Below are 138,645 nucleotides of genomic sequence, written 5' to 3'. Positions count from 1 at the left end.
AGAAGAATGCTTTCAAAAGCAGAATTAGCCAAATGGAAAAGGAGATTCAAAAGCTCACTGAAGAAAATAGTTATTTCAAAATTAGAATGGAACAGATGGAGGCTAATGACTTTATACAAAACCAAGAAATCACAAAACAAAACCAAAAGAATGAAAAAATGGAAGATAATGTGAAATATCTCATTGGAAAAACAACTGACCTGGAAAATAGAATCAGGAGAGACAATGTAAAAATTATGGGCCTACCTGAAAGCCATGATCAAAAAAAGAGCCTAGACATCATCTTTCATGAAATTATCAAGGAAAACTGCCCTGATATTCTAGAACCAGGGGGCAAAATAAATATTGAAAGAATCCACCAATCACCTCCTGAAGGAGATCCAAAAAGAGAAACTCCTAGGAACATTGTGGCCAAATTCCAGAGTTCCCAGGTCAAGGAGAAAATATTGCAAGCAGCTAGAAAGAAACAATTCAAGTACTGTAGAAATACAATCAGGATAACACAAGATCTAGCAGCTTCTACATTAAGGGATCGAAGGGCATGGAATAGGATATTCCAGAAGTCAAAGGAACTAGGACTAAAACCAAGAATCACCTACCCAGCAAAACTGAGTGTAATACTTCAGGGGAAAAAATGGTTTTTCAATGAAATAGAGGACTTTCAAGCATTCTTGGTGAAAAGACCAGAGCTGAAAAGAAAATTTGACTTTCAAACACAAGAATGAAGAGCAGCATGAAAAGGTAAACAGCAAAGAGAAGTCATAAGGGACTTCTAAAAGTTGAACTGTTTACATCCCTACATGGAAAGACAATATTAGTAACTCTTGAAACTATTCAGTATCTGGGTACTTGGTGGGATTACACACACACACATGCACACGCACACACTCATAGAGACAGAGTGTGCAGAGTGAATCGAATAGGATGGGATCATATCTTTAAAAAAAAATGAAATCAAGCAGTGAGAGAGAAATATATGGGAGGAGAAAGGGAGAAATTGAATGGGGCAAATTATCTCTCATAAAAGTGGCAAGCAAAAGATTTTTTTTTAGTTTGGGGAAAAAGAGGGGAGGTGAGAGAAAAACATGAAGCTTACTCTCATCACATTCCACTAAAGGAAGGAATAAAATGCACACTCATTTTGGTATGAAAACCTATCTTACAATACAGGAAGGTGGGGGACAAGGGGATAAACAGGGTGGGGGGGGACAATGGGAGGGAGGGCATGGGGAGGAGGGTACAATTTGAGGTTGACACTCACAGGGAGGGACAGGATCAAAAGAGAGAATAGAAGTAATTGGAAGCAGGATAGGATGGAGGGAAATATAGTTAGTCTTATATAACACGACTATTATGGAAGTCATTTGCAAAACTACACAGATTTGGCCGATATTGAATTGCTTGCCTTCCAAAGGGAGGGGGAAGGGAGGGAGGGAGGAAAAGAAGTTGCAACTCAAAGTTTTAGGAATAACTGTCAAGTACTGTTGTTGCCGCTAGGAAATAAGAAATACAGGTAAAGGGGTATAGAAAGTTATTTGGCCCAACAGGACAGAGGAGAGGATGGAGACAAGGGCAGAGAGGAATGATGGAGAAGAGAGCGGAGTGGAGATGGGGGCAATTAGAATGCTCGGTGTTTTGGGGTGGGGGGAGGGGACAAGGGGGGAGAAAATGTGGAGCCCAAAAATTCTGTGAAAATGAATGTTAAAAGTGAAATTAAAAAAAAAAAAAAAAGAAGAACCATGGGCAAATCATATCACCTCTCTGGCCTCAGATTCCGCACCTGTAAAGTGGGACAGTTATACGTTGACTACCCTTGTCACAGGGTTCAATGAAGAAAACACCATTGGCAGACTTTAAAGAGCTATGTCAATGTTTCCACAGTCCTAAATATCCTCTTTTTTATAATGAAAGGGGATTGCCAAGTTTCAGTGGCATAACCCTGACAGTCAGGTTGCCATACGCATCATGTCTCTAAGTAAATGATTTCAAATTACATGGATAATATATGCTTAAAAAATCATAGTTTCTAGTCCATTTGAAATATCTTTGAAAGGGTCTCAATACATCAGCTGCTCGAGGGTACAGAGAATTATATATCCCCAGTGCCAAATATATGCCCAGCACACAGTAGGTGCTTTGTAAATGCTTGTTGGATTGGGAATATTTTCATAGATGTATTTTCCTGGAGTCTACATGGGGTGGGAGGACAGAAAGATTTTGGGAGGGAGGGAGCTGGTCATGTCATTTCTTTAATTGAATGTAATAGATGAATCAATGGCACTGGCCCATGACTTTTAGAAGGGCTATCCTTCTCTGACCATCTTCCACCCTCAGCTGGACAGAGGATCTCACCAGGGGCCACTTTGTCAATAGCTCAATGTGCAGTGAGAAGGAAGAAGTGGGCAGAGTGGTTAACTACTTCCAATCTTAGTTTGTTCAGCTATTTTTTAGTCAGATCTGATTCTTTGTGATGCCAATTAGAGTTCGGGGGGCAGAAATTATGGCCTGGTTTGCTATTTCCTTCTCTAACTCATTTTACAGATGAGTAAACTGAGACAAAAAGGATTAACTGACTTGCCCAGTGTCACACAACTAGTAAGTGTCTGAGGCCAGATTTGAACTCAGAAAGCAGAGTCTCCTGATCCAACACTCTATCCTCTGTGCCACCTAGCTGCCTCCATCTTGGTACCTGAAGGTCAAATGGGTCACCCACCTGGAGTGATGTACAGATAGCTCTTTCAAACTCAAATAGAAAGGGAACCTTGAAGGCAACACAGCAATCCAGAAAACCTAAAATTAACATTATCTGTGCTCTATTGTATTTTTATTTATTTTGGTAAACATTTCCCAATGACATTTTTGACACCTGCTTAAGTGAGGCTAGAAAGGGGCACAGCACCAGGCCTGGAGTCAGAAAGACTCATCTTCAAGAGTTAAATCCAGCCTCAGATACTTACTAGCTGTGTGACACTGGGCTAGTCATTTCACCCTGTTTGTCTCAGTTTCCTCATCTGTAAAATGAGTTGGAGAAGGAAATGGCAAACACTCCAGTATCTTTGCCAAGAAAAGTCCATATGGTGTCACAAAGGGTCAAACAGGACCAAAAACAACCAAATCACAAGAAGAAAATGCCACCACAATCATAGCTTGGTACTTTCCCTGGAATTCCCTGAACTTTTTGGTTGTTAGTCAAACAGCCCCATCAAAGTAATGCAAGTTTCCAAAAGTTAGGAGAGGCACATCAAGGTGGGATATCAGGGCCTCAGAAACTCACTAATCATTAGACCTACCCCAAAGTGGACCTGCCAAGTCATGGGTCCTCATCATACGAAGACCTTGGAGCAGAGACTGGTACTCACTTGTTAACGATGTGGGAGAGGAAGGTCAGGTTACAGGGATTCTATGGCATCTGGGGACCGTCCAACTCAGAAAGTCTGAAGAATTTGGGATCCCAGATTTAGAGTTGGAAGATACCTTAGAGGTCACTTTACAAATGAGTAAACTGAGGCCTGCTGAGTCACATAGTGAGGGGCAGGACTAGTCTTGTACTAGGTCCTCCTCAGACTCAGTACTGAGCCATTATTTACCATTGACTGGGTACCAGGAGTGGGGAATGGAAGCAGAAAAAGAAGGGAAAACAAGGCATGGATGAGGGGCCCTGAAGGCAAATTCTACACATCGAATCATGAATAGCATTTTTATATAGCTTTAAGGTCTGCAAAGCACTATACATATCTGCAAGTACAGCTGGGGAGTCTCCAGTAGAATGCCACCATGCTCTCTCAAAAGCCCTGTCTTATTTGCCATTTTTATCAATGACTTGAATGACGGTCTAGACTTCATACATCACGATTATGACTAACATAGAGCTAAGAGGGGTAGGGAATACACTAGAGAAGGAGGAGGATGACGATGATGACACCCAGTTCTACCTGGCCCAACGCTCCAACCATCATCCCAAGCTGTCTCTAATATAGAGGTTCGTGTCTCCCATTGGTCAGACCTAGCAAGATGAAGCATAATAACCATAAATAAAAACCCCATTTGAGTTCAAAAAATCAAGTGCACAAGTACCAGAGAGGGGAGGCCTGGCCGGGCAACAAAACTGAGGCTTTAGTGGACGGCAAGCTTGGCGTGTATCAACAGCGTGATGTAGCAACAAAGGCAAATCCAGTGTGGCTCAATTTTAATAAAACAGCAATAACATTAATAGAAGGATAGTAGCAGTAGCAATCAATAGCTAACATTTACATAGCACTTTAGGATTTGACGAAGAGGCCATGGAGTGGAGTGGAGAGATGTCCATCTGTCCCCAGCCCTGGTCAGTCCTTCTCCGAGGTGCCATGTTTCACTGGGGCTGCCATGTTTTAGGCAACACTGTGACAAACACCAGTGTCAATGGTGAAGGGTCTTGGGGTCACAAGGAGCAGATGTAGGAAATGGAGATGTTCAGTCTGGAAAAGCAAGAGCTTAAAGTGGCATCACCGCATCTTCCAGTGTAGGATAGGGATGAACCTTGTGCTGTCTGGCCCCTGAGGGCAGAACCAAGAGAAATTGGGGTGGGGGAGGGGGGTGAAGAAAGCTGGATTCCCAGCCTAGCTCCATTGGTTTGCTTAATAAGACTGTTCCAAGACTGCCATCTGCAGGCCCTTTCTTAAAAAATTTTTTTAATTAAACACCAGGAAGCATTTTAATGTAGGACCGATCTCAAAAAAATTAAGAACCATCGGAACCAGGGCTGAATCTGAATTATAGAATTTAAAGAAGTTCATCTTCATTTCTACTGATTCTGTCCAAACACACAAACAAAGCCAATAAAAGGCCTTCAAGATCTTTCAGGGACCTGCCTTAATGAACAGATCATTCCTAACCCATTTGTCATGAAGCCTCTAAAGTGTTCTATGTTCAACATTCCTCCTGTAACCTTAGCTAGGTGCCTAACTTGCTTTACCAAAACCAAGGGTCTCTTCTCCACCCTTGTAGGTTCAGATAATTGCTCTTTCTATGCTTATGAGCAAAGCTGGGGCTGAATGAACTCCATTGGTGGCCGGGGAAGGTCATCACTAATTTGGGATGCTATCTCTAAGGCTCCCCCATCCCAAGATGGTCTCCTTCCCTAACTAGCTCCTGCCCTGCACAAGTCATTCTATGTGGCCAAGGAAGAGAGCTTTCCAGGCACTTGGGAAAATTCACCAACTTTGGTCAAGGGAATCTAAGGCCCAGGCTCAGAGGTATCAGAGAGAGAGTGCAGAACGGCTGCTTAAATAGCACCCCCCCAGCCTTTATGGAGAGAACAGCAGTCTAGCCACAGAGAGTCCCTGCATAGTCTGCTGTGTCTCCGTAAAAGAGAAAAAGAAAGCTCTGGCGAAGCAAGCCCAGGGCTAGAGAAGAGGGGATGGGGCTTATCCAGAGCACCAGAGCTAGGATCACCCAGAACCCTGGAGCTGGGATTGGAGAACCAGAGTTCAAATTCCAGCTCTGCTGTTAGCTCTCTTTCAGTTTTACTTTCAGTGAAAATAATCAACTTTCTCTTCTCTCCTCCCCAACTTTGAAAAACAATAACAAAACCCTTTGTAACAAATTTACACAGTCAAGTAAAACACACTCTTTTCTATTACCCATCTCACACCTACTTGACCCTGCTCCCAGGCAGGTCACACCTGAGAATCCCTCAGGCAGATCCACGATTATTTATTTTTTCTGATCTCAGGTTCCACTTACTGCTCTGGGGATCATGGGCAACTCCCTTCCCCTCTCTGGGCCTCAATGTGTCCGGCCATAAAATGAGGACTTTTGTGGGGGGAATATCTCTAAGGTTCTCTAAAGTTCTGTCAAGCCTTTGGTCCAGGGCACAGCTAACTGCTCAGGGGGAGGGACTAAGGAGAGGATGAAGGCTGTATCAAGAAGCTACTAAAGGATGTAAGGGTACAGGGTAGAGTGTCACCCGTGACCACTGGGGGTAAAAATATTGACTTATACACAAGATTCTGTCTCTGCAACCTTTACCCAAGGCAAAGAAGAAACACATAACTTGTCAAATGTGCGTGTTTGTCCTTCGTTGCCAAGGAAGACCATGCTAACAGAGAAATAATGACATGACTTGCACTTGACTTTGTTTTGAGTGAGGGAGGGCTGTGCAGGTCATCAGCCTCACTTCTCCTCCAGAGCCAGCTGAATCCAGTGACCAAATATTCATCAGGATGACTGGAGATGACCCAGGATGAGGCAATTGGGGTTAAGTGACTTGCCCAAGGTCATACAACTAATAAGTGTCAAGTGTCTGAGGTGAGATTTGAACTCAGGTCCTCCTGACTCCTGCACTGGTGCTCTATCCACTGCACCACCTAGCTGCCCCTAAGTACATGAATATTGAAGGTAAAGGCAGACATTTCAACGCCTTTCCTCCTCTGCCCAAGTCTCCAGAGTACATCTCAGAGTTCACTCCCAAGGTGAGGGCATTCGCCACCTCTCTATGGCTCCATCCAATTCTGGAAATGGTGGTGCAATCGAAGGAGCCCATGGTGAATTGCGTAAATCATCCCGACTCCTCACCTTGACCTCTCTGACCTCATGATCCAGAATCATTCCATCACAAGACTTAGGACTAGCAGCAACCATAGAGACCGCCCCACTCACTGGTTTAGAGATAGGAAAAGCAAAACAGAGAGGTTAAGCAGGTTACCCAGAGTCATGTAACTAGCAAATGTCAGTGCCAAGATCTGCGGTCCAACAAATAGATATGAGACAAGGAAGGGAGGGAGGAAAGGAGGAGGAAGAGAGGAAGGAAGGAAGGAAGGAAGGAAGGAAGGAAGGAAGGAAGGAAGGGAAGCAGGGAGAGAGGGAGGGAGGGAGGAACCCACAAGTACTTCTTTGGGGATAGGATAAAGGTTGGAAGCTAAGAAGCTGGGTGATGCCAGAGAGGAGATGACCAGTGCCAGAGAATGCCCGCCACAGAAGCAACCAGGATTCAGTATGAAATTCCTCCAAGATAGTGGAAATGTTAGAGCTGTCATAGCGATTTCTCAGAAGTCAACGCAGCCTCCACTAAGTTAAAGAAGAGAGAAGGCAGAAGGAAGACACGCAGCAAGAACGTGGAAATGAGACAAATAGAGGAGGGGGTGCGGAGTCTAAATCCTGGGTTGTTGAAGTTTACATGGAGCATGAGGTGTACACACATACACACATACACATACACACACACTCACACATGCACACGCACACACCTGATCATCCCCAAGATGAGAAAACAAAGACACCATCCCAGGAAGTAGGGGCCATTAGCATGTGGTAGAAAGGAATTTCAGATCTCCACACATGCTATGGGCTAATGGATTGCTTCCTTAGCCTGGAGCCAATTCATCATCCCACTCAAGGTCAGAAAATCCCCTAGTCTCCACACCGAACTGGGCTTTATCCCCACATGAAAGATGTTGGTTTCCATAGCCTTTCTCTACCCCTCACCATCATCCCCTTTAGTCTGCCACCTCAGTTAGCTGACTAGAATTTATTAAGCACCTACTATGTGCCAGGTGCTGTACTAAGTTGAGGTAAAGTCTCTTGAGCAGTGATTCCCAGCTGTGCAAAGGTGGTTTAAGCAACAGTGCCCAGGAGGTCTGTCTCCTCAGCCTTGGGTTTCTACCCAGACCTCCCAAGGGCCCAGTGAGCTCTAGAAGTTTGGGCCTCTATTATCTGCTATTAATGTCCTCCCTTCCCTCCTTCCTCCATCCAGAGGTGATAGGTCAGAGATACAGAACTGCTCAGATTGAGAGTTCCTAAGTAGGAGAGCCTTTAGGCATCCTCCATGAGTCAGGATACAATGGGTGGGAAGCTGAATTTTCATTTTTGTTCCTGACTGTTCTGAGCCAAGACAATCCCCAGAAGACAACACATCAGCCTCAGAAACTGAATCCTAGGGACTGAGAGGAGAGGGAAGACTGAGGGCCTGGTCCCAAACATCCTTATTTGTGGGACAGAGGGGCGCTCTCTCTCTCTCTCTCTCTCTCTCTCTCTCTCTCTCTCTCTCTCTCTCTCTCTCTCTCTCTCTCTCTCCCTCTCTCTCTCTCCCTCTCTCTCTGTCTTATGTTAAAGAGGATGGCGACAGTTGTGTTTCCTCATTTACCCTCTGTGAGGATTGATAACCATTGGTATCTATCATTTAATAGAAGGTCATAGAAATGGGACAAAGCCAATGGTGGGGGGATTTTAGGTAGGGTCCTAGAGGCGGTAAAGATGGGGTGTGGAATGGGGTCAGAGGAAGAAGACCGAAGTCCCCCTCCCCGGGATTTCTCTAGGACACCCCAAGACAACTAAGCCTGGAACGTGCAAGGAAAGCCAAGACGGTCTGGACCAGCTGACCCTATCCCTGCGCTCTCCGGGCACGTGGCTTAGCCCACCGCGCCGGCCCGTTAGGCAGAGCTGCGGAAGGAGAACTGCAGGTAGATGATGAGCAGCAGGACCGTGGCCCAGAAGAGGCACCAGGGGATGGAGCAGAAGTTGCAGCCCTGGCCCCCCTCGGAAGCCTTGTTGGGGCTGGCCGGCCGGGAGAAGGTGTAGGTGGTGGCCTCCTCCTCCAGCATCTTCTCGCTGGGCTTCCAGTGGTTGATGCCCGCCAGGCAGGCCTCGCAGGACTCCCCCCGGTGGCGCCGGTTGTCCTGGCGGCTGGCCACGTGGATTCGGTACTGGCCGCCGCGCTCGCCATAGCACTGCTCCCGGAGGCTGATGATGAGATTGTCCACCAGGCCCTCGATGTTTTCCTCCAGCATGCTGGACTCGTCCATCCGGGCGGTGCCACACTCGTAGCACAGCTGCTTAAAGACCCGCATTCTCACGCAGCCCATCCTCTGGGTCGGGTCCAGAAACATGTGGAAGAGAATGACCAAGTGCGAAGACTGCCAGGAGTGCCAGCACCACGAGCAGTGGAACCTGTGGGGACGGGGGAGGAGAGCGGGGAGGGGATGGAGCAGCCTGCGTCTCCCGGCAACCACAGCCCTCGCCCGGGGGACCACGGAGCTGGGAGGGTTTATTGCTGGCTCATTAGCGGCCCTCTGCTTCCCGGCCCCATCCCTCAGGGCGTTCATCCTGGGAGAGTCTTCCTCGAGGGTAGGCTGCTCAGGGTATGCGGCTTACCAGGTCCTTATTTCCTACAGGCTCAAGTCCAAGCTCATTAACCTGGCATTTAAAGCCCCCATAATAAGACACCAATTTACTCATTCAATCTGATCCCAGCGCCCCTCCCCCATGCCAACCTTCCGTTTTATCCAGGCTGGTCCTCTCAAAATAGTGTGTGCGTTCCTGTCTCAGCATGAAACAGTACAGAGTAATGAGTGGGGCTTAAAAAATTAGAGACTTCCCAAAAATGGTCCCTTTCCCTCCCTCCCTCCACAATCACACCTCACTGCCTCCTCTGAAGATCCTGCCTCTGTGCGATCTTCCTTTGTGATCAACTCTCAGTGCCTCAGTTTCCTCATCTGTAAAATGAGATGGTTGGATTCGATGGTCTCCAATGTCCCTTCCACCTCTAAATCAATGATGTTTAGTCTTGGGACCTTTGCTCATGACACCAGTGATAATAATAATCCTAATGATAACAACAGTAACAACTAATAAATTCAGCACACTATGTATAGGCAGCTAGGTGGTTCAGTGCATTGAGAACTGGACCTGGAGTCAGGAAGATCTGAGTTCGAATCTAGCTTCAAATATTTAATAGCTGTGTGACCCTTTGCGAGTCACTTAATGTCTGTCTCAGTTTCCTTGTCTGTAAAAATGGGGGTAACGTTGACACCTACCTCCCAGAGTTGTTGTGAGAATAGAACGAGATAACACTTGTAAAGCTCCCGGCAAACTTTAAAATGCCACATAAACACTAACCATCTCATTTGTTCCTTGAAGCAAACCTATGAAATAGGTGCTATCATAATGCCCATTCTATAGATGGGGAACCTGAGACTGAGGGAGGTGTCCCTGTGTCCAGGGTCACAGGGCTAATGTATCTGAGGCAGAATTTGAACTTAGATTTTCCCATCTCCAAGTCCAGAATTCTAAAACTTTAACTTATCTTCCCAATGCCCTTTGCTTTCCTCTCTACCCACCCTACAAGGTCCAGCCCAAGACCTCTCCTCCTCCAGGGAGCCTTAACAGGTGAAGTGAACACCCATGACCTTTTTTTGCCTGGGCTGTCCATCTGCAGCTATCCCAGATGGCTTCGTATTTTACAGCCAGGTCTGCTTTTCTGTCTAAGTCCTCAATCCCCCTCCTAGACTGGAAGCGCCACGAACACAGTAAGTGCTCAGGATACATTTGTTCATAGAATCTTGGTATCATGGTGGCATTTGGAAGAGACTTGTGAGGTCATCTGGTCCAATCTGTGCGTGTGTGTGTGTGTGTGTGTGTGTGTGTGTGTGTTCGATCTTCATTGCCGAAGAAGACCATGCTATCAGTGAAATGATGACATGACTTGCACTTGACTTTTTGTTTTTTTCAGTGAGGGAGAGTTGTGCAGTTCACCAGCCTCACTTCTGTCCAGAGCCATCTGAATCCAGTGACCAGATATTCATCAGGATGGCTGGAGATGACCCAGTATTAGGCAATTGGGGATAAGTGACTTGCCCAAGGCCACACAGCTAGTGAGTGTCAAGTGTCTGAGGTGAGATTTGAACTCACGTCGTCCTGACTCCTGCACTGGTGCTCTATCCACTGCACCACCTAGCTGCCCCAAACTGGTCTAATCTATTCATTTCACAAAGGAGGAACTGAGGCCCATGAAGGGTCACACAGAGGGGGAATTTGAACCCAGGGCTTCTGACTCCACAACCAGCTGCATTTCCCACTGCCCTGCCACAAGGACCCTTCCTGTCCAGCTTCATCTTTCACCCCCGCCCATGAGGCACCTAGGGAAGGCAAAGCTTGGGAAACCAGCAAGTACATGAGGAGAAGGCGGCCAAGGAAAGCAGACCTCCCTCCATGGCCTTCCCTGGCAAGCTTAGATCTAAGCCCCCTCCAGCCCTGTGGGGTTAGCACCAAGGTCTTTGGGCAGAGGTTTGAGGGTGTGCTTGGTCATGGAAGCAAGTGGTAAAGGAGGTGAGAGCAGAGGGGAACACCTTGGCTGTGCTGCAAAAGAAAGGGGAGAATAATATTCCACCAGGCAAACGCTGTGGCAGCTGCCTAGGACCCTCACTTGTCTATTGTCAGTCCTCTTCCCCAATGGACTTTGCAGGGAGGGCTTAGGGGGAGCTGTTGCATCAAAATAGCATGTAGTAAATGTTTAAAATTAGCAAGTCAACCCCCTCTCCTCCCTTCAGAAGTGAAACCTAGAAAAGTCCCCTTGTTTAGCCTCCATCTCTTCAGAGATGGTGCTACTAGAACCCTTTTGTGAAGAAGGGCTCCCCTACCCCCCACCCAAGGGGCTTGAGCACCCTGTTATCCTGAGTTAGCTCTTCTCACCCACCCTTTCCAGGGATACTGTAACAGCAGGAAGACTCTGGAATAGAGTGAGTGAGCACACCACAGCATCATAGGTTAACTAACACCTGTAGACACTTGGTAAGGGAGGAGGGTCTCATCCTCCACCTGCACCCAAAGACCACCTCATCTCACCCATCTTGTCCAGTTTAGCTGTCCCAGCCCACTGTCTAGTTAGTTCCATGAGCCCTGGAAAGAAGAAATCACAGGCTCATATTTCGAACAAGGGACCTCAGAGACATTGTAGTCCAATCCCCTGCATCTTACAGAAGAGGAAACTGAGGTCCAGAGAGGTCACAGAATCAGACTTAGTGCTAGAAGGGACTTCAGAGACTATCTACTCCAATCCTTTCATTGTATAGATAAAGGAAACTGAGGCTTAGAGGAGTTAAGTGGAAAAGGGGTGGAGAATAGAAGAATAAGTCAAAGGTAAACCAGCAAAGGTAAGAGTTGAACCCAGGTCCTGTGATCTCCTCCAAAGCCTGTGATTTCTCCATGATACCATGAAGACTCAAGCTTCCAGCCTCCCCCTACAGCCTGCTCCCACTGAAACTCCAGGTCCTTGTTCCACTCTCAGGTTCCTGTTCTCTAGTTCCCAAAACCTTCCAATCCTCTCCCATCACATAGTCCAAAGACTAGAGTTTTTAGCTTGTCTCTCCTCTGAAACTCTAGACTCTTGGACACCCTCCTTGTGCTCACTGGTTTCAGTGTACTGCCTCCCCTTCTTAGCTGTGACCTTTCCAGTCTACCAATGCCCTTTCTCAACTCCGGCTGTCACCACATGAAGAGGGGAAGGACATAGGTGACTGCCAGCCTGAGTTGCTGGCGTGGGGGTGGGGGGCCAGGCCTCCCTCCCTCCTGAACCTGGAATGGCTCACCTGCCTGAGGCATGCTGCTCCAAGTACTGCTTCCAGCCTGGGGCCAGAACATTGTGCTGCAGGTTAGGGTCCATGATGAGATCCCAGCTGTCAGCGGGCTTAGCCTCCTCCATCTTCTCATAGAAGATTTTCTTCCATTCTGCGGTAGTCAGGCTCTTACACATGTCCCCTTTGGATGAAGTGGTGGGCTCAGCCCTCCTCCAGAAAGAGAACGCAGTCAGCGAAGGCAGGTGGATGGCAGGACAGCGGAGTTTCCACGGTCTGAACTTCCTCATCGACAAGACCTAGCAGGAAAAGCTCCAGCCATCTCCCTCCTTTGTCCTCCTAGGCACCGGTCACCAAGGCAACCAGGCTGGGAGCCAAGCACCCCAGGCTCAGAGAAAAGCTAAATCTAGGGGGAGTTTGAGTGAGACCCAGGTAGGGGTGGAGACTGAGAGGCAGGGGCTGGGAGGCAAAGATGAAAGGGCTCCACCTGCAGGAACATCTGCAGCCCACAGAACAGTGGTGATGGAGGGACCTTGGAGAGCACTCAGCCAGAAACATCTCCAAAGCCCATGGAATTCAACACCCTCGTTTTTGCAGATGAAGAAACAGAGTCAGTGAGGTGAGCTGTTTTGTCCAAAGCCACACGAACAATCAGCGGAAGAACTAAGAGCTGAACCTTGGTCTTGCGAATCTAAAGCCCAGGATTTGAATTCTGAAACTGTCTTGTTAAATAGAGAAGCAAACTGAGCTTGAGAGGAGAGGGATTCAGAGATGAGAATGATCTCCAAGGTCATCCATCCCAACTCTCATCTTTTTCAGAGGAAGACACTGAGGCCCAGAGAAGGGGAGCCATATATATGCCCCAGCTCTATTAGAAACATAAGAAGTTTGTAGTAGAGCTAATTGGGACCAACCCAACACTCTTTCCACTCCTCCTTTTAGTTGAGCTGTGTGATGAATGAGTGGGTGATTCTGCTGATTGTAATTTCAGACCAGAAGTAGAGGAACAAGAGGGGTAGAAGTTTTCCCCTGCCCCACCCCTCTATCACTGTAATGTGACAGGTGAATTCACTGGACTTGAGTCCCTTAATGCTGAGTGTCCCTAAAGGAGGGCTGCTCCCAGAGTCAAAGGTTGGGGGTAGGGAAGAGAAGGCTGAGAAAGGGGAGGGGTAGAGCATCCTACAGAATGGAAACTCTTGAAGGCATGGTGATTCTTCTTGTCATTGCATTCTTTAGTGCTTAGCTTATAGGAGGCAATTAATAAGTTAGTGTTGAATCAAATCAAATGGTAACGATTCATTCAACCCTCATTTAGTAAGCCCTGTTATGTGCTGGGTATTGTGATGCAATTCCTATCCACAAAGAGTGGCACTAATTACATCCTGGCTTCATAGATCTAAATCTGAGAGGAAACCCAAGGGCTTTACAATCAGTCGTCAATCAATAATATGAAGCACAGGTATGGTGCGCTCAAGGAGTCCCTTCCCTCAAAGAGCTTACCATCATCAATCTACTCCAGCCCCCCTCTTTTTGAATAGATAGTACCTTTAGAGGGATCAAAGAAGAAGTTAGGTTTTAAAATGATTCTCCAAATAATAGTATGATCAATGATAATTATTCACATAATAATAAATATTATCCACATGAATAATATATATTCATATTATATTACTATATTCACATAATCATTATTCCTAGAAGCAGTCCCTTGCATGCCAAAGCAGTAATAATCCCTCTCAACAGGTCGGTGGTGATCAATGTTGCCTTCTCTAATTTGGATCTCTGCATAATACAAGGAAAGGGGTAGGAACTGGACCTCAGATTTCATTGGTAAAAGGAACTCTCCAGTGAAGGGACACCAGCTGATAATGGAAGTCAGCATCTTCTCAACAACCTCTAGTCTTAGAAAACTGAATTGGGGTTAAAGGACTTGCCTAACATCACGCGACTATGTGTCAGAGGTAAGGCTTGAACCAGGTCACAGAATCACTTCTCTGTTCATTACCCCACACTGCCCAGAGTCCAGCTCTTTGAGTCTCACTCTTTGGAAGTCAATCAGTCAACAAGCATTTATTAATCACCTACTGTAGAATTGTTGGGCACAAAGTCTTTACTTCCAAGGAGTTTATGTTTTCTCAGAGTCACTGCTGTATCTATCTTTAGGTCCTTTCGAAGACTTCCTCCTGGTTGGGGTTCAAGTATATCCGGGGTCAGAAGATCCTATTGACTGCCAGTTGCCATCATTCAAAACATCATACCACTGTGATGGAGGCCACTCACACATTAGCCATGCACTCCCACCCCCAACTCAACCATCTTGCCTACTTTTTAGATGCCAGGGAAACCACAGACAGGACAGAACCATTCTCTGAACATCCGGCTTCCAGAGAAATATCAGAAAGCTGTGGCACCCAATGCAAATATTTTAGTGACCAAAGGAGAGATTTAGCCCTAAATTTCCATAAACCAGATGGCTCCCTTTTAAAATGAACTCAACTGAACCTTTCCAGATAAATCACAAAGAGATTTGAATCTCACAAAGCTTTGAATTTGAAAAGTTCCGTTTCAAATATCAAGGAACCAGTAGAATGAAGGATGGGCATGGAATGAGAACAAAAGTGCCTGGCAATGGACGACTACTTGCCCCTACAATTGGCTAAAGTAGATGATGACCATAATGGTGGTGATTGAATGTAAGTTCCCTGAAAGCAGGGGTTGTTATTTTTTTTCTGTACTCCAGGCATATATCAAAATCCCGGACACATAGTAGGTGCTTAATAAATGCTGATGAATGGGCTGGTTAATGTTATTTCTCTCCCAGTAGAATGTAAGGTCCTTGAGGGGAGAGACAATGTCATTGTTTATGTTTATATCCCCAGCTCCTAACACATTGCCTGGCACATTAAAGGGCTTAATAAATGAGGGTTGAATGAACTGTTACCATTTGATTTGATTCAACAATAACTTTTTAAGTGCCTTCTATGTGCTAAGCACTAAAGAATGCCTTCAAGAGTTTCCATTCTGTAAGATGCTCTGAGTAAGTGGATCAATTGAAATTGACTTTTGTTTAAATCAACACTGGACCACAATGAAGTCATCTGAATCAACCTAAGACATTCCAGCAAATCCTTTGAGATGAGATAACAAGCTCAAAGGATGGCAGTTACTTTTTATTAACCATATATTCATCCATATATTAATAAAATGACATATTTACTCCCATTGTAATATGAATTTTATTCCTATTAATTACATGTTATATTTATGACATATTAATATATAGTATTCATTCATCATATACTACACATTTGCATATTCATAGCTTGATCATTAGCAATAATAGGTGATTTTACATAGCACAAGATGCCATAAACCACATGGCTCCCTTTAAAATGAATTGGTTGGTGTTATTTCTCTCTCCGTAGAATATCATGTAATTCAAGTTAATAGATCCTCCTGAAATTTATCCATGAACTCTTAGGTTCAGGCTAACAGCTCCCCATGGCACAACAGGACCACTGGAACTAAGGTTTTCCCTCACCGAGAGTCTTCAGGTAACAGATGGATAATCACTTCTTGGTGTGTTGTCTAGGGTCGTGCATGCCCAGGTCGAGTTTGGGCTCAGCAGTCTCCAAAGTCCCTTCTAAACCTGTTATCCAGAGATTCTGGGACACCAGAGTGCCATTTCCTTAGATCTGTACTCTGGGAAGAGCTGCAATGGTAAAACTCCACTCCAAGCAAGGAATTAGCTTACTTCCTGGCTAACTCCCCGTATCAAATGTCAGTTGTTATGGAAATCCAAGCTGGCACAAGAAAGAAGTGGGGCTGGGGTCATCCCCAGAGTCGATATGACTCCTGCCTCTGAAGAGCTAATGACCTGGCAGCCTGCCAAGCTTATTAAGCACCACCAAGCTTTAACCCTGTAGAAGTGTTTGCCTGCTGTAGGCATAATGAGCTCCTGTGAAGAAAAACAAAAAGACAGAGGGTGGGAATTTTCTGCTGGTTTGGTTGTGTGTGTTTTTTTTTTAAGCAGGTGATGCAATTCCCATCAGCATACAGCCAGGTTTAGTTCAGATACAGAACCCAGTGGGCTAGAATGCTGTCTAATTGAACGCTCCTAGAACTAACTCTCATTATTATCAACAAGGGCACAAGGCTTACCACAGCAAGAGTGACAGAACCAAGAAAGATCTGCATTTCCAAGGAACTTTGCTGGTGATGCTGCAATCCTATATTTCAGATAGGATTTCTCAGAATCATAGATTGGAAACTGGAAAGGAGAACAGGCACCATCATGTCCAACCCATGCCCCTCCTCCCAAAGAATCTCCTCTATCGCATCCCCAATAAGTGGGCATCCAATTTTTGATTGAAGGCTTCCAACAGGAAAACCCACTGCCCCCAAGACAGCCCATTATGCCTTTGGATAGCTCTGATGGTCAGAAGTTTCTTCCTGAAAGCCAATCTAACTTGCTCTTTGCAAACTCCACCCTTAGCTATAAGCCCTGACTTCTGGGGCCAAGGAGAACAAAGCTGATCCCTCTTCCAGCTGATTTCACGCCTCCTCTGAGTCTTCTCCTGGAGATGCAGCTCCAGCTCCTTCAACCAAACTGGGAAATTGGAGAAATGAAGAGAAAAAAGGGTCTGGCATCCTCAAATCTGACTGTATGTTCTTGAGGAAACATTGAGCCCATTGGACTGGGAGCCAAAAGGCCGGGGCTGAAGTCCTAACTATGGCATTGTGGATGAATGATTTGGGGCAAATCAAGGCCCTCCTCTGTTAAACAGCGCCCCAGGATGCGGGGAGTGGGGAAGTTGTACGTGAGAGTATTTTGTAAAACAAGGTTTCACAAGCAGACAATTCCGTGTCATCATGATGTATAGTCATTGAAGATTAGGCTGGATGGTGTGGGGAAAGAATGAGGCCAAACAGGGTCAGGAAAAGAAACTTTATTAGAATTCACCAAGAATAAAAACAAAGCAGCTTCATGAAAAACCAACACCCAGAAAAACCCTAGAGGGGGAAACTATCAAGATTGAAACTAGACAAAACCTTATATTTCCTCCCAAGATGGAGGTTTATGGAATTCGTGCTCCAGAGGCCCTCAAGAAAAACTCAGAAAATCCCCTCCAAATGTTGGCAGCTCAGACTCAAAGAACATTGGCAGCTGTGAGCAGGGCTCTTCCCGCCCAGGACCCAAGACTCAGTTAACCACAGAACCTTGCTACAGTCATGGGTCAGCATCAGAGTTAGACCCAAGGTGTGCCGGGTGGTGAATGCTAACCATGGTCCTCTGAAGTAGAAAGCCCAAGGCCTCGCCAATCAAGGGGAACCACATCAGCCAAAGTTTCACTCTTCCTTAAAGGTCAAGACTCTGGGGAGTCCCCCTGTAGTTATTCAATTGGAAAATTAAAATCTCAGGTAGTTCAGGTCAAGAGATTTTGGATCCCAGAGGCCTCTGCTGGGACCTGAATGCTTTGAAGAGAAAGACAAGGAGAATGAGGAAAAGGGAAGAAGAAAGAGGCAGAGAAGAAAGAAGAAAGACAAATGTGTAGGAGATTTCTGGTAGGGAACATTTGGCCTTGTCCCTCCAGACACTCTCCTGTCCATGGGTGGACTTGCCACCTCTCCATCCCTGTCCATCCTTTCCAGAACTTCTACAGCTCTACTTCTCAGCTCCCCTCCAAGGGAGGGCCAAGGCCAAGGCACCTATCTGCCCTGAGCACCACTGCTCCTGCTGCTCCCTGGCTAGGGGAGGTGCGTCAAGACTTTCTTGAATGACAACAGGCTATTTCCCTGAGCCTTGGATCTATCCCATTCAGTATCGAACATTCCCAGGAGGGCAGAGGGCAAGAGCCACCAGCTAAGACTCTGAGGAGATAGAGTTCTCCACTAGGGCCACAGACATATTCCCACACTTCTCTAGCTCCCTGCTCAGAAGAGAAAGAGTTTCCTTCGCAGCACTCTGGACAATGGGCTCAGGGTCCATCTGTAGCGCTTGGAGACCTGAAAGTGAACAAGAGAAGGAAATATCTGTGAGTTGTGGGAAACTGCAGCCTGCAGCCTTTCAGCACCCGGCCCAGGTCCTGGCAAGAAGTAGGAGCTCAATGCTCAATTGCCCTTGGCTGGACACCCTCAGTTCCTGAGCAGAGAGGAGGAGGGGGAAGACAGAGAAAGAAAAGGCATTCACACGGGTTCAGGACTTGAGAGGAGATTCCTGCTTCCCCTCCTGGCCAAGGCACGCCTTCCTCTGCCCTAACTGGGCATCTTGGGCTAAAGGCTTGGTTTTCATTTTCTTTTCATCGATGGGCGGGCAGTATAGGGAAGAGAAAATAAATGTTTGTTGAGGGCAGGGAGTAAAAGAAAATAAGAAAGAAAACAAGGTCTCATGGGATGAGGAAAGACAGAAAATGGAAGAAATGCAACTTGTTCTCTTTTATCTAACAGATTATTTTTCTGGGATATCTACACTAGAGCTGCCTCTGTATCCCAGAGCAGCCCTCTTGGGGGTGTCTACACCAGAGCCTCCTCTGTTGTCCAGAGCATCAAGGACTTCACAGGGAGCTCTCTGGGCCCTTTGAGAACCTGTTGGAAAGCCACTGACAGCAGAAATCTCAGGTATCAGCAATGGCTGAAGTCTCCCTGACAGTCCTGGGGGCATGGCAGATGGGGGGGGGGGCAAGGTGAGAAGCTTTCCTAGCTTTCCAACCAGCAGGCACAGCTCTGGTGTAGAATGGACAGAGCCTTCAACAGAAGCCTTTGGCCCCCCACAGAAGTAAGTTAGAGACAGTACCTGGTTCCACCTGCCCACCCCTCGAGACCCTCCCCAGACCTCCACAGAGCTTCTTGGGATGGGCAGAGAGGTTTGTGCCTTGTCCACAGTGCTTAAGTGCCCACAAGCCCATCCCAGTGACTGGAGGTCAGAGGCCCCATGACTTACATTGACCCAGGCGCTCCAAGTCCATCTCCCCCAGGTTCTGGGGGACCACCTGCTCCAGAACATATCCTGTAGTGACAACAGAAGTTTCCTGTACTTCCTAGAGCTCTCCACTTCCTACCCTGCTCCACAGCATCACCAGCATCCCAAGGACTGGCGCTTCTATGGCAGCTTCCATGCTGAGAGATGGGTGACATTCTTATCCCCACTTTACAGATGAAGAAACTGAGGCCAAGAGGAGGAGCGTCTTGCCCATGGTATCCCCAGAGTCACACAGAAGGTCCTGGAGGCTGGTTGAGAAGCCAGGTCCTCCTGATCCCAAGCCCAGCCCTCCGCGGGCAACTGCAGGCTGAAGAACAAGTCATCTGCCAATGGCATCTGGCCAGAGCTGACATGAGTGAGGAGATTTGCTTACAATGGACTCCAGCTTTGGGGCAGTCAGAAGAGGCTTCCCACAAGATGTGAGTCCCAAGTCAGTCCTTGAGGGAAGCTAAGGGCCCTTTGAGACACAGCAGGGTCAGTGGAAGGAAAGGGGTTTAAGCATCCTCAGGCAGGACATGGGCACTCCCTAGCTGTGTGAACCTGGGCAAGTCACCTCCTTGAGCCTCAGTTTTCTCCTCTGCAAATGAGAAGCACAACAACTACTGTGTTGCCCCGAATGGAAGGGGCCTCATACGTGGTTCAATAAATGGGAGTTGTTGGGCCAACCCTATAAATGATATCCATCAGCTCACCTGTAAAGCTGCAGGCAGCTGCCCTAATCTTGGCCCACTCACTGTCATAGTAGCCAATGGCTTCTGCACAAAACGTGTCCAAGAGGGCAGGGTCTTTCCTAGCCTGGACGAAGGAAAGAACAGAGCCCAGTTGTTCGCACAGGAGAAGCTGGGATGCACCGAGGCCTGTACTTGATGACGGTCACAATCTCTCCCTGAGCCCCTCTGGTGGATGTCCAAGAAGCACTAGCCAGGCAGCCTCCAAGGCTGGGGTCTGCGCGCCTCAAAGCTCCAAAAGATTCAGCTCTCCCTTGATGGTGTCAAGGGTGTGAGTCCTACACTGCAGGTCTTTCCAGGGACTAGCAGGAAGGCTCACAACCAGAGGGGCTCCAAAGCAAGCGCTGGGGGACCGGAAAAGCCTACAAGGATCCCCTTGTAAGCTGCAGAGGGGCCACGGCCTGCACTGGCAGAGGAAGAAGCCAGGCTGACTGAACCACAAAAAAGAAACAAACTCTGCCCCCAAAGATAGTGTCGATAGGTGAGAAGGCTCGTGTCCAGTCACTTAGATTAGCTGAGCAAGGATGGAGACTCCGGGAGGCTTGGCTTGGGGAAGAGAAGGCTCAATGCCCCACAACAAACATCCACTAAGCCTCTGTGGAGTCCAGGACAGAGAAGCACCGCAGATAACAAGAAAAGGGGAGGCAGCGCCTGGCCTCAGGGAGCTTTTCTGGACAAAGTGTGTTTGACTGATGCTTCTCGCACCTGGTGCTTGAGAAGCTGTTTTTAAAAACCCAAATGTGGGCTGCATTTATTCCCACTAAATTCCATTTTTTTAGATTCTGTCTGCTCAGTTCTAGCCTGCCAAGAAAATTTTTAATTTAATTTTCTAATTAACAAAAGTCTATCTTCTTCCTCTCCCATTTACCTTGTCCCCATAACAAATATGCATGCACACAGTTATCCCTTCCACATCGTGGCAGTTAGGGTTGCAGCACCCCCATGATCTAGATAATCCATGTAAAATTTTTGCCCCTCCCTCCATAGTAGAGAAGTCTTAATTTTTTCTTTTTCCTTTATCTTATTGTAAAATTTGGTTTGATGTTATACAATACTATACGGACATTTTATGCATTTCTGAGTTTCTAAACGTTTTGTGTTGTCTGCTGGCCTTCGTGTGTCCCCTATGGCTTCCACAAAACTCCCCCAAAATCCCCAATTAATTTCTTATGCCAACCTGCAATGTCAAAAGTGTGATGGGGAAGCTGCGATGTGGAAGGGAGAGCTATAGCTCAGTAAGATAAACGCCTATATTGGGCAGCCCTAGAAAATGTCCTATTCTTAATCCTGGCCCCGTCGCCTCTTTGGGTTTTTAATTGTGCGTCTTTTTAATTGCTTTTTTGTTTGCCTTTTTATTTAGTATTTTATTTTTCCTCAGTTTTCACATTTGTTTTTAGAACTTTGAGTTTCAAATTCTCTCCCATCCTACCTTCTCACCCCACCTCCCACTGAGAAGGCAGGTAGTTTGATAGAGGTTATACATATGTAATCATGCAAAGCATATTCATAATAGTCATGTTGTTAAAGAATACGTAGACAAAAAAATTCAAGAAAAAATAAAGAAAGCTTAAAAAAGTATGTTTCAATCTTTATCCAGGCACCATCAGTTCTTTCCCTGGGCCCATCACCTCCTTGTCAGGAGTGGGATGACATGCTTCATCATTGGTCCTCTGAAATCATGGTCGATCACTGGGTTGATTAGTTTTAGGATCTTTTAGAATTTGGATTTTGTCACCAAAATCTTGAGCTCTTCTCCCAGCTTAGCATCATCTCTAAATTTTTAACCTTTCATCCAAGTTGGTAAATATGTTAAAAAGCACAGGGGCAAGCATAGATCCCTTGGACTCTCCACTAGAGACTTCCTGCCAGGCCAATCTGGAACCACTAACAGCTAACTCCTCTTTGGCCCATCTGAGAATTCCACTTACCAGGTAACTGCACATTTCCATCTGGAAGAGGTTCAGGTCAGTGCCTTGGTTAACAAACTTCTCTAAGGTGATTTGCAGTCTTCTCCAGCCCCAGAAAGGAATACACAGGCAAATGGTGGCTTCACAGGCCTGAGAGAGGGAAACATCCAATTAGCGTTGACACATTTCAGTCCTGGACCTGTTGGGTGGAGCAAGCGGAAGGTAGAGGCAAAGCTGCCCCATGGCACAATGTTTTGGGGCCCAAAGCTGTCAGACCTCAAGAAGGTATGGGGCTAGGGCTATCATTAAACTCTGCTCACCACTGCTATAGCCAGGAACAAAGGGCCTTGGTTTAAGCCAAGGAATCATGGAGACCTAGACTCCACAAGAGTTTTAACTAGGGTCTGGAAAATTAAAAACATTATCACTGAATTTCAATAGAATTGACTTCCTCAATAACACTATGTATTTCATATTACATATTTAAAAATTATACTGAGAAAGTGTCCATAGGTTCCACCACAAAAAAGGTTCCAAACATCTCCCTCATAAAGACGAGGAGAAAGGAGGATCAGAGAGGCCCAAATGAGTGGCCCAAGGACACGTTGCTGTCTTTGAGAACCATGCCCCTCCATACCAAGAGGGACCATGAGAGGAGGATTCTGGCATCCTAAAGTCATTCCAAAGAAAACTCTGACCTCATTACATGAGATCATTTCAAGCTGTGTCCTATGTTATCAAAGAAGATTGGAAGCTTCTAGGTGGTGGAATGAGAATGCAGAAGGTAGGCCAGGAACACCCCAAAGTACCGACCCTACAGCCATGGAGGATAGGAGGGGAATGTATGTGGGAGAGGTAAGGGTTTGCCACAGAGATTGCAGGGCAAAGCACCAAATTCAGAAAGATGGACAAGCCACATCCTGTGATGAAGTGACTGGTCCAGGGTCACACAGTCAGGATATGTCAGAAAAAAGGCTTGAAACCAGGGGTCTCCCTCACTCTGTCTAAGGCCGTCTCTGTAACCCCCAAGCAATACTGATTCTTATGTGGAGTTTCTTAACATGAATGTTTAAATACATTGTAAATTAATGAATAATATATTTTCCCTATAATGTAGCGATATCTAATACATTGATCATTGTGCATTACGTACATAAATGTAGTAGCAAAACAACATAATACTTTATAATGTAATACAATATACAGAAGTTGTGTTGTTTTATCTTCTTACTAACGTATGCTACAATAATATGAAATATTTATTTAATATAAACATGTTAAACTCATAAATGGAGTCTTTGGAGCATCTTGCAGCCTTAAGGAAGGAACCTCAGGGAATGTCTAGGCTAGATCCGCCTTTTACAAGTAATCAGAAGATGGTGGTCCATCCATCAATCAATCCATGGATTCTTTAAGCACCTAGTCTATGCCCAGACCATAGGCTCATGGCTCAGAGGGCCCCAAGTCCCACCTGCTCATCTCACAGATGAAGGATGCCCTCTATTCAGCTCTAAAGGCAGGGCCACTCAGTTCACGCCAGATAGACAGCACCAGACAGTGAGCCAGCACACCAAGGGGCAGACTTTCCTCTTGTGCTCTGTCCATCAGATCCCTGGAGGTGGGCGGGGAGTGGCTCACCTTAGCCACCTCTGGGCAGGGGTCCTGCAGGTGGAGAATCAGGGGGATCCAGCTTTTCTTGACCTCCATGGTGTAGAAGTCCCTCTTCTTCCCCACCCAGATGGCCAGCTTCCCAAACAAGATGACCGCGTGCAAGCGAAGCGTCTCATTCTCCTGCAGCCAAGAGAGCCGGACAAAGCCTGAGAGCCCACAAACACACTGGGACCTGATGAGGACTGGACTCGATCCAATCCAATAAGCACTTCTTTCGTAAGCAGCTCCTGGGGGCCATGCCTGAGCAAGGTGCAGGGGAGACCACGCAAAACAGAACCATCCCTGCTCTCAAGAAGGTGCCATTCTCCCACACGTGGAGAAGTGAATACAAAATGCTCCTGACCCACCTTGCTGTCCATGACTGTCCTCCATCTTTGCTATGTTCCAGACAAACTGGCCTCCTGGGCAGGAGGGCCCCAAGCTTCCCCCTCTGTGGCCCAGGCCTTGACTGAGGTTCCTCCTGACCCTTCAAGGCTCATCTCCAGGGCCCCCTCCTCCAAGCAGCCCTCCCTGATACCCCTCCTCTGGCCCCATCATATCCACGTTTTGCACTTCTCTGCATATTCCTCCCCAGGAGAGTGCGAGCTCCTTGGGTCAGGGAATGTCTTCTTTTTATCTCTTTATCACCAGCCTTGGCCATGGGGGAATTAGCCTCAGTTTTGTTGCTTGTCTGAATGAACCTTAAGCTGCTCTGTGAAACTGCAAGCCCCGTGAGAAAAGGGACAGCACCATCTTGACCCTGGGGTCTCCTCCAGCCTCAAGGGCTGGGGTTTCCTAGGCAGAGATCTACTCCTCACCCTTATCCACTCCTTATGTCATGAGTCAAGCATAGGCTACCTGCCCCCACCATCTTCAGACTCTGCCAAGCTCTTCATTGAGGTTCTCTGACCAAGGTCCAGGCTCTGAATCATGAGCCAGAAAACAGTGAGGGAGGGGGGCCTTTGGTGCCTCCAGTGATGTAGCTCCAACCTTCCATTGTGGTGCCACCGCCTTCCCTTCACACAGCCCATGCCATACCCATCCATGATGGTCAATTCAGCACCACCAAGCACACCCTACACTCCCCTGGCTCCATGCTGTCCACTATGCAGGAAATGTCCTAAATTTCTACCAGCTAATACACACACGCACACACACACACACACATACACACACACGCACACACGCGCACACACACACTCACACACACACGCACACGCACACACACACACACACACACACACACACACACAATTCTCCATGGCCCCCCTCTACTCTAGGAACTCCCTCACACACCTTTGCCCTCAACTTTGGGTGTATCTGGAGGGTGAGATGCTCACAGCCCCTTTTGATGTCTTGCCCAGGGCCTCAAAGGGACTCAGTAAATGTGTTTTTTGTGGAAAAGTTGAGTGAGTGATGTCCTACACTAGACCCCAGCCTAGGGGGAAGCTGTGTACTAGGTAGTAAATGGAGCCCACCTGTGTGACCTGGGGAAAGTTAGCTCACCACCTGGCTCCTCAGTTTCCCCATCTGTAAAATGGGGGCTGATGGGGTGGACTGGGTGCTTCCTGAGGCCCTCCCCTGCCCAGGGGCGCTGACTCACGTCATCAAAGAAGGCCCTGCACTGCATGGAGATGACCTCAAAGGAGGAGCCCAAGTCCTCCTCGGCCATGAGCCCCAGAACCTTGGTCAGCGCCACCATGGTCTCCGAGATCACCTGGGGGCTGATGGGGTCACTGAGCGAACACAAGAACTTCTTTAGGAGCAGTTTCCGGTAATGTTTCACCTGAGCAAGGAGACAGACCATGGAGCCCCAGATTGTCTAGCGTGGAGGGTCCCCAGCCACTCCCTCTTCTCACCTTGCTGGGAGCCCCGATGGCCAGGTTGCCCAGGGCCCGGATGGACAGCAGGCGCAGAGTGCTGTGCACATGGCTGGCACCTTTGGCTAACTTTGGAACTGTGGACTTCAGCATCTTCTTTCTGTAGAGAACTGGGTCACACATGAGCTAGGAAAGAGACAGGTTCAAAAAAAGGGGCCACTGCTCAGCCAGTGTCTCCCCCAGCTCTCTGGGAGGAAATGGGCGCCCATGAAGAGAGATGCCCAGGTCTGTGCACAATCCTCCTGGATACATAGATGCCCATTTTAATTGGTGCTTGTCAAGATCAGAATAAAAATACATAATTGTTTTCAAAAAAGTCGACTAAACCCCTACTGTGGGCAGCGCCTAGCCCAGAGCCTGGCACATAGGAGGTGATTGATCAATGACTGTTGATTGGTTGAGTGTCTGTGCCCACTAAGCCAAGTACAAACTAAACCTCAAGGAAGGAAATCAATTGGCCCATTTTTCTGTAACCATAGTAATCTGGCCAGGTTTCCTCTTCCCCCTCCCCCACCCTGCAAAATACCTTAAGATGGGGTCTCCAAAGTATGATTTTTTTATGTAGATCTCCCATCAGTATTCTGTCTCCCTGGGAGGAGAGGGGCAAGACAGAGGAAAGGGAGGATTTCCCTAGTAACATGTGAGCAGTTGGTGCTCCAAGGTCCTGGGTTTGGATCAGTTACCCATGCCCCAGATGGGAAGAGGGAAGGGAAGTAAGTGTTGGGCTGTTAGGGGTGGAGGAAGGTATACCTGTGTTGGACACAAGCCCCTGCCTGGCCATCAAAGAAACATCAGCCTGGGACTCACCAATGGATTAATTATGCACTCAGGGGTCAAACCCACACCCTCACAGCCCAGGGGCTGCCTAGCGCCAACACCAAGCCAGGGGCAGAATATTTTCTGCCAACCAGAAGTTGGAGACAAAGCTCAGGCCAGTGATTTGACCTGTGGGCACCTATGGGCCACTCCACTCAGCTGTCCACATCAATTCAGCACAAAGGCAGAGCCCACAAATGCGAGCCGGCAGTGCAGGGGAAGAAGAGGAGGAGGTATGAGGTCCCTGGCCTCTAGGCAGCAGGCCTGGCTCAGAAGGGTTGATGGGAACGCATGCTGGCCCACCTCCACCCCTCTGCTGCTCACTTCTATGAAGAAGGCCGTGCTGCTGAGACGCCAGGGGAGGAATTCGGAGTCCAGGCCAGGGAGGAGCAGCTGTGCAAACCTCTGACTGTAAGTGCTAATGTGCAGGATCATGGTTCTGGGGGAAGCAGAGGGGGCAGGTCAAGGAGGGCAGAGCAGCAATCTGAGGACAGGCACAACCCAGGCCATTGTCTCATTATTTCATCCCTATCAGGCCTAATCATACATCATGACACATCCAAAATAACCATCTTACTGCCTTGTTTCCCACCTCCACACCTTTGCCTCAATGAATGCCTTCACTCTTCACTTACACCTCTTGGAAGTTTCCTTCTGAGTTCAGCTCCAGCGCTACCTCCTGCAGAAAGTTTGTACTGCTGCTGCCCACCCCCAACCTCTTGGGCCATACCCACATGTGCTCATGGTACTTCCTCCAGCTAGAAGCTGTGGCAGGAACCACATCCTGTTGGCCTTTGTGTCTCCATCTCCTACAACCTTGCCTGGGAGTGCTTAATCCATAGTTGGTGACTGGCAGAATGACTGACTAACAAGTGATCTCTAGGCTAATTCTAAGTTGTTCACCTCATCCCCAGGACCTCAGAAGGCACTACCTGAGACAGTGAGCAGCAACCAGGTTCAGAGTCAGGAAGACCCAGAATCAATTCCCACTTAAGCACTGTGAGGCTCAGTTTCCTCATCGATCAATAGGGAGGCTACTCCCTATCCATCCCATTGCACAAGGGCCTTTTTAAGACAGCATGAAATCCCAGAGAGGAGAGGGTATCCCAGGATAGGATTCAGCCTTCAGACCAATGCCACCCCCAGAAGCTACGCCTCGAGGCCCTACTTGTCCTCCTCATGCTCCTCCCCATAGGGAGCAGACAATGGCCCAGGCTACCTGGCCAGGAGACACACTCCATCGATGTGAGTCCTGGGGTCCTCCAGGAGAGTCCACACCCCCTGGTCCACCAAGCTGTACATCATCTCCTCACTCCCAGCTCGGCTCAGCACACCCTGCAGTGTTTTGATGGTAAGCCTGGAAAAGAACCAGCCATCAAGTTAATGAGCATTTCTTAAGTGCAGACTAAAGGCCACTAAGTGCTGAAGATGTAGAAAGAAGTCAAAGACTGTCCGGCCCTCAGTTCACAGTCTAAGGGGAGAGAGAACTTACAAAGAAAACCAGCAATAGAACAAATGGGATGGTATTCACAGAGGGAGGAGTGGGGGAGATTTCCTGGAGAGGAGAGACTTAAAGGAAGTCAGGAGGCAGAGCTGAGGAGGGAAAGTGTCCCAGGTCTGGGTGCAGCCAGAGCCCAGAGATGGAGCATCTTGCTCATGGACAGGTGGAGGCCAGGGGCACTGGATGGAAGCGAACATGGTGGGCATGGAGGTGTAAGATGGAAAGAGAGGGGGAAATTGGCTTATGAAAGGCTCTGAATCCCCAACAAAATAGTTTGTACTTGTCCCTGGAGGCAGCAGAGAGCCCCTGGGATTTATTGCGCTGGGGCTGTCCCAGTTGGTACTAGAATTAGGACCACAGAATACTAGAGGGGAAGGAACCTGAGAGGTCACATGGTCCAGCCTGTCACTCAGTGCAGCAATGCCTGCTGCAGCTGCTCAACCAGCTTTTTCCGGAATACATCCAGTGACAGGGAGCTCACTACTTTTCAAGGTACATGGTGCATTGGGGAACATCTCCCATGGTTGAAAAATAAAGGCTTCCTTACATTGAACCATAATCTGATCCCCACTGGTCCCTGTTCCCTGTTCTGTCCTCTGGTGCTGCGCAGGGGGAAGCACACAATGGGATTGGGAATCAAAAGACTTCTGCCATTTGTGTGCCTCAATTTCCCTATATGTAAAAGGAAGGGGACTGGATTCAATGGCCTCTAAGCTTCCTTCCAGCTATGAATCTGACTTAGGGACATCACCAAACCCCCTGAGCCTTCATAAAGGCTCTGTAAAATGGGGAAAATGCTACCTGGGCTCCCTACCTCTCCCAGTGGTCCCCATAGGACAGCCCTTCAGACCCGCGAAGGCATGTCCCTTCTAAGTCTGTCCAAATGGGGGAGGTGATGAGTCTCCCATCCCCCCAGGTCTGTTTGCCTTTTCTTCTGCCACAGCTCTTGAATCCATCCCCTTCTCTCTACTCGCATGTCTACCATCCTCAGTGACTGCAGAAATCTCCTGACTTGTCTCCCTGCCTCCAGCCTCTGCCCGTACCAAATTCCTCCTTCGTGGCCTCCGCGCCCGGCAGATAGTAAGTGCTTTTTAGAAACGCTTATTGATTGACTGATAAATGGCAGAAAGGCTTTAGTTCTTGACCTACACCAAGAGAACGAGGGTCCAGCTCTTGGAGAAGGGAAACTACCGGGGCCAAGAGTCGCCTCGCTAAACAGAGCTGGTGGTCATCACCCGCTCGCCGCACGCTGGCCTCACCCCGCAGCCTCAGCCAGCCGCAGTACCTGCGGGGAGTGATTTTGTTCTGCAGGTTTCCAGTCCGGATGACTCCCCAGGTGTCTGGGGTCAGCGAGGTCTGCCAGGGCCCAGAGCTACTGCTCAGCTCCTGGAGGACCGTGCAGGACAGCTCCGGAAAGATGTCCTGAAGCTTCTCCCCGCTGTCCAGCGCCATGGTGATCTTGTGGAGAGCACACACCGCCTGAGGAAGGAACGTGCCCCCACGTCCGGGTCACACTGCGTCCTCACCACAGCTGAGCAACTCCCAGTCCCCCCCACCCCAGATGAGCAGCTCCCAGCCCTCCACACCAACCCCACGGTCCCTCACAGTAATGGGGTCCACAGCAGCCAGGCGCCAGATGTCCTTTTTGGAGGTCGGGTTGCTCCTGGGAGCTTTCTTTGCCTGGATTCTGGCCATCAGGGCCTGGAGGATGTTCCTAGCAAAGGCAGAATCTTCCGCCAGTGCTTCCCACAACTCAGTGATGTTTCTGTAATGGAAACACCAGTGGCTCCCCATCACTCACCAGATAAATTCTGCCTGGCATTCAAGACCTTCCACCAACTAACACTGCCCCACTCCACCAGCTTGATCCCATATAACTCCCCTTGACTCATTCTCCAGTCCAGTCAAACTGGACCCCACCAACACACACATTGTATATTCTCGTCTAGGTAGGGCCACAGCACAGACAGAGAGCACTGGGCCTAGAGAAGGGAAGACCTGAGTTCAAATTCAGCCTCAGACACTTACCAGCTGTATGAATCTGGGCCAGTCTCTTTAACCTGTCTGACTGAATTTCCTCAACTGTAAAATGGGGATAGCCATAGCACCCCTACCTCTCAGGGTGGTTGTGAGGATCAAATGAGAAACTACATCAGCACATAGTAGGCTGTTAATAAATGCTTGTTCCCCTCTTCCCCATCTCTATGCCTTCCCTCATCCCACACCTTGTACCTGGCCTGACAGGTTTCTGCCCATCCTCTACAGTCCAGCTCAGATCGTGCCTCCTCCATGAAACCCTCCCTGATCCCCCTGAAAACTCTCCTGCACCTTTTCTTCACCCTTCTCTAAGGCACCCATTAAGTGATTCTTTGTGTGACAGTTCTCTGTGTGTCTCACCCTCCCCACTCTCAGATTCCAAGTGGTCAGGAGCCACATCTTAACTAAACTGGGCATCCATCTCCTCCGGTGCCTAGCAGAACACTCTGCACACAGCAGGTCTTCAATACATGCCAGATTAGATCAAATTAAATGGCACAAAATAACCGACCTGTGTTGGGGTGGGACCTTCCCAGGGGCAGGGACGTCCTGTGCCTGACCCCCAATCCAGGGCCAGACTCAGCATTCTAAATTTTCCCTTTGAAATCTCAGCTCTGTGATTTAGTGGAGCCCTGTTCTGCTTCTTATTCCCAGCGTGACTTTGGGTAAGTCATTCCAACCCCATGGCCTCCTTCCTCCTGTCTACAGGGATGGCCACTAAGAAACTTTATAACTAAATCTGTGGATGGTCTTATATATGGCATGCATGCAAGCCAGATAGGAAGACCAGACAAAGAATCCTGAGAGGACTTGGAAGGACTAAATGTTGGGGGGGGGGGGGGAAGCATGCTTTGGGTTTGGGTTTTCTGCACTGCACCTCTGGTTTTACTGAAATAGGCAACTCCATCTACCCGGAGCAGTTTAGCACTTTCTCTGAGACTGAGTTTTAGAGAGTCCCTTAGGCACAGAGTGGCTCACTGACTCGCCCAGGGTTACACAGTCAGGATGTGTCAGAAACAAGACTCAACCCAGGTCTTCCTGACTTTACATCTGGCCCTCCATCCAACATACCACCCTGCTCGTAAGATGTGACATCAGTTTACATAAGAGGAATGAGTTGCTCAGTCTGGTCATGTATATTGAAGCTCAAGGCTGTTTCTAATAAAAATGTTTGATTACAAGGGGGGAGAGGACAAAAAGAGCGTGCCATTACCCAGATTCAGTACTAAGACATGGATCTCCCACCCAACGTCCACCCACCTGTCCAGGGGTAGTGGCTGCCTCAAGAGGGAAGTAATGACTGTCTCCTGGTAGGAGTGAGCCAGCAAGAGGACAGCTTCCACTAATGGACGCCGCACATCTGGATGAAGCACAGAGGGTAGGTGTGCCAAGATGGTGCTCAAGATGTCTGGAACCTGTGAAAGATGGTGGGCAAGGCTGGTGCTCCAGGAGAGCCTTCGGCACTGGCTTCTCAACTGGGCAGGCTGCCCCCAGACCCCCCTCCAACTCTACCTTGTCTTCCAGCTCATGGCCCCGAAGCCTCAAGATGGTATTGAGCCAAGTGACTGCGGCCTTGTCGTGGGTGAGGTTGGTGGCCCCCAGGCTCTCGCAGGTGCTCTGGAGAAGGATGACCAGCTCTTCCCATCGAACTTCTTTGCTAGTTACCTGTGAGCAAACCAAGCCCCAGCCAGACCAATGGAGACACAGAGCAGAGGCCACCAGGGACCTCCTCAGCCTCTGCAGGAGCAGAGGTTCTTTACCAGGGTGGCCCAGTTGGCTTTTGAATGTCTTTCATTATCTTTGTTCTCCTTTGTGGCCCTATGTACTTAATTTAAGAATTTAAGCACCTTCTTCTGAGAAGTTAACCCATAGACTCTACCCACTTATCAATGGGGGATGAGATACAGGAAAGGTCAAGAACCCCGGGTCTAGAGAGTCATGGTTCTTCTGGAGGGGCCCACTCTCCCCAGACTCACAGAGAAAGGTCAGAATTTTGGAGCTGCAAGGAACCTCAGAAGCCACCCAGAATCCTCAGTGACGGCACAGTCCCAGTGAACAGAAACCAGCTCATCTCATGTTGGGACAGAGCTCATTGGGAAATCTTCCCCAGAATCAAGCCTAAATTGACCTCTTAACAACTGTTACCATAGCTCTTAGGCCTGCCTGCCATGTCACAGCCCTCCTCATACTTGGAGACAAATAGCTCATGCAGCTCCCCCTGTCCCCACCCCATCCCCTACTCCTGAGCCTTTTCAGGCTTAACACCCCTGGGCGTTGCCCTTGGCCTTTTATCACCTCAGTGGCCCTCCTAGGTACATCCTCCAGTTTTCCCAGTGTACTTCCTAAAATATGGCACCCAGAACTCAATGCGTGACCAAGGAAGGGGCCCATAGGACTGCCAGCTCCCTGGGTCTAGACACTAGCCACTGCCAGTGACTTAATTGGCCCTCTCAGCTAACATACCCCGTGGCTGACTCCTATGGAGCCCACCCACCCCTCTCTTTCCTTCTGTCCCCTCTAGGTCTCTGCTGCCCAACCTACAAACCTCCCAAACACACAAGAAAACAGGCTGAGAACAGAGAGCAACCCCAGGGCTATGGCACCAGGGGAGGAACCTCGGGCAATGCCCTTTAGTCCCTCAGCTAAGAGGACCCTGAGCTCCCCAGAGAAAAGTTGAGAAATGGCCCCTGAGGCTGAAGGTTATTATGCAGGCTGGGAAAATGGGAGTTATGGGAGGGGGTCTTAAAGACAATGGAGAGAGAAGGCAAGGGAAGGCCCCCCTAACCCTGGTCTGTCCTGGAAGCTCTGTGGCTGAGCAGAGAGAGCACTGGGTCTGCAGTCAGAAAGACCTGAGTGCAAACCCTGCCTCAGACACTTGCTAGATGTGTGACCCTTGGAAAAGTCACTCCACCTCCATCTGCCCCAGTTTCTTCATATGTGAAATAGAGATGATAGAGCATCAACCTTTTAGAGTTGCTGTGAGGAAAAATGAGTTAAAACATGGAAAGTGTTTTTACAAACCTTAAAGTGGTATACAAGCTCTAACTCGTAACAGTACAACTAGTGGTAGTAGTAGTAGTGGTGGTGGCAACAATAGTAGTAATAATAGTACCAGTAGTAGTAGCAACAGCAAAGTAATAGTAGTAGTACTAATAGAGTGAGAGCAGTGATAGTAGTAATAGTGTAGTAGTGGTGGTAGTGGTGGGGGTGGGGGTGGGGGTGGGGGTGGTGGTAGTAATAGTGTGCTAGCGATGGTGCTAAAAGTAGTGGTGGTAGTAGTGATAGTGGTGGTAGTGCCAGCAGCACCATTGGGAAGACCTTGGAGCCCCCACGACCTCTGCCTGTCAGCACACAGGGTTACCCGTGGAGCACCAAGTGCCCAGAAGAAGGCAGAGTGGCAGTCAGAGTGGGAGGCCCAGCCCTGGTTCCCACCTGGGCCCAGATACCCAACAGAACTCAGGCCACCAGCTTTAGTCACCTTGGCGATTTTAGAGGACAGGAAGTAAATCTTCTCCATGTCAGTCATCTTCAGCTCATCTTTGATGTCCATCAGCAGCTTCTCTGTCACTGTGTCCTGTATGGACCAGGGCCGGGCTGCAATTCAAAAGGATAATTAAAACACGCCACAAGGCAAGATCTGCTCCCCAGTGCTCCCCACAAAACAGGGCAGAAAACTGTGTCCCAGACATCTGCATATAGCCCTCAGCAATAGCCCTCAGCAGCTTTCCAGGGCTCTGCACAGCAGCATCTGAGTTTGGGGACTTCCCCCTCCTGGAATCCCAGGCCCTATGAGAGACTCGATTCATGATGTTCCTGCCCCCCTTAGTGGTCCATGGGCCTCCTCAAACTATTAGTATATACTTACCTGCTGTATCCTCCACCCGCCATCTGAAATATAAACTTGTGGAGGTCAGGGACAAATTCCTATTTTCTTCTTTCTACTCCCAGGGCCTAATGCAGTGCTAGGCACATAGTAGGTGTTTAAAAAATGTCTGACTGATTGGCTGGCTTGGATTGAGACAACAATAACTGGTATAATAAACTGGAAAAAGAGGAGAGTTTGAAGGAACACAGAGAGGTTAATCTTCCCCCTCCTAACAGCCTAGGCTGACCACCACTGCCCTTGGTGAGATATCCCACCTCTGAACTCCAAGATTTTGTATTGTCTTTGCAAAGTCCATTAGAAGCAGTTTGGAAGAAACTAAGTATTGACCAACATCTCACACACACTGTCCACCAAGAGAAGGTCAAAATGGGTACATGGCTTAGACACAAAGGGTCATATCAGAAGCAGATTAGGGAATCATGGACTATTCCACCTGTCAGATCTATGAACAAAGGAAGAATGTATGACCGCACAAGAGAGAGAACATTACAGGATATAAAATGGATAATTCTGATTGCATTAAATTAAAAGGGGTTTTCACAAACAAAATCAATGCAACCAAGATATGGCCATTTTCTCTGATAAAGTCCTCATCTCTCAAATATAAAGAGAATCAAGTCACATTTATAAGAACACAAGTCATTCTCCAAATTATAAATGTTCAAAGGATATGAACAGTCAGTTTTCAGAAGAATTCAAAGCTATCCATAGTCATATGAAAAAAATGCTCTAAATCACTATTGGTTAGAAAAATGTACATTAAAACAACTCCACTGTACCACTTTAAACCTATTAGATTGGCTAATATGACAAAAAAGGAAAATGATAAATGATGGGAGGGACGTGGGAAAATTGAGACACTGCTAGATTGTCTGTGGAGTTGTAATCTGATCCAACTATTCTGGAGAATAATTTGGAACTTTGCTCAAAGGGCCATAAAACTATGTATACTGGTAGACCCAGCAATACCACTATTGGTTCTGTATCCCAAAGAAATTTAAAAACAAAAAAACAAAAAAGAGAAAGACCTAAGTGTACAGAAATCTTTTTATTTGCTCTTTCAGTGGTGGCAAAGAACTGAAAATTATGGGGAAGCCCATCAGTTGGAGAATGGCTGAACAAGCTGTGGTACATGGTTTTGATGGAATATTACTTTGTCATAAGAAATGACAAACAGGATACTCTTAGTAAAACCTAGGAAAACGTATCTGAACGGATGCAAAGTGAAATGACCAGAACTGGAAGAACGCTGTACACAGTAATAGCAATGTTGTACAACGACCAGCTGTGGATGACTTAGCTCTTCTCAGCAATGCAATGATCTAAGACAATTCCAAAAGCCTCAGGATGAAAAATGCCATCTACCTCCAGAGAAAGGACTGACGGAGGCTGAACATAAATCGCAACAGACGATTTTTCACTTGTTTCTTTTTAGTGTTTTTGATCTGTTTTCATTCACAACGTGACTGATAAAGAAATCTTTTTTGCAGGATTGAACATGTATAAACTGGATCAAATTGCTTGCCTTCTCAAGAGCAGAGGAAGGAGGGAGAGAATTTGGAACGCAAAATTTTTTTTAAATTAATGTTTAAAAAATTACATGTAATAGAGGGGAAAAAATGAGTGAAAAAAATAACCAAGTCCGTTAGTTTTGTATGTGCATTTGCTTTATCTCCTCAGGAAGAGTGTAAGCTCCCTCAGGGTAGGGCCAACATCCAAAAACCCGTTGAATTTCCATTCACCACCACCCCAGCCTGAGCAGAGGAGAAGACCACAGATTGCTTGTCTTCTTACCCTGAAGGTCTAGAAGGCAGCAGATGACATCAATGGTGGACTGGCGGGTCTTCACTTGAGAGTCACAGGTGTGTGGAGCCACGAGTCCAATCAGAGTGCCAAACTGGCCAGATTTCAGGGGTATCTGTTTTTTAAGCAAGGGCAAACAGCTGGACTGATTAGAAGCTGCCTGTCTGTCTGTCTGTCTGTATCTCTATGTCTCTCTGTGTCTCTACCTCTCTGTCTCTGCCTCTCTGTGTGTGTCTCTCTCTGCCCCCCCCCCCCATTATACTCACACCAGGCTTAAACCCAAAGAGGATTCAGTTTGGTGCTGGAAAACTAATTAGGAAGCATTTGTTCCTCTCAGTAGGAAGGGGAGAACTGGGGGTGTGGAGTGTAGCAAACACCATTAAGCTGCATCAGTTGTTGTCCGTTGGCTTTGTCCAAGATTTCTGGGTTTTGTTACAAGGCAAGGTTCTGCTGTGGGTGAGGGGAAAGGGAGTTATGATAGCAGCATAACAATACAAGGCAATAAAAAAATGATTTTTAATAGATCCAACCTGCCATTTCACTAGCCTGGAGGACTTCCAATGAAGAAACTCCCTCTACCAATTCAGAGCTGTTACTAATCGTCTTAATGCCTGCCTGGGAACTGAGGGTGCTTTGTAGCATAGTGTTTGCTGGTTTCAACAATAAGTAAAAGTTCACAATGAAAATTTAACAGTCAGCTGTCCAGATCTGTTTAGCGCTGGCTCCAGCAAACCCTGGAACCCAAGTCTTCTGCACTCCAGGGCCAGCTACACTACACTACATCTACTACTCCATGCTGACACTCAAAAGAAAAAAAACTATTTTTAAAAAGCTTGTCTCCCTAAACGACCTTGGGCTGAGAAGCATGGACCTAGAAGGAAGTCAGGAAGACCTGAGTTAGAATCCTGCTGTAGACTTACTATGTGACCTAGAGTATAATATTATCCCTACCTCCCAGGGTTGTGTGAGAAGCCTCTGTGCACCCGTCAATGTGTAGAGTTTGGCAAACCCCTGAAACCAAGCCGTATAAGCGTGAACTACCCCAAAGCCTGGAGACTAAGGGGTGCCTGCCTTCCCAGCAATGGCGAACCTGCGTCATGTAGGGGTCATGCAGTAGTATTGTACCACAAAGAGTGATGGAAAGGGACAGCTCCAGAGGAGAGGGGGTCACATGGGAGCTGTTACACAGTAGGGCGAGGGGAAGGGAAATGACAAGGTCTTCAATGGAGGCAGCGCACGCTCCCTACCCACCATGGGAAGATGAGGGACTGGGGTTGCATCCGCAGGCAGACACAGCCTGACGGGGCTGGGGAGGGAAGTTTTTGTTATCAAGGTTCGATTTGTATTTGTTGCTCAATGGGAAGGAGGTGTGAGTGAGGGGGGGCCAGGGGAGAGAGAGGGAAAAGAAATGTTTGTTAATTGGGGAAATGGTTTTTTAATTCTTCTTTAAAATAAGTACAATAAGTGTGAGCTCGGGTGGCGGCCCAGCTGCTTGCTGCGGGCCTTCAATGAGACAAGCTCTAACCTGGAGGCTCATCCTGGCACTGCACCTCACTGAGGCCCAGGAGGGCCACTTCTTCAGACTTGAAGGGCTGAGGCCCCGCTATGGTATCTTCTGTACTCACAAGGATGGTGACGCCCTCCCTGTACACCTGCAGAAGGTGAAGGCTCAGCATGACCGCTCTCTCTCGCTCCCAGTCCTTCTCCGAATGTAACCACTTCTCAAGGAGCTGGCAGAGGGAAGGAGGTGGAAACACAAGGGAGAAGCACTGAGCCTAGAAAACTCTGGGGCTTCCCTAGTCTTCCCAGGGGATGGGCTCCTCCAAACCCGGGACAATCTACCCTACCCTTAGCCACGAAGTGGCTGAGGGCCAGCTCCACCAGTGCTCGAGCATTCCAGGAACCATGGAAGCCCAGCCAGAAGGACCAAGGACTTTGTAGGCCTTTGCCCCAAGTCAAGATGCCCCACTCATGGCCACCGCGGAGGGTGGTTTCTTGGGTAAATCAGGAGAGGGGCTCTGGGGTCTCTCCAAGACACTCACATGGAATGTCTCCTGGAGGCCCTTCGGGTCCATCTCTCTTTCCAGAAGGCTTTGCATCAGCCTCATCAAGGCACTCATGGAGTTCTCGTACAATGTCTGAGAATAAGGGAAGTGCATGGGGGTCATGACATCCATCAGAAGATTTGACCTTAGGGTCCCCTGGTCTGCCTGACCCAAAGGAGAAGAATAGCAGAGATACTGGGAGAGAGGCTGTGCCCAAGGCTCCCTGGGGAAGTCATTGAAATGCTTGGAGCCTCAGTTTCTTCCTCTGTAAAATGAAGGGGTGAGAGGACATAATGTTCAGGCCCCTTCCAACTCTCAGGCTATGACCACGTGAATTGAGGCCAGTTGTAGCTGGTGAAGCCTGAGAATTGGCTAGATTATTGTTAGTATGATTGGCCATAGGAGCAGACCCAGGGGGGTCCAGAGGAGAGGTTGGAAGGAGACCTGAACCAGTTTCACCTTCACTCCCATGACCAGGGAGGCAGAGGGAGGTGGTCAGCAGCCCCTCCTCTCCAAGCTGCCTGTGGAAAGTTCCCAGAAAAGCACCTCTGATCTGGTATACCCTGGACCTGCTCTTGTCCTTTGACTCTAAGAGAGGGGTGTGGGCTCTCTCCGTGGCAGGTCAGGGCACCTTGGGGCACCCATTCTCTCTGTGGCTTTCCCTATATGTCTCCCTTGAGCTGTGAGTTTCTGCAGGAAGGTTTGGTCATTGCTATAAATGGCCACAAATTGGTCATGGGCACATAGTGTCCCAAAGGGTTGGTCACAAGGTCAGCAATGGCTACCACCTGGGTGATACCCCCTTAGCCCTCCCCCATGGTCTCAATTGTGCCTGAGGGCCTGACTTAGGCCAGCCTCAGGCAGCTTAACAGTCTTAAGTGGGGATGTCAGATTCAGGACCCAGATCAGCACAAATCTCCACCACTGAACTGATGAGGAGGCCTGAGAAAAGAACTCACCTTGACCTGTTCACTGTCCTCTCCAGGAGGAGGAAGGGGGGAATACACACTGGATGCTCCTGTCCATCAACTCATGGTTTTCCTCAAGGGTGAAAGGAGGATTCAGTTTGCTGGGGAAAGCAAGGAGCAGTGAGTAGCTTGATGCTGGCCCAGCAGAAGGCCTGCCCCTGGCTAGGGTCGCATTGTCCAAAGGCAGACTGAAGGAAGACATAACAGTCAGCTTCCAATCTCAGGGTAGGCGCACCCTCAATTCAGCATAATTCAGCACCTACTGTGTGCAAGACAACATGCTGGGTGAGTTCCCTGAGAGCAGGGCCCAGGCTTTGTCTTTCTTTGCATACCCAGTACTTGGCACATAGCTTCACATAGCTTCACAAATGTATCAATTGTCTGACTGCCTGACTACACAGACAGGAATGAAATTGTCCTTGTCCTTAAGGACCTGACATTCTACAGAAGGTTAGAGCCAGAAGGAAATGGAGGGCTTAATCCAGTCCCTTGTTTTATAGCTGAGGAACATGAGAACAAGAGGCCATGGTGGGTCCCCCAGCTAGAACCCCGATCCACAGTCAGAGAGGAGAAGCACAACCTGACCTAGAACCTGGAATAGCACAGCCTGGCCTAGAACTCAGATCCATAGCTCCTGGTGCCGTGGATCCTGCCTCAGACACATCCCAGATGCTCAGCTCTAGGAAAATCACTCAAGCTCTGCATGCTTCAGTTTCCTCACTTGCAAAATGAGGAGGTTGGACTTTTTAGCCTTTGCAACCCTTTCTATCAATCTATGAACCTATGTCTCTGACTTCCCATTCAGGGCATTTTCCATTCTTCCTAGCCAGCTTCCCCTGAATCCCAGCATCCTCTTGGCCTTTCCTTAAGGGCTTTCGGAGAGGGAGAGAGGAAGAGAGAGAGAGAGAGAGAGAGAGAGAGAGAGAGAGAGAGATGAGGGGGTGGAGATAGACAGAGACAGATGATGTACAGACAGGCAGACAGACAGACAGACAGATAGATAAAAGAGTGAGTGAATGCATGAACATTTACCAGGGACTTGCCCTATGATAGGCCTTTTACTAAGAGCTATGGTTACAAACAGAAGTAAACCAGATAGTCCTTACCCTGAAGGAAAACACCAGAGGAAGAAATCATGTATGAGGGAGATAATGGGGGAAGCCCTCCATGGATAGGGGGGAGGGAGAGGCTGCTATGGAGGATGTGAAGACCAGGCAGTGAGTTGAGGATGAAGTGAGGATGTCTGGGACCTCCCATGAGCAGGCCCTAAGGCATACTGCTCCTGCTTTCTCCACAGTAATGATGCCTCAGGCAGGCAGCTGGCTAAAGCCCACAGTGATACAAGCACCGACCCCCTTCATCTCCTCCACATCTTCCATCACTGACTGTGCTTTACCCAACTGGGTTAGCAGGCCTTAGCTCCTTTGCATGGCTGCCTTAAACCAAAAAGAGTTGAGCTTTCTCCAGCCACCTCCGAAGAACTTGGAGGGAGGAAGGTAGGTCAGCTGTTAGGTTACCTCTCCCCCACCAGGCCTCTGAGATGCTCAGAGTGTCTCATGTAAAGTCTCTCTGTGCATCTCCCCAGCAGAGGAGGAAGTACCACCTTTTCTTCACAGAAGACATGGCTATCTGCCACGGGGCCCCCAGAGCGCCCTGCCTTAGCAGCAGAACTCAGGCCCCAGCTTGGCTCTGGAACTTCCCATGATGCCTCCCAGAGCCACCCCACTCACCATGGTGCACAGTAATGTCTAAGACACACACACACTCACACACACACACACACACACACACACACACACATCTTTGCACTTGGTGGGACAGGTTGCGTGCCTACCCATTAAGTGCATGACGTAGGGAGCCCTATTTGTTCATTACAAGAAATTATGGTGGTTTCCAGGGAATCAATTTGCCTGTTATGGTGGCAGCATCTGCGTCATCCTTGTGTTTTGTAAGCCCCTGGACTAGTCCAGGCATGTCCTGGGCAAGCCCATGAGAGCCAAGGCATGCCACAGGAATCGGGCACATGGACCCTTCTCAAAATACTTCTCTGGGACAAAGGCCAGTTGGGTTATGGGGACTCCAAGGATTCAGAGCAAGAAGAGACCTTCATCACTGTCCAATCCAACCTCCCCATTTCATGGATGATGAAAAGTGAAGCTCAAGAGAGAAGGGGCTTGCACCAGGTTCCAAAGGGAACAAGGGTTAAAGGAAGGAAGACAGCTATGCCTCCCAGTCCTTATGTGCTAGCAGGAGGACCTCAGAGGTCACCCGATGAAGTTCTTGCCTTTCATCAGCGTGAGCCAAGAGGCTCAGAGAGGAGCTGCAACGGCTCCCATATGGGGCTTGAGCAGCCTCTCCGTGGGCACCTGCCTCATCTACCAGAGAGGCCCCTTGGCAGCGCCATGTCTGCTTCTGGCCCTGTAAAGATGGTGGCTGGCCTCCTACCCCCAGGAAGCCAAGCCTCCTGCCTGGTTTACTTCAGCTGTCACTTTGATCATAAGAACCTCTCATTTCCATCCTCCCTCTACTCTCAGCCATTTCCCTGAGGGGATCAATCTCCCAATCATGCCTTCTTGGATTTCTGTCCCTAGGATGGGAAGTATGGCCCAGCCTTGAAAAGACAAAGGGCATTCTGATGACAATATGGCTTCCGAGGGCTGATCTCTGAGGTGGGGCTGCACCTGCCTCTCATCCAGGGCCCTGGAGCACGGATCCAGCCTACCTGAGGTGCCAGAGAGCAGTCATCGTCAGGCAGCGCACAGGAGACACCAGAGAGTCCAGAGGCTCCATCTTGAGGATCACCTGCCCAGTACAAACCAGGAAGCAATAAGAATGGCAGTGGTCATAATCATGGTCACAGGTGCAGAAGCCCTTTAATGAAGATTTTCAAACGCTTTTACACACGAAGTTTACATATGTCGTCTCTCTGGAGTCTTACAAAAATCCCGTAAGGTAAATGCTGCTGTCATCCCCATTTTACAAACATGGACACTGGGGCTCAGGGAGACCACAGCCACACAACTAACCAACAAGTATTTATTTGGCGTCTCTTATGTGCTAGTCTCTTGTCTCAGGGCTGGGGACACACATACAAACAATGAAACCATCCCTAGTCAAAATGAGCATCAGAGGAGAGATTTCTCTTCTGATGCCAAGTCCATAGTGCTAACCATTATGAAACACTGTCTCTCCAAATTAATGGAAAATCTGCCTGGTTCCTTAGCATGGAAGTTAGGCCACCCCTTTTCCTTTGAGCAGCATGGCCCTCCAGACTGTGCAATAGTGCTGCCCCAAACCAGGCCAGGCCCCAGAAAGAAGCTGCCCCAAGGCCTCCTGCTCATGCTTCTCAGCACCCCTAACCCAGGGGCTGCGGGATCCAGGACTCTGTGTGGCTGGCTGTAGAGGACAAGGGTTTTCCAAATGCACACAAGAAAATACCTCATGTTACAAAGGAAACAACTCTATTGAAACACAACTACTGCAACATTTTAAATAAGGTCACAGACTCCATGTTAAGACTGCAGTCTAGAAACAGCCCCCCCCCCCAACAAGGCTGATGAGGAAGAAAAAGGGTTGGGAGCAAGGTCTTTACCCCTCCCGGTCCTGTTCTCTGACCCTCTTCTGTTGTCTGCTCTCTCTGTGTGTCTGTCTGTCTTGTCTCTGTTGCCACACACATTCACACACACTCACACATATACTCACACATGCTCACATAGACAACACACACACACACACCTCTACCACTCCTGGGGCCTCAGTATAGCTCTCACTAGAGGGAGCCCAGGACCCTGATTCCCACTCTCGAAGGGGCCCTGAGTGGAATCCAGAAGCTCCAGAGATGGAATCCTCCCTGCTCACTGAAGGCAGGCCGCAGTCAGGCTGTCAAATCATCAGGCCCAGGCAACCCCAGGAACACCCCTCAGCCCCTCCAAGTTGGGCAGATCCCGCTCTCAGCTCACCATGAGGTTAGCCATGAGCTCTGGTTTGTAGGTATAGTCAAAGTCCACCTTGCCCAAGGCCTGGATGGCCAGACAGATCTGATTGATGCTCTGGACAAAGGCTAGCTTCAGAGACACATCCTGTGACCACACAGAAGGGGCAGGAGTCGCAGCCCAATAGGAGAAAGGAGACTGTCAGAATGGAAGAATTGTAGCCCCCCGCCCCAGGGCCCTGCCTTCTCTTCACAGGGCACCTAGGAAGCAGGGAAACCCCCACTGGCCAGAGGACACCCAAGCCAGACCCAGGGCCCAAAGTCCTCCAGGGTCACCTGGCAGCTGGTAGCATAGTGATGCAGGATCTTCTTGGTGATGTCCTTCTCCACGCAGGACAGGAGCATCCGTGGGTGGCAGTGGGCCGCCACGCTGCTGTACATCACCATGAGGGCACTCTTCACCACTTCCCTCCTCCAGGGATGGTCACTCTGAAAGGGGAGCAAAGGACTTCTGGCAGTCCCAGCCTCCTAGCAAGAAGGTCCGAGAGCTCAAGGACCTCAAATCCAGTCCCTTTACAGGTAGGGAAACCAAGGCCCCAAATCCCCAGGATCCACAGCTGTCCATCTTCCCTTCCCTTCCTCCCTGTCCCCACCCCTGCCCTGGAATGCTCTCTGAGACCCTCAGCATCCCAGGCGCTCTTCAGGCTTAGCTCACGGGTATAGGAGACTCTGAACCACCTTCCCACCCCCAGGCCCTGGTCATTGGTGCCTTAGCCCCTCCCCCATCCTCAGTAGAGAATTTGCATTTTCGATTCATGTGCCTGAGGAGCCATGGAGCTCAGCAGCTAGAGCCCAGGTTGGAGCTGGAGGACCTGGGTTCAGGTCCCACTTTTTTATGTATTGCTTATGAGACAGTAAGAGAGTCAGTAGGGACAGTTTCCTCAGCAGCCAGCAGACCAGATGACCACTAAATTCCCTTCCAACTAAAAATCCAGGATTCTTTGTTGCTTCCCCTGTCCCCACTAGAATGGAGAAAAGCTCCTGGAGGTTAGAGGACATTTTTCCATTACCAGTATGCAGCAGGTGCTCAATAAATGCTTGCTGAATTGAACTGAATTAATGGTTTGAATCAATGATGACATGAAATGGGGGGTGGGGGAGCCTCCCTGATGCCCACAGGCAGGGCCACCAGTTCCCTGGGTAGGGATCTGCAAGGGTACTTCCCAGTGTCTGCCTCAGCCCCCTGACCCAAGAAAGTCGCTGAGTCTCAGAGCTGGGAGGAATTTCAGCGACCAGGTGCACCCCTCATTTCGCAAAGTGGGGCCCAGAGGAGAGTGAGACAGAACTTCCCTCTGGCTTCTTCCTAGGCTCCCATGGGAGCATTGATTTTGGGTCCCCAGAGCCTGGCCTACATCTCCCACCCAGAGGCCCTCACCCTCCAGGCACTGATGTGCCAGGAATCCTCAGTCTCTTGAATTTTCTCTTCAAACTCTTGGAGCACATGGAGCACGGTGACCGCCTGCCCCCTGGCACAGAGGCCCAAGCACAGGATCACTCCCTGGAAAGGGAGACAAGGACAGGGGAGGAAGAGTGAGGAACAGAGCAGGGAGAACACAGGCTGCCAAATCAGTCTGGCTGGCACAAGGGAGTGGGGGGAGGAGTGGTGCAGCGGTGGCCTCCTGAGCTTAGGGCAGAGGGATCACTGCTAGGCCGAGCCTCCAAGGCAAGCAGATTGCCAGTTCCCCAAAAGGTCAGAGAACCCTGACATGGCAGGCAGCACTGGAAAGGGCCTCAGTGCCTGTGAGTTCCCTACAGCACTCTGAAGTCAGGGCAATGCCCCGCTCTGGTGCATCCTGGATTCCCTGGGCAGTCAGCCTGTGAAAGCCCATGCATTCACCTTTCTTCAAATCATGTTTTAAATGGCTAACGTGAGACATATAGGGTCACCAAGGAGGTCAGTCTTAAGGAAATACAGTTAATCAACACTGTTTTTAAACACATTCACAAACCTCCAGTAAGAACCCTCCAGGCTCCAAGGGTTCATTCAGCCTGGGCCTGAGGACCTCCCCAAGGGAGAAGCTACCACCTCCTGAGACAGCCTGGCCCACCCTGGGAGAGCTCCCACTGTTAAGAAGGTTGTTCCTGACCCCAAACCCAAGCGCCTCCCTTAATTTTTACCCATCCTGGCTCATCTTCCAGCAGAGGCAAATGGAGCAGCTCGCCTACCTGCCCACCCAGCCCAAATCTGTCTCCTTTACTGCAGGCTGCACCAGCCTGAGGAGGGCCTCCCATCCCTGGGTGGCTGTATCTGCTCACCAATGCCCTGTGCCTGGGTGCCAGTTCCAGAGCAGAGGACAGGGGCATGAATGTGGGAGCTGCCAACCCAGGCCTCACCTCCCGGTCAAAGTCGTTGCTGTAATCCGTCTTGTGCAGCAGCTCCATGAGCTGGGTCTCCACCTTGTCAACCTCCTGCCCTGCAGCCAGTGTGAAGCCCAGCGCCCGGTATAAGAAGGCCTGGAAGGAAGCCAAGAAGAGGAAGGGGAGCCTCTGAGGCTGACACATCTCCCCACCTCCCAAAGGAGGGAGCTCAGAATCTCATCTTCCCAGGAGACTAGATCCACAGACCACTGGGGGCAGACCTTGACAATCCCCAGGGACAGCTCCCACATTTTAAAGATGGGAAGACTGAGTCCCACTCCAAGCACCAGGACCAGGAGCCAGGTTTCAGAGCTCTGTCCCCTCCACGATGCTAGCGAGCCAATATCTCCCTAGAACCTGGCGAGGAAAGCATGAAGACTCACAACTCCCAAGAGATGTGGGGGGCTCTGGGTGCTGACTGAGACATATGCTTTAAGCTGTGTTTTCCTTTTGTTATTTCTCCACATGGGAAGAGGGAAGGAGGACATCTTCTTACGTGAGATTGTTAACAACTAAGGGGAGGCAGTGTGGGCCAATGGGCTTGGAGTCTGAGGACCTGAGTTCAAATCCCAGCTGTGACCACTATGCATGACCCAGGGAAGCGTCTCATCTCAATGAACCTCAGCTCCTCCATCTGTAAAATGGGGAGGTTAAGCTAAGTGTCCCCCATGTCCCTTCAAGCTGGAGTTCAGTGATCCTACAAGTAGGGTCATTCTACAGATGAAGAAACTGAGACCACAGAGGCCCCAGAGAAGGCAAGGAGCTTGCGTATGAAAGTCACACAGTTTGTGATGTTCCCTTGGGCCTTGGTTCTCTGTGGATGGGCTCTGGAGTTCAACCTTGTCACCACTTACTGCCAGCACCACATTCATGGGGACATAGACTGTCCAAGCCAAAAAGAACTTCAGTGATCACTGAGTCCAAAGCTATCATCTTTAAGATGAGAAGACTCGAGGGAATTGGAGCAGCTTGCCCAAGGTCACCCACCATCTAGACAGCTCATTACCCCCAGCATCAGCCCCTGAGAAGATCAGCTATTCACATGCACCCTTCTTTGGCAGCCCCAACAACTGAGGCTTCTCAGGGCAGGCAGAGAACCCACCTTCTCCACCGAAGGGCTCTCATAGCTGACAATCTGGTGGTTCAGCTCCCGACTCAGTCGCAGGCTCCATGTTGTCCCCTGCGTTCTCTTGAGGGAGTTTCTCAAAAACTACAAACAGCATAGATAACCTTGCTAGGCTACCTGGTAGTAGGGGAATGGGGAGTGGGAAGGGGATCATCCTTCAGTTAGTTACCCTTAAGACACCTAATAACTTTGCTGACATCCAGAATTGTGATTTCAAGGGCCTAGTGAAATCCCAGCATGGGGGATTTCCTCCACCAATGCCAATCAATCAGCAGCTCTGCTCTGACTCTTAGAAAACTAGCGGCGCACTGAGAGTGACTTGCCCAGGATGTGGGGTCCTAGAACAAGGGGCCTCAGAGGTCACCTCGCCCCAGATCACAGAGTGGGGGTCAGAACCCAAATGGAATCAAGCTCCTCCAAAGCCCCCCCCAGTCAGTCCACACCCAATGGCCTCCCAGACCCCAAAGCTGCCGCTCTCCCCAGCGCACTATCCTGCCTCGCAGACATTATAGCAACAACCAAGATAACAACTCTTGGCACTCCCCTCATACCATAACATTTGCAAGGCACTTAGTGGACATTTCCTGGCTAAGCCTCACAACAGCCCAGAGCTGTACCTGCTACCAGAGACTCTTCTCATCTCCTTAGATTAGAAAAATGAGCCTAAGAAAAGCAGAGCATCTGCAGGATTTGAAGCCAGGGCTCCCTTGACTGTAAGTCTACACTCCCACCTGGCCTGAGGCAGAAGGGGCTCTCCTACCCACCTCCATCAGAGTCATCCAGCGCACCCCACAAAGAAGGTATGTAGTAAGGGAAGCCTCCTGGGATACCCAAAGACCTCCAGAGACCAGGGATGCAGCATGACAGAGGAAAGAGCTCTGCAGCAGAGCTCTTGGGTTCAAACCTTTACTGCCTATATAATTCTCAGTTTGCTCATCTGTAAAATGGAGGGGCTGGACTCTGAGGCTCCTGGCTCTAAACCCCCCCAACCTGGGCCAACATTTTACTGACCCTCCCCACCAATCCCAAGTACCTGGATCAGCTTGTCCTCCCAGGTCTTTTGGTTCCATGTATACTGTGTGTGCTCTACAGAAAGAATGGAACAAGGTGTGATGTGGGCACCTTCCCTCTCCTAGGCCTCTTAATGGGCAGTAGAAAGGGATGAGCAGCCAGTCAATCAAGCAACAAGCATTTATTAAGCACCTACTGTGTGCAAGGCACTCCATAAGCAATGGGGGTACAAGGACAAAGCGACACAGTCCATGTCCCCCCTGAGCTTATGTTCCACTGGGGGAGAGAGAATGCCCACAAACAGGTGCACAGGAAATACAGAAGAGTGAATGGAAGGTAACCTTAGGGACAATGGCCACCAGGACACTGTCACAAGGGAAGGCGTGACCTTAACAGAGCCTCCCCACAACCCCACAGGGGAAGGATGACATGGGTGACTAGACCCATTTTACAGGTGGGGAAACTGAGACTCCGTGATGGAGAACCAGCAAAAAGGTCATTCAGCTAAGGAAGTCAATGAGGGGAGGGATCAGAGGGGACCTGGGCAAAGTCACCCAGCGCTTGGTGTCCTAGGCAGGGCCAGTATGGGACATCAGACCCCACCACTGCCACCATCTCACACCTAGCAACTGTCTCAGAATCAAACCCCAGCAGTTAATGGGAGTCTCCAGGTGCAAGCCATGGAGAGCCCTGTGGGGAATGACAAATGCCCAACTTCCAGGAGGATGTCTCCTCAAGCCCAGAAGCAGAAAAAGCCACCAAAATGTAAATACTTTAAGTAGAAATGAAGAGCGGGGCATTAACCACCTCCCCAGAGAGCCTGGCCCCTCCCCTACTCCATAATCCAGGGGCTCCCTGCTACCTCCAGGGGCCCTGTTTGTCGCCTCCTTTGTCTCTCTGTGGGCATGACCCCAGAGAAGAAGCCTCCTCTCAGGGCTGTCAGACAGGCCCCTTGTGCCCCCAGGCCACAGCACAACACAAACACTTCATAAATCATCCATCCATCTGTCCTTTCATCCATCTGTGCTTCCTTCCATCTTACTTCACATCGGTCTCCTTTGGCCACTCTAGTCCAGTCAGACTGGTCTTCTCGCTGTTCTTTACATCCCGCACTCCATCCCTAGTTTCCATGCCTTTGCATAGGCTGTGCCACATGCCTGGAATGCTCTCCCACTTCGCCTCTGCCTATTAACATACTCTGGTTTCCTACAAAGTTCAGCTGAAGTGCTACCCTTGCTCTGTGAGGCCTTTCTGGCCCCTCTGCTCCACTCAAATAACCTCTTGTTTATTTGGTTTATATTTTGTGTGGGCTTGGGTCAAGTCAACAAGCATTTATTAAGTACCTACTGTGTACCTGGCACATAGGAGGCACTTAATGCTCATTGATTTATTCAGGGGATGGGGATAAGGCACCAACCAGATGTAGGACCTGTTCAAAGGACACCCTCCGAGGCTATTTGCCAAAGGGTAAACTCACCCCCCAGGTGCCTTACCTTCCAGGTACTGAATCAGAGCAGGAATCTCAATTTCCCAGAGGTCTGCCATGGCAGGGGCAATACTCTGGTGCAGGGTTTTGAGCAGTTGGAGCATGGCCACCCCTCGGCCCTCCCCCTTGTACGGGGCTGAGAGAAGCACCTGTGGGGCGGGGGCAGGAGAGGAGGACAGAGTCAGGCTGAGGCTCCTCTCTGGAGACACCAGGCCATCTGGATGGGATAGCCAGGTGAGGTGAGGCTATCCCACCCTGGGATGCACTGGGGATAGACCAAGAAGTCACAACTCTCAGTCAGGGACACAGGCTGTCATGCCAGAGTCCTCACCACAAGGCACCTGCTCTCCAACTCCACATCTGGTCCCCCCAAAACAAACCTACTCCACCCCCCTTCCTCCCTTGCTGTGCACAAAAATGGCTAATGTGTTCACTCCAAATGAGGCAAGCACATTTGGGAATTCACTGAGCTCAAGACATTCCCTTGCCAGGGTAGTCTGTATCTTAGGATTCTCCTGGCACCCCACGCATCCAGCCATCCCCAAAAGAGCTTTGCCTATAATAAAGTCAGGCAGGACCCCTCTCTTGTGGGCACTGAAGATGCTGCAGGGATGAGCAAATGCTCACTCCATCCAGTATGCAGCATCATTCCCCCAGCAGGATGAACCTACTCACCAGGAGCCGGGCCAGCAGCTTCTGAGGAGCTGGAAGTTCCACTAGAAAGAAGAGCAAGCCAAAGTCATAATCAAGGCCAGGCATAGCCCAGTTGGAACCAGCCTCAGGACCAGGCAGAACAAGAAGTTTGAGGAATCCCAAATAAATCTTGCTCATAGACATTTCCCCAGGGACTCTGTCAACACCAGCCATGATAGAAATCTGAAGACAGTTAAGTGGCAAATCTGCTTAGACCAACCTGTTACACCACATGCCCCAACCAATTCCAAATGGATAAATTCTCAAAATATAATAGGACATCAATCATTAAAACAATTAGAGGAGAATGCAAAGTTAAGTCTTCCACAGCTGAAAACAAGAAGAGAATTCAACAATCAACCAAGTCAACCAATCTCCAAAAATCTCTTGTGAGCCAGGCCCCATGGCTGGAGATTGAGAGCATCAAGACAACACTCAGATAGTCCCTAATCACAAGGGATGTGCAGTCAGTACAGACACAAGGATATAGAGAACAAATATCATTAATAAAAAGTCATTCAGTCCAAGGTAGCATGGGAGGGAAAGCATTCGTTGGAGAGATCAGGACAGGCTTTATAGAGAAGATGGTGCCTGAGCTATGTCTCAAAGGAAGTGAAAGACTCTGAGGCAGAAGGAAGGAGGGTGTGCATTCCATGGAGGTGGGAGATGAGGGTGGTGGTGTGCAAAGAACAGAGAGAAGACCAGTTTGGTCAGAACACAGAATGAGGGAGAGGGAAATAATGCCCAATGAGTCATTGCTGGAGGGACTCAGAAACACAGAGGCAGCTAGGGGGCTCAGTGGGATAGAGCGCTGGACCTGGAGTCAGAAAGACTTGAGCTCAAGTCTGCCTCAGACACTTCCTAGCTGTGAGCTCCTGAGCAAGTCATTCAACCATCGTTTGCCTCATTTACCTCATTTGCAAAGTGAGGATAATAGCTTACTGCGAGGATCAAGTTAGATACTAGCTGCAGAGCTCTTAGCCCAGAGCTTGGCATACAGTAAGTGTTACATAAATGTCAGTTGTTATTGTTATCTCCACTTTTACATGGACGTACTAATTCACTGCTGGAAGAGCTATGAGGAAGTCTAATCATTATGGAAAACAGTTGAGAATGGTGTAAAAAAAGTGACCAAGTTTGAATACTGTCTTCTTCCAGGGATCTCGTTCCTGGGGGCACGTTCCAAGGAAGTCAGCAACAGAAAGGTGTAAAACAGACCCAAATATTTACAAGAACCCCATTTGTAGAAGCAAAAAACTGGAAACAAATCAAGCTCCCAACAGCTGGGGAATGGGTGACCACATTATGGTACGTGAATAAAACGAAGGCATGAGAGGAATGGATGGATGAAAGGTTTGGGTTCGTCCTTCATTTCTGAAGAGGGCCATGACATGAGAGAAATGATGACATGACTTGCACTTGGCTTTGTTTTGAGTGAAAGAGGGCTGTGCAGGTCACCAGCCTCACTTTCTCTTCCTGAGCCATCTGGGTCCAGTGACCAGACATTCATCACAATGACTGCAGACGGCCCAGGATGCAATGGGAGACCATGGCCTATTCAGGTACTCACTGAGAACAAGTGAATAGGCCACTTTAAAAAGCAGTTAGGGAATGGCTCCTTAAATGAGCAAAAGAACAAAAGTAACAAAATCAGTCTGGGAGGGAAAGAGCAACAGTCACTATTGTTAACCACTCTGAAGCCAGGAGGGTCCAGCATGAAAAGGCATTTAATGGAATGTGATTACACTTCAAGGAACACCAAATATGAAGCGGAGAAGCACTACAAGGCTTGTCAGAAGCAAGCTGCAGTGAAGGAAGCAAAGCCGAAAAGAATAAAAAAAAGCCCAACACACTGTTCTCTGGGGAGAACATGGTTACATTATGATATACTATGTTTATAGTATATTATTGTGTATTAAAAGGCCATAAAGCTGAGGTCAAATATCATGGAAAATGGTGGTTCCAAATTACTCAATGACTGATCATATACCCTTCCTTTCTGTTAGTAACATGGTGTAGAGCGTCATTAACACACTATAAATGTGGTTTTGCTTTACAGGTTTTATGGAAAGGTTCTCAGCTATGGGGCGGGGTGTGATTGGGAAGTGACAGATGTGTCAAAACAATATAGTGTTGATACAAATGAATTTTTAAACCACATTACCTTGCCACAGACCTCCAAGTCTCATAATCTCACCCCTGCATTTGTTGATGAGGACACTGTGGCCCACCTAGGTGAGAGGGCTCTGGCTAGTTAGTGGTCCCAAAAGCACCAGGTTCAGAGAGCCTCCTGCCCAGTAGTCTCCCTGCTAAGGATTCCCACCTTTGAGTCTCCAAGTCCTTGGGCCTGAGAAGGCCCTCATCTGTGGCCTCACCCTCTACCCTCACTGGCTTCTCCTCTCAGGATTCTAGGAGTGATGGTCTTCCTGAGCCCCTACTCAAGTGCTTCTCTCAGCAATCAGCCCAGAGGCCAGATTGGATTTTTAGAGATCTCAGTTCAATTGAACAGCAAGAATGACAGCAGTGATGTCTGTAGAAGGACTGTGGTGGTCTGAGTTTTTCTTGCAGATAACACCTTGTTCACCCCATGAGGCAGGCGATCTTATTCCATTTTACAGATGAGGCAAATGAGGCTGATGGGGGATGAGGGGGGAGAAGGACTCGGCCAGGGTCACACAGCTGAGAAGAGTCTAAGGAGGCATTGCCACTCAGATCTTCCTGATATACCAGGTCCACCACCGTACACGTTTCCCCACGTCCTGCCCCTCACAATACTGCATGAGCTCTCCCACAAATACGTGCAAGTCCACAGAGAGAGGAGTGAGCACAAAGGTATCACAGAAAGCACAGGGGACACATATGACCAAAGCAAGGGTGGAAATCCAGGCCCTCGGGGCCCCTTCTTTCTCCTGAAGCTCTTCACAAAGCTCTCTGCCAGATGTGGCATTAGTGATGGGTAAGTCCCTCCCACCCCCGTACCCCTAACCCTCAGGCATGCTGTTAGGGCTCAGAGCACGTCAATCTGTTACTAGGCAGGGTCCAAAGGGCCACAGAGATGAAGAGCCAGCTTTGCTGCTGATGAACAGGCCAGGAAGGTTAGGAAGCTCCCCATAGTGCACAACATCTCTGCTCAACACCCCAGGTTTGCTCTTCATTGGGAAGCTTCTAGCACATGGTAGGTACGTAAGAAATGGTTCTGGCTGACTGACAAGTCTTCACCACCTCCAGGACCTGGTTTGGCTAGATGTTTCTTCACTCTCTTAAGCTGGAGTGGCTACAACGCCTGAGCCCAAGACAGATGGATATCCCCTCTTTAACGCTCTCAGAGCCTCAGCTCTATGGGCAAGAGGTAGGGAGAGGTTCAAGGGAAATATCCTGGAAGGGGCTCTTCCTTTACTGAAGGACATCAGGGATCCCACCTCCCAGATTCTTGTTGGAATCTTTGGCAGATGAGTACCCATGAGGCAAAGGCTGTTTGTATAATACAGCTACTTAATTTACAGGACCTTTCCAAGGGCTTTCCTTTACATCTAAAAGGTCCCTCCCAGTCAATGTCTTTGGTTTTGCCTCCTTCCAACACAACATGGGATAGCTAGGTAACACAGTAGATAGAGTGCCAGGTCTGGAGTTAGGAAGACTCATCTTCCTAAGTTCAAATCCAGCCTCAGATACTTCCTAGCTGTATGACCCTGGGCAAGTCACTTTACCCTGTTTGCCTCCATTTCCTCATCTGTCAAATGAGCTAGAGAAGGAAATGGCCAACCATTCCAGTATCCATGCCAAGAAAATCCCAAGTGGGGTCATGAAGAGTAGGACCGGACGAACTGACTAAACGATGATAACAAAACCCCCACATCCATCCTTGCATGTTAGAAGAAGCAATTCCAGGGAGAGTCGAGCCCTGGAGGTCATCTCCACTAAGCTTAGAGGAAATTCATTATTAGTTATGATTGTTACTTTAAAGCTAACAAGGGCAGGAAAGAAGAATCCGGCTGGGGAGGAAGCATGGAAGAGGAGAGGAGAGGACGCAGGCTACTCTATTTCAGCTTTGCCCTCCTCTGCCCTGAGCCCCAGCTTACTCAGAGCTGGTTCTTTCCCTGGAAGGGGTGAATACCGGCCCAGGCCCCCAGACCCCTGGCCCCTGGCCCCATGAGGCCTCATGATCCAAGCCTCCTGCTCGCCAGCCTCGGGTCCTGGCTCTCAGATCTCACTGCTCTCTGCACAAGACAGCTAACAGCCTCCCTTCGTTTGTTCTCATGCTCCCTAAAAAGACCCAAAGCCTTTCTCTGGAGTGATTACACAATTATCATTGCCATTATTAGCTAGCCAGGTTTACAAAGTACCTGACACCTAGCTCACAACAACCTAGAGAGGTGGGTGCTACTATTGTCCCCATTTCATAGATGAAAAAACTGTTAGGGAGATTTAGTTACGTGGCTAAGTGCTATGGGTCATTAAGTTTCTGGACTTTTCCCATCAGTTGGATTCAGCAAGTACAGGGAACAAAGTCTTGTCCTTTCTGCCTTTACCTTTTGCCAGACTGGTGGCAAACCACTCACTGGAGCCAACGAGCCCAATTCTGCCTGGGCAGGACCAAAATCAGATTGCTGGGCCCTCACCCCATCTCTGAGTCTGGGGCTCCGTCCAAGACAAGGTCCCTGAGTTTCAGGCCCAGCAGGAACCTGCACTGGCTTCTGGAAGAGGTCACTGTTCACTTCTTCAAAGGGCGAATACCCTGAGAGTGGAGCAGACCCAGGTCACCTGGACCATCAAGCCTGGGCTCCCAAACTCCAAAAAGCCCCTATATTGCTTCTCAGCCTGAGTCCCTCCACCCTGAGCCTTTTCCTGAGCCTTTCCAGACCTCCCAGAGAATCCCAGGATGTGTCCACTGGGGCTCCCACCTCCATGGCAGGGCTGATAGAAAGTTTCATACTGGCTGGGCAGGAGGCCCTCTCCTGGCCCCACTTCCTGTTTCTCTGAGATGACTCACCCGTGCCCTGATGCTCTCACTCCTCCCTAGGCCCTGATCATCAATGAGTCATCTGCAAAGGCTCTCTGCCTTTAGAGATCCTGCTAGAACGCATGTTTCACAATAGAAAACAAATAGTGAAATACCTGAAACATCTGGTAAATGATGACAAGCTATGTCCCCCTTCCACAGGGGCAGAGGGTGTGCCATGGATGCAGGAGGGTGCTCACTGACCTTGTCCATGCCTGTCCACATTCGTGTTTGATTCTTTCTGCTGGCGCTGCCGCTCCGCCAGGTTGGTCAGGCTGATGCAGATGGGGGTGAGGGCCTCCGTGTATTCTGTCTCCATGATGTAACCCAAGAGTTTCAGCCAAAATTCCTACAGTCAGCAGAAGAGGGAAAAGAAAGATTCAGATCAGGCTCAGTTCATCAGCCTTAGAACCCTGTTCAGATGGACTGGCAGTGCAAAGGAAATCATCCCAGACCGACAAGCCACAAAGGTGAATACTGGACAGAAAGGAACGAAAATATTTTTGTTCTAGAGGTTGATACCCAAGATAAGTAAGGAGATAAACAGAGAACCCTTAAACCCCTTCCAAATTCCAAACGCCTAGTCTAGAGGATCGGCATCCTTAGGTGTTGAAAACCCTGGCAGACAGACTTGTTTAGCCAGTGGAAAACAAGAGGGGGCACCCCAAGACAGAGAAGGACCAAGGCTGTCCTGATTCCAAAGAAGGAAAGAGAGTGAAGCTTATTCCCGTGAACTTAACTTCAATGCCTGGCAAAGTTCAAGAAGGTCTTATTAAAGGGATGGCTACTGACCATTAGAAAAGGGAACAGCGATCACAAGGAGACAGTGCGGCTGCATCAAGGGCAGGCTGTGCCTAACTGATCTTGTTTCTTTCTTTGCCAGTGTTACTGAACTGAAAGGTCAAGGGCATGTTTTAGATGCAGTTTACCTTGAAGTTAGTGAAGATTGGATAAAGTGTCTCATGACATTCCGTAGGTTATGTGAGAGGTATCTGAAAGCTGCTAAAACATGGCTAATGTGGAATATGCTTTGTGTGACCTTTTATCTATAAAGGGGTGTTGTATTTCTTTCCTTCACAATGGATGAGAAAGGGAGCAAAGGGAAGCAGAGAATTTGGAACTGAAAAGAAAAATTAAATTAAAAATAAGAGAAAGAAATTGTTTGAAAGAGGCTGCTAATGACTTGGTGTCAGCTTGGGAGATCTCTGGTGGAAGGCTCCAGGGATCTGGACCTGGCCTGGTGCTGTCCACATTTCCACCAATTACTTGTGCCTTATCAAATCTGCAGGCGACTACAAGTTAGGAGCTAACATATAAGATGACCATAAGATATCAGGATCCAAACAAATTTTGATAGGCTGTAAATACTGGGTTAAATCTCTGTAGTTTTGCACTTGGGTTCAAAAAACTCAACTTCACAAGTGCACAACAGGGAAGGCATAACTAGGCAGCAGTTGGTCTGAAAGAAATCTGAGGGTTGTAGTGGACCACAAGCTCTATGTGAAATAGCAGAATGATGTGACCATGAACAAAGCCAGCACAATCTTGGTGTCAAGGAAGAAGGAAGCCACAGCCCCACTGTGCGCTGCCCTGGTCAGACTACACTCGGAGGACTGTGTCTGGCTCCAGGTGCCACTTTTTAAGGAAAGGTCATTGACAAGCTGGAATTTGAGGAAGGCTATCTGGATTGGTGAAGGAACTCTGGCACATGCCATTCAGGGAGGGGCTGAAGGATCTGGGGGTGTTTAGCCCAAAGAAGAGAAAGTTTAGGGGAATGGGGGAGTACATGACAGTGGTCTGCCTTCAGGTACTTGAAAGGCTGTTCTTCGAGAGGAGGACTGGGCCAGCATCAGGGATACTTTGACAGGCCCTGGTTGGGCTAGGGACCTTCTGCAATCTCATCCTTCTCTTCCAGGGTTCCCTGAAGTCACAGGGTGCTAGAAGCAGGCCTGTGTCTTCTGCATCCTCTGCTCGGTCCTACATTCGAGCTCTCACGTCCCTTCCTCTCTGGATCCTGTTCCTGGCTCTGCCATCAGGACCCAGAAGCTCCTTCCCCCAACCTCTCACACTGAAAGTGCCTTCTGAGGCCCAGAACCCCAGTCACAGCTCCAGGCAGCTTTCCTGGGTTCCCAGACTTTGTCCAGACAGTCTTCTTTCTCGGGTATCTGTATCCCCAGCATGGTGTATCAATCACTTGGCACATGACCTACACATAGTAAGGGCTTCATAAATGCTTGTTGACTTGACTTGGCATAGAATGGTTTCCCCCATTCCCTCCACAAACTCCAGTTATACAGCCCCATCAGAGACAAGCACAGGGACTGGTTCCTGAGTCAGTCATTCCTGAGGAACTTTCCTGCCACCTTTACCTTATTCTAATCCCTCAAGTAGAGTGGCCACACTGTCTTAGAACTCTTCAGAAACAGAACAGCTGCCCTAAGAAGTAGCCCCAAGTCATCCTGAGTTCTAGGCAGTCCAGCTGTGCCCAAGTTTGGCATCCAGGACCCTTGGAAATCAGGAAGCCCAGGCTGGAAAGTCCCTCTGGAGGGGCACAGCACACGGAATTCTTGTCCAGATGCAGGTTGTCTCCCACCCAGAAGTCTGACGCTTCTGACCATTCTGAGAGTCTGGGCACTGATGATGTGACAACGCAGGCCACACTGCCTGTCATTGCTCAGGACAGCCCAGGACGGCTTGGGGTTACTCCATGCATGTTGCCTCCTGCTATGGCATGTGCTCTCACTTCCTCTGTTCTGACCACAAGGCCAAAGTTCCACAGGCTGGCTCCTCCCAGGCTTCATGCCCACAATCTGGGGACAGCCAGCATGAGGTAGATGATGGAACCCAAACTCTGTCCTCACAGTCCAAATGGCCAGGCCTCCCATTGGCATGTACAGCCAAGGTCACAACAAAGGTTGAGGAGCTTCCTTCTCATCCACCACTGCATCGAATAAAGGCTAGGTGATTAATAAATCACAAGTAGGTGATTGATAAATGCTCATTGGCTTAGAACCTTAGGAAGGCTCCATGCCAGATGGAGGCACCCTGGGGAGATCACTCACATTGATCACCCCACTGACAGAGGCTGTGATGATCCTCACAGTGTCCATGGTGACCTTATGGACCATTTTCTCTTCCAGATCCGCCTGAGAACAGCTCTCCTGACGATTCATCTGGAATACAAAATGCAAGGATACAGCACCGTGGATAGAGAGTCCAACACTGGAGCACAGGATCACATGGCAAGTGACTTGTCCAGGGTCACACGGCCAGTGTGTATCAGAAGAAGAATCTGAGCCCAGATCGTCCTGTCTCCAAGGCCAGGATCTCATCTATGGAGCCACACCCAGATCACTCACTGGCTGGCCTCAACACTGACCCGATGTCCTCATGAACCAGTGAAGAGTAAGAGCATGACACAGGGCAGAGAGGCCAGTGAGCTGAGGCACAACCCCTTGGCTGTGTTAATATGTGGACACATTCAACACTGAACCAGAGAGGGAGGCTTTCAAGATTGCAGTGTGGGTAATGACAGAGGGAAGGAAGGAAGGAAGGAAGGAAGGAAGGAAGGAAGGAAGGAAGGAAGGAAGGAAGGAAGGAAGGAAGAAGGGAGGGAGGGAGGGAGGGAAAGAAGAAAAAGAAGAAAGAAAGGGAGGAAGAAAAGGAGGGAGGGAAAAGGAATGGGGAAGAGAGGGAAGGGAAAGGAGGAAAGAAAGATCAATAAAATATTGAAGACACAAAAAAGTTATTTAGAAGGAGACAGAAAACTTGGTACTCCCCTCTTAAATTATATCCACGTTTTAAAAACAAACTGGTACTTGATGACTCCATATACAACGTTCTTAGCATAGTACTGGCACACAGTAGGTGCTTAATGTTTGTTGACTGACTACAATCCTTGTATGTCAAAATGTTTTAGTTTGTACAACACACACACACACCACACACACACACACACACACACCCTTCAGCTCCTCCACACACAGTCAGCCTTCTGAGTCCCAGTGAAATGGTTTGACTCTGCCTCCTTACCAGCCTGTAGGTGGATAATATAAGTTGCAGGGAAACATATCTCAGGCCCCAGCCTCTGACCCTTTCCTGGTAACCAGAAATGGCCAGCTGGCCAATGACTCGGAGGATGGCCAGCTTCACCTGAGGGTGGAGAGGACACAAGGTGAGTGACAGGCAGCCCACCGAGGAGACTGGTCCCCAGGACAGAGAAAGGCAGTTCCTGGGTCTGATTAGCCTCTGAACCCCCAGAGAGAAGGACCTCCGCCCTGATCGCCTCTGTGCCAGTGACAGGCATCCACGGCGAGGTGGCCGAGCCCCAGAGTGGTGACTCTTTGTTGCAGTAACTCCCTTCTCTGGGTCTGTTTCTAATCTATAGAGTAAGGACTTTGGGCCTGACTTGCACCCACAGTTCTCTTGAAGACAAGGAAAGGGAAGACAGCATTGCCAAAGGATGCCTGCCCCATTTGGGAGTGGCTCTAATTGCTACAGAGCTTTTCCTAGAGTCAGACCTAAATCTGCCTCTCGGTGCCCCTGCAAGAAGAGTCCTTTCCAGCCCCATGCCCCATGATCCCAAGAGCTAAGGTCCCCTAGCACAGGTCACCATCACAGAGATGCCCTATGACCCCCATTATTGTCCCCATGTTACAGTTGGGGGCAGTTGCCAGTTGGCCTTGATAGAGGGAAATTGCCCGACAAGAGATTCCTAAGCCAATGAAAACACAGGTCTGGACAAAACAGGACCAAAGGAAAGAAAAATTCCTCACCCTTTATAGAGTGGTGTAGGTCCCCCCTCCCAGGCAGTCGGCAAGCAGACCCTGGATGACCATTATCACAGAATCCCAGGGTCTCAGAGTGGGGGGGGGGGCCTTGAAGACCATCAACCCCCTGATCTGAACAAGAGACCTTCCCTGACCTCCCTGACAAAGGACCATCCAACCTCCTCTTCAAGACCTCCAAAGAGGGGCATCCCAGCATACCATCCCACTTGGGACGGCGGGGGCTGGGGGAGTAGAGGGGGTAGGCAGGTTTTCCTAACAGCCAAGCCAGAATCAGCCTTTCTGGCCCTTCCCCCAGATGTGAGACTACCTCATTGGGATTGTTAGAGGGGGTATTCCTGCCCAGTTACAGAGTGGCTGAGCAGAGTCTCTTCAGTTGTGGTCTGTCTGTCCCAGCCCAGCTCTCTCCCAGGCCTCCCCTCTCCCCTCTCCCTGACCTTCATCTCACCTTGGCTCGGGGGTCACAAAGAGCATTTCTAACCACCTTGACAGCAAGATGCAAGGTCCTGCTATTCATCTCAGGCACTATAAGAGAAAGACCACCCCACCCCGGGAACTGGTTTCAGGATGTGTGAGGTCCTGTTAAGACAGATCCTTCCCTCAGACACTGCAGACGCACTGGCCTCCCTTCCTGTGCGGGGTCCCTGGGTCCAAGGGCTGCCTTCTACACATCACTCAGCCACTCTGGGCCAGTCTCCTCCTGGATAATAGAAGGAGCTTGGACCAGAAGGCCTCCCAGCTCCTATCTCTGCAAACCCAGTACAGCCTCCAAGGCGCAGCACAAGACAAGGCCACCTCTACCAGGAAGACCTCAGGGCTGCTACCGCCCACCTTCACCTTCTGCTTCACTGACCTTGTCCAGAACAGAGAGCTTACACCCCACACTTGGCCCTGAACCAACCTGGGTTATCTTAGTGCCTTCTTTCTGCAGCTAGACTTGGGGCCCTGGAGGCCGGGGTCCGTGCCTGACCATCCTAATTGTTTTTAATTAAGGGATTTGCTGGAAACAGCACTGACTACCAATCTGCTTAACTACTTATTGCAAATGCATCTCAGGCCTAACTTTGCCCTCCTCGTTCAACCTTGACTCCACCCCCACCCAGTGAGGACCAGAGGCCCCCACCCCCACTCAGTGAGGACCAGAGGCTCCCAACCCAGTGAGGACCAGAGGCCCCCACCCTACCTGGTGAGGACCAGAGGTCCCCCACCCCCACCCAGTGAGGACCGAGTGAGAATATATGAGGTCCTTCTAACCAGTGCACATTTTCTTGTCAACCTAGCAAGGTGCTGGGTTTATGATGAGTCAGTCACATTATTTGGACTGAACTCTCATGCTGCTGACTGATTGATTGATGTCTTGATTCTACATACACTCCTACATTGGGGTCTCCTCCCCTAGAATGTAAGCCCCTTAAGAGTGGGGTTGTTTCAGTCTTTGTCTTTGTGTTTCCAAAGCTAGCCCAGTGCCTGGTACGCTGTAGGTGCTTAATAAATGCTTATTGATTGATTGATCACTGAATGGGTATGGGGGGATAGGGAAAGGTCACTAAAGGCACACAGCAGAGAGGTGGGGGCTATGTAGGCAGAATGTTGGCCGCAGATGTGGTTACTGTACTGAGTACTTCTGCCAAACAGTAGGGAGAAGTGAGATGGAAGAGGTCAGGGGGAATAGGTCCAGAAAGTATTGTCATGAAACAAAAAACGTCACTGAAATATATTTCTAAACAAGATGGAAAAGGGACTCTTGGAGGCCTTGAGGCTGGCCACCCAGCAGTGTCCCAGCAGATGGGGGTGGGCTGGGCAGGGGAGGGCCAAGCTGTCCCTTGGCACCATGGGAAGGATGGACACAGGAGCAGCTCCCTTCAGGCCCACTCACCATCAGCACTGAGAACAGCCCGAAGCAAGGTCAGCGTCCCCACACGGATGGCCTCCTTCCCTGTCTGCATTTGGTTACGGAAGAATTTCATCAGCTCCTCGGGGTAGGAGCGAGCTGGGGAGGAGTGAAGATAGCAAGGCTGGTGGTGCTGGGGGTGAGGGAGGACAAGTCCCCCCTCCCCTGGGACAACAAGCCCTGAGTCGAGAAATGAGAAAAAGGGAGAAAGCAAGACAGCCAGAGACAGAGAGAGGGTGGGGTAGGACAGAGAGAAACCTGGGGGGGAGGGGGCGGGGGATAGCGAAAGAGACACAGAGAGGAAGGGAGGGTGGGGCAGAGAGAGGGAGGGAGAGAGAGAGAGAGAGAGAGAGAGAGGAGAGAGAGAGAGAGAGAGAGAGAGAGAGAGAGAGAGAGAGAGACTGAGACAGGTAGAGGGACAGAGACAGAAGGGTAAGACAAAGAGAGGAGATAGCCAGAGAGAGTCTGAGTGGACGAGAGGGGAGAGCCTTCTCCCACTGGGTCAGTAGCTGGTCTCAAGGCTCTTAAGTAAATAAAGTCTCTACCTTAGTCTGCAGCTCTTCTAACATTACACTATGACAATGATAAGAGTAGCTACCACCTCTCAAGAGGAGCCTGCCTTTGCCCAGCAGGCAGCTTCATGCCAGGCTGGCGAGGGGCCCAGGTGAAGCTGGGAGAGCCCTCTGGGCTGGCTGGTACAAGCATTTCACTTCACAGAAGAGCAAACTGTGGGCCTGAGAAGGGCTAGCTGTGCCCAGGGTAGCCTAGGGCCTGTGTGCCGGATCCATCCTCTGGCCCCAAGTCCAGGGCCCACTCTGCTACCCCATCCTGCCTTCCCAGAGATGGCCTAAGGAAAGTACTTTGCAAACCTTCGTAATGTCATCAGCAGCAGCCTTATTACCGTATTCTTATATCTGGCTCTAAATTCAAACACACTTCATCATTCCTTATTGATCCCCAGTTGGAGGTGACTTTTCAGCATGTATAAATTCAGCTGTTCTGCTCCCCCTCCCTCAGCCTGTCCTCATCACAGCCCCAGGGGTCACCCACTCCCAGACCAAGCTCTGAGATCCCCAACACTTGCCCACCAGCCCCTGTTGGCTTCTCCTTAGTGGAGACAACAAAACATTCAGGCACTGGACCTCCAGAGGAAGGAGCTGAGCCCCTCCTCCCAGCCCCCACCCTGCACCCTCCCTGAGCAAGGAGGAAAACAAGGGCCCTGGGACCCAGTGAGCTCCTCTTCACTGGAGGCTCACAGCACTGCTGGAGATAGCCAGCATAGTCTCTGTGTCTCTCGCCCCCCCAGTCTCTCTGTCTCTGTCTGTCTCTCTCTGTGTATGTCTCTTTGTCTCTCTCTCTCTGTTCCTCTCTGTCTCTCTCTCTTTTTGTGTCTGAATCTCTATCTCTGTCTCTCTATATGCATGTCTCTGTCTGTCTCTCTCTCCCCCCTACCCCATCTCCCTCTAGTCTCAAGTCTCTGCTATCTCTCTGTCTCTGTCTCTTTCCCTCCGTCTCCCTTTCTCCTTCTCTGACTCCACTCTGGTTATAGGTTCTTCTCTCCTTCCATGAACCCCAGCCTGGTTTCTCCTCCTGTGCCTCTAACACCAGTCATATGAGTACCATTCAATACTTCCACATATGGGAACTCCCTCCTCCATGGCAGACAGGCACCAGACCAGCAGCAGGACTTAGTCTTAAAGAGTTATCTGGGGCTGTAAGGAGGGAGGACTTGCCCAGGGTCACACAGCCAGCAGGTGTCAAAGGGAGGACTTGAACCCAGGTCTTCCTGACTTCAACAACTTGGGGTCAGTAGGGGAGGGAGGAGCAGGCAGGAGAGGGAACAGTGAGCAACCTTGCCCTGAGTCCTGCATCTCCACCCCATCTCCTAGGTCTCACTCACCCAGAGCGATAAAGCATTGGACAACCTCAGCCAGGTTCTCACTGCTGAACTGCTGGAGGGCGGGGGCCTTGGAACACACCTGGAGAGGAGGAGGAAGGGGAGAGGTGAGGAAGAGGGAGGAGGGGGAGGAGGAGCAGGGCCAGCCTTCTGCAGCAAGGGCAGGGGCTGGGCAGCCAACCCTCCCTCTGAATTCTGGCTCTGTCTCTTACTACCTGTCAAAGTCACTTTCTGGGCTTCAGTTTCCCCTTCTGTAACAGGAGGGTGTTCAACTCCCAGCCCTCATTCTGGGGTCCCTTGAAGTGGGCTTCCAGCAGTGGCCCTGAATGCCCCTCGACCACCACTAGTGTCTCATAGGCCCTCGGCTCTCACAGTGCCTGGGATACAATAGGTAACTAACAAATGGTTGCTGATACCCGGTGCTCCCGGAGGCCATCATCTCTCCCAACCAGGTGGGTACACCTGGGTTTGCCTGACTCAGAAGAGTGAGAAAGCTTGCTGAGGCCAGATGTGGTGAAATGGTCACAAGGGGGACAGGTGAGGGACCTCCCTGGGTAACTCCCAGATGAGGGAAACTCCTTCCACCAGTACAGGTTGGCACCTCCTCTGCAGCCGGAGGCTCCAAGAGGGGGCTGGGGGCACAGAGGGTGCAGAGGGTGCAGAGGCGCCCCTTGTCCAGAGTCCTCCAGCCAGGAGGGGGCCGGTAGGCAGGGGCCTGATCCCAAGCCTCCAGGCTTGGAAGCTGACCCCCGGGGGCCAGCTTACTGTGCTTATCCTCTGAGAGAGTCTGATTTGTTCGCATTTCTGCTTATGTCCTGATTTTGTTGCGATTGTTATTCCTACCAAACCCCTAACGAGCCAGGGGAGGAGAGTAAAGCGAACCTAGCGCTTCCTCCACCATCCCTCAGAGACACGTCTGGCTCACAGTAAAGGTTAATAATCAATCACTTGTTGGTTGACCTGATTGGCCTGAAATGAATTCAGAGTGAAAGAAGATATGAGACAAGGCCATCCCCCTTAGCTATGGGCTTAAGCGCTCTGTGCCTCAATTGCCTTAAATGATAACCCCTACCGCAGCCATCTCCACAGAATAAAATGATCTGGAGGTCCTGGTGGGCCACAAGCTCCAAAAGAGTTCATAGTGTGACAGCCCAAAACTAACTGTCTGCAGTGAGGGCCACAGTGCCCAGAACAGAGTTCTACTGAACTCTGCCCAGATCCTAATGCACTGGAAGAACCATGTTCAGTTCTGCCCAGATGAGGGTGGATAGGACAGAATCAATGGCTCCTCTGCCATGTTCCCGGGCATGATCATTAGATTAGCAGCAGCCAGGTTTCCAGTCAGCAATCTGCTGGTAAATGTTTAACAACCAGCTCTCCAAGGTAAAAAAAAGGGCAGGCTGTGCTCTTGGCTCTCATGAGCCAGTTAGAGCTGGCTCCATAACCTACAGTGGAAAGAAGGAAAGATGTCTTTAAAATCTACTTAAAGCTCTTTGGGCATAAGCCCAGCAGCAATGCTCTCTAGGATCCTCAAAGGCCCTCATCAGACCACGGACAGAGGCAGCCACTGCCCCGTCTATCCTGGAGGGGCTCTCTCTGCACCTCCCTGGCTCCAGAATCTTGGCAGCCTAACAGCCACAGGCATGATTTTACCCCCTTACCTGGATATGCAGCTCAGTAAAGATGGTATGAAGCTGCATTTTGGGGACTGGCGTATTGCTGGAGACAGAGACTTCCAGGATCTGCCTCAGGATCTGCCAAAGAGAGACAGGCATGAGCCAGGAGCTTCCCTGCCCATCGACTACCCTCCCCATCGGAACACTGGTGGCCCAGTTCCATTCCACCCAACCCCACCCTAGCCTCCCTCTCTCTCTCTTTTTTCCCCTGAACAAATGATTACTCATTTTGGTAACCAGGGAAAACTTTTTGTAAAGGACCTGGGACAAGCAGAATGGAATCTGCCCTCAAATCAACTGTTTAAAGACAAAGTCAACTGGGGGAGACTATGAGATTCCAAGACACAACCCATCGTCCCACAGAGACTGGGACATTAGCTTCTGTATTTGGAGACCTCAGGACACTGCAAGATTGGTGCTGAGTAGGGAGATGGGGGATGGAGGGTCAGATATCCCCTATAGTAGTTTCCTGTTTTAATTAATCATCCCTGCTAACCAAACTTCAAGCTCTAGTTGTTTCAATACTGAAGGCACAGAACAGCTGCCAGCACCTTCTAATTTTGGGTCTCCTGGGACAAAGCTCAATTGCCCCACCCTAGTTACAACCTCTTTGTCTGCCAAATGTACATATGCTCCAGTCAGACTGATCCAGTCCTGACACTGTCATTGCCAGACATTGTTCTCACCTCCAGGCCCGTGCTTAGTCTCTTTTCCCCTTGTGGAATACGGTCAGCTTGGCTTGCCTAGGGCCTGCACCTCAAGGCTCTGTAAACCTCACCCCCCCCCCCAGATGTCAGTCCCCCTTCTGACTCCATAAATGGCCTTCCATTCTGCACCATTGACTCGGGTGCTCAACAGGAGGTCTTCGGTATGCCCAGTCCTCATTTTATATGTGCAAGTCACGTTCCTAAATAGGGTATAAGCCTTTTGAGGTCAGGGACTATGCCCTGTCACCTTTGTTTCCCCAGAGCCTGGCAGAGGGAGCCTGAGAAATATTTACTGATGAGCTAGAGGCAGTGTGGTGTGTGGGAAGGGCCACTGAAAATGCTTTCTCTACATACATATACACACATACACATACATATACACACATACACATACACATACACACACACACACACACACATACTCACTCCCAGAGGACTTTGTCTGAATCTCTGCACTGTCCCCATCCCCCCACCTTGTATTATATTGATCTGCACATGTGTCATGAAGCTGCCTCCCCCCAGCACCCCCAAAAGAATGGAAGCTTCCTGCAGACAGGGATTATTTCATTTTTTTTTTTGTCTCCCCGGCCCCTAGAATAAAGAAGTCCAGTGACTTGGTCAAGGTCACACTGCTGCTAGGTTACTGAGGCAAGACTTGAACCCAGGTCTTCCTAACTCCAGGTCCCACATCCTATCCTGTTCCGTTGAAAAACGACTCAGAATTTGGCCCCTGTAGATTCACCTAAAAAAAGACCCCTCACCACCACATATACAATACCTTAAGGATGTTCCCTGGCTGCCCCAATCTGGGAAGCAGTCAGAGCACCTGGACCAGAAACCCCATTCCTCACCTAAGTGCTTGGCCACAAGGCGCCACAAGCCTGGGGACACCCCAGAGAGCAGACCAGAGCTTGGGCATCCCTGGGCAGGAAGGAGCCTGGCCTCTCACCTGGGTGATGAAGAGCGCCTCCACACTGCCCTGGTACTCTGCCAGGAGCAGGGGGATGTAGTCATACACCTGCTCCCGAAGTTCCTCAATGGGCAGAAGAAGGCTGAGCATGGGACGAAGGGACTTGATCACGGCCAGCTTGACCTGTCACAAAAGAAAGCCTCATCCTCCTTCTCCTCAGACTCAAGTCTTCAGATAGGATGAAGGAAGAGAAGGAAAAAGAGGAGGAAGAGAAAAAGGAGAAGAGGAAAGGGAATGAAAAGGAGAAGAGGAAAAAGCAGAAGGAAGAAAAGGAGGAAAGGGGAGAAGGAGCAGGAGAAGGGAAGAAGAGGAGAAGGCAAAGGAGAAAGGGAAGGGGAAGGAGAAGGGAAAGGAGGAGCAGGGGAAGAATGAGAATGAGAAGGAAGAGGAAGAAGAGGAAGGAAGAAGGAGGAAAAGGCAAAGGGGAAGGAAAAGGAGAATGAAAAACAGAAAGAGAATGAGAAGAGAAAGGGAAAGAAGAGAAGCAGAAGGAGGAGGATGGAGAAGGAGGAGAAGAGAAAAGAAAGACCAGAAGACAGGACGAGGAGGGGAACTGACCGAGGCTGTCCTGGACAGCCTCCTCACTAGCTGGCGCTCACCTCGGTGTTCTCACTCCGGAGCCACACGGTGATAAAATGGCGGTACATGGGCAAAAGCTTATTCATGAAGTGTTCTCCGGTCATGATGGGGTACACACTATCCTCCCAGTGCTTTAAGTAAAATTGGATCGCCTCACAGAATGTTTCCATAGCTGCATGTTAAGCAAAGCAGAAGGGAAGGAGAGAGTGAGGAAAAAGGGGGAGGAAGTCAGAATCTCCCCCAATAGGGTCTCCATAGCCAGAACCTGCTCCAGTTCTGAAGCTCCAAGTCCAGCTGTAGACAGCCAAGGGAACTCCCAGGAGAGCCATTCTTGCATCCCCCACTGTCCTATCCATTCCAATTCTGAGGTTGCATCCTAGAATATTTAATATCAGGGACCTGAGTGTCTTTACCCACAAAGAGATTTCATAGTAAAGTCTCTGGTAATCTCCAGAGATTGTCCCTCTGCCCAGAATGCCCTCCTCCATGTTATGCCAACTTATTAAAATCCTACCCATGCTTCAAAATTCAGTTCAAATGCCACCTTGGTCATGAACTCTACCTTGATTCTCCCAGAAAGGTATGGCCTTTCCTTTCTCTAGACTTGGATAGAATTTGGTTTGAACCTTTCTTACACAACAGTATCCCCTGTGTTGCTTGTGTATTTGTCTTACGAATAATAAAAGCTAACATTTATCTGGCTCTCACTGTGTGTCTGGCCCTGTGCTAAACACTTTACATGCATTCATCTCATCTGGTCCCCACAACAGCCCAGGGAGGTAAGTGCTATTATTATCCTTATTTTACAGATGAGGAAACTGAGGCAAACAGAAGTTTCATGACTAGCCCTGGGTAAGTATTTGAAGCCCAATTTGAACTCAGATCTGCCTGACTCCAAGTCCGCTGTCCGCCTCCAGTATCTAGCACAATGGTAGATCCTCAGTATTATTGAATGGATGAATGGGGAGATGAATGAATGATTAAAAGAGAAGTTACCCCCGCCTGCCCCTCTCGGACACTCACCGCTGCAGAACACCTGGCGCATCTTGGTCCCATTGGCCAGTCTCAGCATGGTGAAGATGGTGGCCAGTGTGATCCCCATGTAGGGCATAAACTCAAATACTGTGAAGGAGGGACCACAGGAGCTGGGCAGAGGGGACACAAGGGACTGGTCCCCACTGCTTTCCAAGCTCCCCAGCCCTCCAGACCCACCAAGAGCAGCCTTTGGCTCTTCTACTCTTGTCGTCACAAAGAGGATAGGGTTGAGATAGAAGGAAAGACAAGGGGAAGGAGAAGGTGAGCAAGGGAGGAAAGATGGAGAGAAAAGGAAGAGAGAAATAGCTATGGAAAGAGAGGGAAGATGGGGAAGGAGACACACTGAGGAGGAGAAAAGGGAAAGAGCATGTGAAGCTGGGAAGTGGGGGGAATAAAGAGGGAAGGGTGGGGGGCAGACAGATGCTCTTACCATTAGCATTGGCCAGATTGGCTAAGGTGATGAGGACAAACTCATCGGTCAGGATCAGGGGTTTGAGATGGTGCTGCAGCTCATACATGACAAGGTTAAAGTGGTTTCGGGACAGAGCCACCAGCGTGTCACTGGCCGTCTCTGCCAGTAAATAGCCCTCGATCTGCAAAAGAGAAGGCTATGAGCCTGGAGAAAGAAGCAGCGAAGGCTCAAACTTCAAACCTCCTGACCCAGCACCACAGTCAAAGCAAAGGCACCCTGCTCTGTCCCTTCTCCCCCTCCTCCTCCCCTCCCCCTCCTCCCCCTCCCCTTCCTCCTTCCTCTCCTCCTGCTCCTCCTGTATCTTTTCCCTTTCTCCACAATGTCTCAGAGTCTCACACTCTCTTCCACCTACCAATTATTTCCATACTCTTTCAGAGAAGGATTCCCACCTTATAACCCCCAAAGATACACACACACACACACACACACACACACACACACACACACACACACATTATAGTAGAAAGAGCGCTGGTTCTGAAGTCAGAGAATTTAGGCTCAAACCTTGCCTGTATTTTTATTTGTTTTATTAAATATTTCCCAATTATAGGGGCAGCTAGGTGGCCCAGTGGACAGAGCACCAGTCCTGGAGTCAGAAGAAGCTGAATTCAAAACCTCAAACACTTGCTAGCTATGTGACTCTGGGCAGGTCACTTAACCCTGACTACCTTCAAAAACTATATATTTTCCCAATTACATTTTAATCTGGTTCAGCTTTACTTGGCCATCTCCCACATAAACTAAATAAAATATTTTTTTTTCTATTTTTAGAGGAAAATATTTTGGATTATTCAGTTTCAACTGATTCTTGAAAATTCAAAGTTATAGTCATGATTCCAGCCAAAGCTGAATTCAAAGTACAAAGCATTAAGACAACTAAACAGGGAAGTTATATCACACTTAAGGAAATTATAGACATAGATAGGTGGATGGATGGATGGATGGATGGATGGATGGATGGATGGATGGATGGATGGATGAATAGATGGATGGATGAACAGATGGATAGACAGATGATAGATGTAGATATGTGTGTATTTTTATATGTACACATATGTATGTATATACACATATGTACATGTGTATTTAAACTAGACCTGTGATTTCTTTGTTACAATGAACTCCCAGCAAAGAAAGTCCCTGCACTAACAGTGATAGCAACATTTCAGAAGCTTGTGGCCCAGAGTGGCCTCTTGAGAAGATATCAGTGGGAAGTCTATTTGTGCTCAATGGAGGAACAACTGCAGTCTTCATGGAAAACCTAACTGATGGTTATTCCACCCCAAGGGTGACTCATGAGATGACTCCAAAGAGCTGCAGGAAAACTGACTTTAAGCGGGGAAGAGCCAAGAAGGTGGAGCAGCAGCACAATTTGTTAAGCAGCCCCCAAAAGCCATTTTCAGCACCCTGGACAAATCTGTTGCTTCCTGTGCTGCTCAGGCTAATAGAGGCAGGATGATAGAAGGATCTCCTCTTACACATCTGTAATTTTTTTGCATTGCTTTAATTTCTTTAGGGTTTTTGTTTCTTTGTTTTCTTTTGTTTGCATTTTGTTGTCACTGTCTTTATTAGTGCTTGGGTCAGGATGCCAGTCTGAGGAAAATGCCTTCCTTAAGAAGTCCACCACCCCAACCCAAGACACACCTCTTGGATCTCCCGCATTTCTCTGGAGGCGAGGTTCACCAGGGTCTGCACACACTCCTCATCCAGTTCTCCTTCCTGCTGGATGATGCCCTGGAGAATGGTATAGATGCTGACCTTGCGCTTGATAGAGATCTGGGGAGGAAGCAAAGGGTCTGGCAGTGTACCTTGGGGTTGGGGCCTGGGCCCTCCTGTTTTGCCCCCAGATAAGATCTGTAAGAGCTATGTCCGTGTCCACTGTTACTCTCACCAGCGTCTAACTCGGTGACCTTGGGCAAGGCTTCGCATCAGGCACTGTCATCAGTCTGCCTATTGTCTGACTTACTCATCATCCTTGGGGCTGCCCCTCCCCTGTGTTATGTCTGGTCCCCTCATTAGAACAGAAGCTTCCTGAAGGCAGGATTTCTGGCCTGTCTCCCTTTGGTCTCTGTAGCCCCAGAGCTTAGCACACAATGAGCCTGGAAGAAAGGCTTTTCCATCTCCTTAGGAAGTCCATTTGTCTCTATGACTGAATCATGGAAAGGCCCCAGGCTCAATCTCCAGCCAGCTCTGAGGCGTACTTGCTGTATGGTTTTGAGCCCAGCTGGGCCCACAGGAAAAGCCCATAGGGTAGGACTGCATGACCTCTACCATCCCCTCCAGCTCCAAAGCCTCTGATCTCCTGATCTCCCAAAGCCCTGGACCTGAAGCATCTTGGCACGGGGAGAGACCCAGCCTCTGTCAGCGCCCCCCACCTTCCATTTCCAGGCCTCTCAGTCCTCTCCTCCAGGAGAGGCTTGGCTTTAGCTGGCCAAGACTGGCTGATGGAGAGGGCAGCCTCTCCTCCACCCTCTTCATCAACTAAAGCCCAGCTCAGGTCTCCTGTCTTTGGCAAACCCTTTCCTGAATGGCAGCATGATAGTATAGTAGCAATAGCCATCACAGTGATATTTAATAGAGAATCTCATTGATTCTCCTAGCAGCTCTGGGAGGTCAGTGTTGTTACTACTATACTCCATTTGGCAGTTCAGGAAACTGAGGCATGTGGTTTAAGTGACTTGCCTGGGATCACACAGCTAGGATACACCTGAGGCTGGATTTGAACTCAGATTTCCAAGAGGCAAGGAATGCCCTTTGACCTTCTCTATGTGGCCCCTCCCAGTGATGGCCAACACTCAAGGGGCCTCCTGGGGCCCTCCTACCTCCTCCAGCTGTAGACTATGGATGAGCGCAGTCATGACTTCCGAAGGCTCCGCATTGGCTTTCTGGATGATGATCATGCTGGCCAGCGCCTTGCGCATCTTGGACCCGTAACCCTCTTGACTGCTCAAAGTGTTAACCTCCTGGTCATCTTCATCCACAATGTTCAGGAGGTTGGTGACTTGTTGGTAAATCCCTGAAAGAGCCAGATCCTTCTGGTGACAGATGCCACCCCACATGCAGGTGAGTGAGGTGGGTGGTCCTCTCTACTCCCTGATGTGAGGAGGGCTGGGATGCCATTACTGACCCAAAACATTTCCTGTGACCCAGTGACAAATGCCTGAAATTTTACCATGAGAGATTTATTCCTTTGAATTAAAGCACTACCTTTTACTTGCAATAGACATTTATTAAACACCTGCTATATGCCACACAGAAGTCAGAAGTTCCTAACCTGGGGTCCATGAACTTTTTAAAAATATATATATTTTGATAATTGTATTCTAAGAGTTAGTTTCCTCTGTGTGTGTATGCGTGTGTGTGCATGTGTGTGGGTGTGTTTATGTGTGTGTGTGTGTGTGAAATGCATTTAAAAACATGATTCTAAGAAAAGGTCCAGGGGCTTCACTGGACTAACTGCTTAAGGGGTCCACAAACCACTGAAGCATAAGAGGCTCTTAAAGTCAATACATCAACAGGTATTTATCAAGGGCCTCCTATGTGACCAGAGCTCTGCTAGGAGGCAAGAATGAACCGATTCCTCCTCAAGATTGGCCAACATCCCAGGAAGGCTCACACAGGCCATTGTGGGCAAGGTGGAAGCAATGCCTGACCCAGAGAAAGGAGATTTGAATTCAATCCTGCCTCAGAGACCCTGAGCCAGAAATTGAAGCACTCTGGGCCTCTATTTCTTCATCATCACAGCACTTGCTTCCAAAGGACATTGGGAAGAATAAATGACATTGTGGATGAAAAGCTTTTGGGGGTCTTTAATGACCTAGGAAAACACATATCTTATTGGGAATTAGAGTCACTAGACCCTACATGTATACCCAGCAAAGACCTTAGACTTCATCCAGACCAGCACTTCTCAGATTTTTTGGTCTCAGGATGCTTTTATGTTCTTAAAAATTATTGAGGACACATACACACACACACACACACATACACACACACACACACACACACACATATGCACGCACACACAGATTTTGATTAATGTGGTTGTATATATTGATATTTACTGTACTGGAAATTAAAATGTCTTAGCCTTCCTATGAAAACAGTGTTGATGCTGCAGACCCCCTGAAGGGTCTTGGACACCCCCCAGGGTCCCCAGATCTCCAAATTCCATTGTAGGCTCCTTCAGGTTCTTTCACCTCTTCATTGTATTCCCAGCCCTTAGTATGGTGCCTGAAACAGGAGGTGCTTAATGTTCATGGAACTGATTACTGATTAAGGAGGAGAATGAGGCCCAGGAAGGAAAAGTGAGCTGCCCAGGGTCTCCCAGGTAAGAAGAAGGACATGTCAGAATTTGCAACCAGGCCCTCAGAGCTCATTGTCATCACAACTTTTCTTTCTTCCCCCTCCTAAGGGTAAGGGGTGGGCCCACAGCACTTGGGAGTCATGGGAAGAAGGGTGGGTGGGTTTCAGAGGAGGGGGGAAGGGAGAAGACTGGGTGGGATCTGCCCACATCGCCATCCTGGGAGAGATTTCCTGGGAGACAGGAAAGGGAGGAAGACCCTCTTCTCTGGTGGGGCAGCAGTGGCCTCCCTGAGACCACCCCCAGTGTGGGGCCAGATCAGGGACTCAGCCACAGCCCCAGGACTGTGGGCAGCAGGCCCAGGGCAGGAGATGGGAAGACTACAGTGGTGAGGGGAACCCCTCAGTGAGGGTGAGGTCAGAACCTCCCTCCCCAGTGGGCCTCCTCCAGCTCTGACCAGTCCCAAAATCTCAGGGAGGGACATCCTCCCCAGCATCCTTCTGTACCTCTGGATGATGACCCAGATGGCCCAGGAACCTCTGAGGCCAGTGTAAGGTTCGAGATGCCCAGACTGGCAGGGACCAGAGCCTTCTTCTCCATGCCTTCTCTGTCCTCTTCCTCAGACCACACCAGCTTTGGTGATGATTGACCCTGGAGAAGGAAGGAAAGAAAGAAGGAAGGAAGGAAGGGAGGGAGGGAGGGAGGGAGGGAAGAAAGGAAGGAAGGAAGGAGGGAAGGAAGAAGAAAGGAAGGAGGGAGGGAAGGAAGGATGGAAGGAAAGAGGGAGGGAAGGAAGGAAGGAGGGAAGGAGGAAGGAAGGAAGGAGGGAGGAAGGAGGAAAGGAGGGGAGGAGGGGAGAAGGGAAGGAGGGAAGGAGGGAAGGAAGGATGGAGGGAAGGAGGGAGGGAAGAAAGGATGGAAGGAAGGAGGGAAGGAAGGAAGGAAGGAGGGAAGGAGGAAGGAAGGAAGGAAGGAAGGAGAGAAGGAAGGAAGGAAGGAGGGAAGGGAGGAAGGAAGGGAGGGAGGGAGGAAGGAAGGGAGGGAGGGAGAGAGGAAGGAAGGAAGGACTGAAGGAAGGAGAGAAGGAAGGAGGGAAGGAAGGAAGGGAGGGAGGGAGGGAGGAAGGAAGGAAGGACGGAAGGAAGGAGAGAAGGAAGGAAAGAAGGAGGGAAGGAAGGAAGGAAGGAGAGAAGGAAGGAAGGAGGGAAGGAAGGAAGGAAGGAGAGAAGGAAGGAAGGGAGGAGGGGAGGGAGGAAGGAAGGAAGGAAGGAAGGAAGGAAGGAAGGAGGGGAGGAGGAAGAAAGGAAGGAGGGAGGGAAGGAAGGATGGAAGGAAGCGAGGGAGGGAAGGAAGGAAGGAAGGAGAGAAGGAAGGAAGGAAGGAGGGAAGGAAGGAAGGAAGGAAGGAGAGAAGGAAGGAAGGGAGGAGGGGAGGGAGGAAGGAAGGGAGGAAGGAAGGAAGGAGGGAAGGAAGGAAGGAAGGAAGGAAGGAAGGAAGGAAGGAGAGAAGGAAGGAAGGAAGGAAGGAAGGAAGGAGGGGAGGAGGAAGGAAGGAAGGAAGGAGAGAAGGAAGGAAGGAAGGAAGGAAGGAAGGAAGGAAGGAAGGAGGGGAGGAGGAAGGAAGGAAGGAAGGAAGGAGAGAAGGAAGGAAGGAAGGAAGGAAGGAAGGAAGGAAGGAAGGAAGGAAGGAAGGAAGGAAGGAGGGAAGGAAGGAAGGAAGGAAGGAAGGAAGGAAGGAAGGAAGGAAGGAAGGAAGGAAGGAAGGAGGGAAGGAAGGAAGGAAGGAAGGAAGGAAGGAAGGAAGGAAGGAGGGGAGGCGAAGGAAGGAAGGGAGGAGGGGAGGGAGGAAGGAAGGAAGGAAGGAAGGAGGGGAGGAGGAAGGAAGGAAGGGAGGAGGGGAGGGAGGAAGGAAGGAAGGAAGGAAGGAAGGAAGGAAGGAGGGGAGGAGGAAGGAAGGAAGGGAGGAGGGGAGGGAGGAAGGAAGGAAGGAAGGAAGGAAGGAAGGAAGGAAGGAAGGAGGGGAGGAGGAAGGAAGGAAGGGAGGAGGGGAGGGAGGAAGGAAGGAAGGAAGGAAGGAAGGAGGGGAGGAGGAAGGAAGGAAGGGAGGAGGGGAGGGAGGAAGGAAGGAGGGAAGGAAGGAAGGAAGGAGGGGAGGAGGAAGGAAGGAAGGGAGGAGGGGAGGGAGGAAGGAAGGAAGGAAGGAAGGAAGGAAGGAGGGGAGGAGGAAGGAAGGAAGGGAGGAGGGGAGGGAGGAAGGAAGGAAGGAAGGAAGGAGGGGAGGAGGAAGGAAGGAAGGGAGGAGGGGAGGGAGGAAGGAAGGAAGGAAGGAAGGAAGGAAGGAAGGAAGGAAGGAAGGAAGGAAGGAAGGAAGGAGGGGAGGAGGAAGGAAGGAAGGGAGGAGGAGAGGGAGGAAGGAAGGAAGGAAGGAAGGAAGGAAGGAAGGAGGGGAGGAGGAAGGAAGGAAGGGAGGAGGGGAGGGAGGAGGGAGGGGCAGGGATTACTGGCCGGCCCCTTCCGTCCCAGCTCGGGCGTCTTGCGGGTCAAAGGTCCCGGCCTTCAGCCCCCTCCCCTCCCCCACACTGGCTCCCTCTGATGCCCCTGCCCCCGCCCTCCCCCCAGCCTCAGTTTCCCCCTCAGTCCCGGGGGGGGCGCTCCTGGCCCTCGGTCCCCCGCCTCCCGCTGGGCCCAGCGCCCACCCTCCTGCCACGCCCAGGCCGCTTCCCAGACTGCCCAGCAGGGCCTTCCTCCGGCCAGAATCCGCTGGCTCTCTAGCGCCCCCTGCAGCTGCCGGGGAGGAGCTCAGTGTGAGGGGCGGGGCTCGGTCTGGGGGGCGGGGAGGGACGGGGCTCAGTCTGGGGCGGGGCTCGGTCTGAGGGGCGGGGCTCAGTCTGGGGGCGGGGCTCGGTCTGAGGGGCGGGGCTCAGTCTGGGGGCGGGGCGGGGTGGGGCGGAGGGCCAGCTCCAGGTGCTGAAAGCCTGAGTGGAGCGGGAGCCTGGGGCCCTGGCGCTCAGTCGCCCGCCGGTCCTGCAGCCCCAGGCCGGCAGCACAGTTAGAGAGGAGGCCAGAATCCCCAGCGCCCTGACCGCGGGGTGTCCCTTGGAAGGAGGTCTTTAAGAGAGCGCTCCAGGACTCTGGACATTTGGTCCCCTACCCAGCGACACATGTGGCCGGGGCACTGACCACAGCTCTGTCCATGGGGCCCAGCCAGGACAGAGGAGTCAGGCGGCAGGAAGACACCGAAAGATGAAGTAGTAGGAAGCCCTGCTGAAACAAGATGAGGCAAATGTCCTACAGCTATAATGTTTCACCAGAAAAAAGAAATAGGTCATGATTCACATGAACCTGGAACTCTTTCAAGGTTCTACATCAACATGGCAATGCCCCCTCTTCCTCATTACTCTCCCCTCATTCCTTAACAATTTTCACTGACTTCGGGACCAGCTCCCTTGGGAGAGACCTACCTTTCAATCCAAGCTTTCTTAGTCAATATTTCCACATTTAATAAGGCAATTAACTCTATTAATTATGCTAATGAGATGACGGGACCAATTGGCTTCCAAGAAGAAAAACCCATTCTGACCATAGACTGTACCATGAAAGTTTTCCTACAATGACTTCCTCATAGTGGCTGCCTCTAAGCCATCAGAAAATTAATGGTAGGACCAGAAATTTAGCGCTGAAAGGGATCATAGAGATCAATCACACTTGGACCCACTCATTTTACAGCTGGGGAAACTGAATTCCAGAGAGGGGAAATATGATTTGCCCAAGATCCCCCAGTGAGGGAGCAGAAAGATCGAGGTATCCAGTCCCAACATCTTCCCACTATGTAATGTTGCTTTCTCAAAGACAGATGACCTATCAGGGGTTATATTTAAGCCCGAGCTCTTGAGATGGCCTCGCCCATAAAGCCAAGACCAGACAAAAGAACCACTGGGACTGCTGTGGGTGCAGCCAGCAGGCACCCTTTCAGAAGCAAATTGAGGGCAAGAGAAGAGGCATTCAGAATGACTGTTGGAATGAAAAGAGCCCTCTCTGTACATCCCAAGTGGCCAAAGCAGAGAGACTTGCATCTGAAGAGGGGATGGACAAGAAATGCAGCCTGAATCCAAAAGGACAGTGGATGCCCTCAAGGGAAAGCCTGAGATGTTGCCTTTGTTCAGGAGATCCCTAGCTAATTCAACTATGACCTTCCAGAAGGCAGTGAGAGCCCACAAAGACCAGCAGTGGGGAAGCTTTGTCCCTTTTGGTATGTTGGCAGCTGCTAAGAGAGCAGCAGAAGTTAAGCATCTGTGCTGTGTCTGGAACGACTGGGTTTGGGGCATCCCTCTAGGCTTGTGGGCAGCCTAGGTATGGGAGGTGCTCCACTCAGTCATGTCCATTCTTTATTTATTCTTTTTATGCCTTTGGTCACAAGAGAAGACCATTCCAATAAACCACATTCATGGCTGGCTCCTTTGTGCCCAGCTCAGTGTTAAGGATTCATTGAAATACAACAGATCAGGTATGAGGGCACAGATTTCCCAAGGGTGAAGTTTCTGCCAAAATTATGTTTGGATCAATCCACGCTGATCTAAGAAGGTGGGCACATGCCACCCACAAAAGAGTAGTGATGGAGGAGAGAGGTCACTGACTCTCTGAAAATCATGAAGAGCTTAGCATTTTACCCCATTGTTTATCTTGATCAAAGTTCTTTTCCACTGACTGTCAAAGTCTTATTTAATAGTAACAAGAGAAAGGCTCCCAAAACAAGGAATGCCTCCCATCCCCTAATCCCTGGACTAGCCTTCACATCCCACCCCGAGGGAAACAATCCTATCCAAAGAAAGAGTTTAGAATAAAAAGCAAAGCTGGAGACAGTCATTTGATAGGCTGATTTCCTGACGTTATCAGTGGTCCCTGAACAAGGGCAGGGTCCACGCAGCCCCTGGGAGCATGAAGATGAAAATGATTCTCATTCCTTGTGTGAATAACCCATATAGCCATCAGGATCTTCCCAGCGACTGTCCTCAAACTTCCATCCCAGTCATGCCAAGCCTTCTCCGGGCACCTCTCCTAAGATCAAAGTCCCAACTACCAATTTGGGTACACGGTATAATTCAGTCAAAATGGGGAGCAGGGCGGGCAGGACTGGGGAGAAGCTAACCACCCAGAAAACAAAAGGCCACTTGGTGGCTTTTTGTTTTAGCTCATTGTTCTTGCTAAGTAGGAACGAAGCTTCATTGTTTCTGGTTTCAGAAGGAGCCCAAGTTTGGCCAAAGACCTTAAATGTCAGCATCCTGGGGAAGGCTTCAGCCACCTCATCTCTGTCGAGACAGGAGCCTGCCCAAGCTAGCTCGAACAGGCTCCCACCATTATGAAATTCTCTGTGTGAGCATTTATACCTCAGAAAAAGGCAAAGCATAAGTCGAAGCTTGATTTATTGTTTGGCTAATTGCCAAGCTTTCAGAAAATGGTGGAGAAATTTAACAATACAAATTAAACTTAGTGGTATATCCAATTATGTGTGTGTGAATGTGAATACATATGTGAATGCCTATACCTAGGTATATGTATATTTAGAGAGCCACTGGTCGTTACATATTTACCCTACCATACCACTGGATAAAACTCTTTCTAAAGGAGCCCGGCAATGTGAAGGCTCACCATCAAGACCACAAATATAATGAATACAACACAAAGGGAAAACAACAGAAGAAGTTAAAAAAAGCAGGTCGTTGGTCATGGGTGGAGTTACTGATGATTCTGGTAAGGGGAGGGTGTGGATTTGAGACCTTGCTGTCTGATTGACTAGGGCAAAAGATGCCCAGCAAACAGCCTCACAATTCTCAGCGTCATGAGGTGCGGCAAGAAGGGCCTCTCAGAAAGGGTCCTCTCGGGGGGCCCCAAGGTGCACACTTTCCCCATAGCACCTCAGCAGAATCCGCACCACCAGACACCCCACCACCCCCTCGATGCCTTCCTGGCTGAAGTCAGGCTCCTCAGACAGGGCTGTGCTGCACTTGTGGCAACGCTGAGCAAAGACCGTCATCCTGATGCAGCAATAGGATTTCTGCAGGCACATCTGGAAGAGAATCAGCACCTGGGCTGAGACCCAGCTGCATCCACACAAGGAGAACTGAAATCTGAGGCAGGAGAGAGTAGAGTCAGCCAGTCTGTCTAGAAAGGTCCCAGAACCCAGCCGGACTCAAAGGCCCCATCAACACTAACCCTACCCCCTCGTTCTACGGAGGAGACTCATGGGATCCTAGAGTTCAAGATGTGAAGGGTCTTAAAAACCAATCCTTCATTTGACAGCTGAGGGAAAAGTCTGAGGCAGGATTTGAACCCAGATCTTCATGACAGACTGTCCATATCACCATTCTGCCTCTCAGGTTGAGGCAAAGGTTCCATAACTAGATAAAACCATGGCATGAATTCATTCCATCCATAAACATTTCTAAGTGTGTGGCTCAATGGAGAGAGCAACTGGGAGTCAGGAAAACCTGAGCTTGCATTCGGACTCTGGTACTTACTGTCAAGTTTCTTAATCTGTCTGCCTCAGTTTGCTCAGAGGTGAAATGGAGACAATTATAGTACCTACATCCTAGGGTAAGAGCTTCAGGAATGGGACTTGGGCAGCTTTATGGAGAGTGGATTGTAAAGAAGGGAGTTACAAGCAATGAGGAGGCCAATGTGGAATCACCCAGGGGAAAAGGGATGCGGGCCCAACCTTGGGCTATTTGAGTAGCAAGGAGGAAGTAAACACAAGACACGTGGGAGAGGATGAATTTACAAGACTCAGCAGCCACTCAGATTTTGATACAAAGATAATGGCACCTGTAATACAGCCCTACAGGGTTGTGGAGAAACAGACCAGAGGAACCCATGTACTGCTATGAAGGCCTTCAGGTGGTATGGAAAGATTAGCAGTGGTTTACAAGAGGACAATTTGTGTAAAGCAATACAGTGAAGAGATGCTCTCCTCTCTGGGTCTCCCCAGATCAGTACAGCCCTTGAATGAGCCTGACTTTGCTATTTACTCAAAAGTGTGATATTGGGAAAGTCACATTTTCCCTTTCTGGGACCCAGTCTCATCAATAAATAAGGGGGTTGGGCCAAATGACTCCTAATGCCCTTCCCAGATCCAAATCCATCATCCTCTGATATCAGATAAAGACTTAGAGGGTAGACCCAACAAATTTGCCAGTGACCCAAAGCTTGGAGGGATGATTAACATGGCAGATGAGAGAGAGAACCCAAAAGGACCTTGACAGATGAGAGCACTAGGCTGAATATATTATGATGAAATTCCATATAATGGAAGCAGAGGCTTGGATACACAGCAGTTGTTCCACAAGGATCTGGGGGTCTTAATGAAGTGCCAGACTGACATGAGCCAGCCAGCAATGGGATGTGGTGAACAAAAAAGCTCACATAATCTCGGGTTGTACTGAAGAGCATAGTTTTCAGCACTAAGGAGGAATGATAATCCCACTGCACTCTGCCCTCTTCAGACCTTATCTGGAGTATTAAGTTCAGGTCTAGATACTGTGATCTCAGGATATCAATCACTCTGAATGGCATGTAATTATGAAGAGCAAGTTCAGGAAGAATATTAAAATGTATCCTCCCCCTTCTTGGCAGAAGCGGTGGCCTCCCAGGAGCAGGACATTGAAAAAACTGGAGGACACCTTGGACATGATGGTAAAATTTGCTGGGCTGTTTCTTTTTTTTTTTTTTTTGGCTGTCTTTTCTTATTCTTCTTATTATAGTTATGCCCCTCCTCTTCCTTTCATAAAAATGTTTATAAGCAGGACAGGTCAGCTGTGGAAGTTTTGTAAGTATAACATTGAATCTGTTAATTAATAGAAAGATACTGGAACATCTTTGAGTTACTATAATAAGAGAAAAGTACAGAAAATCTTACAATTTTAATCTGTATTTGTGATCAAATTATAATATGGGGATGATATCCTCCTAAGGGCAAGGGAGGACATGATAGACAAAGTAATAAGACAAAGATGTAAAAGTTTTCTTTTGAGATGGAATAGTACATTTTGAGAAAGACTGTTTTCTCTAAGAACTATATTTACAACTGAATATGATTGGCTTCCAAATGTATCTAGCATGAAAATTCAGGCTTTGATTATGTTAAGTCCTCAGAATTGAATTTAAGGATTTTACATACAAAACTGCATTGATAATTGTAAAGAAAGTGAAATTATTTTCCTATTTTAAAGTAGTTATTTGATCATTTTAAAAGAGAGAATGGTTCATTTTAGAAATCAAACAAAAATTTTTTAGGATCTTGTATCAGATTCAGGGTTTAGGTAAATATTAAAAATATAAAATATTCTAATAATAAATAAAATATAAAAATAGCAAGTGGCATATAAAAACTAAAATTCTCTAACGTCTCAGGTGAGTTGTGGTTCCTAATCTGATCTTCCTCTTCTACTTGGCTGTTCATAGGATTGGTTCCATAAAGCTTGAGCTGGTTTTCATCACATGAACCAGTTATTAGAAAACCACATTTAAGAGGTTGAACTTCATTGCCTTAAGTCTTATTGTTGGCAGATTTTAGAATTATCTAGGAACCTCTACAAGTGATTTGGAACCAGAGAAGCAGAGTCCCCTTCACAGCTGCCCTGAGAATGAGGTTTATTCCAGAAGGTCCAAGAGAAGATATTTCCAAGGATCAGATGACCACATCTTGAAGTCAAGACAAGATGAAATGACTAAGTGGATGTTGGGGATGGGTTACGAGGACACAAGGAGACTTTACATTATTTAATATTGTGATCATCATTGTATTATTGCTTTGACCTTTCGTTTCATGGTATTTTTGTTTGCTGAGGTTTTTGACTACCTTGGGAACACGTAAATCTTCCCTCTCAAAATTAGCCCATTGTGAAATCTCTAAATAGTTTGATCTGTAACCTGACTTACGTAATTCTGATTATGAATATATGAAAAACCTTATAGGTAACTATCTGCCTCCCACATGAATCAAAAGGGGGAAGTGAGGGAATTAGAACACAGAGTGGTGGTGGTGGGACTCCATCTTGTGACTCAATTCTGCAGCTAGCTCAATTCCTTTCCATTCAATTATGGGTCTAATCCAATTTGTCTTGTGAGAAAACTTTATTCATTTGTGGGGACTGAGACAGAGTTTTAATACATTGTTTGAACCTAGCCCAGAAACTGGACCACCTTTTCCTGCTGCTTCGAGACCTCTAACCAAGGACCTCAGTTATGTTGACCAGAAACCCAGTCAGATCCAAAGATTGATGCAAGGAGTTTTCTCACATTTAGATATCTTAAGCAAATCATACATCTTACTTGAAAACTGCCCCCATGGTGGTCAGTTGTCGTGTCCATATTCCTTTGATTGAGTACAGTCACTTGGGGGGAGGAGGACACATCTTTTTCTGATTTCAGTGAATTGTACCTGTTCTCTCTCTCCATCCGACCTTGGAAAGTCACTAACCTTTCCTTCAATTAGAAATCAGATTATCTAATTTTGTGTCCTGGTTGATTGTTTTCTTTTCATTCATTGGTCTTATTTGGTTAATTGTTTTTAATGCATAAAAATCTGTCTCCCCCAACTTCAGAGTCCAGTGCCAAAGCTGAGGGGGCCTGGTCCCATATGTTGAACAATTGGAATGTTTTGTTTAATAAATTGATGTGCTTGGAAGTTCAAACCTTTGTTCTTCAGTCATTTCAGCTTCACCCATCACAGTTCTAAGGGATGTCTGTCGAAGGGAGGAGAGGAAAGAGATGTACAATGAAGGTGAACTAAAAACAAAATATGGTCCATTAAAATGACGGCTGTGGATTGAACCTAAGAAATCATTTGTATGGCCAGGTCCTAGTTAGTGTGACTAGCAGCTGCCTGGAATGGTCACTTGCCTTCAAATTGACATTATTCTATATAGGGAACTCCCCACCAAAAAAAGAAAATTCCCTCCACCATGAAGGTCAATACCTCTGCAACTTTTAGACTTTAAATAGTTACCTGGGGACGATGCCACATTGTCTGGGTCCACATAGCCAGTGTGAGTCAAAAGGAAGACTTGAACACAGAAATAATATCAAATAAAGTCAGCTTTGGAAGTTACAGCTATTATCAGAACCCAGCCTTTCAAATCAGCTGCACTGAAAGGTCACCAGCCTGGAGTAGCAGCAACCAGTAAGCAGAGCAGCCTTCTTGGCTGCCTGATCCACAAAAGCCCCAGGCAAGTGGCTGGTTGTAAAACTCCCTTAAACATGGAACTGGACTCCACACTGGCTAAGAGTGGACATTTATTCATCCAGGCTTGCCCTTATGGTGAAGCCTTATCCCAAACCAGGTGAGTCCTTTGGGTCAGGTAAAGAGCTTGGCAATGTGTCCTGTAAAGCCCTCCAGAGGCCACCCAGCCCAAACCTCTGCTTTTAGGGGATAGAGTATGGTGAGTCTCAGTTTGTAACATGGAACAATGGGACTGGGGATCCCTGCCCCACTTCAGCTTCAATGAAAGGGTCACTCAGAGCCAGAGACCCTGAACAACCACTCCTTGACCTAAAGTCATATTCCCATATGCTCAGGTAGGTGGAAGCATCCTCAAGGCAGAGAAGATAATCAAGCAGACAAATGAGAAAAGATGCCTTGAAGAAGGTTTTAAAGTCTTTGATAAAAAAGAGCCCGGGGTCTCAGGAGCTCCCTACCAAACTCTCCAAAACTTCTCTTGCTCAAAGGGACCAGAATTTGGCCCCAAATCAATCCATTTAGTGCAAGGTTAAACCCACCTACCTCCCCCCACAAGCTTGAACCCCAGTTCCTCACTCACAACAATCTGGGCTGGTTTTGTGGGAATGTGTGAGGCTAACTCACCCCACCTCCAGTTCCACTAATGTCCTGGCTCACAATAGGTGGAAAGAGCACAAAATTAGAAATCATTTAATCAGGATTCTTACTCGCTGTGTGACCTTGAGCAAGCTCATCTCTCTGAGCCTCAGTTTCCTCATTGATAAAATGAAGGACTTGTACTAAATAACTTTGAAAATTCCTTAGATTTTTCAAGTTCTGTGGTTGCATCCACCCTCCCTGGGGAGCTGACCACTGTCTAAGGATCACAGCAGCAAAGAGTTTGCTTGACTAGATTAGAACTCTCTTTCTGATGACTTCCCATTCACTCTCCCCCAACACTCACCTATTTTGTCCCAGACAAAGCATCCACAGGCAGCACCCACAAGGGCAGCGGGAGCTCCCTATCCATGGCTCCCCACTGACCATGCAAGGCCTTTATGCTTGTACTGTCTCCACCCCTGCCGAAGGTTCTTGACCTCAAGGTCACTGTCCACTTCCAGGGTCCATCTGTGTTGAGGTTTCTTCTCTCTAATTATCTGTTGAAATGTCTGCTCCCATAGATCCATATTCTTAGTCATTCTTCTCTGCAGTCTTTCCTGGGTGTCATTGCAAAACAGATTTCTGTCCCAGAGGAGCCTCTGCCAGAGTACGAAATGGGGCTTTTGGTCCTCAGAAGTCAACTGTATGAGGGCTGGGTGCACCAGGTGCGGGTGCCATAAACACTAGAGACCATCCCTGTATAGGGCCTGTCAAGAGTCATAAAAGATATAAAATATTTGATCTCCTCCCTCAAACTTTTACAAATGAAACAGAAAAGATAAGCTAATCCCTCCAGTTCCTCCACCTGTGAGTCAAAGTTTAATGGGACTACAGGTCATCTTGGCAAGTTTAGTCCTGGTGGAGCCTTCCTGGTCCCAAAGGACCTGTTCTCATACTCCCTGGCTTGTTAAACTCCCACCATGGTGTCCAAAGATGAATTATTTAAAGTGTAAGCTTAATCTATGTCTAGGCTTTCCCCCAAAGACGGGGCCCAAAAAGTACCCCACCTATAATATGATGGTCAATCGTAGGGTAACCAGAGATGGGCTCATCCACCTCAGCAAGCCTCCTTTTGGTGGAGGCTCTTCAGCAGTTCTGGAGGAATGGACAAGACACAAGGACCAGTGGTCATTTTGATCAAGGAGGGTGGTTCTAGGCTGTACTGAATCGGCCATGCATGTGGCCTTCCACTCTGCCAGCTTCTGCTCCCATTCACTTACTGTACCCATTGGCACCATCTGGCCCAAGCAGCAGCCAGACCTGAGTTCCATGTCTCTGGTGGAGTCTTCAGCTGATGTTTAATTCAGTCGGCTGAAGAGACAAAAACATGACTCCTCCAGGCTTTCATGCAACTCTAAGATGTTACCGCCTTCATACAAACACTAATGTCACCATTAGAGAGCTAGAAAGAATATGGTACTAATAGACAAGGCTCTGTTGAAGTTGGAAAAAATGGGCAGGCAAGAGCTGCAGGGTCCCTCAGAAACTCATTATGTTAGATCAAAAGCTCCGTCAGAGCAGGCACTATTTCTTTTTTGCCTTTATATTCCCAGAGCCTATCCAACCTATCCTGAAATGCAGTAGATGCCTAATAAATGCTTATTTATGGACTCTCTCCCACAAGAAAGACCATAACTAGATAATAGTTAGACCAGAAGGGAAAAGGGCAAGTTTACCCATTTATTAAAGGTTTGGGATTGAATTCCTATTCTCAAATCACTGGCTATCACTCTGGAAAGCAGAGTTCTTAGGGAAGAGAGACAAAAATGATGGGGGGTTGGGGTGAGACAGGCAGGAGAGGCAAACGGTAATCCCTCTGCCTTTCAGAGAGCCACACTGTGGTTCTTCAGGCTGACTTGGAAGTCCCTGTTTTGGAGGCCTCTGGGATATCCACTTGTTCAGGAACGTGGAGACAGTTCAGGAAAGAGATTAGGTAGATATGTACATCTGGAGTCTGCTGCAGAGAGATGATAATTAAACACATAAGAGCTGCTGAACTCCAAAGAGAGAGAATCTGGAGAGAGAAGAGAGGAGGAGCCAGGGCAGAACTTGGGATACACTCATAGGGAGGGGACAAGATGTGGTTGATGATCCAGCAAAAGAAAACATCTGAGAACCAAGAAGGGAAGGGAGAGGAAAGCAGCGCACCTACTGTGTGTCAGGCACTAGGCTAAACCCTTTACAAATATTATCTCACTGATCTTCACAACAACCTTGAAGGGTAGAAACTGTTATTACATTTTACAGCTGAGAAAACTGAGACAAACAGAGGTTAGGGAACTTGCCTAGAGACACAAGAAGGAGTCTGAGTTCGGATTTGAACACGGGCCTTCCCGCATGTCAGGCCTGGAGTCATGAAGACTCATCTTCCTGGGTTCAAATCTGACCTCACATTTCCTAGCTGTAGGACCCTGGACAAGTCACTTAACTCTGTTCACCTCCATTTCCTCATCTGTAAAATGAGCTGGAGAAGGAAATGATCAGCCACTGCAGCAAACCCCAACTGGGTCATGAAGAGCAGACATGACAACAATAAGTACCTGATTCCTGTTCCAGGGCTCTGTCCACTGTGCCACCCAGCTGACCCAGCATGCAGGAGAGGAGAGTCACCAAAAAATGTCAGGAAAGATTGAGAAGGGGTCATCACATTTGGGAAATGAAGAGACCTCTGGTACCAGGAGGAATGATGAGACTAGAAGCCAGCTCACAAAGGCAGGTGTCCTCTCTATTTCCTCTCCATCACCTAGGCCTGGGAGCATCCCAGTGAGGCGGGGCAGGGAGGGCTTTCTTGTTCCCATTTTGCAGATAAGTAAACTGAGGCACAGAGAGGCTGGGCTACTGTTTCACAAGCTGGGTTTTGGATCTGGAATCAGAATGTAGGCCTTGTGCCTCTTCCTGCAGGGTCCCTTGTCCTGTCTGGATTGCTTCTCCCTGATAAGCTGGCCACGGGTCAGGTTTCTAGGCTCTCAGAAAATGTCAAGCCCCCTTACCATCAGCCAGGGCACTAGCCCCTTGAATGTATGCAACTGGGTTTTATTTCAGAATCAAATCAGGCTCCTGGGCCAATCTAGGAAGCCAAGAGGATTGTAGGTCAGGGAAAGCAGAAGGTCCAGCCCACCTCTGGAGAAAACTACCCCACCCCCTCCCAGCAGCCTGAGGTCCAGGACCTGGTCTGCCACATCTATAAGGCCTCCTGCCTTTATCCTGCCATCTGGTTCAGGTGAGAGAGTTGAGGGGAGGGAGGCAGTCAGGAAGGGGAGGGGGAATGGGGAAAGTGAGAAAACTCATGGAAAAGGAAAGTTTTCTATTCTGTAAACTGTGAAAAAGTGGTTAGATTTTAAAAAAAAACAGTGAAAACCGAAGAGGCCCCTGGTCCTGCAAGGACTGGACCCTGGCCCAAGAAATGTGTGCGATGGTGAAAGCCTTGACCCTCAGACAAGAAGACCTGAGTTTGAATCCTGCCTGACCCTAAGCAAGTAATTTCAACTCAATGCCACTTGAATTCCTCCTCCCCCTTTAAAATTAAGGATTCTGGTGGACTAAGTGACCTCTGGAGTCCCTCCCAGTTCTGTATAATGATCGTGTTGCTTTAAACTCCATGGGCCTCAGTTTCCCCATCTGTCAAATAAAGGGTCTGGTGTGTTCACCTCTAGAGCTATGACCCTGTGATCCTGGATCTACCAGCTCCACTCTGCCCATCAAAGGGCAGCTTTCAGATATATTCGTGAGAAGGATTCTCATTATTAGTCATTGAACCCTGACTGAGTACAAGGCTTCTCCCTGCTGAGTCAAAAGGAGAGAAACAAGCCCACGTCTTCACCCTGGCATCCTTCTATCCTCATTCACAAGCGCCAGTCAGAAATCCACAGAGAGTCAAGGGCTGGAGAGAGGGTAGACATGAAAATTTTCTACTTTTGTCCTGGGGTGGAGGAGGGGGAGATGAAGTGTGTCAAGGGAAAAAAAGAGAATACAGACAGACAGAGATAAAGGGAGAGAGAGGGAGAGAGGAGGGGAGAGAGAAGGGGTGAGGAAGAGGAGAGAAAGAGAGAGAGAGGAAGAGAGAGAGAAAGCGAGGGAGAAATGGGGAGAGGAAGAGAAGGAGAGACAGGCAGCGAGACAGACAGACAGAGACAGAGAGAGAAGGTGAAAGTGAGAGCAAGAGCGGGGAGAAGAGAGACAAAGAAACAGACAGAGAGAAAGACAGAGACAGTCAGAGAGAAAGGATGGAGATAGACAGGCCCAGAGAGAGATGGGTCCGAGCCTTCAATGTTTGCCCAGAGTGAGGCACAGGAGGGTAAACTAAGCACTCCCCAGGAGACATCACTAGCCAGGAAACGAAACCAGATTTACTCCTTGTTATGTCATAGGATCATTACAGATAAGATAGAAAATACCTCAGAGCTGTCATCTAATCCAACCCCCTCCTTTTACAGAGGAGGAAACTAAAGCCCAGGGAAGGGAAGTCTCTCAGAGTCACAGGATCACCCTAGATCTGTAAGGTATCTCAGAGGTCACCTATTCCAACCTCATCATTTTCCAAGTGGGGAAACTGAGGCTCAGAGACAGGAAGTGACGTGCCTCCAGTCACACAGTAGTCAGGGGGTAAGCCAGGACCAGAACCTGAGCTCAGCCCTCCATCACCCCCACTCTCACTCTCGTCATGGCTCCCAGTGAAGCTCACCGTTCCCTAAGCCTTTTGAAGGCAGTTTCATTTTGGGATCATGTAAAGGGCAGCAGGCTAGACTGGCGGGATGACTCTTTTCTGTTATTGTTGTTGTTTCTTCTGGGTGCAGGGGACTTTCCCACCAATACCTAGCGGAACAGAAACTGCTTCGTCTCCTTTTCCATTGTCTCCTCATCCGAGCACCTCCCCCAGCCCCACGGTCTCTCCTCTCCTCTCTCTCTCTCTCTCCCCCTTTCTCTCTCTCTCTCTCTCTCTCTCTCTCTCTCTCTCTCTCTCTCTCTCTCTCTCTCTCTCTGCCTTCCATCTTTGCCAGCCCAAACAGGCGCTCTGCCTCCTCTTCCCAGCAGAGATGGCACTGGAAACTTCCTGAAGTCTCAGCAGCTTCTCTGTCCCTACACTTATGGGTAGAGGAAACCATGTGGAAAGAATCTCAGTTCTCAGTTATTAGGAAAAGAAACAGGGTCCACCATTACAAACAACATCTGCCTTTCCTGCTTCCCACTGGCAATACAGGGAGTCAGCCTCTTGTCCAGCTTTCTTTGGAACAGTCACATTCTGGAGGAAGGAGAAGGAGAAGGAAGAGGAAGAGGAGGAGGAGGAGGAGGAGAAGTATGTGCCCCAATTTTCACAGTAGCCTCCACAAAGGAGATTATACCATCCTCTACTTTATGGATTTCTATGTATTGAAGCTAGAGCTCACAAGCCCCCATCATTGTGTTTAGCTTTAATAATTCACCAGACACAATTAGTTCGAAGCAATGGCATTTAATAAAGAGAACACTAAAAAAACCTAGAGCAAATGCACAGACCAGCAATAGAAAGTGTAGACACAAGTGGGAAACACACATGGAAAGATGCACTCATAGGAGCCAGGGCATGTCCATGGAGTTGCACACTTACAGGGAATGTGTCAGGCTAGGAAGTCAGACACAACGGAAGGGACACCCATGCCTCAAGTGAGGAAGGGTAGTCATTATGGATCGCTCTGATACTGCTGTGCTGTTCCTCCACTGTTCTCAGAGGGGTGACTGCTGAATGTTCTGCTGGTCCCCTGGTCAGTGCTGGTCATTGTCCACCATAACTCCCCTGAGCGCTGGATTCTGCAGCTCTTCTCTGCTTCCAACACCTGGCTTCAGCTGCAGTTAGAGAATTGCAGTATTTCCTCAAACAGTTTTCCCCACAGAATCTTCTCAGCTGTTATCTCCACCTTATAGGAGGATTACTGAATTCTGGTATCTTTCTTTTAGCTTAAAGCTCTTGGGCTTTCTCTACCACAGTTCGTTTAGAAAGGAAAAATTCCTCACACACCAAGCTTTTCCATGAGGAGTGTCTGTCTATTTCTCAGAGCCTTGGTTACAAAGGACTTTCCTCTCCAAACAGAGACTGCTGATTTCGGAGGTCAAGTTTTGTGGAACTCTGAGCAGAGCCATCTCCAACTAACTGACTCTTTCAGGGTTAAATCAATTTTCGTAGTTATTTCCTGGCTTCCTTCTTACATGGGGGAGGAATTCCTTATGTCTTCCTTTTTAATTTTGAGAAGTTGGACTATACCTGCTGAGTATCTGTTTGAGACAAATTGTCCCTCAGCCCTTGCCTTTAGAGTTCGAATGCCCAGATTTTCATCCCTCAAATTCCTTTTGTGAGCTCCTTGAGAGCAGGGACTGTCTTATGCCTTTCTTTGTGTCCTAGGTGCTCAGCACAGGGCCTGACGTATTATAGATGCTTAATAAATGTTTGTTGACTACTCTTGACTCTCCAAAGAGGGGGAGATGGAAAGGCACTATAAATAAAGCCAACATCCACAAGCAAAGTCCGCATCTCTCCATTACCTAATTGCATTATTGACCTTTCACATGTGTGTAAACTTACCCTATTATAGTAATGATAATATTAATAATAACATGCCGCTGCTGTGGTTTGCCCTTCATACTCGAAGAGGACCAACATGACATCACGATGTTGGGGTCAAGGTACAGCGTGTTCACCTGTGACTGATCAGGCCAATACGAACTTAACATTCTCTGCCACAGGTTGGGCACAAAGAGCCCATGTGAACCCTTTGGGATGGAGATGTCTCTGAATTTGCCCATTTCATCTCTCGTTTCTTTGGAGCTACTGAGATTCTGCTTCATGCTGGGCAGTCCTGTACCAGCATCTTCCTTGTCTCACAATTGTTACTAAGGTTCTTCAGGGAGACCTTAAAGTGTCCTTGTATCTCTTCTTCTGACCTGTTTGTGAGCACTTGCCTTGTGGAAATTCTCCATAAAATAGTCTTTTAGGTAAACATACGTTCAGCATTCAAACAACGTGGCCAGCCCTTTGGAGCTACGCTCTCTGCAGCCAAGTCTGAACACTTGGCAGTTCAACTCAAGCAAGAACCTCAGTGTTTGGCACCTTCTCCAGCCAGGTGATCTTCAAAATCTTCCTAAGACAGTTCAAATGGAAGCGATTCAGTTTCCTGGCATGGAGCTGGTAGACTGTCCTGGTTTCACATACACACAATGACTCTGTAGGCTTTCAGTTTGGTAGGCAACCTACTACTTCTCTCCCATGCTTTCCTTTGCAGCCTCCCAAGCACTGAATTAGCTCTGGTAATGTGTGCATCAACCTCATCATTTCTGTGGACATCCCTGGAAAGTATACTGCCAGGGTAAGTAAATTTATCCATAGTATTCAAAATTTCTCCTTTTGGGGTAACTGATGGTTCCATATGTGGATGGTGTGGTGCTGGCTGGGGGAGCATCTGTGTTTTCTTGGTGTTAGGCCAAAATTAGCACAAATGGCAGAGAATGTATACATGTGTGTAAGCCTGCCCTATGTAGCAATAATACAATAATGATAAATATTTGCATAGCTCTCTCAGGTTGGTCACACTTTTCACACACATTTTTATATTTGAACACATGGTCTGTACTTAGTGAGTATTAGTCAAATTGAATTGAAGACCCAGTTCAGCCTAAGGAAGAGCTCTCTTTCCCTAACTTGGCTGCTACCCACTCAGGGTATACAGAGGTGACCCCTCACTTTCCCATCCCATCAGGGAGATCAGCTAGGTTGGACCAATAGCCTCAGAGTTCTTGGGTTGGTAGCCTGAAGACGTTCTCAGCAGGATGCCTGCCCAAGCCTGTCCCATGACCAGTCTCACTCCTGGCTTTACTGACTCTTGGTCTAGCCAGTGAAGGAGAGTCCTCCTACCCCTGGGACCCCACTGCTTTCTTGCCAGAGGTCAATGAGCAGGTTGGATGAGATGGCTTTTGAGGTCCCTCCCAGCTCTAGAGTTAGGAGCCTATGAACCTACAACGAGGCCCAGAATGCCTGCCTGATCTCCAGCTTGGACGCCAGCAAAGGCTGGCAGGGAACCAGGGATCAGTCTAGACTTCCTCTTCTCTCCTTCCCTGACTCTTCAGCCTAGGCAGGGTGGAAAACGAGAAGCCAGTAGCTGAAACTTCAACAGTGTTTTTTCCTTTTTTTAAGGACACAGGCAGCTTTTTACCATGATTGGAGGCAACCTCGTTACATTCAGTTCAGTGGACGGAAGCAGTGACAAGAACTGACAGACTAGGGTAGGGATTTGTGAGCCTGAGCAACCACACTCACCACAGGGGACGGACAGGGCTAGGGGCCTGGGGTGGCGTGGAGACGAGGACAGGTCACCCAGCTTCCTGCCTCCTGGGAGCTTTGTTCTCTACTTCTATTGGCTATAAGGGGAGCTTTGTGGTCAGGAGGGTGGGGGTGGGGTAGGAGAAGTGGGCATTCAGCTCTGCCCCATGACCTGGAGCAGGCTTCCAAGGTCCCCATTCATTTCATCTTCCATCTCCTTAGTACCTACCCTGACCCAGGCACTCTGCTGCCACACCAGGAATCCCAAGATAAAACCAAGCCAGCTCCGGCCTCAAGGAGCAAGAATGCAGGTAAGTAAACTACAAAGAAAACTGAGCAGAGGAGAGAACCGCACACTTGGGATGCAGACGAAAGCCAAAATGGCAGAAGGCCCAGGGCCACAGGAAAGCAACAGGATCCCAAAAGATCTTCAATCAGTCAATGAGTCTTTTCAAGAGCACCAGTCCTACTATGTCCCAAGCATTGTACTAGTCCCGGGGCAGTCAGAGACAAAGAGCCAGAGGAAACAGCAGGCTAACACATTGGATTACATCTCTATTGTGATTAGCCCTATTTCACAATTCTTCATGACCCCATAGACCATAACACACCAATACTGTCTGTGGGACAAAGATAGTGGAGTGGTTTGCCATTTACTTCTTTAGTGGGATTGAGACAAAGAGAGATTAAGTGACTTGCCCAGGGTCACATAGCTAGAAAGTGTCTGAAGCTGGATTTGAACTCAGGTCTTCCTGACTCCAGGCTCAGTGCTCTATCCACTGAGTCACCTAGCTTCCTGGGCTAAGTTTGAAAGGGGTATGTATGAAGACATATTTCAGATCTGTTTAGATGGGACAGATGCCTGAAAACAAGCTGGGAATTGAATGCAACACAAGCTTGGTGAGAAGGAACATTGTAATCAGGCAGTTAATGAAGTTCAAGAGATCTTGGAATCCCTTAAGAGAAGCAAAATATCCAGAAAGGAAGGAAGGAAACAAGCAGGCATTAAGCACCTACTATGTGCGTGGCTATAAATATTATCTCCTTTGATCTTCACAATAACCCTGGGAGGTAGGTGGTATTATGAGCTCCATTTTACAACTGAGGAAACTGAGGCAGATAGATGCTAAGGGACATGCCCAGGGTCACATACAGCTAGTAAGTACCTAAGTCAGGATTCAATCTCAGGTCTTCTGGACTCTAGGTCTGTCACTCTGTGCACTACAGCACTCCCCAACTGCCTAGGGAGTTAGTGAGCCCCTTGTACTCTGGACCTGGTCAGAGCACATCAGGAATTTTGTGTCTAGTTCTGGGCACTGTGTTTTAGGAAGGACATCAGTATCTGGAGGAGGACAGCTTAGACAGCTGCACATCCTACTTCCTCTCTGGGATCTGTTCCTGACTCTCGCAGCTTTTCCCACCATCCCCAGGGCTGCTTTCCCCACTACCTGGACCACCATCACCACACATATACACACTCTTCAACTTCCTGTTATATGTTATCTTCTTACACTAGAAGATGAGCTCCTTGGGGGCAGCATTGACTCTTTCTGCATTGATCTGTGTTCCCAGCCTTCAACATATCACCTGTTAAGGGTTTAATACCTACATGTTGACTGGCTCAGCACAGTGCCTGGCATACCGTAGGTGCTTAAGAAATGTGTACTGACTGACTGGTGGATCACTTGGACCTGAAGGGCCTCAGGTTCATGCTGTGGAAGGATAGAAGGGACAGCCTGAAGAGTGTGCAGCATGATGGATTGCGATGGCTATCTTGAAGCACGTGGAGGGCTGCCATGTTGGAGAGGGACTGGACATTGTTGGGCCTAAAGCAAAGAACCAGAAGCAATGGGTAGAAGTTTCAGGGTTCAGTTTAGTCCAGATGGCAGGAATAACTCCAAAATTGGAGCTTTCCCAAGGTGGAATGGGTTCTCTTACAAGATAATGAGCTCTCTGATCCTGGAAGTATCCAAGTAGAGGCTACAAGACTGACCACTTCATGGGGATGTTGAGGTGGGGATTCTTGTTGTTAGGGACAGAGACGATGATGTGGTTTTCTGAAATTCTCCAATTTTGATTCAGTGAGCTACTGATATCACAGAAGGCTTCAGGGAGGAAGTGCCACCTGGGCTGGGCCTTGGTTTCCCCATCTATCAGACTGCCTCTAGCATTGCCCTCATCTCACCATGTTGGCAAGTTTGCCCACTGTGACTAGACCAGGCAGCATGTAGGACACACATCACCTTCTTAACTTAAAGACCCATGACTTTCCCATTATGGGCACAATGATTTATGACGTTGTAGATGACGACTGTGAGTAAGTGTGGCCCCAAAGTCCATCACCCTGCAGCCATTCCAAAGCTAGCTGGGCTGGACCTCAGGCCACAGATTCAGCTGTCATCCTGACCTATACTGGAAGCCTTTCCAGGCTGGCAAGAGCCTCCAAGATGCTGTGCCCTAACTTAGGTTGGAACAAGCCAGAGGATTCTGGGGAGAGAGGGGTAGGATCGGAGGGTGCTGTGGGCCCTGTGGGGTCCATATAAAGACTCCAGTATACCAGAGTCCCCTGGACCAGTCCTACCATCAAAATGCCAGTTGTCTGAGCCTGCTGGGGAAGCTCTACTTAGAAAAAGGAGTACCTAGACCTTTGATGGGGCTGACAACACATCCCCAAGCTGGATTTTTTCAAGGGATCTGCTGCTTCCCAGCTTTCTAGGCCCACCTTTGGCCTCCCAGCAGGGCTCACAATGTCCTTTGGTAGGCACAAAAACATGTGCCTTAGGATGCCTACTCGTGCCATCCAGTAAGTGAGGGATAATGTTCAGAGGGGGAACAACTAAGAAAGAAATATGGCTGAGGCATCCCACTATGAGGTCCACTGAGACCCTTAGATTTTTTTCAGAACAGCTGCTGTCTATCCATGCCTCTTCATCTGATTTTTGTGAAACTGATTCTTCATACTCATGTGCAAGGTTTTTCATTGAACTCTACTGAATTTGTTTTAAGCAGATTCGGAGTTGTGATCCCTTTGAGTGCTGACTGTCCTCCATGGTGTAAGCTATTGAGCTGAACAGAATGGATGAACTGGGGAGCAGTGGGAGATGAGACTGGAGGGTGGAGGTTAGAGCATTCCACACAATCTGACCTGGTGGCCAGACAAGACAAACCCTCCTGCAGAATTAGAGGAATTAGGCATGGACTGGGAATCCAGCCAGCCTGGGTCACATTGCATAGTGTGATGGAGCTAATGGAGACCACTGGGCCTAGTCGGAAAGGCCCGAGTTCAAATCCCACCTCAGATACTGTGCAAGTCTCTTTGCATCTCTGTGCCTCAGTTTCCTCAAATGTAAAATGAGGGCCTTGAGCCTGATGACCTCTAAGGTCCCTCCCAGCTCTAAGTGCATGATCATCATCTGCTTTACAGATGAGGAAACTCAGACCCATGAAGGAAGGTAAGTTCATCAACATCAGGAGTGGGGGCCAACTTCAAATCAGTCTTGGGCCCTCTCTGAGCCTCAGTGTCCTCCTCTATAACAGCAGGGGTCTGAACTGGGCAGCCTCTCTGGTCCCTCCTCCATGGCCCCCAGTCAGCCACATCTGTGTCCTCTCCCACGCTGACTTTGCCCTCCCCTCAATCCCCCTTCACCTCTGGGGCCTCAGCTGAGCCCTGGCAAAGTGTGAAGGCAGAGAATTGGAGTGAGGCACTCACTTCTCCACAGAGCCTGCTTGGAGGGGAACAGGAGAGGGGTCCCACCCCAGATGGCTCTGCTTCGGGCCTGGGAACAGAAGCTTTTTACTGAGCAGCTGTGGAAAGTTGCATGTGTGCACGTGCGCACGTGTGTGTGTGCGTGTATATGTATGTGTCTGGGACTAGTGGGGAGAGTGTATATGTGCTTGTGTGTGTGTGTGTGTATCTGTGTGTTTGGGACTAGTGTGTATGTGTGCGTATGTGTGTATCTGGGACTAGAGATGTATGTGTGTGTTTGTTTGGGACTAATGGGGTGTGTTTGTGTGTAGGACTAAAGATGTATGTGTGTCTGGGACTAGGGATGTATGTTTATGTTTGGGACTAGTGGGGTGTGTGTGTGTGTGTGTGTGTGTGTCTGTGTCTGTGTCTGTGTTTGGGACTAGTAGGGGGGGACTAGGGATATGTGTGTGTGTGTGTGTTAGTGACCGTAAATCTGGCCACAGGATGGAGGGGAGGGCCTGTGGGCACAAAAGTGCACATTGTTGTGGGTAGGTCTGGGTTTAAGAGCGGAGGCGAGGAAATAAGTAGGAGAGTGACTGTGCGGGTGTGGGTGTGTATATCTGGGCACAGAAGTGTGTGTGTGTGTATACATGCACCTCCCAAACATGGCCTTTCTGTGCCTACCTATACATGTACGGGTGAGTGCATTATGTGTCTGCCTATAGGTGGCTACACACACCAGAGTGTGTGTGTGTGAGTCTGTGTGTGGTTAAGCAGATGTGTCTGGGTATGGGAGTGTGTGTGCCTCTGCACATGAGTACACGTGACTACACGTATGTGTCTGTGCATAGGCATGTGTCTTTCTATACAAGGAGCTACTTGTAGGTGTCTGTGCATAGGTGGGTGAGTGTAAATAAATGTGAGTGTGTTTGGATCAGTGTGTGACATGAGTGAGCCCAGGAGAGCCTGTCTGCCCCTCCTCCCCTCTCCCCTGCTCACTGCACCCTGGGGGGCCAATGACACCTTCTCCCCAAGGTGAATAAAACAGAGTGGAAAATGTGAGGAGGCAGCTGGCTCAGCCCGCCAGGGGAGCCCTTCGGCAGGAAGCCACTAGCAGATTGGTGACTGCCCCGCCCCTCCACCTCCACACCCCAGCCTCCGGTCTCACTGTCCCAGGACTGCTCAGTAGTCAGGCTTTCCTCACCCCTCAGCTCTGGAGCTGGGGGCCCCAGCTGAGCGGGGCTGCTGATCTGGCCCACTTTGATGACTAGCTCTGCACTGCCACCCAGGCACTCAGACCTCCCCACCTGAAAAGTGACGGGAGGCCCCAGTCAGGGTCCAAGGGACCAGGAGAGTCCTGGCTTTGTCAGCCTCCCAGGGCCCTTTCACAGCAGAGATAATGAGAACTCTGATAGGCACTGGCCTTGTGATGGGGTGGGCTGCTGTCAAGCTAGCAGAGCCCATGGAGGCACTCTGAGGAACGTCATCCCCATTTTAGAGGGGAGGACTGAATGTGGAGCTCAGTGCCTTGCTATAAAAGCTGCTGAAGCTTGAGCACAGACTGCTAGGTGATACAGTGGACAGAGGCTGGACCTAGCAGAAGACCTGAGTTCAAAGCCAGCCTTGGACACTTCCTGGCAAGTCATTGAACCTCAGCTGGCCTCAGTTTCATCATCTTTAAAATGGGGGTGATAGTGATAGTCCCCGTCAGGATTGTTGCAAGGGTCAAGTGAGATGATGGTAAAGTGCTTAGCCCAATGCCTGGCTCATAGTAGGTGCTCAATAAACAGGAGCAATTCTTCCCCATTTCATGGAAGCAGAAGACAGAGCAGAGGAGCCCAGAGGCCATCGAGCCTGACTTGGAGCTAAGCGGGCATCCCCTCTGCCCAAGGAGTAGCCCCTCAGCCTGGCATCAGTGAGTCCATCAGGGGCAGGGAATGACTTCCTCCCAGGGTAACCCATTGTGATTGGAGAGAGAAAACAGAAGTCTCCTCTCCTGGGACAGCTCCTCCTTCAGCTTCTGGAGCCAGGCAGATCATGGCTAATCTCCCTTACAGCAGGCAGTCCTTCAAATACACACAGCTCCCACATGTCCCCTGAGCTTTCCCTTCACCATATTCCTCCTCCTGCTGCTCTGGCTGTTCCGCCTCTCTATACAATCAGCTGATCAGTGTCTTTACTCATCTGTAAAATGGGTTTACCTTTCCCACCTCAGAGGGGCATGATGATGTCCTACCCTTTCACTACCAGTGGATTCAGCTATCCCAGCTCTGGGGACCAGCTTCTCCACAAACCTTCCTGGATCTCCACCCCAAAAGGAGTGATTTCTTGGATCCTTGGATCTCTCACAGAAGGTTCTTTGTTCCTCCCCAGACCTTGTATTGTATTCCCTGGATCCCAGAGGTGGGGCAGGCCCATTCTGCACTCCCTCTGCTGCCTACGGACAATTTTTCCACTACTATCTTTCCCCTAGGAGTTCACAGCCTCTCCTCCCTTAAAAGTGAATCAGTGGGCATTGTCCTGTGCCTGCTTCCCTTCTGTCTCCATTTTTTCTCCCTTGCTGACTTCATCAACTCCCATAGCTTTACTTATCTCCTCCTTGCAGATGGCTCCCAAATCCATATACTTGGTCTCTCTCCTGAGCTCCAGTCTTGAGTCACCAGCTGCCTCCAATTGGACATCCTTGGGCAGTTCAAAGTATACTGTCCAGCAATTTCCAGTCCACACTCCAATCCAGTCTTCCTGCTCTCACTCTTGGAGATCTCATCAAATGTCATAGGGTCAGTCAACATCTCTACAGAAATGATTCCCAAATGAGTGACCCTCATCACTCTCTTGGGCTCCAGTTCCATTTTACCAGTTACCAGTTGGAAATCTCTGCCAGATGTGGTACAGGCCTCTCAAACCCAATAGATTGAAAGTGGAATTCATCTTCACCCACAAAAGAAATCCAGTCCCCTTCTCTCTAAGGCATCATCTTTCCAGTCACCCAAGTTTGCAGTCTTGGATTCATCCTTCACTCTGCTAGCTCTCACTACCCAAACCCAATCAATTGTCAGGTCTGCCTCCCTAGCATCTCACCCATCTGGCCCCTCCTCCCCATTTACATGGCTCTTGCCCTGGATCAGGCCGTATTTAATGGACCGATTTCATTCTTCCCCCATTCCTTCCGTGTGCCCACCTAAAGGACCTTTCCTCTGTATCTACAGTACTCTCCCTCCTGCTGTCTGCTTCCTGACGCCTCTAGCTCCGTTGGAGGCTCAGCTCAAGAACTGATGCCTTCTCGGAGGCCCCAGTGCTTCCCTCCTCTGAAATGATGGCATCTCTACTATTGATATACAGGTTATTTCCCCTTCCCCATAGAAGGTGTTCTGGAAGAGAGCAAGGACTATTTTTTGTTTTCTCTCTTTCTGAGAATAGCCCCAGGGCCTAGCATAGGGTTTGGCACATAGTAGGGACTTAATACTCATTTAATTGAATCGAATCCTGTAGCATTCTGATCAGTTGTGTGTAGTTCAACCATCAGCTCTCTTGGATCATCCAAGTAAAAAAGCTTCTTGAGGGGAGGAGCTGTTCAGCTTTCGTCTATGCATCCCTAGGGCCAGTCAGGCACACAGTAGGTGCCTCATAAATGGAGGTGGTGGTACTGTTCATTCACTTTTCATGTTCCAAGTTCAGGTCTCTCCCCTCTATATTTAGATTCATTGGGGTCAGGACTTTGCCAGTCTCTGGTCTCTCTAGCCCACCCCCTTCCCCTCAGAGAGTGCAGACCACAAGGGAGAGGGTAACAATCGATGCTTTTTAGTTGGTGGATGGACATTAGGAGGGGCCCCTGGAGGTCAGTGAGTAGAGGATGCTGGTGTCGGTCCCAGCTTCCTGTGCAGGACTTAGACATCAATCTATGTCCCTAAGGAGCTACTTCCCTTTCCTCCACTTACTTCTCCTTGGCCTCTCCTTCCCCCATCTTCACCCACCAAAAACAAGACCACATTCACAAACAGCTTCAAAGACAGTTTCTTTTTAAATACACAGGAGAAAACAAACTCATAGAAATGAGGCACCAAAGCCCAAATGGGCCTACAAAAAAATAGGGGATGTCAACGTGTAGCCTGGTTTTTGCTCTCCACTCAGTTCTCTCTCTTGCCATCCCAAAAGTCCATTGCAGCAGCTTTAGGCTAGATTCATCTCAGCCTCTCCCCGTGGTCTTCACTGGCCAGGATAAGTGCAAATGTGCAGAATAACTAAAGAATTACAGCTCATTTATCAAAGGCCATCTTAAATACAAGATTTGGCAGTGCCAGCAGACTGCCCCCTGGGCAGCACCATCAGAGATACGGGTAGTGCCCAGCAAGAGCCCAGGGATGCAGGGCTCACCAATGCCTCTTGTTCAAATAAATAACAGTAATACCAACCACTGTAAGAAGCCAAATCGCAGTATACACAGATTCAAGAAGTGGTTCCCAGACCAGCGATGGACACACTGATTGAAAAGATGAGGAGTACTCTTTAAAGGAAAAGGTTAGACCAGCCTCAGATCCATTGCTCTTATCCAGGCTGAGACTAGCCCAGAAAGTCACCAGTCACAGCCCAGGAGCCTTCCTGGAGATGGGTGTGTGGGAGTATTAGGGTCCTGCAAGAAGTTCATCCACAGCTTTGAGGAGCCCATCAAATCCAAAATGGTTGTGGTGCACAACGGTAGAGCTCTGGGCTGGTGGAGCCCAATGGAGCCTTGGGAGATTGGGCGGACAGGGAGAAAGGCAGATCTGGTGACCAAGGACAACAAAGGGCTGTGCAGTGGAGTGGGTCAGAATCGAGGTCAGGATGGGGGTGGGGAGGAGGCTCCATCCCCTCTTCTGACTCCCCGGCTTCCCAGCCCTTGAGCTGCAGGTTAGAGCAGCCTCAGGCAGGTGAGGACAAGAGTCCCCTACTCAGGCCCAGCCTCTCTACCCCTTAAGGCCTCTGAGGTTTTCACTTTCATAGTTAGCAGCCTTTGCCCACAGAGTTTGCATGAACTCTCATTAAAAATGCCCACACTGGGTCGATTTGGGGGGAAAGGTGTCTAGCTTGCCAACACCTCCTTGCATCTCTGTAGTACTGAGTGTGTCTCAGGGCATGCTCCCTTCCTCCCCTTCACTGCTCTGCCCCCAAATCCTCCACTCTCCCAGGAGAAACTCTGTCATTCTGCCCTAACTCTGAGGATTCCATCTGGCCCCATTCATCTGCTGTCCTCCTGAATGAGCCTTCCCATCCAACGCCATGGGAAGAGCCCCAAATGAGGCCTGGGTTAGAGGCTGCCTCTGATACTCACTGACTGTGTGGCCCTGGGCAAATGATTGAACTTTATATTGACAGCTGCTGAGACTAACTTTCAGAGAAAACACTGGTCTGCATCAGCAAGGTAGACACCCTCCATCCATGCAGGGATCTTAGATGAGTTCCCTCCCCTCTTTCAGCCTATTTTCTATAAAATGAGGGACTTGATCTCAAAGCCCCTTCCACCTGTACATTCTATGAATGACCGGGAATCTGCCCCTACCCCCAACCAGTAGGGCAATGTGGTGGGGGAGTTGGGGGCTGGGAACAGCATGGAACAGCTTAGGAGTCCAGCCCAGCTCTGCTAGCAACTAGCTGGGCCTCCTGGGGGCCTCTTTGAGCTTCAGTTTTCTCATCCATCGAATGAGAGGAATGACACTCACCTTGCCTAGCTCCTAGCTAAGGATAGATTTCAATGAGTGCTTTCTTAACCTACTAAGAGCACCAGCATTGGGATCTTCAAGTACAAGGGGATATATGTCCTGTTGACTCCTACAGTCACTAGGATCAAATACAGCCCCCTATGCTTGGCCCATCTGCACTCTCAGCCCCCAGGGCAAATAAATGCCAGTCAGGCTGCAAAGCAAACATTCCTATAAGCCCCTATGATCTCCTGGGACCCCTAGACAGGGGTGAGGACACATTGCTTCTCTCTCAGAACATGCCCTTCCCAGGTGGAGCAGCAGATGGGGAGGAGGGAAGGAATTGAGTTCCCATTCCTCAGGGACAGCCCACCAGCCTATGCTTAAAGGAAAGTCCTCTGAGAGTCCAAGAGACATCCCATCCAGAGGTTCTAAAAGTCTGCAAGGTCCTCTTGAGGGTGCAGCACTTTACTTCCTATGGGGAGAGCTGCTGTAGAATGCTGACTTCTCTGCCGGGAAGACGATAGTGGCATACTCCGTTTGTTCACATGAGTCGGCCCCACCTTGTTTGGGGACCTCAGTCCTCTGGAAATCCAGTTGGCCATAGACCACAGTGGACACTGAAGTGACAGGTGGCTCAGTCTTCTTCAAGGACTAAAAAAAAGAAAATGCAGCAGATTCTTTGAACATTATTACTTCCAAAGTCTCCCTCAGCATTCAGCATTAGCCACATCCAGCAGGTGGGACAGCCTGAATGACATCCTTGTTTATAGTGTGGGGACTGGAGAGCCAGAGACACCTTGTTCTCTAATGCCAGCTCTGCCTCTGACCAGGAGTGCAATCCAGAAGGGATTGACCATCTGACCATGTCTTCGGCAAGGACTATCCCACCCATCTTCTGACCTCTTTTGAAAGGCAGCTATGGACATGGGGTCAAGAAGGTCTGAGTTCAAATGCTGCTTCAGATACTGAACAGCTGTGTGACCCTAGGCAAGTCCCTTAACCAGTGCCTGCCTCAGTTTCCTCACTTGTAAAATGTGAATCATAATAACACCTATGTCACAGGGTCAGTGTGATGATCAAATGAGATAATATGGGTTTGTAAACCTTAATGTGCTACTATTTTTGATGATGGTGATGATGATGATACCAGGGAGTGGAAAAAGAACACAGCCACTAACAAGTAAGACCTTGGATTAGTCACTTAGCTTCCTTTCACCTCTCTCTCTCCATCTGCAAAAAAACACCCACTTACATTGTGAGTGATAATGTGAGGTTGAAATGTCACTGATTTATGGTTTAAAGTTAACCCTAACCCTACAGATCATAGATCAAGGAGGAGAAGGAACCTCAGAGGATACCTAGTCCAGCTGTGCACCAAGGCTGGAATCAGGAAGACCTGAGTTCAAATCTCACCTTAGATATTTAACTAGTTGTGTGATCCTAGGCAAGTTGCTTCACCTCTGTCTCCCTCAGTTTCCTCCACTGAAAAATGGGTATAATAACAAGTACTCTTCAGGATTGTTGTGATTATCAAATGACATAATACTTGTGAAGTGCTAGGCACATAGTAGGTGCCTAATAATGCTTACTTATTCCCTTACATTTTTAGAGGTAACTAAGTGACACAGTGACTGGAGCCCAGGGTCCAGGGTCAAGAAGAGCTGCGTGCAACTCCAGCCTCAAACACTTCCTAGTAGGGTGACCCTGGACAAGTCACTTCACCCCAGTCTGCCTCAGTTTCTTCAACTGTCAAACAAGGATGACAATAATAACATCCACATCCTAGGGTTAGTGTACGTATCTAGTGATATAATATATGTGAAGCACTTAGCACAATGCCTGGTACACAGTAGGCACTTAATAAATGTTTTTTATTTCTTTTACAAATCAGGAAACTGAGACCCAAGAAAGGTAAATGACTTGCCTAAGTCCAAACAGATAATGAGTTTAGTGTCAGGGTTTTAGCAGAGGGAAGGGAGGGAAGGAAGGAAAAAAGGAAGGAAAGAAGGAAGGAGGGAGGGAGGGAATGTTAAAAGAATTATAGAGCTAAAATGCATTATTTGCTATGTTACTGGACATAAGGCACAAGCGGTAAACAAATTTGTCAAATACTTCCACGGTGATTCCAGAGGTGCTTTCAGACCAAAGGGGAGACTAGGGAAGCCCACTGTTGCCACCACCACCACCCCCCACCAAATGCACCCTTTCTTTTTCTTTCTTGCCTTTTTCTCCTCTGTACTATCTCCACTCCCCATTTCTTTCTCTCTTCTTTTTTTGGGAGATACAGCAGAAAGAACAATTCCATTCGGAGTCAGGATAACCAGGCTCAAATCCTACAGAGGTGGAATTAACTTGCCCAAGGTCACAGATATCTGGATTTGAACCTCTGACTCCAGAATTCTTTTTGTCATGCTGAAGTGACATGTCCAACATCACACTGGTGAAAAAGGGCAGAGCTGAGCTTCGAACCCAGTCCTTTTGACACCTGATTCAGTGATCTTTCCACCACCTATGGTGACCCTAGGAGCTAAAGTCAGATGGGCCTGAGAGAGTAGCTAGCCCAGTTTACCCATTTTACAGCAGAGGAAACTAAGGCCAAGAAGAGGGAAAGGATTTAGCCGGATGTACACAGTGTGGCGTTGCTGTGATTTGAACTCAGTCCTCAGGTTCCAAATCCAGGATTCTCCACAAGGAGACACGCATGCCAAGCCACCTCCACAAACATAGACAGCGTCACACTTCTGGTCAAAATGAAAGGAAGGGACTTTAAAGAAACTCACCAGAGAGTCCTTGTCACTCTCCAAGTTACCAGGCCCTGTAAAGAAAATAGTTACTGGTTAGAAGAAATATAAGAGCTGAGATCTGCCAGTGGTCAACTCCCAGCCCCCATCTGGGCTCCTGGGACAGGGGAGGGCACTAAATGGGTGACTCCCAGGAATATCTTTCCTGACTCTGCCTTTCCCTCCCTCATGCCAGAAGGCTTCTCTTCTTTTAAACCTACCATTCCCCAGCCCCCAGAGATTACAAGTGGGCAAGAAAGCTCTGGTCCTGAAAGGTGAGAAATCTGAAGCAAAATCCCCAAAGAGAACACTGGAGCAGAACAGATATTTGTTGGGAAGCCCAGAGACGCCCTGTGGAGCCCCCCAGGAGGGCCATGTTGCATAAGGCAGCATCATTGCAGGAAGGTTTCATCATGGACAGCAGAGGGTGAGGGAGTGAGATCTCCACAGCCCAGTCCTGGGCTGCCTTTCCTCCCTGTTTTCCACTCTCTCCCTCACCAACAAATAGCCCAAGGACCAGAGCAGCCGCTGCTGTCCCACCAACAGGAAATGAAACAAATACGTAGAAACTAGTCTTGCTCCTCCATGGTCACCCCTCACGGAGCATCAGAGCAGGAGGAAGGGTAAGAAAGGGAAACAGGTGAGGAGATGAGGCCAGGGAGGGACCAGGCTGCAGCTGCAAGTCCCAGCTGTTTGCAAACAGAGAGGAAAAGGGACTTTGAGATATCACCACTTCCCCCACCCTAAACTGGGCCACAGAAGATGCAGTAAGCATGACAGGACCCTGGGGAAAGGGAAACCCGAGGCTGATCAAAGTCTCCAGATGTTCTGCCTAGTAGGGGGGGGCTGCCAGAGGCAGAGGGCTGCTCTTGGAGCCAGGAAAATCTTGACATTCCGCCTTAGACATGTACTAGCTCCCTCTGACCAAGACCTTGGCCCAAGACCATTCCAAAAGCCCCATGATGAAGATATTCTCCACCTCCACAGAGAACTGGTAAACCCGCAGTGCAGAGGGAAGCAGCCTTTTTTTACTTTATTTTTCTTGGAGAGTTTTGTCTGTTTTCTTTTGCAACATGGCTAATATGGAAATGTTTTGCGTAACTTCACATGTATAATGTGATCATATTTCCCGCCTTCTCAATGGGTGGAGGAGGATGGGAGAAATGGAGAGAATTTGGAACTCTAAAATTTTTAGATGAATAAACACTCATTTACAACAATTCAAGTTTTTACATGCAATTGAGAAATCTTTAACAAAATAAAGAAAAAAAATTTTAAGAAATATACAAGCTCATTCTGACCAATACAGTGATCGAAGACAAATCCAAAGGATCCATGAGGAAAATGTTCTCCACCTGCAGTGTAGTGGATGAACTCTGAGTGCAAATGGACTTTTTCATTTGCTTTTTTTTTTTTGCAACATGGCTAATATGGAAATATGTTCTACTGGATTTCACATGTATTATTGACATGTGGGTTTTAATCTTCACTCTGCCACTTGTGAGGGGCCAATGATTTCAGTTTCCTTCTCTATAAAATCAGTGTCACAAGAAGAAAGGAAGTGGAGACCAGTGTAAGACCAGGGAGGAGAAGGGGCCCATATGCCTACATATAGACACCATCTCCCCAACAGAATGTAAGTTTCTTAAAAGTAGGGACCATTTTATTTTTTGTCTTTGTATTACCAATCCTAGCACATTTTTGGCACCCAGGAAGCACTTAATAAACTTAATAACAGTTGGGTGGTGCAGTGGATAGAGCGTTGGGCCAGGGACCAGGAAAACCTGAATTCAAATCTAGCCTCAGATATTAGCTGGGTGACTCTGGACAAGTCACTTAACCACAGTCTGCCTCAGTTTCCTCATCTATAAAATGAAGATCATAATAGCACCTGCCTCCAGAGTTATTGTGAGGATCAAATGAGATAATGATGGGAAAGCACTTAGCACAGTGTCAGGCACATAAGCAAACTCTATACCAACGTTAGCTATATCATTATTATTTATTTTTATCATTATATGCTTGTAGCTGAGAAAAAGCTTGCATGCCCTGCAAATCTTGGTCTTTGAGAGTTCCGAGGATTATAGTCGAGTACTACAAGGATTGTCTATGCCAACTTCTTTTTACAGATGAGGAAACTAAGATCCAGAGAAGTTAAATTATTGGTGGAGGTGGAGATTTGTCTTGTTTTTGTATCTATAGCCCCAGCACTTACCATAGTCCATAGCACATAGTAAGTGCTTAAATGCTTTTCACCCACCCACCCATCCATCCATCCATCCACCCACCCATCCATCCATCCACCCATCCATCCATCCACCAACCCACCCATCCATCCATCCACCCATCCATCCATCCACCAACCCATCCATCCATTCATCCACCCACCCTCAAGGGGCTAACAATCTAACACGAGTAGGAAACACCTAGAAGTGGTGGCCAGGAAGTGAATTTAGGTTCTGAGAAATCAGACATTTCAGTGGAACAACACAGTGGTCCATTCACACCCTGAGGTGGTGACTGCAGCGAGCTGTATTATTACCCCTCTTGTGAGGATGAAGAAAATGCAGTGATAAGATTAAAATGACTGTCCACGTTCACCCGAAAACAGAGATTTAAACCCAAGCCTCCTGACTCCAAGCTAGTGATCTATCACTACTTCACCGATGATGAGGATGCAGAAGCAAAGGAAAGAGAAGAGGAAGAGTGCAGCATTGACTTCTTGAGCTCCTCCAAGCATGGAACGGCAATTAAACAACCAGCTAATAATTATTTCTTAAGCATTTATTATGCGCCAGCCTCTGCCCCAAGCCCCAGGGACACAGACAGAAAGCAGAACCAATCCTTGCTCTCAAGGAGCTACTTCCAGCAGGGGAGCCAATATGTCCATCGGTTGTTACGGAGAGGATGGAAGGCAACCTTGTCAAGGAAGACCCAAGTGGGAGGAGGGGTGGGGGGCGGGGGAGGGATGCTAAGGAGAGCCGTTACCTCCTCGATCTCGGAATTCTACAAACAGAATCCAACAGAGCAGCAGCAGGACCAGTACAGCGCCCACAACAACAGAGATGGCCACAATCAACCACGGGAACTTTTCTGTAGGCTCTGGGGTGGTGAAGGGAGGAGTCGTTGTTGAGACCACGATTCTTTCTAAAGGTTAGAGAAGAAGGCGGGAGACATCTCAAGCCTCTGGTGAAGTGGCACCTGGGGAAGCTCATTCTCATGTGCTTTCCCCCATGGGTCGTCCATGATCCCATAGAGCTGAGGCTATGGGAAGCCAGGGGTATATGGGGTGCTGGGGCTGGGCTGGGGCTGGACTGGGTAAGAAAGAGTGAGAGGAGCAGCTAGTTCCCACAGCAGGGGCACATGACCCAAGCTGGAATTTATCTAGAGCCCAGACTACCCTGTTTGAGTTCACTGGACACAGCCTTAGAGCAGGGACCTTTTTCAGTCCCTGGTACATCATTTGATGCCCATTTTTCCTTAGGATAACTAACCCACCTGTCACATTGAGCTCTGACCGATCACTTTCTTCCACTGGTGGCATTTTGAAATTGATAATTCCACAGAAATATCTCCCACTGTCGTTTAGCTGTAATCCCAAAATAGTCATCTCATAGGTCTGATTATCAGCCAGCATGGCTATATGATACCTGTCCTGCAGGTGAGAGCTGGGTGTGTCTTTTGGGTAGGCAGCTAACTTCTCAGGCTGGCTGCCATTCTTTTCTCTGTACCAGTTTAAGACGAGAACAGGTAATTTGTGGACTTCGCAGATAAAAGTGGCATTTTCTCCTTCTGTCCTTGTGAGTTGCAGAGGCCGAAAGCCAAGGCTATACTTGGTTTTCACTGGAAAAGAAATCAGAGTTTGTTGTCTATGACATCTCTGGCTTCTGACCCCTTATCTACCCACATGATACTCCTTCTGTCACACCATATTACCCTCCCCTAACCTCAGCCCTGTTGAGGTTAAGATTAGGCTAGCCAGTCACTGAGAGACCTTTCCAACCCTGAGCTGAAGAGTTACCACAAAGGGAGGGACTACCAGGTAAGGGAAATGATTGTAAAAGGAAGGGGATTTGGAATAAGCCAATAAAACTGTTCTTGGGTCTATTGTTTTCTGGAGTCCCAACCGAGCCAGTTTAATTGGTGATCATTCAATCAAGAAAACCATTTGTCCAGCATGTATTGAAGATGGCTGTGTCCTGGGCACAGGGTTTTCCACGTAGGTAAAGATTATACAGTGAGGGAATCAGAGGATCCTAAATTTAAAGGGCCCTCCAAGGTCATCTACTTTAGACCCCCTCATCTGAGGAAAGGAGGCCCAGAGAGGTTAAGTGATTTAGTTCAAGGTTATACAAGTAGTAAGCATCAGAAGCAGGATCTGAACCCAGGTCCTTTGACTCTGGAGTCGGTGCGTTTTCCACCACACCTAATTATCACCAAATATTCCCATGATCGTGAGAGGAATGAAAACCAGACCCTAAGAGAATAAGATAAAAGAATTTCTGGGAGGAGCGGGGGAAACCAAGCATCCCATGCTGTATTTATGGAAAAGAGGGGAAACATGAATGACTGGGTTCAATCCAACGTGCAAGAAGGACACCAGGCTAGGCTGGCTGTGAGCAAGTTAACAGTTTTGTCAGTGACTTAGATAAAGGCATGCGTGGCATGCTCATTAAGTGTGCAGATGACACAAAGCTGGGAGAGACATCTAACATACTGGAGGAAGGAAAACTCACCAACCTTGGACTGGATGAAGTACTGTGGAATTGAATAGGAATACATGTAAAATCCTACGTTTAGGTTCCCAAAAGTCCACTTTTCCAGTACAAGATGGGGGAGGCATGGTTATCCAGCTGTACATTTAAAAAGATGAGGAGCTTTCAGGGAGGGACAAGCTCATTTTGAATTACCAGTGGCATGGCTGTGTAAGGAACAAAAGCCACCTCGGGCTGCCTTATCGAAGGTAAAATGTCCAGGATTGGAGAGAGGGTAGGCCCTCTGTCCTCTGCCCTGGTCAGACCACATCTGGAGAACCATATTTGTTACCAGGAATCACACATTATCTGAGAGACCAATCTCAGTGGACAAGGAGTCCACCACCCATGCCAACACTGGCATCCACTGCCAACCAACTTTCACAGCAGTCAGGAAAACCCAAGAGCCCCAGGAGCAGCAGTGCCACTTCCATAGACCACTGACCCTACTTCCAGCCTGTCCCTGAAGCTGTTGTCCAGGCAAGAAACCCCTGGGGAGATAGGACCCTGCTAACTGCTCTTGCAGGAGCCACAGCCCCCATCCTCATCAGCCACAGCTGCAAAAGGCATGGGAAAGGAGGTTAACATCAGCTGAGTCTTTGGTGCTGTCCAGTGGTTTAACATCAGAATCAAATTTGATTTAATCGATGGGAATGATACAGAAAATACATGTGAGCATCTGGACCCCTCCCCCCTTAGATGCAGGGGCCTTACCATCTGTCCTGCAGTTGACCCTTCCCATGTGCATCATTCGCTCTAAGAACACGAGCTCTATCAGAGCAGGGGCCATCTTTTCTATTTGTGTCACCAATGCTTAAAATCGCGCTCAGTACCTAGTAAGCACTTAACAAATGCTTTTCCATTTATTCATTCATTTACACGCTAGGGAAGGCATTGAAAATCATCCAGAAGGGGGAGACCAGAATGTGAATGAAGGGCCCCCGAGCATGTGCCCTTTGTGCATTGAGCGAACAAACTAGGGATAATGATTCTAGAGAAGACAGAGAACAGCAGCATTGTGTTGGAGTATTTGAGGGGCCCCCAAATCGGAGAATCTGGCATGTTCTTGGGGCAGCAAAGATATCTGAGCCTTGGCAGAAGCCACCCCATGGGCCACCAGCAAGAAACTTATCCCCCAAATGAATGGGAAGACTGAGAGCTTCCTTTAATGAGGCATGAATAAAGCCTGGCCTTCACTATCATTGGCCTACGATGAATTCGGGCCACATACCAAAGTGGGAGGCACATTATTTTAATCTTTCTGAGTGACTGTGCTGTCCAAGGCCAGTTGACTTTAATGGTCCCTGAGAACCACAGCCCAAGGGACAGAACTGCCCCATCCTATCAGACAATGCCAGGGCTCCCCTGGTCTTGCATTTGACACAGATCAGACTCTGTAGGGAATGGATGAGTGCTGCGACACATACAGAATGCCATCGCCATGCTGACTGGAGCCAATTTATAATGAAATTAAGTTCTTGACACCAAGTAAAGGGTTGCCCATGACCCTTGGTGAGTGTGCATATCAACTAAAGCTTCTGTATTTGGGGAATGACCGATCCTGCTCCAACCCCCTCCTCAGTTTCATCCAGTACTCTTCATGCTTAGACACCTCTCACCTCAGACGCATTTTAACTGTGTGACCCTGGGCAAGTGCCTTCCCCTCTCTGGGCTGTAAAATAAAAGGGTTGGATGGATGGCTCCTAAGAACCCTCCCACCTCCCAGTCGCTGATCCTTTGAATCCTAGGGTGGAGGTATGAAGATAAAGCAGAGATTAGTGGAAACTGAAGAGAAAATTCAAGCATTTACTGGTATGTGGTGATCACTGGAGGCAGCAAAAGCCAAAAAGGAAGCAATGCCTGTCCTCGGGGAGCTGATCTTCCACTGACAGCAAGGGAGCAGAGTGGCAGGCACACACGTGAGTAAATACAAAGTAGATTTGGGGATGAAGCACAGGAATAAAGGGGAGAGAAAGAAAGACTCCTTGTAGGCGATGGCCCTCAAGGTCCATTCCAAGAAGAAGAGATGAAAAGAGAGGGCATTCCAGGCATGAGGGAAAACTTGAGCAAAGGCACAGAGGTGGGATGTCAGATATGGAAAATAAACAGTTTGGGAAGAAAAAGGTGTGAGCCTGGAAATGAGGCTGAAACCAGATGGTGGAAGATCTTCCATACTGACCAAAGCTAAGCCTCAAGGGCAGATGACTGAACAAGGGGATATCATGATGGGCCTCCCTGCTGAGGTACAGGTCAGACCTGATACCCCCAGAGCTCATTCAGTCCTAAGATTCTACAAGCCTCTCACATCAGATGGACCCTGAATCCCGTTTTCTCTAACCTGCTCATGATTAGAACCCTAGACTGTGGGCCCAGCCACTGTTTCTGCCTTCTTAGTCAACATACCCTTTTCAGGCAGGTAGGGCTGTATGGGTGGGTGTTCTGAAACCTAACTGCCTTTGGCATCAGGTTGCCAAAAAAGCTGCACCCACCCTCAAGGTTCAAGGAAAATAGCTTCCCTGAATGGGGCCAGGGTAGAGAGAAGGATGCAAACACCATCCACATGCTCTTTAGATAGAGGGGGTGGAGTGTGGAGAGCACAGGGTCCTTTGAACTGGGGTAGCTTCCTCTCCAAGCTAGAAGGATAGTACAGCCAGAGGTTTGGGGTTTTTTTTAAAGGAATGATAACTCCAAGACCTGAGAAATACATTTAAAAACTTCAGTTATGTCAACACTGATAAGCCAAAGGCAGCCTCTGAGTTGTAAACTCTGGAGGAGGGAGGTGGGGAAGACAGACCAACCATTCACACTCATAGATTGAAGGCTTAAAGGGACTAAAAAAGGTCTATTCCAACCTATTTTCTCCAATTTTACAAAGGGAGAAACTGAGGCTCACCTCCCATTCTCATGGTTGGTTGTAGTTACATTGGATGCAACCCAATTTAGTTCACCAAATAGTGATTAAGCACCTACTGTGTGACCCAGGGACACAGGCACAAGAAATCACTCTCTGACTGCAAGAAGCTTAGTTTTTGTCAGTGTGGGGAGACCAACACCCACAGAGGAGTAATTCCAAGATTACAAAGTTTATGCAAACTGATACGAGAGAATTTTTAAGAGGGTGTGGACCCTATCAAGTTGGCGGCTCAGGAAAGGCCTTATGGAGGCTACACCTGAGTCTGAAGGCAGCTACAGGTCCTAAGAAAAGAAGGTGAAGAGAAAATGCAGAGACCCACCTGGGCAAAAACATAGTGATGGGAACTGGAATGGTGTTGGAAACAACTCTAAAGCTTTATTTCACTCGCTTTTGATCAAGTGAGGACAATATTTCAGATCAGTACTACCCTGCACAATTGAATGCTCTCTGTCCTAACCCAGAACATTAACTATGAATAACACACAGGGAGGAGAAATCCCATGGGGGATTTGGCCCCTTGGAGCCAATGTTAGGGACAGGCAGTGTTAGTCTGTGACAATAAAAGTCATTCCCTATGTTCCAGTGAGACAAGAAGCAGCAAGCATGTTGGATTTGGAGCCACGAGCTCTAGATCAGCAGGGTGGTGGAAGGGGAGTCACGGGACTCGAGTTCAAATCCTGCGTCTGACACTCGTTATTTTGTGACGCTAGGTAAGGCCTCCTGGAGGCATACTCTGCACTCCTGCCCAGCTGCTACTTTCTCTCTCTGGTGGTCTTCTAAATAGCACTCTTCTTGTATATACTGACTTAGGGACACCTTGTCTTCCCCAGTGAATGCAAGTCGTTGGAGGGCAGGCAAAAGCTGCTTGTGCTTTTCTTTTGTATCCCTAGGGCTCAGCACAATGACTGGCCCAGAGTCAGGGCTTGCTGGTTGCTGATTTGTGGAAAGAATATGGGGAAAAGATGTAAGTGGGGAAAAAAGAAGAGATTTCTCCAGTTTGAATCCCTCCAACGAGGGGCCTGAGGATTGGGTGCTAAGAGGGAGAGTCGGAGAGGTGTGTCATGCAGGAAGGCAAAGGTCACCTGCACAAGTCATGTCGACAAATTCTAGAGGAGGGAGGAGCTCTGTGGTTTGTGGGTGTTTAAAATTTCACCCAGTGATCTCTCTGTGGGAAGTCTGACTTCCAAACTCTGCTCATGCTCACAAGGAAGGTGGCCAGCAGAGGTGGTATCCCTTAGACTTTCTTCTATGTCCCTGAATGCTAAGAGCCGCTGACATCCCTCAAGGACCAGGGGACTGACGGTGGCTGGAGCCAGCTCAAACTGGTGAACTGATTGTTCAATTTGGATTGTTAAATTTCCAGCGGAAATATTAACACCTCAGAAATCAACTAACACTACACATCAGGACCTGGTTTATTGTCTTGTTGATGGCAGACTTAAGAAAATGGTAGAGAAATGTTACTAATGACAATCAGGCTTAAAAGTGTTGTGTGCACATTTTTTTTTTCAGAGAGTAAATACATCTTTAGCAGCACACCCCCAACGCTCCCCATAAAACTTTTTTAATCCGCATGAAAATGAATTTCAAAAGTCAAAACTACTATGAATTCACTGTGTGACCTAAAGCGAGTCAGTTTTTCTTTCAGAGCCTCAGTTTCCTCCTCTGTTAAATGAGCCATTTGGACTCCTTCCGGCTTCAAAATTTAAAAAGGAGGCAGATTGCCATCAAAGGAAGTGCTGAGTTAGTTTTGGGGAAGCCGCTTTCAAACTCCTTTGGCCTCCCTTGACTTTAAAATACCAACGTAGGACAAAGCCACATTTTACAGAAGGCTAGTAAGCGTACGTATCAATAAATGTATTTGGGTTAGTGTGTAAGTGTGTGGTTTATACCCACAAGAGGGTTTGGCATAGACTTCTCCTGAGAGACAGCAGTGACACTAGCATTAGAAGACCCAGGACCAGCGAAGATTCTCTCCCCCCCTCTTGCATGTCCCTGAAACTCAGTTTCCTCTTTCGTAAAATGGAAATAAAAGCCCTCACACAACCCACCAACCAAGCTTATTGGGGGAAAAGCTCTTTGTAAACGTTGAGGTGTTAGAGAAATGTGGGTGACTCACTCATAATCCTCTATCTGTGCTAGGCATTTTAAAACTAGCTTGTTATTGGAAAAAGCATTCCATCACTAACATGTTTCTGTTCGTTGGTACAGTCTTTCACAAACTATCCAACGATTATTTCCAACTCTATGTCCTCTGGGCATCTCCAACTCACCCGGTCTAAACCAAAGCTCATTTTCCTCCTCAAACTCAGTCCCATTATAGACTTCCCTCTTTCTGTCAAGGTCATCACCATCCTTTATGGAGCTTCCCAACCTGCTTGTCTTCCTCAGTTTCTCTCCCTCCTTCACCCCACCACCACCCCTTCTTTCACCATTTCCAATCAGTTGCCAAGCCTTCTTATGGATTCAGAATCATGGACTTGGAAACAGAGAGGACTTTTAAGATCATCAGAAGTCCAAACTTCTCATTTTACAGATAAGGAACCTGAGGCCCCAAAAGGTTAAACAACTTGCTGAAGGTCGCCCAAGTCCTACCTGACAAGTGGGATTTGAATGCAGATCCTTGGATTCCATGTTACATGGTTTCTCGTACTCCTTAACATCTCTCATATCAGTCTGTCCCCTTCTCCCTTCTGACACATTTACCTCAATAGCCTCCTAATTGGTCTTCCTGTCTCAAGTCTCTCCATTTTCAATCCCTCATGCCCCTACCTATGAAAGTGAAATTCCCAAAGGTCTGTCTGAGTCACTCACTCACTCCCTACATTCAAGAGGCTCCCTAGTACCAAATACAAATGCCCGTGTTTGTCTTTTAAAATTTTTAAAGCTCCACCTGACTGCAACTTAACTTTCTAATTGTGTTGTCCATTAGTACCTGTCATGTGCACCAGGCTCCAGTGAAACACCACCTTGCTCTTCCTCACATATGACATTCCATCACCCTTTTCCCCAACTCTGCCCAGGCTAGCCCCCAGACAGGAAGCATCATCTGTCTCCTCGCCTTCACCTCCCTTCAAATCTGAGTCCAGCATCACCTTCCCAAGGAAGCCTTTCCTCTTCTCCTCAGCGCTAGAGTTTCCCTCCCACCAGTTCACTCAGGTTCATTCTCTATACACTTCCTTTGATGCCTACTGCCCCCCTGTCCAGAAGGTAAGCTTCTTGGGAGTAGAGAAGGCTCAGTTTTCTGTGTTTGTCCCCTGACTTGGTGCCGAGTGCATAAATGTTGATTGATTAATTCATCAGAAGAAATGCATGGGGACCAACAATTGCTCTCTCCCAGTACAAGTGAATGTGCTTTAGGTCACCAGGACTTCTTCTCTGTGTGAAGTTTCACAGTATGCCTTCTTTTCAATGTACCTATGAGGTGAATCTACACATCAAGTAATTTTGACCTATTTTACAGATGGGTTTAAGCCCTAAGACATAAAGTGACTTGCCCAAAGTCACACCGCTAGTAAGAGTCAAAGCCAGAATTTGAATTCAGGTCTTTTGAATCTGAGTCAAGTACCCTTACTACTGCAGAGCCCAGAGCTAAAAAGGACATAGGAGCAGCCAGTTGTCCCAGCATGTCTAGAATGGCAGCCATGCCATTGCATTGCCTCCAAAGACTGAGTAGGACACATCAGGGGCTGCTCTCGCAATCCTGATGTCTCTTTCTCCTTTTTGGATTCTTACAGGAAGTTTCCCCAGAGCTTCCACCAAAAAAAAATGGTGTCATATGTGCCAAACACAGTTTCCCTAGAGTAAATCAACCCAGAGCAACCTAAGTGAAAGCTTTGTGAACTTTACAAGGAGGTTAGAGTTCACTCGAAGGGTCTTCTCTAGCAGGGATGGGACAAGATGTTCCTTGAAAGAAAAATCATGATTAAAATGAACAGAAGAGAGGCTAAGCACAGAGATAGTGACCATCAAGGAGCTCAAAAGATTCATGGAACTCAGGAATATTCAATTAGACAGAGAAAGAAGATGGATAAAATGTATTCTCTTGGTACAAAACATGACCAGCTACAACAATTCATCCAAGAAATGAATGTTATGTGAATTAATGTTTCCTAATATTATAGCATTAGGAAAACAATAAACACAATCATTAAAAATGAAAGCATCCAAAACTACATGATGATCCTTCTCTGTATCTCAGTAGATACAGAAAAGACCTTTGTACAGTACTCATTTACGCTTTGTTTAAAAAAAATACGAAGTATGGGCATAGAAGGATCATTTTTTAATATTGGAAAAAGTATCTAACCTAAAGCAAACATCATCTGCAATGATAATAAACTAGTTTTTCTAATAAATACAGAATTAAAGCGAGTGCCCACTCTCCCGACTATTATTTGATTCCAGAAGTGACAGCACAATCACAATAAATGAGAAATTTAAAGCATAAAGATAGGTAAAGAAGAGACAAAATTATCCTGATTTTTGGTGACATGATGGGTTCATTAGAAAATACAGGGAATTATCAACGATGCTAACTGAGACAATAATTTCTGCAAAGTTGCAGGTTTCAAAATCTACAAAAGCACATTTCCGTATCTCAGAATCTAAAGGGTAATAGAAGCAGTGTCAGATTTTATATTCTTGGGCTCAAAGATCATTGCAGGTGGTGGCTGTAGCCAGGAAATTAAAAGATGTTTGCTTCTTGGAAAGAAAGCTATGGCAAATATGAACAGTAGACTAAAAAGCAGAGACATCGCCTCACTGACAAAAGTCCATATAGTCAAAGCTATGGTTTTTTTTTCCATTAGTAATGTATGACTGTGAGAGTTGGATTATACAGAAAGCTGAATGCTGCCGAATCTACACTTTCAAATTGTGGTGATGGAGAAGACTTTTGAGAGTTCCTTGAACACCAAAGAGAACAAATCAGTCAGGTCAATACTGAAACTAAGGCTTAAATGCTTTGAAAAGACAATGAGAAAATGGGACTCATTGGAAAAGACCTTGATGTTTGGAAAGACTGAAGACAAAAGGAGAGGATGGCAGAGGAAAAGATGAATAGATAGTGTCTTTGGGAGGTAGTGGAGGGTAAAAGGGCCTGGAGTGCTGTGGTCCATGGGATCATGAGGAATGGATATGACTGAAAACAACTGAATAACAACAAATAATTCAAAGGGAAATCTTATTCAAAATAACTATGAAATGTGTATAATATGTGTAGTCAATCTTCAAAATATACTAAATACGTGTATAAATTCAAATACAATGTGCTCCTTAAAGAGAGAAAGAACAATTCAGATAGCTAGAGAAACATCCAGTGCTCAAGGCTGGACTGTGCCTGTTTTAAAGTCATAATAAGAATGGCAAATTCTATGAAAATTAGTCTACTCTTTTAGTGCTACACCAGTAAAACTAACAAACGGGTACTTTACAGAACTTGATAAAATAAGAACTAGAGATACTTCGAGAAAAAAACGTGTAGACTATTAAGGGAAATATAGAAAAAATGTAGGGATGAAGGGCAAATAGTGATTCCTGAACTCATATTACATAATAAAGCAGCCATCACCAAAACCTATCTTGACTTAGTTTAAAAATAGAGAAGTAACTCAATGAGACATAGACCAGACAAGAGAGAATCTCAAACAGTGGAACTCAATAATAAGCCATTGCCTAATAAACCAGAAAAAATAATTTACTTAGGAAAGAACTCCCTGTTACATAAAAATTGATGGAAAAACCGGAAAGCATTCTGACAAAAATAGGCTTAGGCCACAACAAGTTCACAACGGATACAGGACCTTAATATTAAAGATCTATGGCCAAAAGAAATATAAAAAAAAAGAAACAGATAAGACATGCAGACAATGGGGTGTCCCTACAAGAAAACTTTGCCCTACAAGAAAATAAAGGGGAAGGGGATAAGAGAAGGGAGGGCAGATTGGAGGAAGGGGTAATCAAAACACATGCTATCTTGGGGTGGGAAGGGGAGAGGTAGGAGGAAAATTTGGAACTCAAAATCTTGTGGAATAAATGTTGAAAACTTAAATTAATAAGAGGGAAATATATGTTTTATAGAATCTAGGAAAAAAAAGATCCACAGTCAAAAAAATGATGAGCAAACAGACTTCAGAAAAACCTGGAAAGACTTATATGAACAAATGCTGAGTGAGGGGAGCAGAACCAGGAGAAAAGAATTACTTGCTCTCTCTTTTTTGTTTTGTTTCTTCTTTCTCGTAGTCCATTCCATTGGTTCTAATTCTTCTTTGTAACATGACTAATGTGAAAACATGTTTAAAGTGAATGTGTAGGGAGAGAGAGAGTCTATGTCAGACTGCAACCCATCTTGAGGGGTAGGGGGAAGGGAAGGAGAGAGAAAAAATTTGGAACTCAAAAGCTTGTAAACTACAAATAAATAAATTTTTAAAAATAAAATTTAAAAGTAGAAAAGAAATGGATGAGATACCCTTCACAGCTATGGGTAGAATGTGGATTCTTAAGCAAAGATAGTTTTGTTATCATTATTATTGTTATTATTTCTAATTAAATATTTATTAAATATGAAATATGAATAAAAGGTTATTAAAATTGAATATTATTAAATGGATAACTCTGTTGACAGTTACCAGCTGTCACCTGGACACTTAACCTCAATTGCATCACCTTCTCCCCTCCAAAAGAATAAAAAAACAGATAGCTCTGATCGCATGAATTTTTAAAAGCTTCTGCAAAACAAACAAAGTAAAGTATCTAGCATAAGAAAGGAAATAATAGAAAGAAGAAAAATTCTTATCGAATTTCTCTGATGAAATATTTATAGCAATGCTGCAAAGCAGAAGTTCAGTGATTGAGAAGCAGATAAACTGTGGTACACAAATACAATGGAATATGACTGTGCTGTGAGAAATGGCAGATATAGTGATATAGAGAGGTATGGAAAGATTAATATATTATGATGCAGAATGGAGTAAGCAGAGTCAGGAAAGCACATCCTCCAATGACTGTAACAACATAAATGGAAAGACCAACCACAAAACAACCAAAAATGAATGTCAAAAAATTACAAACAAGAATGTCTCCAAAGAAGAGAGATGAGAAGACCCCATCATCCTACTCCTTTACAGAGGTGGGAGATCCATGGGTACATTGGTACATTGCAAGGAATTAAAGACTTTTTGATATATTGTTTAGATTTACTGATTTTTTTCTCTTCTTCCTCTACTTAAAATTTTTTTAATAGCTCTCTAGTAGGGAGAGAAGAGGAAGAATAATGGGAGAAATTCTGTGGTGTGTAAGAAAAAAATCAGTAAAAAATTATTGTAAAAAACACATGCTATCCATCAACATAGGGGTCACAGAGAATAAAGAGGGAGGTGTATAAGTTGACAAAAGATGGATCATCATTTGGATCCCCGTAAATTTCCTCATCATCTTGATTCCCATCTCAGACAATTCATGGTGTCCTGTAAGAGGCAGGTTGACCCAAAACAGTACAAGATACACACACACACACACACACACACACACACACACACACACCAGTTCTATTATCAACAGCTTAACAGTTTTCATGAAAAAAATATGCAATCTTCTCTTTTCCCATCTGTGGTTGTGTGATCTTCCCTCCCTAAGTCCTCTGCCTTAAACTCATAGCCAAAGAAAAGAGATGGTGATTTGGACATTTCCTTCAGGGATTCGTGTTGAAAAGTAAAGCACTGACGGGGAGCAGCAGAAACCAGAAAGAGTACTGACTCCCATCCCTTCTTTGCCACCACTCCAGCCTCAGCCAAGGACACACAAGGACTTGAGTGAGCCAGGAGACCACACAAACACAGCAGACCTTGGACTAACATCTATTCCCTTTTCTTTTCAGCCAGGATGCCTCTTTGGATGCCTAGTAGGTACAGACCAGAGTTTGATTTTCCATGGAGGGGGTCAGAAAGTTAAGCTCAGTTTCCTTATCTCACTTCCTGGCCTGGACACACCTTTTTTAAAATGATGGGCTTTTATCCTTTCAGAATTTCCTTAAATCAAAAAGACAGAAATAATGAAAAACCTTGGGGCAGCCACATTCCTCCCATGACCCAAGGGATCCTTTCTCAACACATGCAACCACAGATGTTTAGAAATTCAACCCACCTTTCCCTGGTGACCAGGAATCTCTGAATTGTAATGGCATCTCAGATCCATATACCAAGACCCCATTATTCTCACAGCACTCCTGTGCAGGAGGTAGTACAATTATTCCATTTTACAGATGAAAAAACACCAAACTCCGAGAGTTGTAATTGTTTGCCCAATGTCACATAACCCAGGGCTGGTGCCATTCAGGTCCTCTGACTCCACATTCACTACATTCCCCCAGTACCCCCAAATTGAGGGGGAGGCCCCCATCTTCCCTCCAAGATGATCTCCAATTTATTCTGTCAATAGCCTGTTTGCTCAGAGTTGTTTCATGCTGTCACTCCCATCAGACTGAGAGGTCTTTGAGAGCAGTGACTGTCCTTGGCATTTCTCTGGCTCTCCATCCCAAAGCAGAAAACATTTCATAACTGACTAACTGAATTCAAGTTCTTCAAAGGTCAAAGAACACAGCTCTTTCCACCCTGTCTAGCTTATTCTCCCCTTGGTAATAATTATCGCTGACAGTTCCATATCTTTGTATGACTACAAAGTACTTTGCATAAATGTTTTCATGTCATATGAGGCAGATGACCCACGTGTTACTATATCCATCCTACAGATTACTGTTAATGCAGATTTTAGTTAATACAAGTACTATTGCACCCATTTTCCAAATGAGGAAAACTGGGTGGCTCAAAAGAGATCTGTTGTCTTGAAGCTGATAAGTAGCAAAACTTCAGGATTTAGCTCAGGTCTCCTGAGTCCAAATCTTGGAGCTGTCTTGTCTTACATCACCCTGCCTTTTGTTTCATACAAATGTGTAAGTTTGGGGATGTCTGTTTGAAATAGAGACCAGTTCTTCGTGCCCTTCGAATCCCTCATTTTATTCCAAACCACCATTGTCACTCCCTCTACAAGCTCCTTTCCATGCTGACAAATCCTAATTCTTTCAGCCTCAATGTCCTTCCTCTCAGCTCTAAATCCTGTGATTGAGCTAAGCCTCAGCATCTCCCACTGGGGAAGCCCCAGTGTGAGTCTTTGTTGAATGCTCTCTCTTTCGCTGTCCTCTAAGAAGGGGAGAAAAGCCTGAATGCCATGCTGTGGGTAATCCAAGGAAAGCCAAGTAAATGGTAGAATACCATCCCATGCCCAGTGATATTCTGGGTCCTGGGGGATCCGGGGAGACAGCGTGGTACAATTGAAAGAGTACTGGGAATCAAAAGACCTGGTTTCAAATCCCTCTGATGCCATTTACCAGGTCTGATTTAGATGTTGGGCACATGAACCTTCCCCCAACTCCTGTGAAGTGAAAATGGTAAACCAGATGACCTGAGGTCCCTTCCAGCTAATCTGCTAACCCAGGGGTGGGGAGACTGCAGCCTCGAGGATATGTGGCCCTCCAGGTCTTCAAGAGTGGCCCTTTGACTGAATCCAAATTTCACAGAACAAATCCCCTGAAGAAAAGCACCTAACCTAAGATCTCCTTGGAGACCCCTACGGCTAGGGCTCATTAGTGCACGTTGGATGAATGCATGAGTCTCCTTTTTCAGTTCTTACCCTGGGGCTTTTCTCTTCCCCTACTACTGATTTTCTTTCATTTCACTCCCAAGTCTTTCTCTTTACAAGGTGTTTTGCTCACTGTCATTCCATTTAGTAATTTCTGCCTTCCTATGAATTCCCTCTGTCTTTCCTCCACCTACACATTCCTTCCCAGCATGTCTTCAAGCCTCTCTCCTGGTTTCCCCTTCCTCCCCTCCCTTCTTTCATGTGTCCTTTGCTGAGGCAGACTGACCACTGTCTCCTCCCAAGGCTACTCAGAAGTTGATCCAAGTTTTTTGCCTTCTGCTGTGGTCAGATCCTGACTCTGCATTGTTGCTTAGGGAACCTTGGACAAGTCATTTCCAGTCTCTGGGTCTCCATTTCCTCATCTCTAAAATGGGAGTATTGGACTAGATCATCTCTGAGATTCTTGCCAGATCTAAACCTGCGGTCTCTTCCCAATTTCTTATGTCTGTATTTCTCAGAACCACAGAATCTCAGAGTTAGAGGGGACCCCTAGACCATCTAGTACAGGGGTTCTTTACCTTTTTTGAATCATGACCCTCTTTGGCAGTTCTGGGGAAGTCTACAGATCCCTTCTCAGAATCATATTTTTCAATAATTGAAAGAAATAATAAATTTCAGTCAGAGGTTAGTGAAAGCACATCTTTGGGCCATTAGGCAAGGTCTGCCCCCAACAAATGACACATTGCTGTTACAGTTGTTGTTCACTCATTCAGTCATGTCCAACTCTTTGTGACCCTGTGGAGCATAGCACAACAATAAAGTCCAAGAACCAGAGTGGTTTACCATTTCCTTCTGCAATGAATTAAGGCAAACAGAGGTAAAGTGACTTGCTCAGGGTCACATAGTCACATAGACACATTAATGTCTAAGGCCCAATTTGAACTCAGGTCTTCCTGATTCCCAGCCCAGTGCTTTATCCACTGAGAGCCTAGCTGTTTCCACCTGGTACAAAGCAGATGTTTAATAAAATCTTGATTGATTATAACCAAACTCCACCTACAGTCATGGAACCTTCTTGAATGTTGCTGATCTGACTGCTCATGTGGTATAGACTATCCCTGGGGATCTTCACTGCTGTGTGTTTCTCCCCCACCCCCATCCCACAAAAGTGTTTCATCTAGGACTTGTGTTTAGTAGGAATCCTTGGACTGGTTTTAAAGCCCTAACAGAGTCACAAAAGAAAGTGTGTGTGTGTGTGTGTGTGTGTGTGTGTGTGTGTGTGTGTGTGTTCTGCTGAGCTGGAAAGACCTACAGAGAAACTATGTGTGTTGGGATTGGAAGCTCAATTCCGTGTGGACAGTCTCGGGCGGGTAAAGGTGGGAGCTTCTAAATCTTAGAGCTCTCACAAGACCCCCCCAGGAAACAGCTGGGAATATGTGACTATATTTATCATCTAAGTTCCAGTCTTGATCACCTGGGAGAGATCCTTCCCCAACCTGGCCCTGGAGTGATGACATTTTCAGCCCCTGTAACAATCAAAGACCATTTCCTAAGGCACAGAGGATAGAAGCAATCCTCTCAGCAAACCACTCATGGATTCGTGAAAAGGAAACTACAACCTCGGCCTCAAAGAGAGAGCATCCACCTCAGAGAGCTCCCTGGGTCAGCTCCCCATAAGTCTGAAGAGCTGGCCCCAGGCCTGGCCACTGAATCAGGTCATTCCTCCCCTCAGACACCTCCATCATCGGAGGTCCACCCGCCCGCACAAGAGGAGCTCAAGACCTCAGCCGCCTCTTCCCTTCCATGGGGAAGAGAAGGAAAGCTGTAGGTGTCTCGTCCATGAAGACCTTGCTGGGAGACACCTATTGCCCCTCCTATGTACATGGTTGAGGAAGAAGGCTTTTTAGGAGCCCTGGAATGATTGGCTGGTTGACTCTTTCAGACTCAGAATTCCTCAAGTTTTCCACGTTCTTCCCTAGTCTTACGGGAGACGCTAAACCACATCCCTGAAGGAAACTGAAAATATGAGCTTATTTTGTTTCTGAAAAACTGATACAGGATCGGCAAAGGTGGGGGAAGTTTGAGTTCTTTTTTTTTCTTTTTTATGTAGGTGGTAGAGAAAAAAGACTGTTAACCTGAAAGACAATCTTATGTGCATATATGTGACACGTGTGCGTGTGCGCACACGTTTTGGTGTTTTGACTGTTTTGGTCCTTCCTGAGTGTCTTAGAGAAATATCTCCAAAGGAGGACAAGTTGTAGCTGTGATGAACACCTTGTATGGAGAAAGCTCATTACAGATAAAAAGTCTCCAACCCACCCAGACATCTCATCACCTGTTTTCATGTTTCTCCTTTCATTTGGTCAACTCTCAAATGCACCGGGCAGCCCGGGCCAACTCTGTCTGTACCCCCATTTATTGATGACGAAAAGAGTGGAGTCCTGTCTAGAGGCAAAGGGCACCTGCTCTTTGTAGAGCCAACCACTTCATTTTACAGATGGGGAAAATGAGGCCTAGGGAGATGAAGTGACTGCCCAGGGTCACACAGGTAAGAAAGCAAACAGGGTGAGACTTGAACCCAGACCCTTGGACTGCAGAGCCCCTGGTGGGAATCCTACTTCTGCCGCTTGCTTGATAGCCTTTCCCTCAGGCTTTTTAAGAGGCATGCACCAGAAGAGCTTCACTGGCCATCGTCTATCACAAGGATGTGCTGTTTGTCTTTTCTTGCTATCCAGGCCAGGGTTCCTTAAGCATCTGTCTCCACGAAGCCCTCCCAAACTGCTCTCCCTCTAGCAGCAGGGTCTTAACCATAGGATAGAGTCCTCCATTCTAGGCTCCCTTTCATTCCTCATTATTGTTGGTGGCTGTTAATCGGGTCTCCTGACTTGAGGGTCTCTTACAAAGGGAAAGATGCTGTGGGCTGCTGGAACAAGAGCTAACAGCCCTAACTTTGGGGTTAGGGAGAACCTGGGTTCAAATCCTACTGTGGCCTCATATTTCCTGAGTCATCTTGGGCAGTTCATTTCAGCTCTATCAAATGAGGGAGTTGGACAAAATGACCTATAAGGTGCTTCCTGGGAAGTCCTGCCTTTGATCCTCAGAGAGGTCACTTTACCAACCTGGGCCTCAGTGACCTTATCTGCACAATGAAAGCATTGGAGCAGATCACCTCCGAGGTTCCTCTGAACTCAGGCCTGTGATTCTATAGCCCTTAGTCCTGGCCTTACTAGCATGTAACCTTGGGCACGCCACTTAACCTGTTTTCCCATCTGTAAAATGGCATAATAACTCTCTCTGTGTGTGTCTCTTTGTGTCCCTCTTTTTCTGTCTCTCTAAGTGTCTCTATCTGTGTGTGTGTGTGTCTGTGTCTGTGTGTGTGTCTCATCCCAGACAAAGCAACATAAAAGAGTTCATTGTTATTACTGGTCCTTTCATTCCATTTTCTACCCATACTTGGCCCTCAATCACACTCTGGTCGATGTACTGATCTCCATCCTGAGCTCAATTCCCAAAAGTCTTTTAGCAGAATTAGATGTAGGGCCTTGGCAGGCACCCCCCCCCATCTGCTGACCACCTTCCTGGCATAGGACCCTCACCAGGCTTGAGCCTGATGACACTCAGAGAACAGCCCTGTGGGCTCCCCACATACCTGGTGCCAGTTGTGATGCCCAGAGAAGCAGCCCAATGCAGAAGACAGCCCTATTCCCCCAAGAGGGCCTCATGGCCACCTTGGCAGGGTGAGATCTTTGGGGGCCGGTCTCCTTAGACCCCTGGAGTGGGAGCAGCTCAGCCTCAGCCTGCCCAGCTTCTGCCTCCCGGAGCACAGAGGGTCCTCACTCTCAGCCTTACAAGGCGCCAGTAGGTAATGGAAAGGAAACAAGCCCCATTTCAACAGCGAGGGAAGCCCTGGTAGGGCCCCCGCCCCCTCATCCTCCACCCCCTGCTCTTCCTCCTACCTCTGGTTCTCATCATCTCACCCCAAAGCCTGGAAAAAGAAAGAAAAAAACCACCAGTTTCTGGCATCCTGTGCTCCGCTGAAGAGAGCAGAGGAAAGAGGGGCCTTGAAGGGAGATGGTGACAGACAGAGAGGAAGAAACCACAAGGGAAAGCAGGAGCTGCATTTCCTGGGCATGCTGACATGTTCTGAGCCCTGTGATGTGCATGTGTGTGTATGTGTGAAAGAGAGACAGAGACAAAGACAGAGACAAAGACAGAGACACAGAGACATATATATATATATATATATACACACATATATATGTATATATATCTAGAGAGAGAGAGAGCTCAGTTCGCAGGTGATATGTCACCATGTCTTCTCTTTTTTCTGTTTCCCTCCCAAGGCTCTGGCTGTCAGGGCCTCGGATGGAAGAGGTGAGGTGGATGGACACACACACGTACAAACACACACACACGGCATCACACATACAGCATCACACAGACCCACAAACAATCATGCAGAGATCATGCCACTGTCACTCACCCAGACAGATATGTACAGTCATGGGACACCTAGAAACACACAGGTACACAGATTCAATCTTAGCAGGACATACAGATACAAAAGCACACACACATACTCACACAGGCTTGCAACCTAGGACATATGACCACAGATACTGGATGACACAGAGATGTTGGCCTACAGACAGATCCAGTCAGGGCTTCCTGACCCCCATGAACCACCAAGACTATCCCTGAAGCCCTTGAACCAATATCCTTTTCCTCATGGCCTCCTTCCCAGACCTCTGCTGCTTCCCAGACCTCCCATTCCCACTCTACCAGGCAGTAAACATCATGTGGGTGGCTAAGATTCAGACTCAGAAAAGAAAAGGGCAGCTGACTGATCCTACCATTAGAAATAAACTCCATCAAAACCTACCCATCCCATGTCCCTTCTACCTCAATGTGCAAAAAAAAAAAAAAGTCATGGTGAAAGGGAAGGATTTCAGGTTAATACTTTGGAGTGAATATTGAGTGACTTGATTAGACATGTTTCTTCTGACCCTGGAGGACTGGAGGGAGGGATGGAGATTCAGAACAGCTGAAATGCTCCTGACAACCTTAAGGGGAAAGGATTTGAAATGTTGGTAGGATTAAGCACTTGAAACTGGAAAGGCCCTCTGAGATCACCTGGTCTGCCCCACCCCCTTCACTTTATAGATAAGGAAACAGAGCCAGAGAGGGGAAGTAACCCACCTGCCCTGAATCACACAAGTAGTAAGTGACAGAACAGAGATTAGAACCCAGGTCCTCTTGAATCCAAATCCCAAACTTGTTCCCTTCACGACATGTAAAGAACCCCACCACTATTGCTAACCCAAAAAACAGTTCACCCCAGAAATCTCAGGAGTGAGCTTCCCAGCTACTACTCTCTTGGTCTGGAAGAAACAGAGGTCAGGGCCTAGGAGAAACCATAAAAATGTCACTAGATATTCAGATGCAATTAAAAGGAAGGGTTTCCATAATTCTAGTACCAATGGCAGATGAGAAGAAGCCTATGTTTCTAGGAGCAGAAAACAATAAGATCCAAGGCGGACAAGGCATCCATCCAGGGGCAGGTTAGGAGAAGCTGAGTGTCAAGAGACAGGAAGATCACTCGGATGTCGAAGAGAGAAAATGAGATTCTTAGGAAGATTGAGGCTAGCTCCCACAACCACAGAATCCTGGAAGTTAGAGTCAAAAGGGATTTCACCGCTTGAGTCTACTCCACACCTGAACGAGAGTCCTTCTGAATATCTGTAGTGAGCGAGTATCTAGCCTCTGCCTGAAAACCCCCAACAAAAAGGAGTCCATCTCCTCCTAACACAACCCTTTCTTCTTTAGGGCAATTGTTGTTGCAGGGGAGACAGTTTCTGAGCAAGTTTTTAGCCCAGAAAGCCCAGGACATAATCAGAGAAAGAAAGAAGTCAATAGCAAGGGTTACACTGTAAGAACAACCCTTTACCATTTCTTAAGTGTGAGTTTCCTTGATTAAACACCATTGACCAGCATTGATGGACCATATCCCTGGTGGTCCCCAAAAAGCCCATGAGCTCTGAGGGGACCCAGGAGGGGAGCCACTTTGTGTAATGCATCGCTTGCACCTTTACCAGAGGTGCATGTACCCTCCTGCCCTCCCCCACTGACCTCAGCATTTTGTAGCAGAGATACAAGTCAGTTCAAAAAGACTTTAAGACCTAGATGAGCAAGCAGAGATTCATATTCTCCAGGTACACATGGACACAAAGAGGCTATCGTTTGAGACCAGAAGCATCTTTGAGGTCAGTGATCCCTGACAACAGAGAAAAGAGTTGGTCATGGCTTAAAGGGGAATCCGTCTCAAGAGTTGCATTACAGAGAAGACTCCAGGAGGGGGAATAAACATCAAGACGTTATAATACCAGAGATGCTCACTGACTTTGCCACACATGTTTGCTCTCTGCTTGCCTCACCACCATTTTATTCCAAGTTTGCGCCCCCTCTTCCCATGTACATTGTATATATTTGTGGAAGATTATTCCATGAGTTTTCATGAAGGGAGGGACAGGGAATGCTTTATGTCTACTTTTCTTAGTTCATGCCTTCTCTATGAGTTAGTTGTGTCTACTAGCCAGTAGTAAAAGGGAAACTCACAAGTAGGGGCTCATCATCTAAGAAATATAGTTCCACGGGGTCCCCTAGAATTTATAAGAATATATTGTCCTCTAGGAATTCATCCATGATGGTGTTACAGTGAAACTTTTCCTGACATCAAGTCTAAATATCTACCTTTGCAACTTCAACCCATTGTTTCTGTTTCTTCTCTCTGCCAAAGAAAACAAGTCTCATCCCTCTTCAGTATGATATTCCTTCAAATACTTGAAGAAAGCTATCATATCTGTTGTAAATCTTCTCTTATCCATACCAAGCATCTCCAATTCCATCTGCAAATGGCATGAACTTGAGGCCCCTGATGGTCCATGTCACCCTCTTCTGGACACTTTCCAGCTCATCGAAATCTTCCTTACACAGTGGTATCCAGAACTCAATATAGTACTCCAGAAATGGTCCAGCTAGGACAAGGGGCAAAAATATTATCACTTATTTCTTCCTGAATGCTATCTATACCTCTCAATGCACCCCAAGCTCACATGAGCTTTTTTGGCTGCCACATCACAGATGACTGATCATTGAGTTGACAATCCACTAATATCCCTTAATTTTTTCAGACCAACTGCTATCTAGCCATGCTTACCCAATCCTGTACTTGTGAGGTTGATCCTCTAAACCCGAGGTAAGAACTGGCATTAGCACATATTGAATTTCCCCTTATTAGATCTATTCCAATCTTTGAGCCTGTCGAGATCTTTTGACTCCCAGACTCTATCCTCTTCTTTATGAATTGCTCCTCACAGCTTGGTGTCACTTGAAAACTTGAGAGTGAGTCACTGATCAAAAATGTTAATAGCTTAGGCTTAAGTCCAGAATCATGGCACTCTACTGGAGACTTTCAGCTAAACTGACACCTACCTATGTCTGGCATTTCCTCTCCCTCAGCAGTGGCAACGTAGATGTGGTCTCTGGGAGTTGAGAAGACCCCAGTTTTCCAGTCCTCTACACTTACTCTGTACAGATGCACTAATGCTTGTTTATCACTGGTAGAAGGCAGTGATTCACTTTGAGGCAGTGACTGTTCCATTTTTGGTTTTGTATCCCCAGGCCCTAGAACAATGTCTGCTGCATAGTAGGTACTTAAGAAATGTTTGTGGAATTGATTCCAGGACAGGTATTATCCCCATCTTGCTGACAGGGACATTGGAGCCCCTGACCTCTCCACAGCCACAAAGTTAGTAAGCAATGAACCCAAGATTTGTACTCAGGTTTTCTGCCTTCCATCAAGGTCATCCCTCTGGAACGATGAACTTCAAATTTTTTAGGTCATGCATCCCTATCCATAGAAAATGTCTGAGCACACATCCCAATGAATGTATATTTAATTATAAGTAATATAATTACCATTGTCCTAACACATTGTGAACAATCACACTGAAAAAGAGAAATTAAAAAGCATGAAATAAAGGTGATACAAACAATACCTGAATAATTTTTATTCTATGTTATTTATTAATGGTACAAAATACTTTCTTGCTCTCCACTAGTCAAGTCAATACTCACTTAAGAAGTGCATACTGTATGTCAGGTACTGGGCTAAGCACTGGAGATAAAAAGAAAGGCAAAAAACACAAAAAAACCAGTCCATTCCCTGAAAGAGCTCACAGTCTAATGAGGAGACAGCACCCAAGCATCTATGTAAAAATAAAACATAAACAAAGCAGATTGGAGACAGTCAAGAGAGGCAGGGCATCGGTAGTAAGAGGGATAATGGATGGACTTCCTGTAGAAGTGGGATTTCAGCTGGGACTAGAAGGAAGCCAGAGAGAGCAAGTGGAGGAGATGAGAAGTGAGACCGTTCCAGGCATGGAAGACAGCAAGAGAAAGTGTGTGGATTTGGAAGATGGGAGTGTCAAGTGTGAGGAACAAGAAAGCCAAGGTTGCTAGACTAGGTATGATGAGGAGGAGAATAAAATGTAAGAAGTCTGGAAATTTAAAAAGACTCTGGGTTATGAAGAGTCTCAAAAACCAGAGGAAGGGTCTTACACTTAGGGAGTCAATGGGATTTATTGAATAGCAGAGTGATCTGGTCATATCTGCCCACTGGCCACTGAGTGGAGGATGGGCTACAGTGAGGAAGAAAACCCTATCAGACTGTTGTCCCAGTATAGGAGGGAAGCAACAAGGGCCTTTCACTAAAACAGCTCATTAATCATAAGAATATTTTTGCAAGAGCAATGTGGTTACATCTGTTTCATCATTGTGAACGTCTTGGTTTAACATGATGTGATAGCAATTGGAAGGTCTGGCTACAGAGGAGACAGATACCTCAAAGAGATATGTAGATATAAATGGAAATGTATCATGAGCTAAGTTTACTACATCATGCTACTTGCTACTCCATCCCCTCCACTCATAATGCAAAGGTTTTTATTAAAATTTGGATAGTAAGTTTTCAGTTTCCCCAAAACCGATGAATTGTTCTTGCAAAGTTATCAGAGGGTGCTGCATTTTTTTAGATTTATTTAAAATGGGTTCAAAATCCACTGAAACTCTTCATTTGGAAGATGTTCAAATAGGCTAGAAAATTCTGTTTCCACGTATTTTTTGAGTAGATATGAAAGTTTATATAGATAACAGGTTTGTATCATCTGGAAAAAAAACCTTAGGTTTTACATGTATCTCTAATTATGATGGTCTCACGTGATTCTCGGCTAAAATCTCAAGCAACAACATATGTTTAGGATGAGAGTTGTTGCTGAGAGTAAAGACCTTTGCAGCACATCTCTCTGGTAAAAGTCTCATTTCCAAGCTATAAAGGACCTGATTCAAATTTGTAAGCCTAAGAACCATTCCATAAATGGGAAGGCCATCATCAGGCAGTCTCAAGGTGGGGAGTTTCAAATAATATTTCTTTTTTTAAATATATAATGTATTTATTTCAGTTCTTAACATTCACTTCCACAAGAATTTGAATTGAAAATTTTCTCCCCATCTCTTCCACCCCCAACCCAGAACAGCATGCCCTCCATCTACCCCTTCCTCCAGACTGTCCTCCCTTCTATTACCCAACCTTCTTTCATCCGCCTTCCCCTCTATTTTTCCTGTAGGACAAAATAGATTTCTATACTCCATTGTCTGTATAGCTTAATTTCCAGTTGCATGCTAAAACAATTTTTAATATTCATCCTTAAAGCTTTGAGTTCCATATCCTCTTCCCCCCATTCACTGAGAAAACAAGCAATTCAATACAGTTTATACATGTGTAACAATGCAAAGCACTTCCATTATAGTTATGTTGTAAAAGACTAACCACATTTCCCTCTGTCCTATCCTGCCCTCAGTTTATTCCATTCTCTCCCTTGACCTGTCCCCCAACAATAGTGTTTGCTTCTGATGATCCCTTTCCCCAATTTGCTGTCCCTTCTATTATCTTCCCTCTCCTATCCCCTTCCCCTTGCCTTCCTGCAGGGTGAAATAGATTTCCATACCTAAGGGAGGGTGTGTTATTCCCTCCTTAAGCCAAATCCCATGAGAGTCAGGCTCACTTATTTCCTTTCATCTCCCCCCTCTTCCCCTCCATTGTAAAAGCTCTTTTCTGCCTCTTTTATGTGAGATGATTTGCTACGTTCTTCCTCTCTCTTTCTCTTACTCTTACATTCCATTCAACGGCAAATTTTATTTTTATGTATTCTCCCTTCATATTCAGCTCACCCTATGTTCTCTGTCTATGTATATTATATATACACACATATACATATATACACATATGCATACACATGTACATATACATACCTACACATACATAATACACACATACCTACATACCCATACACACCTACATATATGTTTTTGAGGTCATGATTTCATGCCCCGAAGCCTGCTCCAGTCCTGTCCATGCCTCATGACCCAGGCTAGGCTGCACTTGCCTGTGAGATAGACCTTTCCTACTGTCCTTCCAGACTATCTTGGGCTGAAAATCTCTTTCACTCTGTTGTTTTGTGGCTTCTGCTGCTCTGGAATTTGCTTAGAGTCATTTTTATAGGTATTTTATGGGTTATGGGGGGAGAGCTAGAGCAGGTCTGTCCTTCTACTCTTCCATTTTGCCTCTGCCCTCCAAATAATATTTCAAATAATCATGATCATTTATGAACTCATGGGTTGACTTCTTGCTGAATCAGAAGAGATCCCTGATACCAGGAGTAGGAGACATGCCAGCTTGGCTGTTTTCTTGCTTTTCATCTATGCCCATATTCTTAATATCCTCTTCAATCTACACTATCTTAACAAGAGTCTTTTTGAGATTCTGGTTCCATTTTATGAGATTTGGTTTAGTTAAAACTAGATGATACAATTCATACATCTACTTGATTGGCAGTACCTTGCAATTCACTGAAGGCAAACAATTAAGACTAGGCACCACTATCAAACCCCTTTGCACAGTGGGATTCTCACTTTCTCCTAAGAATTCTGAGAATACACACTAACATGTTACTTTCTGACATATGGATCAAGAGAGGGAGAACTGGCATGCCATTTATATTAGTCAAATCTAATTTTTTTCCTCTTTAAGAAAAATCAAATAGAAATCCTAATTCTTTCTTCCTCAGCTCCAGGGCACTGGCTTGCCCACCCACCCACCCCAAGATGCGCCCACCCCACCTAGATGACTAGGAGGCTGGATCACACTGCAGATAAAGATAAAGATCAAAGGTAGCATTAAAACCCAGGTCTTCCCAATTCCAAGACCAGAAGTCAACCCACCATACCACCTCCCTCCCAGAGTTGTCTGAATTCTCTTGTGCCACTAACATTTTGCTGCATTTGTGTCTTTCTATTAGCTTGAAAAAGTGAACTGTCTCCAAAGCTTTGAATATCTTTGGATGCGACAGATTTGAGCTATAATGATATATCTAGTAATGCAAGTCAATCTGCATTCATTCCTAGGTGCACACATGTACACACACACACACACACACACACACACACACACGCATACACACACACATATTGGCAGAGGAGGCCTGCAGTCAAGAGCTGAGTTTGAATCCTTCCTAGAGTAAGACACTTAAACTCTGAGCCTCAGTTTCCTGCCTCATTTTTAAAATAAGAGGATTAGACTCAACAGCCCCTGAGGTCCCTCTCAACCCTGAGTCTTTTCCCCTGTGTTCTCTGGACCTCTGAGAAGTGCCAGACTCCATGGGAGCCAGATTGGGATGGTAGCTAAGCCTAGAGGAGTGACTCCAACCCAGAGACCTGGGATCAGCAGTGAGGAGCATCCTTACTCTTCTCAGGGGTACCCAGTAACCAAACTACCCCATACACAGTAACAAGCACTTATTAAACACCTACTGCATGCTGGACACTGCACTTGATGCTGAAGGTACAAATACAAAAATGAAGTCGTGCCTGCCTTCCAGGGGCTCACATCTGTCAAAGGCAATGAACTCAGAGCAGACTCTTCCATTGGGGGAGGGGGAGCCAAGGAATGTGGTCAATGCAGGAATTTGTTTTTCTTGGCTAGTGGTGATTGTAACAGGGGAAAATGTTTTGCTTTGCTTGATTTTCCAGTGGGAGGAAGAAAAGAATGCATGTGAAAATAAAATAAAATTTAATCTTTAAAAAAAGGATAAACCTCTCATGCCTGGTGGACGGAAACATCAGGCTAAGGCTCCCTGCACAGACAGGAAGGGAAACTGCTGCTTCTTCTTGAACATATTTCATCAATCTGGATACAAAATATGGACAAAATAAATACAAAAGTAAGCTCAGGAAGGGGAGCAAGACACAAGGATCTGGGGGCGTGATGGGGATTGAGAAAAGCCTCATATAATTGGTCGATCACCTAGCATTTATTAAACACTTACTGTGTGCTTGGCACTGTGTCAGTGGTGATGGTCTTTGATCCAAGGTTTGAAGGAATCTATGAAGCAGAAGTAAGAAAAGAGGGCACCCCAGGCATGGGAGTCAGTCTTGGCAAGGTCTGAGAAGAAAAAGGGCTGAGAGCTAGAGTCAGGCTTCCATATCCAAGACCACAGTTCTTTCCACCAGTTCTGTCATTGGACATTGACACAGAACTTTCACTTTTACAGAGCACCATTCAGGTATTTTTAAATTTCAGGAAAACGCCAAACACCTACTATGTGCCAGACTTTGTGCCAAATGTTGAGAATATAAAGTCAAAAACATTCTACAAAAGGAGAGAATATATATGGTGTATGAATATATGTATTAAATACTAAATAAAGATTTTGTAATGAAAGGGAGGCTCAAGAATCTGGGGGAAATCAGGAAAGACATCCTGTAGGAGACGATGCTTGAGTTGGCTTTTGAAGGAAACTCAGATGGATTCTAAAGGAGGTGAGGATGGGATGCTTCCCAGACATGGGGGTCAGTCAGGGCAAAGGCACATAGGTGGGAGGTGAAGAGTCTTCATAAAGATCATTGTGCCGTAAGTACTACAGGGTCTAATATTTCCATTTCCCATTTAGGAAAACTGAGGCTTAGAAATATTAAGCAACTTTCTCATGGCCACAGAGCTAGTTTCAGGGGTAAAATTTTAACCCAACTATTTCCTAACTGCAAGGCCTGCTATGAAGCCCTCTCTCAGTCTTCCACCCACTGATTAACCGTTAGGCTAAGACATGAAAGGGGGAGAGGAGAAGGTAACACTTGTCTACTCGCTGGTCTCTCCACTTTTCCTCTCCTGCTGCCCCTTTGTCTTACTCCCCTCTAGCGCTATCCTCCCCCCTTACACCTCTTCTGGCCCCACTAAGAAAGAAATGCAGACTATCAAAGACGATGGGACCCTCTGAAAGCCGCAGGCCAGGTGGTTGACTTGGGCAGGAGGCAGAGCTCTCGAGAGGAGTCAGCTTTGAAAACCAAGTCGGGGAGCTGAGAGATCGAATCACTCTTTCTGTTCTTCTAAAGAGTTTTCCAGCCCCATTCTCACACCTCCAATCAGTTTGTCTGACTGACTCTCGCAAGCAGTGGAAAAAAAAAGCGAGATTATTTTGCTCAGAAAGATTCAACTGATACCCTATTGATGAGTGGGCGGCACTTCTGCTTACAAGACAGCTTCTCTATGCCAACTTGCGTACAATATTTTTATTAGCACTTCCTTCCCATGCCCTTTGAAGCAAGTTGCCCTTGCGAATCTTGTTTTGCATATAGGGGAACTAGGGCTTGGAGGAGGGGGTAAGCAGTGTAAATGAGACTGGAGAAAGATGTGGCCAGTCCAAAGCCACATGGCTGTGGAGACTCAGAACTCTCATCCACCATCTTGGCATTTGCAGACTGAGGCAAAGAAGTCCAGTTTCTCCTTCATGCCCCCTGGCATGACCCCTCAGTAGAAAATCACCAAGATGAAGTTGGGGGTGTTTGAGGAACAGCCCTAACCTTTGAGGATAGTGTCATGGAAAACAGTTACCATGCTCTCTCACTTAGCACCTTTCCCCACCTTGGCACCACTGTCAAAGAAAACTGGGCTAAATGTGTCAATGGTCTGATACAAGGTGAACTTTATTTTATCCTTCTGGGAGTCCAGAATCTTGGCATTCTCCTACACAGCCAGGTGGTACAATGGAGAGCACTAGATATGGGGTTAGGAAAACTTGAGTCCAAATCTGGCCTCAGACACTAACTAGTTGTGTGATACTGGTCATGTCACTTAACCTTGGTCTATCTCAGTTGCCTCATCTGTAAAACAGGAATAACAGCAGCATCTACCTTCCAGGTGTCCTGAGGATAAAATGAGATAAAACTTGTAAAGTGCTTTGCAAACCTTAAAACATCCTATTAGCTATTATCATTACTTTATTATGTGATTATTGAGAACCAGATTCTGCTTGCCCTTTGGCTAGGGCATGCCCCAAACCCTTTCTTCTCAGTCTCTTCTCTCTTCCCCCTCAGAAAACACAAACTGTTTTCTAGTCCATCCTTAAGCTTCCTTTGGGACCTGACTGAAGTGCCCCCTCCTACAGGAAGCCTGTCCTGATGCCCCCAGTTGTCCTTGCAGTGAAGCCTCCTATATCTGGACTCTTATTAAGCTCCTGGAGAGCAGGGATTGTCTTGCTTTTCTCTCCACATTCCTCATACTGAGTACTTGATAAATGCCTTTGGCACATGATAAATGTTTGACAAATTCATTTTCCTTTATTCCTTATCTAGCACATGTGCTCCTTGAGGACACAACCTAACTTTCCTATTGTCTGTTTCCCCAGTACCTAGCCCAGTGCCTGACACAGAGTAGGAGCTTTACAAATGCTTACTGGGTTCAATTGCACTTTTTCTCTCTATCCCTTATTTGAAGGAAGGAATTGTTGGAAATTCACCAAGAACCCTAAGTCTGAGGCCCCTAATGACAGCCATTCTGAAGATTCTCTCCCTAGAACCGTGCCTCTTTCTATGTTCAGAAGCCTCTTGCTGGGCCATTGTGCTTCTGTGAGGGTGGGGAAATTAAACTTCTTTAGTCCTCAATCTGTGATCTTTAAAAATACTCCAGATGAGCCGTGTGAGTCCACGTTGGGTCAACTGCTCACTGGGCAGGACTTGGCTTCCCTTAGTATCCCACACCTTCAAGGCACTCACGTTTCCATTGCGAGTAACCACAAGAAGCATTTAGGGGTTGAAGATATGAGACCTGAAGAAGAGGAGACTTGTTGGGTCTTTGACAGCTGCTCCAAGGGCTGCCAAGTGGAGAAGGGATTAGCCTCATTCAGCTTGGCCCCTGGGGCAGAACTAAGGACAAGAAATGGAAGACACCCAGGGAGATTTTTTTATGAAAAAACTTGCTAACACTGAGAACTGTTCCAAAGGGAAAGAACTGGTTGAGAGAGAGGGAGCTTCTGTTCTCCAGAGGTCTCCAAACAGAGGCAGACGAGCCCTCTGTAGGGAAGGCAGAAAAGGTACTCTAATTCAACCGGTTTCTTGGGTGCCTTTCAGTTCCTAAGACTGGGTGAACCTGTGCTGCTTTGATGTTCTTGACCCAAGGCCAGCCCTGCATTCCTGCATCTTCCATCTGCAACCTGGCCAACCCTGGCACCGTGTCATGCCATTTATCACAGGACTCAGGGAACTGAGATGGTGAGACTGTGCACCCAGAGACCGTGATATATGAGATCAAGCCTGATAAAGAGAAGACTGGGGGGGGGGTCATATGACTCTCCTCACATATTTGGGGGGCTGTTTGTGGGAGAGGGATGTAGCTTGTGCCATTTGACCCCAGAGGACAGGACCAGGAATAACACATGGAAGCCCCAAAGAGACTGCTTTGGACTTGAAACTTCCTACCAGTTAGAGTTGTCCAGAAATGGAGTGGGCAGCCCCAGAAGTGGTAGGCATCCTTCCTCGAAATTGAGACTAGGGCAGAGCCAAGATGGCAGAGTAGAAAGACACACATACGGAGGTTGCCTCCACACAGCCCATAAAACACCTGTGGAGAGGGACTCCCAACAAATTTTGGAGCAGCAGAAGTGGAGAACAACATAGTGGAGGAGATTTCCAGCCCAGGGTGACCTGAAAGACCCACAGGAAATGTCAGTTGCACCAGATGCCGAGCGGAGCTCAAAGCATGGAGCCCAGCCCAGCCTTGGCGGAGCACACGGCTTGTGAACAGCCCCCTTGGGGGCAGAACCTCCAGTCGTGGACAGGAGGCAGGAGTTCTCAGGGCAGCCCCTACAGCAGCCTGAGACCATAGCTGGATTGTAAAAACCCCTGGGGGCACTGAAGAGCTGAGTCTTACCTCAGCCTTGTGTAGATGCCCTGAGGCAGCTGGTCTTTGTCTCACACTGAATGGAGGCCCTGCCCTCACAGCTTGACTGAATCCCACCCCTCCCAGTGCTAGCTTGGCAGAACTGGAGGTCAGGTGCCTATGGAGAGGAAACACTGCTAAGATTCTAGGCACAAAAATCCTTCCCTGCACCCAGATCAATACACACTTGACTGTGCCACCTTGGAGGAACTGATATCTTACAGGTCCCCAGAGTATACCTTACTCTTGACAAAGGACCCAAAAGTCAAGTAACTGGTTGGGAAAATGCCCAAAAAAGGGGGAAAAAAATAAGACTATAGAAGGTTACTTTCTTGGTGAACAGATATCTCCTCCCATCCTTTCAGATGAGGAACAACAATGCTTACCATCTGGGAAAGACAAAAGCTTCAAGGATTCTGTATCCCAAACATCCAAAATAAATATTCAGTGGGCTCAGGCCATGGAAGAGCTCAAAAAGGATTTTGAAAATCAAGTTAGAGAGGTGGAGGAAAAATTGGGAGGAGAAATGAGTGAGATGCAAGAAAATCATGAAAAATGGGTCAACACCTTGCTAAAGGAGACACAAAAAAATGCTGAAGAAAATAACACCTTGAAAAATAGGCTAACTCAATTGGCAAAAGAGGTCCAAAAAGCCAACGAGGAGAAGAATGCTTTAAAAAGCAGTATTAGCCAAATGGAAAAGGAGGTTCAAAAGCTCACTGAAGAAAACAGTTCTTTCAAAATTAGAATGGAACAGATGGAGGCTAATGACTTTATGAGAAACCAATAAATCACAAAACAAAAGCAAAAGAATGAAAAAATGGAAGATAATGTGAAATATCTCATTGGAAGAACAACTGACCTAGAAAATAGATCCAGGAAAGACAATTTTAAAATTATGGGACTACCTGAAAGCCTTGATCAAAAAAAGATCCTAGACATCATCTTTCATGAAATTATCAAGGAAAACTGCCCTGAGATTCTAGAACCAGAGGGCAAAATAAGTGTTGAAAGAATCCACTGATCACTGCCTGAAAGAGATCCAAAAAGAGAAACTCCTAGGAACATTGTGGCCAAATTCCAGAGTTCCCAGGTCAAGGAGAAAATATTGCAAGCAGCTAGATAGAAATAATTCAAGTATTGTGGAAATACAATCAGGATAACACAAGATCTAGCAGCTTCTACATTAAGGGATTGAAGGGTGTGGAATATGATAT

The 138,645-nt window shown here is 47.7% G+C and overlaps 3 protein-coding genes and 1 pseudogene across 3 annotated transcripts; all 4 read right to left on the bottom strand.

The window, feature by feature from the left end:
• Nucleotides 1-8,135: 8,135 nt before the first annotated feature.
• LOC140511835 (receptor-transporting protein 1-like) lies at nt 8,136-12,717 on the bottom strand. The gene is made up of 2 exons (XM_072621048.1): nt 12,339-12,717; nt 8,136-8,922 (listed from the first exon to the last, which is right to left on the bottom strand). Exons 1-2 carry the CDS (start codon nt 12,611-12,613, stop codon nt 8,406-8,408), a joined length of 792 nt encoding a protein of 263 aa, XP_072477149.1. The 5' UTR covers nt 12,614-12,717; the 3' UTR covers nt 8,136-8,405.
• Nucleotides 12,718-17,257: 4,540 nt separating this feature from the next.
• On the bottom strand, nt 17,258-75,292 carry MROH2A (maestro heat like repeat family member 2A). The gene is given in 43 exon segments (XM_072618817.1): nt 17,258-18,329; nt 19,264-19,329; nt 19,995-20,097; nt 21,959-22,087; nt 23,576-23,728; nt 25,191-25,373; nt 25,447-25,593; nt 26,608-26,722; nt 27,503-27,640; nt 29,070-29,263; nt 29,390-29,549; nt 31,082-31,236; nt 31,334-31,486; nt 33,300-33,415; nt 35,502-35,625; nt 37,136-37,240; nt 37,553-37,648; nt 38,515-38,553; nt 38,555-38,624; nt 41,246-41,325; nt 42,483-42,602; nt 42,791-42,943; nt 43,890-44,012; nt 44,849-44,968; nt 45,975-46,082; nt 47,032-47,084; nt 48,503-48,644; nt 49,171-49,211; nt 54,392-54,536; nt 57,250-57,360; nt 58,220-58,339; nt 59,423-59,499; nt 60,851-60,964; nt 62,766-62,844; nt 64,424-64,516; nt 66,095-66,238; nt 66,715-66,866; nt 67,718-67,816; nt 68,160-68,322; nt 69,846-69,977; nt 71,024-71,217; nt 73,011-73,155; nt 75,200-75,292. Coding segments are annotated over 42 exon segments (5,046 nt in total). The 5' UTR covers nt 73,105-73,155; nt 75,200-75,292; the 3' UTR covers nt 17,258-18,186.
• Nucleotides 75,293-78,119: 2,827 nt separating this feature from the next.
• On the bottom strand, nt 78,120-83,912 carry LOC140511834 (receptor-transporting protein 3-like; annotated as a pseudogene).
• A 15,435-nt stretch (nt 83,913-99,347) lies between these two features.
• On the bottom strand, nt 99,348-125,045 carry PDCD1 (programmed cell death 1). The gene is made up of 5 exons (XM_072618816.1): nt 124,754-125,045; nt 107,302-107,646; nt 106,792-106,950; nt 103,804-103,838; nt 99,348-101,674 (listed from the first exon to the last, which is right to left on the bottom strand). The coding sequence occupies exons 1-5, from the start codon at nt 124,824-124,826 to the stop codon at nt 101,489-101,491; spliced, it is 798 nt and encodes a 265-aa protein (XP_072474917.1). The 5' UTR covers nt 124,827-125,045; the 3' UTR covers nt 99,348-101,488.
• Nucleotides 125,046-138,645: the final 13,600 nt, after the last annotated feature.

The sequence above is a fragment of the Notamacropus eugenii genome, chromosome 6, assembly GCF_028372415.1.
Source record: "Notamacropus eugenii isolate mMacEug1 chromosome 6, mMacEug1.pri_v2, whole genome shotgun sequence".
Lineage (NCBI taxonomy): Eukaryota > Metazoa > Chordata > Mammalia > Diprotodontia > Macropodidae > Notamacropus > Notamacropus eugenii.
This window is presented reverse-complemented; position numbering and strand designations above follow the sequence as displayed.

Excerpts from the sequence above, each read along its gene's own strand:
- LOC140511835 (XM_072621048.1), bottom strand. The coding sequence starts at position 12,613 with ATGAGGAAGTTCAGACCGTGGAAACTCCGCTGTCCTGCCATCCACCTG. Across the intron at positions 8,923-12,338 it reads GAGCAGCATGCCTCAGGCAG|GTTCCACTGCTCGTGGTGCT; the intron begins GTGAGCCATTCC and ends CCGTCCCCACAG.
- PDCD1 (XM_072618816.1), bottom strand. The coding sequence starts at position 124,826 with ATGAGGCCCTCTTGGGGGAATAGGGCTGTCTTCTGCATTGGGCTGCTT. Across the intron at positions 107,647-124,753 it reads GGCATCACAACTGGCACCAG|TGAAAACCAAGTATAGCCTT; the intron begins GTATGTGGGGAG and ends TTTCTTTTCCAG. Across the intron at positions 103,839-106,791 it reads AGAATTCCGAGATCGAGGAG|GGCCTGGTAACTTGGAGAGT; the intron begins GTAACGGCTCTC and ends TTTTCTTTACAG.